The 144179-nt window shown below is 40.7% G+C and overlaps 3 protein-coding genes, 1 long non-coding RNA gene and 1 pseudogene across 10 annotated transcripts in view; 3 read left to right on the top strand and 2 right to left on the bottom strand.

Annotated features, from left to right (window-relative positions):
• PTPRB (protein tyrosine phosphatase receptor type B) overlaps positions 1-48302 on the top strand; it is a 116127-nt gene extending 67825 nt beyond the window's left edge. Inside the window, exons 13-32 of one of the 3 annotated variants that reach the window (XM_029205019.1) lie at positions 1-82; positions 3461-3724; positions 5546-5809; positions 6561-6842; positions 10454-10732; positions 11272-11421; positions 13647-13890; positions 20063-20169; positions 23052-23151; positions 23991-24074; positions 24175-24192; positions 24315-24396; positions 25953-26043; positions 26786-26862; positions 28761-28895; positions 30203-30325; positions 30512-30675; positions 32211-32346; positions 41175-41295; positions 43214-48302. The exon at positions 1-82 is cut by the window's left edge and continues 188 nt beyond it. In XM_029205019.1, coding sequence (XP_029060852.1) covers positions 1-82; positions 3461-3724; positions 5546-5809; positions 6561-6842; positions 10454-10732; positions 11272-11421; positions 13647-13890; positions 20063-20169; positions 23052-23151; positions 23991-24074; positions 24175-24192; positions 24315-24396; positions 25953-26043; positions 26786-26862; positions 28761-28895; positions 30203-30325; positions 30512-30675; positions 32211-32346; positions 41175-41295; positions 43214-43236 — 2826 coding nt within the window. In that variant the 3' untranslated portion in view covers positions 43237-48302. Of the gene's footprint in view, positions 83-3460; positions 3725-5545; positions 5810-6560; positions 6843-10453; positions 10733-11271; positions 11422-13646; positions 13891-20062; positions 20170-23051; positions 23152-23990; positions 24075-24174; positions 24193-24314; positions 24397-25952; positions 26044-26785; positions 26863-28760; positions 28896-30202; positions 30326-30511; positions 30676-32210; positions 32347-41174; positions 41296-43213 lie in introns of those variants that run through there. The other 2 variants (XM_029205018.1, XR_003791074.1) reach the window with 2 other exon arrangements.
• Positions 48303-65103: 16801 nt separating this feature from the next.
• Positions 65104-131622, bottom strand: KCNMB4 (potassium calcium-activated channel subfamily M regulatory beta subunit 4). The gene is made up of 3 exons (XM_029206614.1): positions 130958-131622; positions 105245-105372; positions 65104-68438 (listed from the first exon to the last, which is right to left on the bottom strand). The coding sequence occupies exons 1-3, from the start codon at positions 131291-131293 to the stop codon at positions 68270-68272; spliced, it is 633 nt and encodes a 210-aa protein (XP_029062447.1). The 5' UTR covers positions 131294-131622; the 3' UTR covers positions 65104-68269.
• LOC114885396 lies at positions 122029-122746 on the top strand (annotated as a pseudogene).
• Positions 130854-134269, top strand: LOC114886089. The gene is made up of 2 exons (XR_003791238.1): positions 130854-131269; positions 132668-134269. It is a non-coding gene; the product is annotated as an uncharacterized LOC114886089 (long non-coding RNA).
• A 9781-nt stretch (positions 134270-144050) lies between these two features.
• CNOT2 (CCR4-NOT transcription complex subunit 2) overlaps positions 144051-144179 on the bottom strand; it is a 111503-nt gene continuing 111374 nt past the window's right edge. For 4 of the 5 annotated variants that reach the window (XM_029204208.1, XM_029204210.1, XM_029204211.1 and 1 more), the window contains one exon: positions 144176-144179. This exon is cut by the window's right edge and continues 1016 nt beyond it. The gene's annotated coding sequence lies outside the window, so the exon portion shown is untranslated. The other variant, XM_029204209.1, reaches the window with a different exon arrangement.

Here is a 144179-nt window from a genome sequence, read left to right as displayed (position 1 = left end):
CCAGGAAAGAAATACAAGATACAGATCCTAACCGTCAGCGGAGGCCTCTTTAGCAAGGAAGCCCAGACCGAAGGCAGGACAGGTAATTCGCACAGCTTGTTGTTTCGTACAACACCTCCCTGTCTGCTATTCCTTAGGAACTGTAGGGCCAAAGGGATGAAGCAACACTGGGAGATGATATATATTTCTTGACACAGCAGGGACATTCACCGTGATTTGCCACTTCCGCCAGTCGGCCTATTCGCACAGCTTTCAGCCCACCACACTCCAATTCAGATTTTGCATCAAAACTGGCTCTATTCATTTCTTATTTTTGCTGTAATAAATTGCCACAAACTTTGCAGCTTCAAACAACACAGATTTATTATCTTATAGTTCTGGAGATCAGAATCTGAAAATAGGTTTTATGGGGCTAAAATCAAGGCGTCAGGTCACAAAAGGACTGTGTTTCTTCTAGAGACCTCGTGGGGAGAAGCCATTCCTCACCCTTTTCAGCTTCTAGAGGCCACTCACATTCCTTCCAGCAGTGGCCTCACTCCAACCGCTGTGTCTGTCACCATATCGCCTTCTCTGCTCTCTTGCCTCCCTCTTCCATCTTTTAAGGACTCTTGTGATCACATTGGTCACCACTCAGACAATCCAGGATAATCTCAAGATCCTGAACTTAACCACATCTGCAAAGTCCCTTTTGTCACATAAGGTAACATATTCACAGGTTCCGGGGATTAGGACATGGGCATCTTTGGGGGCCATTATTCAGACAGCACCACTGGTCTAACTGATTATTTATTTATTAAGCACCCAGGTCTGAAAGGGGTTTGATGTCGATAGGGACATAAAGCTAAGTTAGGCATGCTTCTCGCCCTGGAAGAAGTGACTGACAATTGGGGGAGACAGACACATGGACAAATAATGTCAATACATTGTGATAAGGGTTGTTTGTGAGAGAGGGATGTCCAGCATCAAGGGGAGCATGGAGTCAGGTGGAATTGGGAAGTCTTCTTGAAAGTGACCTTTCAGTACTGTCATGAAGGATGAAGCAATTCTCCACGTGGAGAAAAGCTAGAAGGACACCCAGTGCAGACAGACGACCACGTGCCAAGACAGGGAGGTGTGAGAAGGAGCAGGGAGATTTTGCGGTGGCCGAAGTGTGTGTTACATGGTGGAGACGTGAGGCTGGAAAGGCAGGTTCGGGCCAGATTAGATAGTGCCTGGCGTGCCTTCCTCAGGAATTTATTTTTCATCTTATAAAATAAATAAAAGGAGACAATAAAAGTTTTTCAGCCAGACAGTGAACGTTCTGTAATAAAGATTTGTACTTTAAAAAAGAAAAAGGTAAATCAGATGGCAATGGGGGATAGATTGAATGGAGAAGAGACCAAAGGTGGGGAGACAGGCTCATAAATGAACTTGTTATTGATCACCTACTGTGTGCCAGGCACTGTCCTAAATGCTGGATACACAGAAATGAATAAAACAGCCCTCGTGGTCATGAAGCCTCTATTCTAGTAGGGGAGAAAGGCAATGAAGAAAATAAAGAAGTAAAAAATATAGTACGTTAAATGGTAATAAATACTGAGGAGAAAATTAAAGCAGGAAGTGGGTTAGCAAGTGCTAGACGCTAACAATTTTAGATAGTACAGTCCTGAAAGGTTTTGTTGAGAAGGTGACATTTGAGTAAAAGTCTGAAAGAAGTGAGAAAGAGGACCGTGTAGATATTTGGGGAAGAGCATCCTGAAGCAGAGCAAACAGCAAGGCAAAGAACCTGAGGTGGGAGCTTTGGAGAAGTAGCAATGAGGCCACTATTGGTAGAGCACAGTGAGTGACGGCAAAGTGAGGGGAGGTGGTCAGAGAGGCAACTGGGGTCCTAAGGTGATGGCAGTCATAGCAACGATAAGGGTCCAAAGCAAAACTAATGCAGGGGCCCTGATGAAGAATAGTAGATATAGTCAAGAAATAGTCCTGCATTAGATAAGATGGCACTTGGTGGCTGAGTAGAGTATAAAAGGAGGAACAGAAGAAGATTCTACAGTTTCTACCTGGTAGAAGATGATTCTATTAACTGAGATAAGAGAAGCAGGAGGAGAGAGTGTCAAGGAAAAAGATACAGGGCTCAGCTCTGAACTGAGTTTGTGATGTCTGAATGACTTGCAGAGAGAGGTGATCAATAGGTTATTGATAATAGGGGTCCTGAGCTCAGAAAAGTGAGCTGGAGATAAAGATTTGGACAAAAATTCTAGTTAAATCCATGTTTTAGTGTGTTCAGGATGCTATAACGAGAATACCGTAAACTGGGTGGCTTAAACAACAGACATTACTTCTCACAGCTCTGGAGGCTGGAAGTTGAAGGTCAAGGCTCCAGCAGATTTGGTGTCTGGTGAGGGCCCATTTTCTGCATCACAGCGAGCATCTTCTCACCGTGTCCTCACATGGTGGGAAGGATGAGAGAGCCCTCTGGGGTCTCTTTTATAAGGCACTGATCCCACTCATGAGGTCTCCACCCTCGTGGCCTAATCATCTTCCATTCGCTACCCCCTGAAACCATCATTTAGGCCTTTAGGCTTCAACATGAATTTCCGGGAGGGTCGGGGTGGAGACACAAACATGCAGGCCATAGCGAGCCATAAAGTGAATGAGACTGACTGTTTCGCTAATGTTATAGAATATGAAGGAGACAAAGGGTGAAACCATGGGAAATACCAACTTTTAAGGATCTGGCATAAGGAGAGGGGAAAAGCAAAAGAGCCTGAGAAAGTGTTTGGAGAAGAGAACCCAGGAGAGAGGAGACAGATGTCCTGTTCTATTTCCACGGGCATCTTAAGACTTCCATGGTATCAGGCAGCATCTGTGCCAACAGTTTGGAAGCAGGTCATTTCACCTTGCCAGCAGGTAGCACGGAAGGCCAAAAAGGTTCCAAAATCCTAATGTAAACCTTTTTTAAAAAATGGTTTTGGGTTTTGGCTTTTCCTCTTCCTTCTCTTTCCCATGTCTCTGAATCTAGTTTTCTCTTTCTGCCTGATTTTCCCTTTCTTTCATACCTAGTCTCTCCTTCCCACTGCCCTTCCCTCCAATGGTCATTTCTTAGCTCTCAGAGGGCACTCAGATTGCTGGTCTCTGATCTAGTTCCTAGTACTGGAAAAACATTTAGTCACACAGGTCAGACTAACATTTATTTTACATGCAAAAAAATGTCTTTAAAGATAGTTTTCCATTAGTGGGGGTTTTTTGTTGTTGTTCTCTTGTGGTTTTGCTTTTTAACATTAACAGCTTCAGCCTCGCTAATTCACATTATTCGGATTTCTTTGCTCTGGGGTCTCCATGTAGTCAATATTCTTAAAGGCAGGGATGGTGTGTTTTGAGCTGCTTGATGGAGTGTGGCCATCTAGGCACCAACCCCGGGCTGGGTCAGGGTTGGCTGTACCAAACTCAGTCTCGTTCTCTTTCTCCTCAACCTTTCTAGTCCCAGCAGCTGTCACCAACCTGAGGATCACAGAGAACGCCACCAGACACCTGTCCTTCAGCTGGACCCCCTCAGAGGGGGAGCTCAAATGGTACAACATCTTTCTGTACAACCCAGATCGAACTCTTCAGGAGCGAGCTCAAGTTGGCCCGCAAGTCCAGAGCTTCTCTTTCCAGAACTTGCTACAAGGTCGAATGTACAAAATGGTGATTGTAACTCACAGTGGGGAGCTGTCTAATGAGTCTTCCATATTCGGTAGAACAGGTAAGACCTGAACCCAAGCTGTAATGAATAGCAGGGAAATTGTCACAGTACTCACTGGCTTTTCCTTGATTTGTCCTTAGTTTCCTGTTCTACCCACGGTGTAGCTTTATATGAAATTTGTGACCTTTATATGAAATTTCTGACCCTAAATCAGACCTTTGATTATATATCAGAATAGTTTTTGCACTGGTTTTTGCTTTGTTTCCTACACGTGCTTACCTCATAGAGTTTAGTGAAAAAAATGAGTCTGGCTCCTCTACTTGCCAGCAAACTGCTATGCGAGGGTTATAACCCATCAGGGCTCAATTCAAGCTGTGCCTTTCAGCTTTCTACAGGAAATAGATGGAGTGGAGAGCAGGTCCAAAGAAGGGCAGCTACAAATGGGGCCAACAAGCAAAGACTGCTGTGAATCAGAAACACAGCACTAGATGAAGTGAACACAAGAGTTCCAGGAAAATGAGAGAGAGAAACATCCTGGGTTTTGCAAATAAGAAACTGAATCTACTCTTTCTCCATAATTTGAGTCCATTATCTCATTTTTTTCTATTCAATTTTTATTCTTTTTTAAAATATTTATTTATTTATTTATTTGACTGCGCCGGGTCTTAGTTGCAGCATGTGAACTCTTGAGTTGAAGCATGCATGTGGGATCTAGTCCCCTGAGCAGGGATGGAACCCCGGCCCCCTGCATTGGGAGCACTGAGCCTTAGCCACTGGACCACCAGGGAAGTCCCCAATTTTTATTCTTAATTGACAGTTGTTTTTGAGTGCTCTTGTGTGCCAGGCACTGGGCTCACTGTTGCACTAGGAGAGTAGACAAGACTCACAGGGCCCCTGACCTCACAGGGCTCTACACTAGCAGAGAGGAGGAGGGGACAGGACAGCAGATTTTAAAGGGTGATGATTTTGGAACCCCTTAAATCCTCTGAAGGAAATAAACATTATGTTATGACACAGCGTGACTCGGCAGGACAAGACTTAGAGACCCCTTTAGACAGAGAAGGCTTTTCAGCTGAGACCCGAAGGTGAGATGAGCCATGGGAAGAGCTCATTTTAGTCACTCAGCAGGAGTTCTCAGCTTGTCTTCTGAGGGAATGAAAAAGAGCAGCGGATAAGCCATGAGTGGAATTTCCTAGATGTTACCATCTTCAGGGCCATCTGCCCTAGGCACGTCTTCCCTTATCTGCTCATTATGTTTAAAATTCCTCCAACAAGGGACAACAGTCTTCACTCTCCAAAGAATCATGAAGCTTACATACCCACGGGACAGGTGCCAGCCTGACTAATTTATACTGTGGTAGAAATGACTGTTAACACTTCACTTCCCAAGTGAGGTTCCATCAGTATAGATTGTGGGGGAAGAAAGGGCTGAGAGAGAGAACTGAGAACCTAAGAGAGGATGGAGAGGAAGTAAAGAGGCCCAGAGAGGGATGTTATGGGATGGTGGCCCAAGTGAGATGGGCCAGACTGGAAGGGGCAGGAACATTTTATGAACAACTTTCAGGGCTTTTTATATCCTAAGTTATGAACTATTTGACCAGTCTTAGTCATTTCTGAAGATTTCACTTTATATGTTTATCAGAGGACATGTAACGAGCATACAGAAGTCACCACCTCTTGTGCTTTGTTTTATTTTAATTTGTGCCAGGTCTCTAGACCACATGCCCCTAAACTCAAGTGACCTGAAGTAGAAGCAAGATCTGACTCTACAATAAGCACTACTCACCCGTACACCCAACATAGCTTATGTTTTCACCTGTGGGCCAAAATGCCTTTGTTTCTATCTGTCTTGTTTTTAGTAAAGGTTGTCCTTCTCTTAAGTCCCAGCCTCTGTGAGTAACCTCAAGGGATCCAATCGAAACATGACAGACAGTCTCTGGTTCAGCTGGAGTCCAGCCTCTGGGGACTTCGACTTTTATGAGCTGATTCTCTACAACCCAAATGGCACAAAGAAGGAAAACTGGAAAGACAAGGACCTGACGGAGTGGCGTTTCCATGGCCTCGTTCCCGGAAGGAAATACACGCTGTGTGTGATAACTCATAGTGGAGATCTCAGCAACAAGGTCACGGGGGAGAGCAGAACAGGTAAGAAGCCCAGTTGCCAATGGCCAAGTGTTGGTGGGAAGTAGCTTCCACAGGCATGTTTTAATTACGGCCTTATTAATAAGAAATAAAATCGGTAATGAGGTACCATGTGCTAGCCCCTGAACTTGGGAAGGCTCTGTGATAGAATGGGTAAAGGAGACAGACTTTGGGTGAAAAGATCTAGGTCCTTGGCTCAGCTCTACCACTTACCTGTGTGAAGCTGGGCAAGTCACCGAGCATCTCTAAGCCTCAGCTTTCTTATCTGTAAAATGGGGATAGTCATATACATCATCATTGTGTTACTATGATCAGTGCTTTCTAAATTTTCTTATTTCTTGGGCACACACAGATAACATTGATATCTGTGTGCCACCCTGGGGTCAATGAACAAGGCTCTCTGCAATTGCATGTAACTGTCTGTGGACTCTAGCCTTCACATCCCCAAATCTGATGGAATAAATATCTTCTCATACTTGTAATCCATTCAGGGCACACTCATGCTCCATAGCACCCTGGTAAAAAATCTCTGGTTATAAAAATTAAAGAAAATGTACATAAAACACTTGAGGACAGTGTCTCACACGTAGTGAATACTGTAAATGGAAGCTCTTATTATTATATTATTATGTTATCATATTACCTCTTCCTATGAAGTACGTTAAACGTATGTCCGATGTCGCTCAGCTATCTTATTTATATATGTTATGGCATAGAAGTGATTACATGATTTTTTACTTGCTCATACATACAGCCCCAAGTCCTCCCAGTCTTATGTCATTTGCTGATGTTGCGAACACATCGTTGGCCATCACCTGGAAAGGGCCACCGGACTGGACAGACTATGATGACTTTGAGCTGCAGTGGTTCCCCAGAGATGCCGTCACAGTCTTCAACCCCTACAGCAACAGAAAATCAGAAGGACGCATCGTGTATGGCCTTCGTCCAGGGAGATCTTATCAATTCAGTGTCAAGACTGTCAGTGGTGATTCCTGGAAAACCTACAGCAAACCAATTTTTGGATCTGTGAGGACAAGTATGACATGTCTTGATTCTCAGATGAAGTGGGGAGGAAGTATGTGTTGCAACATCTTATTCCAGTGGGGCTTGGTTTAAATCCACATTTTTACCTGAAATTGGTTAGATTTGAGTTCAGACAGAAGTTCTATATAGATTTGTTCATTTATTCAACTTTAACCACAAGAAATAATCTCTGCCCTCGTGGAGCTTACAGTCGAGTGGGAAGTACTATCATTAACAAGACATTTTGGGTGTGATGAAGGAAGTATTTGGCACTAGAGAAACACAGGGTAAAGGCATCTGACCCAATAAAAGGGAGCTTCCTAGAAGAAGAAACATCCAAATCAAAACCCAAGGAAAGGGCTTCCTTGGTGGCACAGTGGTTGAGAGTCCGCCTGCCGATGCAGGGGAAACGGGTTCGTGCCCCGGTCCGGGAAGATCCCACATGCCGCGGAGTGGCTGGGCCCGTGAGCCATGGCCACTGGGCCTGTGCGTCCGGAGCCTGTGCTCTGCAACGGGAGAGGCCACGACAGTGAGAGGCCCGCGTACTGCAAAAAAAAAAAAAAAACAAGGAAAGAGTAAGACTCACCGGGTGGAGATGAAGAAAGAAGTAAAGAATGTTCCAGGTAGAGAGAATAAAAGATTCCAAAACCAGGCAGGAGGCAGGAATAGAAAGGAGTTTAGTTGGCCAGAGGATAATAGGTAAGGATTAGGAGAATCAGGTCATAAAATGTCTTGTGAGCCACGGTGATGATTTTGAACCTCAGTCCATTGGAGCCACTGAAGGATTTTCAGCCGAGATATAATCAAATTTGCATTTTAGAAAGTCACTATGGGGGTGGAACAGAGAACAGATCGAAAGGGGCAAACTAGAAACAGAGGGACTGGTTAGGACATATTGCTGTAAATTCTAAAGATGAAAATACTTCAACAATAAAGTACATATCAGTTTCTTCCCCAAGGGTTTTTTTTTTTTTTTTTTTTTTTTTTTTTTTTTGCGGTACGCGGGCCTCTCACTGTTGTGGCCTCTCCCGTTGCGGAGCACAGGCTCCGGACGCACAAGCTCAGTGGCCATGGCTCACGGGCCCAGCCGCTCCACGGCATGTGGGACCCCCCCGGGGGCACGAACCCGCATCCCCCACATCGGCAGGTGGACTCTCAACCACTGCGCCACCAGGGGAGCCCACACACAAGGCATTTTGAGATAAATACCACAGACCTCAAAGAAACAGAAGTTTTTGGTATAGGAACCTCAATCCAAATATTTATTTTTCAATAATACCCAGTAAATGTAGTTTCTGAGATCAGATCAAATAGTTATTGGCTATTGATAAAATACGAAGTTGAAAATTAGAAATTTAAGCCAGTAGCTGTTTTGTTAATTCAACAAACATTCATGCTACAAAAATTATAACTCTTTGGATATTGTATCCAAAGAGCAGTTTGGGATCAGATAGGTGTGTGTCAAGAGAAATATGTGAAAAAGAACGAAGAGTTTTAGTTTATAGCCAGATCAAGAGGGGTTTGCAGTGGCATATTGTGGGCTGTGTAATTGAATCACAGGTGTTAGAATCTGAGAGCTCAGTTGAGGTTGGGCTGGTCAGATCGCATCTGGAATATTGTATTCGGTCCTGGATGCTAGAATTTAAGAGAAGCATTTACCAAATGGGGCGTGCCCAAGAGGAAAGCAGCCAGCACCAAGAGGGGCTCGATGCTGAGTTTTACGGGGAATGGCGGAATGAACTTTGAGGGTTGCATTAGTTCAGATTGCGTTTGGCTGTGGGTAACAGAAGACCAGAGGATTAAACAAAACAGAAGTTGAGAATTCTCATGTAAAATCATTCCAGTGCCCCATTTCTCACAAACACACTCCAGCCATGCCGAACAGCTTGCACTGCTCCACCAGCCACCTTCCCACTCCTCCCAGCACCACCCTTGGTGCCCAGGTTCATGGTTTTCTCTGCCTAAAATGCCCCTCTCCCAGTATCTAGGCGAGGTGTCATCTCTGCCAGAAAGGCTTTGCTAACTCCTGCCCACCGCTAACGCCGGAAGCAGAAAGTTGTCTGTCACTTCACACAGCATCCTCTTCCCCATTTCTTCTGGTACATTCTCTTTTCTACCTTGTATTATGACTGGTTTGGACTCATCTCCCTTCCTAGAGGTTACAGCTAATATCTTGTTCACTTCTGTACTGTTCACAGTCTCTAGAAGGGCACATCGTACACAGTAGGTACTTGTTTCTTAGTGAATGGAAATGTAACCTGAGTCTCGGAAAACAGGCAGGATTTAGAGGTGAAAAGGAGGAGAGAGAAGGAACTGAGGGAAGAGATCAAAGCAAATTTCCATATTATACTTTGTGTAAATTATCAGAATTATGGATTAGGCAGGATGTTTTCAAAGAATTTCTCCAAAGCTGAAAAAGGAGGTGTCTTTGGGTCTCAGCTGTGACTTGGTTTGAAGGGAGCTCAAAAGATTAACACGCAATTAATGTTTGAAAAGACACAATTATTGTCTGCCTCAAAGGCCAATTCTTCCTCTATCCTGAAAAATCCTCGGCTTGATTTTTTTTCCCTAAATCATCCTCATCTAACCTGCTGTGACTTAGCTTACATTTATAGACCTTGATATGAAACAGGAATTCGCTCAGGAGCACGCAGATGCCGAGTGTTTGGTGAGGACAGTGACTCCTGTAACAAAGCACGTGTCAGGGGAAGGGGGGTCGTGCTCCAAACCAGAGCAACAGGTGCTGCCGCTGGGAGGGCCAAGTAGGTCTACACATAGTTCCCAGAAGAGCATATATAACGGGGTAACCTACATGGTTTGGTTGTTAACTTGCACGGTCACGTGACTGCTTTTCTTTCAGACTCATGGTTGTGTCACTCACAGGAACAAATAAAATCAGCTGCCATTCAAGTCCCTACTGAGTCAGGCACTCTGTCAGGCAGAAGAAAGTGAACGACCATAAGCACAGGGGGATGGAAGAGTCTGGCATCTGTGGGGAATCACAGCAGTTCAGTCCCTGGGGCATGGCGTGTGAGCAGGGAGGGGCAGGCAAAAAATGGAAGACAGGGACAGAAGCCAGATGCAGAGGGTAAAAACGTCAGCAATGCCATTTCTTTCCTCATTTTAAGAACTAACATTTATTGAGCAGTTAGCGCGCCAGCCACTGTGCTGGGTGGCTGTGCATGTTTCAGCTCATTGAGTCGTTACAGTAACCATAGGAAGTAGGTATTCTTAATTTCCCCACTTTACAGATAGGGCACAGATGTGTTAAATCACTTGCCCACGAGTGAGTCGCTGGCAAACAGAATTTAAATTCAGGCAGATCAAGCTGCACCTCTCGGCTACTCTGTCCCACCTTCTATCTGACTTCTGCCACTTGATTTCAGTGCCCACGCGTTTCCAGTCACAATGGCACCCGGTGATTTTTCTAAAGGGACAGAATTTTAATGTTTAGTGTTTCTCAAAGCGGAGTCTCATAGGCAGAAATCCCCTTGGACATCTATGAAAGACAATTCACACGAAGATTGAGAATTATTTATTTAGGTCTCTGAGCTACTTGGAGCCAAAGGAGCTAAAAGGATGTCTCACAGAGTTGTGAAAAGTGTCTCTTCCTGTCTCCTTTAGAGCCAGACAAGATACAGAATCTGCATTGCCGTCCTCAGAACTCCACGGCCATCGCCTGTTCTTGGATCCCTCCCGATTCTGACTTTGATGGGTACAGCATTGAGTGCCGGAAAATGGACACTCAAGAAGTTGAGTTCTCCAGAAAGTTGGAGAAAGAAAAATCTCTGGTTAACATCATGATGCTAGTGCCCCATAAGAGATACCTGGTGTCCATCAAGGTGCAGTCAGCCGGCATGAGCAGTGAGGTGGTCGAAGACAGCACCATCACCATGATAGACCGTAAGTGTCCCTGGAGGCGCACCCAGGGCGTGTGCCTTGCTCTGTGGTATCCACCACCCCTGTTCACGTGCATACGGCTCACCCACATTAGTGTGTCTTGTTGTCACTTGAAGAGGATCTGAAAGGCTCTGGGAAGTAGAAACATTTCTCTGTGTAACGCATCCTGGCAGCAAACAAGTTAAATGATCTTAAAGAACCTGAATGAGTTAGTATTTAAATACATCTCTTTGCCTGACACAGTTAGAGCCATAATGGAGCTTTTAAGCAGTTTGATGCTACAACTCCAGGAAATCCTGCTGAGGAGCTGCCTCTTTCATTATGTTTAATGTGCTACTGGCAAATCACTTCCTCTGCCTGCTTCCCTTCAGGAGAGGAGGAGGTTTTCTTGATTCCAAGCATTACACACACACACACACACACACACACACACACACACACACAGTCTGATGTAGGTGAGTAGAGATCTTCATTTCACTGATAGTTTATACGTAAAAGCATAGTTGTGACCCTTCTTGGTCCCCTCCCCACTCTTCTTCCAGGCCCTCCTCCTCCACCTCCACATATTCGGGTGAATAAAAAGGATGTGCTAATTAGCAAATCTTCCATCAACTTTACTTTCAACTGCAGCTGGTTCAGCGACACCAATGGAGCTGTGAAATACTTCACAGTGGTGGTGAGAGAGGCTGACGGTAAGTGATCACGAATTAACTCTGCTGTAAGACACAGGATTACTTTCCCAAAAGTCACTGTGGGAGCTCCTTTTGTGACAAGTTTTTAAAAGAAGAAAACTGAATTTTTATGTCATTTCACTTTCTCTCTGCTGGATGCAGGGAGATGTAACAGAAAACTGCTCAAAGGTTCTTTCCGCAATAAAGCCTATTATCTGCTGGGTTTAATTATTAAATGGGTGAGTAACATTAATAGCAACTACATCAGTAATAACAGTAACCATCATTTCTTGAGCCCGTACTATGTGCCAGGCACTGTTGGAAGTGCATGGCATGTACTGACTCATTCAGTCTTCTTTGCTACTTATTCAGTCCCGTTCGGCTCCCTTGTTCTGCCATTAAGCAGCTATATGCTTCATCTGCCTTCCCCCCTTCCTGTCTCAATACCTGCACCAATCATACACTCCCAAACCACCCACCAATTCACAAAAATATTCAAAAGCTTAAAAGAGGGGAAAAAATCATCATGAAGAGCATTCCTCCTTTCTCTACTGAATTTTCAATAATATGTTTCATTATCTAGTCCACTAAATTATTCAGTGTTACCCAATTCTTATGGATCAGGCAAATACTAGGTAATTCTTATAATAACATTCCATACAGCCACCCGGTATGATCTTTAGAGCTTATTACATCAGCATTTATCAAATCATCTACAGGAGTGCTGTATCTGGGGACACACATGTCCATATGTGTATTTGCCACTGAGGTCTTGTGTGTTATTTCTCCAAAACAGATGTCTGTGTCTGGAATGACATTAATATATTCTACATGTCTTATATTTTTCAAAATTGTTTAAGGTGCTGCACTGGAGTTTCTTAAGCATCCCAGACTATTTTGACTATTTTAACCCATTTGTGGGCAGTGGGAGGCTTTAAACCTGCCATGACAAATGTTGGAGCTAAACAGTATTTCGTTCTCACTGTGTATTTTTACATTTTATTTAATTGTACTAGAGCTGGTTATGCATAATTAATTCAATAATTTCAAGGGTCAGTGCTGCATTCCAAGTTTCCTCACACATCCTAATTGGAGATAAATAGGTGAACTGTAGAGAGACTTTAAATTTAAGTAGGCTGCCCTGAAGACAGTGTTTTCCTACCTGAATATAAGGCAGTAGCTGAAAAAAAGTAATACCCCAGAATTCAGCCTCGTGTGTTCCAGCCACGTGGGTTTCAATTATTGATGTCCATGGAGATGGGCTGTGCTCCCCCTGGTGGTCTAAGATAACAAGCCATCTCACATAAGTGTCATTTAGAGCATATATACTCTTCCTAAAGGCAACCTTCCTTTTAATTACTGCCAACAGGATAATATTTCTAAGATCCATTCATTTTTGAGCAAATTTTATTAAACAATAAAAGTTTAATAAATTGAGATTGAGTCCAGGACACAAAGAAGCCCCACAGTACCACTCCTTAAAGTTCACTGTAAATGGTATCCAATCTCTATAATATTTTCCTTCCTAATTATGCTTTCCTCCAGCCAACATCAAAACGAGTTTGCAGTGCCAAAACACACAGCAGGCTGGGTGGACAGGGGAAGAGTTCTGGGAAGTGTTCTGCATGAGGGACCAAATTTAAGCCAGGATTAAGCTGTACTCAAGATAACAGAGCAGGACACAGAGCAATTATCAGACTGGGCACGGCACGGGGAGCGTGCCTATGAGGCGACTGCTCTGGCCTCAGACCTGATTCCTCTTATCTCTTCCCCATTTCCCAGGTCATAGGGATCTCCTTATTCGCTCAGCTACAATGGTTATTGGCAAGGTAGAGACCTTTTTGAGTGGCTTGACTCTCACAGTGGGGAGTGTCCAACTTTCTGGAGTTACGGGACACATTATCATTTGATGCATGAGCCACCCTCTCGTTCACACATATTTTCTTTCCTAGAAAAATGATTGTGTGTGTGTGTGTGTGTGTGTGTCCGTGTGTGTGTCGGTGTAGATGAATATGCATATATAAAATTTTGTATATACACTATTTATTTTTAATTTTTACTTATTTTAGAAAAAGTGAATTAAATTAATTTCATTGGGAGAATTTCATAGCATCCTTTGAGATCACAGATTCTGCACTCCAGGGATGACTACAGATAGTGGGTGAGGAGGTAACCTCAGAAACCTGGTTAGAAATGACTGAAGTCACAAGAAAGTCAGTGCTTCACTGTGGGTTTTCTCCCTCCAGGCAGTGATGAGCTGAAGCCAGAACAGCAGCACCCTCTGCCCTCCTACCTGGAATACAGGCACAATGCCTCCATTCGGGTGTACCAGACTGATTATTTTGCCAGCAAATGTGCGGAAAGTCCTGACAGCAACTCTAAGAGTTTTAACATTAAGCTTGGTGCAGAGATGGAGAGCCTGGGTGGAAAATGTGATCCCAATCAGCAAAAATTTTGTGACGGACCGCTGAAGCCACGCACGGCCTACAGGTTAGATGTATTACCGTCATTTTGCTAGAAGGGACGTGCTCCATCACTGGGCGCTCAGCTCTCTGGGCCTCTGATGCACATGAGCTCCTGTAGATTAATAAACTGCGTTACAAGAGTGCTCTACATTTTACTAGGTAATTTATAAAAGTTGTGTTCCTGCCTGCATTCACAGGTAATGTGTAAAGAAGGCTTTCGCATTGTGCAAAAGCTCCAATTCGTTATGTGAAGAATTGAAGGTTCTTAATAGATTGTCCTTTCTCCTAAAACTTCTCTAGTATGAATCAGACAATTTACTTACTATGTTAACAATTGTGAAAATGTCCAAATAGAAAGATTGAGTTCAGGGAGACTCAAGACATATGAGGTTTTATCTTCCACTTTTAGTGAGGACTGGAATTTACCTTCTAAGGCGTAAAAGACGAAAGTGCTCTTTGGTCCAGATAGAACCCTTGAAGGGAAAGGCCCCTGAATGAGTGTAAGCACCCTCTCCTCCCAGTAAGATGGCAGATGAAAAGGAGCAGCTCTTTGGTTTGGCCCCAGGGAGCACTACTACAGCCAACAGGCCCTTCCATCTGTCGGAATTGTCTGTGCCCTTCATCTACACTATGCTCCCCGAAAGCAGGTATAAGTATACACAGCCCCCCAAACCAGGATCCCCAAGAGATAGAGAACCTAGGCTTCCATCTTGGGTATAAGGCCACAGGCATCCAAGATTAATACTTCTGCAGACGATGTGCCTTCTCTGTTGGGTGTTGGCAGAGCTGATATCCAGCCAGTATGGCAGTCAGTCAGGTTCTCTATGGGCCAGTGTCCATTCTGGTTGGCAGTGTCCAGGTCTTATTAACTCTTGCATATTTTGAGTATCACCCCTGAATTTCAGCAGAAACTTTTCTGCCAGCTCCAAAAGGAGACAGTGACACGGCATCATGTCATTCTTAGCCCCTCCCTTGCATCCACAAAGGCAGGCCAACAGTTTCCCTAAAACAGAGGACTCACTTTGAGCAGGGACTCTGTATAGCTACCTCTGCCCAGGACTCACCACAAAAGTGCTACTGCCACACAGCCAAGGTTGGCACCTCCAAAGTAAACACACACAAACTTATTAGTGATATTTGCTTGAGGAAAAGGCCATAGGAGCCTACCTGAAGGAGATGAGATCTCAGACAGAGCAAAGGAGAAATATAAAAGAGATCAGAACGCCGGGATCCTTTAGTTCCTATTAGAATCAAGAGATGCCTCAGCTCCTTGGTCACTTGGGCTCCAGGAAATTTGAGGAAAAGTCTCCTAAGGGCTATTTTCTCTTTGTGGGTTGGAAAGTTGAGGCTGTTTTTGTTTGTTTTCTGGTTTGCTTTTTGAAAGAGAAGGAGAGAAGATGACTCATTACTATGTTTAAGAAAGAGAACAAGGGGCTTCCCTGGTGGCGCAGTGGTTGAGAGTCCACCTGCCGATGCAGGGGACACGGGTTCGTGCCCCGGTCCGGGAAGATCCCACATGCCGCGGAGCGGCTGGGCCCGTGGGCCATGGCCGCTGAGCCTGCGCGTCCGGAGCCTGTGCTCCGCAATGGGAGAGGCCACAACAGTGAGAGGCCCGCATAATGCAAAAAAAAAAAAAAAAAGAGAACAAGAAGCTAGAGAGAGTTCATGTGTGGACCAGGCCCCCAGTCTCCCAGCACACTCCTTCCTGTTCATAACAGCGGCCAAGGTCCTAGGAAGAGGCCCTGCAATTGGAGTTCCAGCACTGCCACTTTTCAGCTGTGTAACCTTGTAAATGGCCTTTCAGTTCTCTAATTCTCACTTACCTCATCTGCAAAACATCGCAGGACTGTCCTGGGGAGTCATGTAGATGACAGATCAAACCTAGCCATGTCCCTTCTAGATTAAGGTCTTTCAGTGTTTGCCATTCATTTCCAGGAGCAAGTGAAGATTCCAGAGCAGGGCACACAAAGCCCCTGCCTCCTCCCTCCTGCCTGCCCCGCCAGCTTTGTCTCCCACCATTTGCCCCAAGTACACTCTGCCCTTTTGCTTTGCCCTGTTCCTCTGAGTTCCCTTAAATCTGGCTCTCTTAGACCCCTGAGCCTTTGCACATCCTTTTCACTCTATTTGGGATGCCCTCCACTCTCCCGTCTGACTGGTGAATTGCTTCATACACTTTAAAAGCCAGCTCAATCTGCAACTAGCCCGCGCCACCCCTGTTAACCCACAGCTGGGCAGTAGGGCCCTCAGCTACATTTCCACAGCACCCAGTCTCTACACCCCTCTAATCCTCCAGTTAGCAGTGGTTTTTAAGCCCTTTGTTTAATAGCCTACCCTCTTCACTAGGCTTCAAGAGCTCACAGTCCAATAGGGGAGACAGACATGACATCGGTCACAAAACAATATGGCAAGTACTGGGCACAAAAGAGACGCCATTAAGTGTTTATGAACAAACAAGGAAATGAGCCAAGATGCTCTGTGAAGAGTTACACATTCTTATTATAGCTTAATCACCTCCTGCCGTACTAATTTGTTTTCTAGGACACAGCTTTCCTCTATTTCTCCACATTTCGTTCACTCCTGTGAACAGCATGCCACGCAGATAATGCTTGATACGAGCACAGAGAACCGCATGCTGAGTGACCCCCCGTGTGGTAGCTGCTGAACCCAGGCTCTGTGCAGGCAGAATTCTGCCTGTCTCACGACGATAATCACCATGGTGACCCTCAATGCTCTCAGGCATCTTTTTCTTCAGAGAGAATAGGTAGACAGGAAGGAACATGGAAAAAGAAAAATTAGGATTGAAAAGAAATGAGAAATGCTAGGTTTAGCTGATACGCAAGTTTATTATGTCAACGAATGTATAATGTGTTTCCGTTCATTGTTGGGTTCCTACTATCCGGGTATATAATTAGCGTTGTTCCATATGGGAAGAGAATGGGTGGATCATGATGGGTGAGAAGCAGTTTGGTGGTTGGGGAAGTGCTGATCTGTTTTTGTTTCTATTCTAAATAGAATAGCAATGTGACCACAATCAGGTTTCAGCTTCTCTTGACCTCATTTTCCTCAAATGAAGGAAACTGAACCACATGATCTGTAACTTTGTGCTATAGAATTCTGATTCTGGACACATTTAAAGTTGAAAAACTTACTATCAGATATCAGTTCATTAAAATAATCTTATATACATAAACAGAAGACATGTCTGTAAAATATGGGCAGAAATGTTGAAGGACATAAGAGGGGTATAGGTAAATAAATGCTATGAAGTTTCAGAAGGCTTCCTGAAGGAGGTATCATTTTGGCTGGGTGCTGAAAAGTAGGGAAGAATTTGAAACTATGGAGATAGAGGCAAGAGGAGATTCACAGTGCAGAGGCAGAAATACACAGATTGTTTAGAGAAGAGCAAATACTCCCATTTGAAAGTGGGGGTCGTGTAGAGGGGTAGTGGGGAAGACAAAAGCAGGAAGATAGGATGGGACAGGATTCTGAATAGGTGCTAATTGCTGGGCTAGGAAATGTGGTTGTGGTGTCCATTACTGGAAGGGTTTAAGGGCAGAGTTCCTGTGGACCTGCTAGTTTTAAGCCAAGCCTACGGTAAGTCATTATCTCCTTCCAGGGTTCCTAAAGGCCCTTATTCATCTGGATCCATTTTGTACTTTGCGTTTGCACTTATGAATCCCAGAATTCTAGAGCAGGACCTGTCAAGGTTGTTATACCCAATGCTTTTATTTTCACAGTTGAGAAAACTGAGGCATAAAGAACTTTGGGAACCATTCACCTAATCAGTGACAGTGAGAGCTAGACCTCAAACCCTATGCTTCCTAGCCCAGGCCCTTTTTGCCACCCCTCCAACAGAAGTCACTGCTGTTAAACCAAAACTAAGCCAGGAGGAAATAAGAGAAAGAGATTTGGACTACGAGTCAGAAAGTACTGAGTTTGGTTTTCTTTTACCAGCTTTCTCTATGATCTTGAGTGAGAAATGGAATCTCCCCAAGCTTCAGGTTCCAAATCTCTGAAATAATATCATAACCTTCTTATATTGGAGAGGTTGGAGATGGTCAAATAGAATCATATTTATAAAAGTTCTTCACACTTACAAATCACTATACAAATAAAAGAAACTTTTTAACATCTTTGTTGGAGTATAATTGCTTTACGATGGTGTGTTAGATTCTGCTGCATAACGAAGTGAATCAGCTATACATATACATATATCCCCATATCCCCTCCCTCTTGCGTCTCCCTCCCACCCTCCCTATCCCACCCCTCTAGGTGGTCACAAAGCACCAAGCTGATCTCCCTGTGCTATGCGGCTGCTTCCCACTAGCTATCTATTTTACATTTGGTAGTGTATATATGTCCATGCCACTCTCTCACTTCGTCCCAGCTTACTCTTCCCTCTCCCCATGTTCTCAAGTCCATTCTCTATGTCTGCATCTTTATTCCTGTCCTGCCCCTAGGTTCTTCAGAACCTTTTTTTTTTTTTTAGGTTCCGTATATATGTGTTAGCATACAGTATTTCTTTTTCTCTTTCTGACTTACTTCACTTTGTAGGACAGTCTCTAGGTCCATCCACCTCACTACAAATAACTCAATTTCAATTCTTTTTATGGCTGAGTAATATTCCATTGTACATATGTGCCACATCTTCTTTATCCATTCATCTGTTGATGGGCATTTAGGTTGCTTCCACGTCCTGGCCATTGTAAATAGTGCTGCAATGAACGTTGTGGTACATGTCTCTTTTTGACTTATGGTTTTCTCAGGGTATATGCCCAGTAGTGGATTGCTGGGTCGTATGGTAGTTGTATTCTTAGTTTTTTAAGGAACCTTCATACTGTTCTCCATAGTGACTGTATCAATCTACATTCCTACCAACAGTGCAAAAGGGTTCCCTTTTCTCCACACCCTCTCCAGCATTTACTGTTTGTAGGTTTTTTGATGATGGGCATTCAGACTGGTGTGAGGTGATACCTCATTGAAGTTTTGATTTGCATTTCCCTAATGATTAGAGATGTCGAGCATCCTTTCATGTGTTTGTTGGCAATCTGTATATCTTCTCTGGAGAAGTGTCTGTTTAGGTCTTCTGCCATTTTTGGATTGGGTTGTTTGTTTTTCTGATATTGAGCTGCATGAGCTGCTTGTATATTTTGGAGATTAATCCTTTGACAGTTCCTTCGTTTGCAAATATTTTCTCCCATTCTGAGGGTCGTAAAAGAAACTCTTTTCATGGGAGAGACTCCTTTCAATGTCCAAAGGTATAATACATTAGCAACACACACCAACTCCTCCCCTCCCACTTAATGTGTGTTGACTGCTTGTTACCCTTTGGGGACATTGTACAATACCTCCATCAACAGTCTGTTATTCCTGAAGTACAACTTTTGACTTGGAAGGTTTCTTTTAGAGATGGAAATTATAGATGTGATTGATCAGTATCAGCTTGAAGATGATACCTGAACCTGGGCATGAGTGAGAAGGAGAGGGCAAAAGGTCAGAACAATTTGTCCTGGCTGGTACTAATGTCGGTACTACTTCAGCATATTACAGGATGTGCCCAGATACTTTTGGGTTGAGCAAATCTAGATTTTTTTTTTAAGGAAAAAAGAATCGTCCATTACTTTTCCTAAGATTTAAATTAACCCTAGAAAAAGTTTTCCCATATAAACTGATCCTCATACTCTCAGTAAACCTATAGTCTAGGAAACTTCAGGATAGAACAGACTGAAGAGGTCACCCAAGCCAATCTATAACTTAGTGCAGGGCTGCTGTCCTACAGATTCCCTGAGAGCTGGTTCTCCAGTCTCTGCTTACACACCCTCAATGACTGGAAGCTCACTACCTATGCGGCAGCTCATACTCTAGATGTTAGAAAGTGATTTTTTGTTCCCATATCGCCCTATGACTTCAGCCTACTAAGCTTAGTTTTACATTCAAGAATGTAAACCTCGAGGTGATAGGGACTTATTCTTTGCAGTATATCCAGCTCCTGGACAGGTACTGGCACACAGTAGGGGCTCAATAAATATTTGATGAATAAATGAATGAATGCATGAATGCACGAACCCAGGGCTATCTGATTTCATAATTCATACCCTACCCTACATACATATTGACCAGGTGACCACCCTGTTTCTCCTTGACCCTACTGTGGTGAGTCACTAATTTGTACTTAAATAAATTGGTTTTCTTTTCAGAATCAGCATTCGGGCTTTTACCCAGCTATTTGATGAGGACCTGAAGGAATTCACAAAGCCACTCTATTCAGACACATTTTTCTCTTTGCCCATCACCACTGAGTCAGGTAAGGCTAACCTTTCCATCGACTTTACATAGTCTGCCAAACACCATGTCACCTACAAGAGCCTCTAGTGGGGAGATCTGGGGACTTGGCTGATGGTGGTAAGGGGAACATTTATTTTTGCTTGGATTTTAATCTTTATATGATCATGGATTGATGTGGATTAGAGGAATTTCACAACTTCTGTAGCAGAATGGACTGAAAGGGGATTAATCGTGTAAAGAAGTTAGAAAGAAATACCTGATTTTTTTCCTATTAAACATGAATTTTTTAAAAAACCATTCAAATCAAGAGCTTGCACAGGCCAAAACAGAAGTAGGTACAAAAGGCTTTCAAGTCGTTAGTGGGAATGTGTATATGAAATGTATACATAGAAATGCATAGGAAAAAAAGACTAGAAGGAAAAAACACCAAAGTATTAATGATGAATATCTCAGAGTAGTGGGATTACAGGTGACTTTTTTCCTTTTGTTTATTATACGTTGCTTTTACATGATACAAAATGTTAACTTGGCTTTACATAAATTTATGTTAGAGGGAAAGCCTGAGTAATAATAGTAGCTAATTTTACTTTTCATCCTGTGGAGCAGCAGTTTTAAGCATTGTGCTTAGAATATACCTGATCCTCACTACCACCTTTTGAGGTAGATCCTATTATCATCCCCATTTTAAAGGTGAGGATTTGAGATACCAAGAGTTTATGTAACTTGCCCAAGATAGCAGAGCTGCAATTCTGGTACTTTCTGCCTGACCTCTCAACCTCTGCACTGCTCAGATTCAGAATATTTCCAACATGCTGAGAATGGCTTTATTTTTTAGCACATTGTTCTTTGATACCATTATCTGCCCAGCCTTTCCCTGTACCCAGCCTTCCACAATGCTTGGTCTCAGGAAGTTCTTCTTTATAGCTAAAACAGTCTCTCATGCTGTATGACAAAAGATGACTCAGCCTCACAAACACTCCCATCTATTTATGCCAAATATAGGGATAATTTCCCACTTTTCAAACCAAAAAGGGATCAGAACACAGGAGGATTTAGATGTGTTTGCTTATAATTTAATGTTAAGTAAGGGATTTGTAAACACAATTCTTCCCTTTTTAAATTATTGTTATACAACAAAAATTGTATGTAGTCCAATAAAGGAAGATAGTAAACATATATCCAAAAAAGAATATTAACCACAGTAAAAGGAACATGACTGTGTTGATTTGGTAAGTCTTGAAAAGCACATTGAATAAACAAATCCAAGGGCTTAAAATGCAACTTCAGAAATGGACTACTCCACAGACCTAAATGTAAGAGCTAAAATGATCAAACTTTTAAAAGAAAACATAGGAGTAAATCTTTGTGACCTCGACTTAGGAGATGGTTTCTTAGCTATGATACCAAAAGCACAAGCAACAACAACAACAAACTAGGTAAACGGGACTTAATTAAAATTCAAAACTCTTGTGCTTCAAAGGACACCATAAAGAAAGTGAAAAGACAACCCACAGAATGGGAGAAACTATTTGCAAATCATATATCTGATAAAGGTCAAGTATCCAGAACATACAGAACACTTACAACTCAATAATAAAAAGACAAATAACACAATTTAAAAATGGGTAAAGGATGTGAATAGACATTTCGCCAAAGACAATACATAAATGTCCGATAAGCACATGGAAAGATGCTCAACATCATTAGACATTAGGGAAATGCAAATCATAACCACAATAAAATACTACTTCACACCCACTAGAATGGCTATCATCAAAAAGACAATAACAAGTGTTAGTAAGGATATGGAGAAATCTGAACCCTTATACATTGCTTGTAGAATGTATCAACAAAATGATGTAACTTCTTTGGAAAACAGTTTTGCAATTTCTCAAAATATTAAACCTAGAGTTACCCTGTGACCCAGCAATTCCACTCCTAAGTGTATACCCAAGAGAAATTAAAATAAAAACTTGTATATGGAGATTCATAGCAGCTTTATTCATAATAACCAAAAAAATAGAAAGAACCCAAATGTCCATCAATGGCTGAATGGATAAACAAAATGTGATATATCCACACAGTGGAATATTATTCAGCATAAAAAGGAATGAAATACTGATACATGCCACAACATGGATGAACCTTGAAAGCATGCTAAGTGAAAGAAGCCAATCACAAACAAAGCACATACTTATTACTCAATTTATTGTCCAGAATAGGCAAATCTATGAAGACAAAGTAGATTAGTGGTTGCCAGGGTCTAGGGAGAGGGAATGAAGAATGACTGCTAAGGGGCATTGGGGATTCTTTTAGGGGGGTGATGAAAATGTTATAAAATTGAATGTAAAATAATTGAATTGCGCAGTTTAAATTGGTGAATAGTATGGCATGTGAATTATATTTCAATAGACTGTTTTTAAAATGGGCTACCTGTTCATAAACTCCCAGTGCCAGTATCGAACCAGATAATAAAAATGGAATTTCATTAAAATAATTCTGAGCCATTCACTGGCTTTGCCAATGTCCCAGATGCTGTAAAACACGTTTCGTACAAGTGAAATAGCATCTTTACCTTGGTGGCAAACTGCTGGCCTTTATCTCAAGTGTCCCAAAGCTTTACATACAAGCATAGATGAAGTCCCAAATTCCTTTATAAGCGGAACACCATTGACTCCAAAAGTATAAGGACCAACCTGCTGTCACTTGGTAGTAGCCAACGTCTCATCTGTTCAGCTGCGTACCACTTAGCCTTTCGATAGTAAATGCCTTAGTGTGGCCATCGTTTGAATCCTTCCGTAATAACGTTCCTAGGGAGATAGGGTTCCAATAGCTATCTTACTGGTTCTTTAACACTAATTTTCCCACCTGGGTTTGTTGTTGCCCTCTGGATTATTGTAGAGCCTTTGTTTGGAGTTATTGAAGGTGTGAGTGCTGGTCTGTTCTTAATTGGCATGCTGGTAGCTGTTGTTGCCTTATTAATCTGCAGACAGAAAGCCAGGTGAGTACAAAGATCCCTTTGGCAATTGGGTCCACAATTTTAAAGATGCAACTGAAAATGCTCTTTAGCCTGAAAAGTAAGGAGGGAAAAATCATTTAATTTCTCCAGGTTAAATCACCTTTGTTTGTTCAGAAAAACAAGAATCAAACCCTAAAACCATGACTCACTTTTTTCAGCTTCTCTACATAACCACTGCTGAGTCTTGCCCTCACCAAATGACTGAGGGGCCATCTGTAGCCTCATTTGGATGTGAAATAGCTCCTTTGGCACAGGAAAAAAAAATCGTGTGTGTGGTTCAGTTACCTCACGAAGACAGAGATGTCTGCAAATTGTATGCCCGAATACTTTTCTGAAATATGTTGAAAAGTATGGTTGACACATCCATTTTGTGGCTCATATCTGCCATGCTAACTTAAGAAGGGACCAAAAAGAACTAAACAGCATGTGGCCCCAGTGCCATGCCCTCTTCTCTTAGGGAATTTCTTTTCTTTGGCATGTCCTCTCTCTTCCAGTCATGTCTTGCCTCTAAGGTTTACTCTGTGTGTGTGTGTGTTTATAGAAAGCTTTACTGAGAGTGTGGGAAGTGATTATGACCTGTAGCCAAAAACCAGAAGACAAATCTCCAGCTATTGCAGGATGGTTTCCGAGTGGGAAAAATCTATTTCTTCTTTATGTTCTCCCTCACTTTTCCCTCCCGCAAAGGGATGTTGGCTGAGTGTAAAATGTACACGTACTGAAAAATCCATATTTGCACAAACATGCACAGCCTTACCATAAATGGAGAAATCTGTTTAAATTATTTCATAATCAGAATATAAGTCCTCTCCCTTGGGTTTCAGCCATGGTCGAGAAAGGCCCTCTGCCCGCCTGAGTATTCGTCGGGATCGACCACTGTCTGTCCACTTGAACCTGGGCCAAAAAGGGTGAGCACGTTTTCCTTCACTTCATTTATTGAAAGATGAGTTGACTGTATTACATGACATTTGCTAATGAGATCTTTCTCCTTTTGGCTTTTCTTCACAGTAACCGGAAGACTTCTTGGTAAGAGAGAGAACTCATTAGTTACTGTATTATCTGCTTTTGAAATGTAACTGGGGCTGGGTATGGCATTTTCCCTGTTCTTCAGTAATTTTCTTTTCCTTCTATTATATTTTTAACTATAGCCCCATAAAAGTAAACCAGTTTGAAGGACACTTCATGAAGCTGCAGGCCGACTCCAACTACCTTCTATCCAAGGAATACGAGGTACAACTCAGAGGCAGTGATGCTTTAGCACCCCTGGTCCTTAGCAGAATTTCCCTCCAAGCCTTCACTGTGGAATCACAGGCTGATTGGGCTCAGGAGTTAGGTTGGCACTTAAGGCCTCAGCTGAGCATTCTTTTGTGCCTGAATCCATTCCCTGCACAATATACCTCCTAGTCTCAGAGGCCATTTCGACCTCTGGAATAGTACAGCAGACAAAGCGCTACCCAGACCAGATGGTAAGAAAGAATTGACAAACTTCAAATGCAAACCAATGCTGTCAGTTGTTTTTTTTTTTTAACATCTTTATTGGAGTATAATTGCTTTACAATGGTGTGTTAGTTTCTGCTGTATAACAAAGTGAATCAGCTATACGTGTACATATATCCCCATATCCCCTCCCTCTTGTGCCTCCCTTCCACCTTCCCTATCCCACCCGTCTAGGTGGTCACAAAGCACCGAGCTGATCTCCCTGTGCTATGCGGCTGCTTCCCACTAGCTATCTATTTTACATTTGGTAGTGTATATATGTCCATGCCACTCTCCCACTTCGTCCCAGCTTACCTTTCCCCCTCCCCGTGTCCTCACGTCCATTCTCTACGTCTGTGTCTTTATTCCTGTCCTGCCCCTAGGTTCATCAGAACCATTTTTTTTCTTAGATTCCATATATACGTGTTAGCGTAGGTATTTGTTTTTCTCTTTCTGACTTACTTCACTCTGTATGACAGACTCTAGGTCCATCCACCTCACTACAAATAACTCAATTTCATTTCTTTTTATGGCTGAGTAATATTCCATTGTATATATGTGCTACATCTTCTTTATCCATTCATCTGTTGATGGGCATTTAGGTTGCTTTCATGTCCTGGCTATTGTAAATAGTGCTGCAATGAACATTAGGGTGCATGTGTCTTTTTGAATGACGGTCTTCTCTGGGTATATGCCCAGTAGCGGGATTGCTGGGTCATATGGTAGTTCTATTTTTAGTTTTTTAAGGAACCTCCATACTGTTCTCCATAGTGGCTGTATCAATTTACATTCCCACCAACAGTGGAAGAGGGTTCCCTTTCCTCCACACCCTCTCCAGCATTTATCGTTTGTGGATTTTTTGATGCTGGCCATTCTGACCGGTGTGAGGTGATACCTCATTGTGGTTTTGATTTGCATTTCTCTAATGATTAGTGATGCTGAGCAGCTTTCATGCGTTTGTTTTATACAGATTGCTGTCAGTTATTTAAGCTGGCCTTTTGCTTGCCTGGGAGACAATGTGGTTTGGTGAAAAGTGCCCAGGCTTTGGATTCAGTTCCCAGCCTTGCCACCTGTGTGACGTGGGGCGAGTGAATTATCCTGTCTGAGCCTCATCTGTAAGATGGAGATGAGACTGCCTCCTGTGGGGCTCTCGTGGGGATCAGAGCTGACGCACAGAGGTTGGATAGGAGACATTCCACAAATGCGGCTAGTGTAACATATGGTTATAGTATTATGTATCTCAGGGACTGTCTGATTTGCCCTTTTCTATCTCACATTCTTCACCTGCAAACTTATTTTTGACCTAACAGGACCTAAAAGACGTGGGTCGAAACCAATCATGTGACATTGCACTCTTGCCAGAGAATAGAGGGAAAAATCGATACAACAATATATTGCCCTGTAAGTTTTGTGTTGAAATTTGTAATACTGTCTTCCTCTAGCCATTTTTTCTCTTTTCCACGAGTAAAATGGGGCAAAGCAATATGGTATAGCTGGATATGGGAGATCAGAGGCTCTGAAAAGTCTTTAAAAAGAAATGACCTGTATGTTATTGCACTTCCCTCCAGGGAGATAACAACCAGCTGAGATTCTGGCTCTGCGAGGCCTCTTATGCTGTTGACATTTCACCATGTGGTCCTAATGCTTCTCCTTATAGAGGCCTAAGAGCAGTAACAGGGTTAACAATAAGGGCCAAGCTGGGTTTACTTAAAGTCTGTACTTAGCAATTTTATATATTTTTTGTTTGTTTGTTTATTTATATATGTACATATATTTATATGTTATCCTTACCCAATTAGGTGAAGCAATAGAAGGTAGTTTTTCTGGATTGTATTCATTCTAGCAGCGAAAGGGAGCTGGCCACTCCATCGGGCAAATGATATGGTATTACAAAGGAAAGCACAGAGGGGGCTTCAGAGAGCATTTGGCTCGTCTGCTTGTGTGTTTCTGGGTCACCTGTGCAACCAGAGGCAAGTTAGTGATCCTGTCTAAGCCTCATCTGCACAATGGAGATGAGAATACCTCCCCTGTGGGGCTGTCATGGGGGCCAGAGCTAACGCACATCAAATACCAAGCGTTCTGTAAACAGTAGGAGAATCCCCATGACTCGCTGACAAATCTCTGTCAATAAATTTCCTTACAGATGATGCCTCTCGAGTGAAGCTGTCCAATGTGGATGATGACCCGTGCTCTGACTATATTAATGCCAGCTACATCCCTGTAAGTGAACCAACCACGGGGCCATAGTAACTGGGATGAAGCTTTGACGGGTGGCTATGCTGGAGACAACCCTCCTCCAACACGTTCCCACCGTTCTAAGGTCTGGAAACATGTCAGTTTTAGAGAAAAAAAGAAAAACAGATATGTCTGATTGCCGTAAAACACAGGCTGTCCTATTCAATCACTGCTAAGGCCCAGTTTTCAAAATGGCTCTAGTCACATATGATTATAATGAGCCCAGGAGGCATTTTCAAAGGTCATTTTCGCTCTGCAGCCCTTAGTCAAGATTAGAGCTCCCTGAGGAAGCTAGACCTCCTTGGCTAAGGCTGCCTAGCTAGGGAAGCTGATTCAAAGTTATGTGGATTTTTGAAAACCACAGACACAACCCAAAGGTTGTGCCAAACCTTTGGGCTCAGATTCTGGCTAGCATTTCGCCAGCTTCCTACAGCACCTACAGTGGAAAAAGCTTTAAGGTCAGACAGACCCTGTTTGAATCCCATCTCTGCCCCTTGCTGACTCTAGGACCTCGGGCAAGTTATGTCAATTCTTTGGGCCTCCATTTCCTTTTCCAAAAAAAGTGAGGATAATATTTACCTCAAATAATCCTCCATTCACTCCATAAACACTATATAGTAAAGTGGAAGTCAGACTCTGAGCTGTGTACAAGGAGAGGCTCAGATGGAATGCTAACCCTCAGGGAACTCTCAGCAGAGTTGTGGCATCAGGAAATGACAAGGTGGGCGATGCCCTTGACAGGCTAGAATGGTGCTTCTCCGACATTAACATATGTCCACATCACCTGCAGGTCTTGTTAAAATGAAGCTTCTGACGGGACTTCCCTGGTGGTCCAGTGGTTAAGACTCTGTGCTTCCACTGCAGGGGGCACGGGTTTGATCCCTGGTTGGGGAACTAAGATCCCACATGCTACGCGTCTTGGCCAAAAAAAAAAAATTCAGCTTCTGATTCAGCAGGACTGGGGTGGGACCTGGGATTCTGTATTTCTAACAGGCTCCCAGATGATCCCTGTGCCACTGGTCTGAGGACCACTCTCTGAGTAGCGAGAGGCTATAGGTTGCTGCAGGAGCTTCTGGGAGAACATCCTCCAGCAAAAAGATAAAGGAAGGCTCAGCAGAGCAGGCACCATGCTGAGACTTGGAGGATAAATAAGGATTCGCCAGACGAGAGGCAGTGGGTAGAGCGGGGATGGGGGTGGCAGAGGTGACACAGTGTAGAGGCCCTGAGGAGAGGCAAGGAGAGAAAGAGCTTCTACTGGGATCTGCAAGTAATTCCATGCTGCTGGAGTGCAGGATGTGTGGGTGAAAATATCCTAGCTCATAGAGTTGTGGTTACAATTAAATAAGATCTGTGAAAATCCTGACCCACAACACGTTATAGGGTGGATGCTCAATAAACAGTGGGTTCTCTTCCCTTAAGTTTCCCTTGCATGGTATCTCTTACCAACAACCCAAAGTCAAGTACCTGAAATGACTAAAACTCTTCTATGTTAAATAGGGAAAGAGCCTGATCAATGTTAGTTCCTCAGACAGTCCATACACACACATACACACATGCACGCGCGCACGTGCGCGCACGCACAGGTATATATATTTACACTCATAATTGAGGGTGAAGTGTTTTCTAAATTATTGCCTGAGTCCTCCACTGCCTTTAAGAATAAACACAACCTAATAAAAAAAGAACTTGGCTCTTAACAATAGGTCAGTGTTCCGGCCTTTGTCCTTCCTGCTTCCAAGCCTTGACACGTGTTAGTATCTTTTTTCTCAAGTCAGGGCCGTGGCAAAGACTTACATCTCACCTAATCTGCAGAGCTAACCCTTTGTTTAGAGTTGTGAAGAGGCCCATTGTTTCTGACTCTCCACATTGTAAATTCATTGCAGGGCAACAACTTCAGGAGAGAATACATCGCTACTCAGGGACCTCTTCCCGGCACCAAGGATGACTTCTGGAAAATGGCGTGGGAACAGAATGTTCACAACATCGTCATGGTGACCCAGTGTGTGGAGAAGGGCCGAGTGAGTAAACGGTCTTCCTGACATACCAACCTCGCTTTCCTCCACCTGGTGTAATTCTACTCCCCATCTCCATCAGAAGTTAAAGACCAGGGCTTCCCTGGTGGCGCAATGGTTGAGAGTCCGCCTGCCGATGCAGGGGACGCGGGTTCGTGTCCCGGTCCGGGAAGATCCCACATGCCACGGAGCGGCTGGGCCCGCGAGCCATGGCCGCTGAGCCTGCGCGTCCGGAGCCTGTGCTCCACAACGGGAGAGGCCGCAACAGTGAGAGGCCCACGTACAGCAAAAAAAAAAAAAAAAAAAAAAAAGAATAAAAAGAAGTTAAAGACCATAAAAGCCAAGTAGGGGTCATGTAAGAACACTGTTAGTGAATTAAAACCACTTGGTTATAAAAGCCTCTGTTGTAAACCCAGGTGATGCCCAATTCTGATTCTGGGTCTGAAGTTTCAGTCAAAGATGTTTGCATTTGACAACTGGGATTATCAGAAGCGCCCATGACACAGAAGGATTACCTGGCCTCTCGTCTGCTCCATTCTCCGCTGTATGGAGAGAAGAGATAAACTGGCCGAGTCACTGGCGCTGTCCCTACTTTCAGGAAAGAAGGGGAAGTGAATTTTAGGCTGTGTCTGCAGAAACAAAGTAAAGTAGTTATCTGGACAAACTAAGCAAACCTCTTGTACTGGCATTTATAATCCTCTACTTTGTATGGTTACTTTGAGGATTAGAAAGAGAGATTACATGAAGTGCCCAGTAACTGTGCTCAATAATTATATGTCCACAGTCTTCTTTCGCCTGTCTCCATCTGTGAATGTGAGCTTGGCTAAATGTTCTGACTTTTCAAAGATCACATGGCACATAGCACTGGATCCAGGTTGGGACAACGATATCAAAATATAAACAGAAAAGGGCCAGGGAGACAATGCCTTCCTCTTCGCAACTGGATCTTTCTTCAGAAAAACAAACAAAACCGCGAAATTGTAAGACATGGCTTATGTGCTAGTGGAATTGAAATGCTGAGGAAATCAATAAAAACTCAACAAAAGCCATAGAACACTGAACCTGAAAGGAAAATGAATCCGAAGGTTTGCAGGGGGCGGTTTGCTCCTTGAACGGTGTCTCTCCTTCACTTGGAGCAGCAGCCCAGCTTCAGCCCTGGCCATGAGCAGGTTAATGCAAAAAAGATGGTCAGACTGCCTCAGCAGCTCACCCTGGATTCCAACTCAGGAAGACATTTCGAGGAGGGAAAGTACAGGTTCATGGAGGAGGCGCGTTTCCGGACTCACTTTTTTTTTCTGCCCGCCTTCCTCTAGGTAAAGTGTGACCATTATTGGCCAGCGGACCAGGATTCCCTCTACTACGGGGACCTCATCCTGCAGATGCTCTCGGAGTCCGTGCTGCCCGAGTGGACCATCCGGGAGTTTCGGATATGCAGCGTATGTTGGTTTGTTTGACTTCGTTTAATAACGCAGCTTGGGCAGATGAAGAACACCCGTCAGTCCTATTTTCTGCTGGTTTCTTCTCCTGTAGTTTCGCTCATAGGAATCCCTGCATGGGCACGGTTGTCAAATTTGAAGGTTTGCCTCGGGCCGTTCCTCTTATTAGCCGCTCTGCTCTTACAGGAGGAACAGCTGGACGCGCACAGACTCATCCGCCACTTTCACTATACGGTGTGGCCAGACCACGGAGTCCCGGAGACCACCCAGTCCCTGATCCAGTTTGTGAGAACGGTCAGGGACTACATCAACAGGACCCCGGGTGCCGGGCCCACCGCGGTGCACTGCAGGTACTCCGCCCCCCGGAGCCAACAAAGTGGCAGCCGGGAGTAGAAATAAGGGTGTAAGCCTGAAGAATCTAGTGGCTGGAGGATTTGTCTACCCAACCAGTCTACAGAGGCCCAGGGGATGTTCTTCCACCCTCTTCCACCCACTCCTCTCCAGCCTTATTCCTTTGCACTGTCTCTCACCCGTCACTCTCCATCTTTCTCTCCCTCTTTTTTCTACTACAGCAAATGCAAAGTTCTTCTGTGACTGCCAGGTCCCCCATAATTAGGCCCCATCTCACCCCCCTATCCAAATGCCCAGAGACTCCCGTCCCACTGTAGCCGGGGAGGAGACAGCTCACACTCATCCTTGCCTGTTACCATTCTTACTCCTGGAATGGCCTTCTCGCTCTCCTCCACCTGTGTAAAACCTAACCAGCCTTCAGGATCCCTGCTCTAGACTTCCTGCCAAGTCAAGTGGTACTTGCCACATGTGGCAACCCAATTTTGCTCTTAAATTTCTGTTCTCTCTTGACTTGTCTTTGCTTCAGTCTGTACGTCCATAAAAATCAAGCTAACAAGCAGTCTGTCACTGTCTTTCTCCCTGGGGAGCCTGGTGTTTAGCTAATTAATGTTTGCAGAAACACTCTGATAGCCCTAACTGAATGGCACTAATAAATAAAGAGCAGGGAACTGCTACAGTAAGAGAAATGTCAAATGTACTCATTTTCTCCAAATCTGCCCAGCACCCTAGGAACCCAGCTTTTATATGTCATTGGAACCCTGATGCTTTTAATAGGAACGTGAGGCTCTCAAGAGCTTCCTGCTTTCTAAAGAATGGCGGGCATTTTCACCCAATACCACTGAAAAACTGTTCTTCTTTATCTTAAAATATGTGCATCAAAAATCCCCAGGTTGTGCCATCACTTTAGGGAGCAATTTGACAATCCCTGGTAAAGCTGAAGGTGTTCATATTGCTATGATCCAGCAGTTCTGCTTCTACATATCAACCCTTGAGAAATCCCCACACACGTGCACAATGATGTTCACTGCAACACAGTTTCTAATAGAGAAAAACTAAAACTGATCTCACTGTCTATCAGTAGGGGATGGATTAATGGTGGTTTATGAACTCTACAAAAGAAATTAGATCTACATTAACAATGTAGACAAATTTCAAAAAAATATTCAATAGAAATGTTGGCAAAAGAATACATAAAACATGTTACCATTTTAGTAAATTTTGAAAACACACTGAAAGAATATATTGTGTGTGGATTTACATGAATATAGGAAGAGTATGAAAGCATGCATGGAAATGATACACAGCAAGTCCTTACCTCTGACAGGGTGGGAAGATGGAGGAAGGAAGGAGGAAAGATGGAAGGCCAGAGCCTTGGGTTATATTTCTTTGAGAGAGCACATTGAGAGAAAAAAGTATTCCTGTAGTCTCCTCTAACTTGGAAGGGAAAGGAAAGATTGTGCTAGAGTCTCTGGATGCAGTCCAGAAAGGCCAGTTTAATTAAAAAGGCTCAGTCTTTCTTTACGCTCTCTTCTAGTGCCGGTGTGGGTAGGACTGGAACCTTTATCGCATTGGACCGAATCCTCCAGCAATTAGATTCCAAAGATTCTGTGGACATTTATGGAGCAGTGCATGACCTAAGACTTCACAGGGTTCACATGGTCCAGACTGAGGTAAGAGTTCGGCTGAAGGACACAGACCAGCCTGTCTGTCTCCCTCCTCTAAAATGTCCAGGGTTTTAATCTGATAAGGGGAAAGAACTATGACTCTTTAGGAGAAGAAAGAGAATTGAATATTGATGTTTTCTGGGACTTTTTATTTTGAAACAAATTTCAGTGACCTTGAGGATGATGTATATTCTTATCTTTACTGAACTGGTTGCCCATCTTCTTTAGGTGGGTAGGAAGAAAAATGGATTTTTTTTTTTAATCAATGCATTAACATGGGGAAAGTTCAGCTAGCTCATCATGAAGGTCATTTTAAGATAGGCTGGTGATTGAGCGCAAGAACTTCAGTTAGTAAAGAGGAAACAGATTCTAATCTCTTCTCTCCTTCAGCCCACCCCAGCTGCAACCCCACACCAAGGAGTGTACATTAATTGTGAAGGATAAATGCTTCCATTTATACAGTCCTTTGACATTTGCAGGGCATTTCTGAACATGTTATCTCATTAAGTTTTCACCAAAAAAAAAAAAACAAAACAGATGAGAGGAGTATTATTTTCCATTTCCAGGCTAGAAAACTGAAGTTGAGAGGCTAAAGGGCTTTGCACAGTTATGAAGTGGCTGAGCTGGGACTTGAACCCTGTTCTAGAGAATCACAAGCCCTAAGCCCCACGTGCCCTGCCCCACAGCCTCAGAGTCAAATCTATGTCCCCAGAGAGACCAAGCCTGTCATTCCTCTGTATCATTGCCTTACCAGGCCCAAGTTCTCTTGCCCTTGTGTTTCCCAAGTAGCTCTGCAAAGTCCTCTATTAAAAAAAAAAATTGCCTATGGTCAAAAAGGTGAAAAGTTCTACATGCTACCATGTCCCCTGTTAGAGTCACAGGATACATGAAAGTTGTGCAGGTGGCCTTGCTCCACAAAACGGAGATGTCCTGCAGCAAAGACTCCCCTCGAGCTTGGTTGAGCCCACTATTGCTGAAACTGCTTTGACCCCCCCAAGATTCCCTTCTTTTTTTAAAAAAATAAATTTATTTATTTATTTATATTTGTTTTTGGCTGCGTTGGGTCTTTGTTGCTGTGCGCAGGCTTTCTCTAGTTTCGGCGAGCGGGGGCTACTCTTCGTTGCGTTGCACGGGCTTCTCATTGCGGTGGCTTCTCTCTTGTTGCAGAGCATGGGCTCTAGGCGCGGGGGCTTCAGTAGTTGCGGCTCTCGGGCTCTAGAACGCAGGCTCAGTAGTTGTGGTGTATGGGCTTAGTTGCTCTGTGGCATGTTGGATCTTCCCGGACCAGGGCTCGAACCCGTGTCCCCTGCATTGGCAGGCAGATTCCCAACCACTGTGCTACCAGGGAAGCCCCTGGATCCCCTTGTTGTATAGCACATATTAATATCCTGCAGATCCTCATATTCTGTTACACATATGAGTCATTGCCTCATACAGGCAGGGCCCACACCCAGGACCCTCTATCCCCAATTCCATAATAAAATTTTAAATATTTTATTATGAAATTTTAAAAAAATACATGAAACTAGGGAAAATAGTATAATGAATGTCAATACCCAAACCCCAGTCTCTACAGTTATTAGTATCCTGTGTTCTTTTTGCATTTATAGCCCACATACACTGTTCCCCCAGCCCATGACCTCACTGAAATATTTTAAAGCAAATCCTACTAATACTGTGTATTTAAAAACATATATATTTAATATAATATATTTTTATATTTTATATATTTATATATTATGCATTATTAATAATATTATATATTTTACTACATATATATTTTTACAGTTATATATATATATTTTTTACAGTTAAGGACTCTTTAAAAATCATGACCACAATACCATTATCACACCTAACAATTTTAATCATAATCCCTTAATATCATATAATATCTAGTCAGTGTTAAAATATCCCTAATTATCTCAAAAATTGCTTCTTACACTTAGTTTGCGTTAGAATCCAAAGTCCATACATTGCGTTTGGTTGAAGTCTCTTTTAAATTTCTTTTCATCTATAACAGTCCTCCCTCTGATTTGTTTTCTGTGCCATTTATTTGTTAAAGAAATCAGTTCATTTTCCATAGATTTTCCCACGTTCTGAATGTGGCTGACTGCTTTCTCATAATGTATTCCATTTTTCATAACGTAAGGTAATGTATTCCTCTATTTCCCACAATTTTTGTCAGTGGGTCATTAGATCTAGAGGCTTCATGAAGTCTGGGTTCCTTTTTACCACCACATGCTTCGTGGGTGGTGCTGAGTACTTCCTGTTGCATCATTTCAGGAGGCACTTCCTGTCTGTGTCTGTGTCTCTTCTCCATGCTGATGAAATGACAATGGTCATCCACCGTAACATTTCCCATCGGCCTTTCACTTAACGGTTTTGGCAGCCGCTGACGACCACTGTCTAGCTCTGTTCTTTAATTAAGGGTTGTAGAATTATATCACACTATATCATCATTGTTTTCCTTCAGCTTTTTCCACAAGACTACGAGTTCCTAGAGGGTAGGAACTTGTTTTCCTTTGCTCCAACCTCAATATTTTTTTAATCTATTAAATGAATGAACAAATATCCTACAATTATGCTGCTAAAAAGTCAGCATCAGTGTTCCATTACTAATTTGTTTTCATTTTCACAAACTCAAACCATACTTAATTTGTAATTTGGAGAAGAGGAGATTATCACATTATAAATAATCGCAAGGGGTCTGTGTGTGGCGGGGGTGGGGTTCAGGCTCCCTGGTTATTGTCAGAGCTTCTTGGGCCATGTATCACTTCTGTACACCTGCTCAGAACTCTGGAGACGCATTTTGGCAAAGAGTAGGCACCCCCTACTGTAAATATCACTGGCTAACTTCCAGGGCAGGGGCAACACGATATGCCAAAGCTTTCCCTCCTCCTTGGACATAACTCCTCTTTCCCCTGTTCTCTTCCCCTTCTCCTCCTAACCTCTGCGGATTCTATGGTTCTTGTTCTTCAGCCTGCCTTTTCAGTGTTCGAGTTCCCGAGGGTCTGTCCTCAAGGCACAGCTCTTCTTTCTCTCCATCTTCATTCTTCGTGATGTCCTCCACTCCCATGGCTTTGGGAACCACGTAGATGCTCACATGTCCCAAATCTCATTCTCCTTCCCCAGCATTCACCTGAGTACCTGCCTCCTGGGCAGTTCCACCAGGAAGCTTTACAGTCATCTCATCTCCAACTCAAAACCCTCATTATCTTTCTTTAAAAACGTAAACAACAGAGACTTCCCTGGCAGTCCAGTGGTTAGGACTCCGTGCTTCCATTGCAGGGGGCCCAGGTTTGATCCCTGGTTGGGGATCTGACTTCTGTTCCCACAGTTCCCATAGTTACATCTGAGCAGTGACTAAGCCCTGTACATTCTACCAAGCATCTTTCTCCTTGTTCTAGTCTCTCGCCCCTGCCTTTGCCCAGCTCTTCACTAACCCCCAGCGGGCCTTCGCAGTAGCCTCCTTGTGGCGCTTCTGCCCTAACAGCTCCATCACCACTGCCACCACCAAAGTGCTCTCTCGCTGTGTCAACTCCCTGAATAAAAATCATGGAAAGCTCTTCATTGCTTTAAAATGAAGCTCAAGCTCTTCGTAGCCTGGTTCCAACTTATTTCCCCAGTTTCGTGTCATAACGCCACCCATCCCCACTGTTTTAGGGTCTGTCAAAATTAAGGAAGGCTTCCCTCTCTGGGCCAGAATCAACAATTCTTTTGATCATGCTGAATAAAGATTGCAATAAGATAGAAATTTTCTCTTTCCTTTTTCTCTATCAAACAAAATCCCAAACAATATCCAGATATTATCTGTCTTGCTTGAAGCCTCTGCTGAAGGTGGGCTCCTTCTACAGTCTTAGATGCTCAGAACCGGCACCGCTCACTTGGTTTTGAGAGTTAGTGCAAAGGGGTGCGATCCACAGCTGAGCCCTTGTGGGTGATGGTTCCAGCAAAGGAAAAAGGACATTCTGACATCCCTGTATTACTTTTCTGGGTCCACAGAGAGAGTCAACTTCAACTTTATTCTACCTTATTTGAGAGACAAAGGGGTGCAGGGCTTCACAAGTTTTGATAAATATATTAAAGAGCAAAGGTTTCTAAACAAGGAGGCATTAGACAGGGAGTTTGTGAGTGTGTCCCTCCTTCTTTTAGCTGCTGAGTGTGTCCCTCCTTCTTTTAGCCTGGCTTGGGGCATGTTTGCAGCCTGACTCTGAGAGAGACACTCAGACGGAGCAATAAATTGTTAAAGAACAATAGGTGATAGTAACTGTCCATCAATCTTATATGCTCCCCACGAGGAGGAAACAGTGGGATGTTATGGGACTCAGTGCTCATTTGGGGGATTGTCCTGGGAGTTTCCCATGACCTATGCACCCTACATTTTAACTACACTAGACTTCTCACAGCTTTCGGAATATATTTGCACTTTCGTGTTATTTACATCATTTGGAATATCCTATTTCTTTGCTCAAATTCTTAACAAATGTCGCCTTTTCTCTCTAGCTCCGTATTTTCCTCCCTCCAAAGTGAACCTGATGGCTTCTTCTCATGTATGAAGCCTTATAAACAGTTCTGTCTTACGTTTATCACTTTATAGTTATTTGTCCACATACCTGCCCCTCTGCTAAACTGTGCATTCAGAGACCATGAAAGGCTATAAGTACAATCCTATAAATATTATCTCATACTACAGCTATTGGTGAAGTTGAATGGAACTAAGGCTTCACCAGCTTGCTGGACATAGGAAAATGATCTTTTTTGACATGAAGTTCATACATTAGACTTTATCTACTTTTCGTTAAGAATAAAGTGGGACAATGAGGTATCACCTCACACCAGTCAGTATGGCCATTATCAAAAAACCTACAAACAATAAATGCCAGAGAGGGTGTGGAGAAAAGGGAACCCTCTTGCACTGTTGGTGGGAATGTAAATTGATACAGCCACTATGGAGAACAGTATGGAGGTTCCTTAAAAAACTAAAAATAGAACTACCATATGACCCAGCAATCCCGCTACTGGGCATATACCCTGAGAAAACCATAATTCAAAAAGAGTCATGTACCACAATGTTCATTGCAGCACTATTTACAGTAGCCAGGACATGGAAGCAACCTAAGCGTCCATCGACAGATGAATGGATAAAGAAGATGTGGCACATATATACAATGGAATATTACTCAGCCATAAAAAGAAATGAAATTGAGTTATTTGTAGTGAGGTGGATGGACCTAGAGTCTGTCATACAGAGTGAAGTAAGTCAGAAAGAGAAAAACAGATACCGTATGCTAACATATATATATGGAATCTAAAAAAAAAATGGTTCTGATGAACCTAGGGGCAGGACAGGAATAAAGACACAGACGTAGAGAATGGACGTGAGGACACGGGGAGGGGGAAAGGTAAGCTGGGACGAAGTGGGAGAGTGGCATGGACATATACACACTACCAAATGTAAAATAGATAGCTAGTGGGAAGCAGCCACGTAGCACAGGGAGATCAGCTCCGTGCTTTGTGACCACCTAGAGGGGTGGGATAGGGAGGGTGGGAGGGAGGCACAAGAGGGAAGGGATATGGGGATATATGTATACATATAGCTGATTCACTTTGTTGTACAGCAGAAACTAACACACCATTGTAAAGCAATTATACTCCAATAAAGATGTTAAAAAAAAAAAAGAGAGAAGCACAACAACAAAAAGATAATAATAATAAAGGAAAGTTTTAATAAAGCACAAGCTAGGGAGAAATTCAGGGTAGATTTTGATTCTAAAGTTTAATGCTTTCTTGCACTCCGATTTGACTGTATATTTTCCAAAAGAAACCATCAATGTATTGCCCTTACCAGTAGGATAGACCCAGTATTTGACTAAAGCACATGAACTACCATTATTACTAGGTCAAGTATTGTAACTGCCTTTAAGATTTAAAGATCCAAGAACAAAGAAGAGAGATGAAATGTGAATAAAGAATAAAGGAATTCACAAGAAAAAAAAGAAAGTGGGAACACATTAACAATCTGAAGGTTTTAGTAGTAATCATTTTCAAAGGGGTATTCTGTAGGGAAAAGAAGAATTTATATTTAAGACAAGGCAAATTAATGAATTTTAACTGGTTTCAAAGCCCAGGGTGGATCATTGTTGAAGAATTTATTAATAAGACGTAGCATAGAGGTACGACAGCTCATTCACAGCCAAACTCTAAGTTCTCAAACTCATTTAATATCCCAGTAGAATTGAAAATATGAATTATGCTTTGGATGGGAGAAAACAGGGAAGGGTCAGTCTATAATTTGGTAGATTGTTTTCAAGATGACAGAAATGATTGCCTATACTAAAAACCATTTTCAGGAGAGTACCCTTCTTGAATTTTCAAGATCAAGGTGTCATAAAACACTCATAACAAGTGAGCTCGGTTTGTGAGCAGAAATGCAGAGTGGTTATTAATATTAACACAGGCCTCACTTGTGATTGATTGATTTCTTTGAAATATCCTAATCTAATGATTATACCAGACCTATATGATGAGGTCCAATGAGTAGATGACCATGCAGCCAGGGGCAATGCCCAGTGCCAACCCATAAAAATAAATACTTGTCCACTTTTAAAGATCATTAATGAGGTAAGATTTTATAGTCTCCCGTTGTGTCTCAAACCTTGATAATACTCCAGAGCTGACCACATGGATCACCTTAAACATAGGGTCTAGTAATGTTTTTCAATATCCATCTAATTGACAGCAATACAAAGTCTAATACAAACCATTAATAGTCAAAAGATGTTAGCTGTAGAAGAGACCTTGCTCTCCTTGTTTTATAGATGGGGAAACTGAGATCCCCATCTAGGCCAGCTGGTGGCAGACTGCGAGCCCAGGGTCTCTCATCTGAGCAGTGCTGTGTCGCTGAGGGAGCCCAAGGCTGAGCACTAAGGTTACACAGACATTCATTCCCTTATTAGACAGCTCGGTTGGTAGTAAGGAAGGGGGCCCAATGCACAAGTTTGGCCGCCTATGGCTGAGCTTCTGTTGTCAGTGGAGGTCTTTGTGGTGTCCTTTTGGTCACCAAAACACTGACTCTTCTATACTTGTTTCTATTTCAAAGTAGTTAGTTTCTAAACCACAGACAAGACGCACGATGCTTCTGCACCCAAGTGGTGACTTAGGTCAGCAACAACCAGACCCATATCACTATGCCCTGGTACATGGGTCATACAGACATTCAGAGGAGACAGAAATTGCTTTTCCAATCTAGGAGAGTCTGATAAGGCTTCAAAGCAACACAAAATTTGTCACTTTCTCACACAAACACATAATTATATTTAGATTCTGCTTACAATACTTGCTTCAAAAATTCAGGATAGACTTGTTTTCATACAGGTCGAAATGAAAGTGTGCTGAATTAGTCCATGACTCTTTTTATGAAAATAACTCTGATATGTGACCAGATTTCATAGCTTAAAATTTGGCTGAAATTTAGTTTTGTCTTGTTCTTTATAACTCATTTTAAACATTACATCTGGTTAACTCTTCGCTCAAATTCTGACCCAAGGAGAGGTGTCGAAGCAGCTTAGAAATTTGAACTAAAAGAATTCTCATCTCTTGAAGCAGAGCCATTATCGGCAGACCATGCATAAAAATATCATTCTATTTGTAAAGAATTTAAGCATTTCCTAAAATAAAGAAAAGCTGCACAAAGGAGAGCACAACCTTCTCCAAAGGGACAGCAAAAAAAAAAAAAAGTAGCTTCCAGATAGCTGACAGGTGGGTCTATCCTCACTGTGTAAGCCTCCGTGGTTTTCTGCAGTCAGCCAACATATTTGAGGTTCTTCCATGAGTCAGACTCAGATGCTGAGAGAACCAAGATGTACACACCTATTGTATACACCTCCTTTTTCTCACCATACTCCCCCTCAAAAGGGAATGAAATAGCACAGTATGCAGTGAAATGATTTTCTCATTCAACAATGCAATGAAATTAGGTTTCATCTAAGAAAACTGGTGTAGTGAAAAAGACATGAAGTTTGGGCTCACACACCCAGGATTAAATCCTAGGGTCCCATTTCTCAGCTATGTGACCTTGAAGAAGTTACTTAACTTCTCTCAGTCTCCACTCATATGGATGATTATATCTACTATATGAGGTTGTCAAAATAATCAAAGGAGATAATTTATGTAAAATGCATTGCACAGTTTTTGGCATTCATTTGTATATTTAATAACTATTTGTGGAGGACCTACTATGGCCAGACATAGTTGTAGGCCCTCACAGAACATTCTCTAAATACGCACGTACAGAAAAAAAGATGAATAAACACCACCTCTCTGCCCATTATCATTATTCTATCCTCTGTGGTAATAGAAAGCAGTCACTCTTCTACATACTAGAGACCATTAGTGAAGGGATGATCAAGAAATTTGCTAACCATATAGAATCCCATTACTGTTGAGGTTTGGTGAGACTCCCTTGTCTTACGTTTTTTTTTTAATTTATTTTATTTTATTTATTTTTGGTTACATTGGGTCTTTATTGCTGCACACGGGCTTTCTCTAGTTGTGGTGAGTGGGGGCTACTCTTCGTTGCAGTGCGTGGGCTTCCCATTGCGGTGGCTTCTCTTGTTGCAGAGCACGGGCTCTAGGCACGCAGGCTCAGTAGTTGTGGCGCATGGGCTTAGTTGCTCCACGGCATGTGGGATTTTCCCGGACCAGGGCTCGAACCCATGTACCCTGCATTGGCAAGCGGATTCTTAACCACTGCGCCACCAGGGAAGCCCCCCCTTGTCTTTCTTATGCTTGAAAATTTGCCTTCCTCTGACATGTCTTCTGCTTTTTCATAGTGTCAGTATGTATACCTACATCAGTGTGTAAGAGATGTTCTCAGAGCAAGGAAGCTACGGAGTGAACAAGAAAACCCCTTGTTTCCAATCTACGAAAATGTGAATCCAGAGTATCACAGAGGTAGGAGCTTACTTCACTAATTTATAAGTTTATTTATCAAAATACAGTGGATCTGGAAACCATTAAAAACCTCAAGCTTTTCCAACGTGCACCGCGCATCTCTTCTTCTACCCAAAGGCTTGAGGGAAATGCCCTCACAAAGTGGCAACAGGGAAGAGAGGCAGAGTGGGGGAGGAGAGCCCCCATAGCGGAGCACAGATTTCACGTGGTATCTCTTCCTAGGTCTGGGGTGCCCTCTACTCAGGACTCGGCTTAACATTTCTAAGGGATAAGGCTCAGTGCTAAGGAGGATGCTTTGAAATAGCAACTGGGAGTTCAAATTGTAAAATCCCTTTGGAGAAGAACTTGGCCACGTGTATCAAGGTCCTTAATATGTTCTTTTCACCCAGTATTTCTACTGCCACCCTAAGTACTGCAAAAGCTTTGTGCATGAAGCTTTTCATAGTTAAAGGTCTGAGTGAAAAAATCTGAACGTTTAACCGTGGAGGGCTAAGTACGCCACAGCGCATCCACTGAGTAGAACGCGATGCGGTCATTAAGAACGACATTTTTAAAGATATTATAACAGTATAGATATTCTCATAAATAAGTTAAGTGAGAAAAGAAGAATGTAAAGCAAACAGAAATAACACATAAGGGGGAAAGAAATATACCACAATACTAAATAACTTTCTCTGAGTAGTAAAATAATATATGATTTCTCTTCCATTTTATGTTTTTTCTAAATTTCCTAGAACAAGCATGTTACATTTTTTAAATGACAAATGCAGTAAAAAATATGTATAAGCTTTGTAAGGCACTGCTTTGATCAGACAATAGTTAATTGACACATGAAGGGTCTGCCTTTTCCTACTCAGGACCATCATTAAGATCTAATTGAGCACATTGGCTAATTGCAAATTTGAAGTTACATTGTATTATTTATTACCAGCTAACAAATTACACCAAAACTTAGCAGCTTACCTCTATGTTTATTATCTCATAGTTTCTGTAGATCAGGAATTTGGGAGGGGCTTAGCTGAGTGGATCTGGCCCGGGGTCTCTCATGAGGTTGCAGTCAAGACATTGGCCAGGGCTACAGTCATCTGAAGGCTTGACTGGGGCTGGAGTGCTCACTTCAAGATGTTCACTCATGTAGCTGTTGTCATAAGTTTCAGTTTCTTGCCACACGGACCAATATCCACCTATAGATTTATTTTTTGTGGGGGGGAGACAAACATTATTTTAGAGCTCTTTTATCACCATTTCTAAATGCTCTTCAGTTTTATTTAGTTCTCTGCACCCTCTATACCCACCCATCTAGCCAGTATGTAAAATAGTTAATAACCTGTAAAGCACCCATACATAAGAGGGCTGCTACTTTAAGGGAGTTCTTTGTAAATCAGATAATCCTTTTGTTTTGTAATTAATTACCCCCTAATTTATCTGTATAGTAAACTGAGGTTTTTGCATGGCAGATTCTTTAAGAAGCTCCAGGATGGAGGGGGCTCTGGAGGATCTTGGAGGTTCCTTTGTATTGTTTTGACTTGTTTAAGAGTCTTTTTTTAGTGTGATCCTGGGTGCTCCTGAAAGAAGCTAACTATGGTATGGTTAGCTTCAGGCATCTGAAAATTAGGATTCAGGAACAGCTCTGGAACTAACTAGCATTCACAAGCCGTGTAACCCTGAGTGGGTTTCTGTGCCTCTCTGGGTCTGTGGGCTCATCTGTAAAACCAGAGGGGATAGACTGGACTCGGTAGTCCTTTCCAGTTCTAGTAATCTATGGTTCTGAATGCGATGGCCTGGCATGGTCTCATCCTACACCATGTTGAGTTTCCGTCGTTTCTGTGAGTCTTTGCCATTTGTCATTTTCATACACAGAAGAAACAACTGTGACACACCCTGCTACAGCCTCTAATTCTGGTGTCCTTCCTTTCAGATGCGGGTTATTCAAGGCATTGAGAATGCACCCGGAGATCTCCTGGATCAAAACTATTCACTGTGTGATTTCTTCTTAAAAACTTGCTTCATGCCCTACAGAGGTGCAAGCTTTTTCTGTTGATACTATGTATAATTTATTAATCTGGAGAATTTTAAAGAATTTATGTAATTTAAAGGTAACAGATATTATTGTACATAGTTGTATTTTGTAGTTTCTTCTGTAAATATGTATTTTTTCATAATGTTTAATATTAAGCTTTATATAATACTATTTTTCCACACTAAAGTGTTCATGGCTTGTTCTACATAAACTAATTCAACCTGTATCACAGGATGACTGGTAAAATGTGTACGCAGGTGCTTGCTGTGGTGGGGCCGTGGTTTTTACCAGTTTTAATCCTTACTGGACAGGATAAAGGGCAGGGCTGGACAGAGCAGGGAGTACAGCGGGCTTGGCTGCACTGCCGTCCCATGAATCTTAGGATCCAAAGATGATCCAAATGCGATTTGGACAAATATAACAATCAAAAGAAAGGACTGGGGAGATGCGATTAAGCAGCACCAAAGGTTAAATCGGTGGTTGTGCCTCAGGTGGTTAGTCTCTCCCCTTTCTCCTGCCTGAGGTTCAAGCCAACGTGGTCAACTCAGGGGCCACGTAACTTGCTGAGCAAGTCCAGGCTGCAGGGCTGAGGGTCCTGAGAGAGAACGACCCAAACAGAAGTGATGAATTCCCCATATGAAGAAGCATGCCATCTGCCCTCCTGACTGGAAACCTAGTCAACATGCAAAGTGCCATCCATAGTGATGGGAAACTGTTTCACTGCATCCACAGTGTGCTGTGCGAACACGCATCCCACACTGGGATGTGTGTGTTGCCCAAGGGACACATGCTCGTCTTTGTCTCATTTCTTGGGGGCTGCATTCCTGGAAGAGTCAAAATTGCACCCGTCATACTTGGTTTTCCCATTAAAAGAATATTGCGGTGGCATATTATACTCCTTATCAAAGGGCCTAACATCAATATCTATAGAAATGTCCTCAAACATCATATATCGTTAATTTAAAAAACATAAAAATTCAGTGTTGCTTAGTAAAAAATTTTCCAAAAGCCTTTTTTAGTAAATCATTGAGGTCAAAATATAGGGTAGACACCTTCAGTTGCATTTAATATAAAAAGCACTACATACTCTACCAAGTTGATCTTCAGTGTGTGTGCCTATTTTGACTATAACAAGTTTCAGTGAGTCAGAAAGTGGGCATTGCCCTCCCCAAGGTCCAGTTCCGAGGGTCTTCCCGGAGAAAATTTGACAGGCATCTGCACGGTTATCCTCATGGCTACCCGAGAGATGAGTCGGGAATGTTTGCCTTTTTCTCACTACAAATTTCTCTGAAATAAACTTAAGAATTAGAAATCAAGGTTGTTGATCTCACAGCTTCATTTGCAGAAACAGTACATTTCTTTTCAAAATGTATATTTTTGCTACATACTATAGAGTCCCATAAGTAATATAATGGGTGTCATTGGCATAGTAATGGAAAATCATTAAATATTCCTAAAAGAGTTATTTATAGTTAAGTAAAGCTCCACCCAAACTGGAAAAATTTCCAGGGCTCTTTGAAGTTTATGGAAACAGGGAAAAACTTTATAAGAATGAATGCGAAGAGGATTCCAAGTTTTCACAGTATCATTGTGCTCAATGCCCGTGTGAAATGACAGTGTTAGTCTCTCTGACCCTGTTTCGGGAAACCAGGTGGCTCTTCTAGAAATGAAAAGGAACAACATATATGTGAGTGTGGCAGCGGTACCACCAGGGAGAAAATAAAGGTTGGAGATTTATGAGATGTGGTGTCTATTAGGAATAACTTTCCCTGTATTAATAAGAAAAAGCAAGAAATTTAGAAAAACAGAATTTTAAGCTAACGTCGCTGGGCACAAAGCACATTCAAACATGGAAAGAAATTCATTTTTGGCTTTTCATTTATTCAGAAAAGTTCTAGTGCCTGCAACTTGCTAGGCACTGTCCTAGAAACTACACATTTCTACTTAATACAGAGAAAGCATCACAGTAATAGTGCTGGGGTTATTGTTACTATTTTCAGTTAAGCCTGAAAGAGGGCCTCAGTGAGGCAGTGAAGTTACCGAGCACCAGGGCAGCGGCAGCCTTCTGCGGACCACACACTGGCAAGAGCTGATGCTGCTTCTCTAGCAAATCGCTGGACCAAAAAGAGAAAGCAATTAATTGAACAAATCAAGAATTCAAACCATAAAAAACCTACACGTCTGTAAAAGTAAATACCCTGGCATATCTGGGGTGGAATCAGAGTCATAAAAATGGACGTGACAAGGGAAAACTGTATGTTCTTTTAGTCTAATGCAGGACATATTTATTCCTACCCTCCACCTGTCTAATTTTAAATCTCCTTAGCAACAAATATTTCACTATCTTCCCTTCCACCACCACCAAAGACTAAATACATAATCTAGTTGATCTATTTATTAAATTTAGGAGGAGGAATAAAAGGTTTCCTTGACATTCGGCTCAATTGGATGTATTTTAATTTAATCCCATCATGTGTTATGTCTTGGTAAACACTCCGTTTCCTGTCGCGGTGGGCATCCTGGCAGTGCACCTGTGCAGTACACTTTAATCATCAAGCCTTCAAAGTGTTATTGAGCTATCAAATCTCAGAAGGGTCCCGTCTTGCATCTTAATAATTATTTATCCAAGTTCTTTATAATTAACTCCTTTAATCTCTACTCATTAAATCAATTTCGTATTATTCTGTTTTCTCTGGATAGCAGCCAGTTTTTCAGCTCTTGAATCAGATTTTTCTAAGGCTCATCTTCCTGTCTGGCTCTGCACATACTTGTCCTAAATAATTCACCAGCCCTTAACACTTCTGAGTCCCTCTTTTTCACTACTCTTCCCCTTCTCCCTTTTGAATGTGTTTGCTTTCCTAGTAGAAGGTGATTTTATTTTCTGTTCATCTTATCTCCTCATACCCTTTGGTATTTCATAGTCTTTTCAGGCTCCACATTATAGAAGGGATGATGATGATTTCACTTTTAAACACTCAAATGGCCACAGCACACAGCATATTGGGGACAGTTTTATTTGGGAGGGTCTTTAATTAATTTTATTACATCTTGGAAGAAAGCCCAACATGACATGTGAAAATAATATGAAACCACTAAGCAGATGTCCAGCAATACAAAATTAGACTTCACATGTTGTACTTCACACTCTGATTCTCTTAGTGTCTCAGGATCTAGGTTCTTGTATTTAAACACTCTCCTTACTTCTTGCAAGAAAGCTATCAGCCGTATATATACTAAATTCTCATTCACTTAGCTTTCTGCGTCTCTAAGGTTGGAATCCTGGAATCATAAGCCTGCCAGATCTGGATGACAGTGAGTGATAGAATCTGAGCCCCAACTCTGGGGTGCTCTAGAGTTTTAGTTCACACATGTGAGCCAGACCAAACCTGCCCTGGTGGGAAAAAGAAATAGGTAATGAACTGCTTGTTTGAGGTAGCAGTTCAAGGACTTTCCAGGTTCCATTCCACTGAAGAAATGAAAGTAATTGATCATCAAGACACAGTGGCAAGCAGGAATGGCTGATCCTCCCCAAAGTGGCTGTGAGCAAGGATTCAATAGTACCTCATTTCTGAAGAGACAGAGTGGAAAAGGCTGTTATCAGCCCAAATGCTGAGTATTTTTAACCTGAGATTTCAAATCATATCAAGTATTCAAAGATTGTTTCACATCAAGGGAAAAAAATCTATAAACCATGACTGCAGAAAATGAGTGAAATGATGTAAAGAAGGAAAAATATTTGAAAAGGGGGCTGTAAGCAGACACCATCAGGAGGAGGAAATGCCATCCCTTCTGTATGTCCAGACTGTTCTTTGGAGATGTCATATGCTTCTATTAGGGCGTATTATCCTTTGGCGGGGGGGGGGGGGTTCAGATGATTTAGCTGATTAAGCAATTGAATTGATTCATTTAGTTTTGTGAATTGACCAGGTGTTTGATGAAACTGAGTTTGGAATTCTGAACACCCTACCTTAGATTCTTGTAGTGGATGATGCCTTTGAAAATGTTTGGCCATTTTAGTTAAAATGCAGGGTAACATTTAATGCAGCCATGATAATAGCAAAAATCTGTTCTGTTCTAAAAATGTTTCTAGCAATGGAAATATTTCTGACTAAAAGAATACTCTTCACTTATAGGGAGGCTCCCTAGGAATAAATGTATGCAACAAAAATGAGGCCTTTTATTTTTTTAAAGGTTGTCTATATAGTTGCATTCATGAAATAAGAAAATTGTTGGTGAATGCTCTTAAAATAAAGGTTTATGTAATGGAAATAAAAAGATCTATTAACAGATTTACCAAAGATTATTTTTATAACCTATATGCCACTGTACATGATCTTATGTAAGATACCAAAATAAGCTGTTGAAAATGGTGAATAATATCAGACAAATGTAACATGTTCCTTCTAGAATATTCACAAGAGAGTTTAGTTATGGCTGCTTTCTGCCTTAAGTAATTGCTTTTAAGAAAAACTATCTTCGTCCTAAGAGCAAGCTTTGTGTTATGTTTGAGATGTTGTGTTTTCATAGCTGAGTGAGCAGGTAAGCATCCCAACAAGAAAGGAGCGTATGCAACTGTGGCTTCAGGAGTATGCCGGAGAGTTGGGTGGTGTTCCCCTGTGAGCTACTGGGAGAGTCTACAGTGGCCTTTGTGAAATCTCCTAATCTCAGCCACACTAACAACCAGGTACACCAATATTCTTACCTGAAGAGTCCTTAATCTCTGGTTTCCCAGGTGGGACCCATCAGGCTTATAAACTCTGCGACGACAAGAACCAAGTCTTTAAAGTCATTTCTACTCTTGCCTTATAGAAATTAGTGCACAGCTCATAGACATTCAACATACACTTCTTTTGAGGGGAAATTGCTCCTGACCCAATACTTTGTTTTTTTTATTTTGTTTTGTTTTAACATCTTTATTGGAGTATAATTGCTTTACAATGGTGTGTTAGTTTCTGCTTTATAACAAAGTGAATCAGCTATACATATACATATATCCCCATATCTCCTCCCTCTTGCGTCTCCCTCCCACCCTCCCTATCCCACCCCTCCAGGTGGTCAAAGCACCGAGCTGATCTCCCTGTGCTATGCGGCTGCTTCCCACTAGCTATCTATTTTACATTTGGTAGTGTATATATGTCCACCTGGCCCAATACTTTGGATGTTAGGTAGTCAGTATCTAATAACGTTATTGTCCATGGAGGCTCTTCTGGCTGTTCCTTGATTTGTGTGAAGCTTAAATAAATAATGTAAATACATCTAGCAACTGAGCTTATTATGTTTTATAATAGAGCACTTTTACGTTTTTGATGTCATGTATTCTTTCTCTGCAAATCTGGTTGTTTAAAATGGCAGTAGATGATTCTATGCTTTTCTTATGGTAGTACCTCCCCACAATATTGTGTCTCTAACCAACTCTATTTGAAGAAAGCACTTCCTTCATCTTTCTATTTAAGTTATGTATTTGCTTAATATATTTTCATATTTGTAACTATGGTCAAAAAAATCTATATAGTGTCTTACACACCTTCTCACTAGTACAGGAATAAAACTGTTTGTTGAAGGAAAGTGTTCTGTCTTCTATTTGCCTGTTTCTCATTTATCAATTTCTATCATCTGTCTGCTCAGGAAAAAGGTCAGAAGTGACTGCTTCTAAAAGAGAAAAATCTTCTGGGACATCATCATGAAGAACATGGTTGTCTTAACCTTTGTTCCTGTGAGTGCTGAGTTGGTTATCTAGGGCGTCACGTACATATAATAGACTCTCTAGTTGACTGTCTCCAACTAAATTCTTGGTTTCAGTTCTTTAGTTCATTAGTAACCAAAATGTCATCTATCACCAACAGTGCTGGTGTATTCTCAGAGGCGCTGCCACACCTGGATCCCCTGAGCCCTTCAGAGGCACTTCACATATAAGCGGGTGGTGTGACATTTAGTTAAGAGCTGCTGTGTCTATTTCCAGAATTATTATTTTGTCTTTTTCATATTTAAGTTGAAAAATTAGTGTCCTTCACAACTCCAGTATTTCATTTTTCTACAACTTACTTACAGAAATCTTTATTTTTTAAAAATGTGCAATAGATTTACATGTAAAACCATTAAATCAAAGCCATCCTTTTTTTTGAAAAACAGTTTCTGGATTCAGATTAAGTTAGCAAAATAATTTGCCCTATGAGGCTTGACCCTTTTTTTTTTCCCAAAGTAGCTGTTTGTTTGATGGAATTTACTCTTAAAGAAAAAGAGAATCTTACGATATGAACTAATCACTTAGTAACTCTGCTGATAACATCCTCCACAATCATAAAATGTTAGAGCTGGAAGGGCCACCTTAGGGATGGACAATAATGGAAACCAAGACCTAAGTTTAAAATGACACAGCAAAACAGGATAGTGCTAGAATTGAAACTTGTTTTCCTATTACTTGTGGGGAAGGACCTGTCTACATGTAAATATAGACAAAGAAGAAAGCTTCTCAGGTCGAGTGGATGCAGCAGCCGTCTCCAACACTGAGACAGAACCTTCAGTGGAACTTGAAACATTGTGTGTGATTATTCCTTTCATTTTTTGCATCTCATATGTCTGGAGACATCCATTTGCTAAACAAGTTTCAGACTGTTAATTTAGAGTCATACTTTAGCAAAAGTCGTCACAATCTTAAAGCTGAAATAGTATAGAACAGAAAAGGAGAAGACATGATTTTTTAAACATAATACTATTATAAAACATTTTTATTAAGGCTAATTAAATCAAAACACCTAAAACCCAGAAAAGGTTCTACCACTAGATTTTGAAAGAATTGGCAAGGCTTTTAATGTTGCCAATAAAAGGAGCATTCATAATAGACGTGTAAAAAATTAACTGGTAAAATTCAAGCTTGAGTAACACAGAAAAACCGTGCAGGGATGGTTCTGTGTAGGCGTTAACATTCACCAAAGGCCATGCTCACTAAAATATCTCCCTAACCCAGTATCTCCCACGGAAAATTGTACTATTATTTTAAAGAATTATTGATCTAAGTAAAGCTTGCCTTTTTTTCTGGGGTTTATTGTAATGATGCAAGAACCTTTGTGTAAAGTGTCTTAATATTAAATTGCTTTTCTCTTTGCTTTTGGAGCTCTTGATCCCAGGAAGAAACTTGGCATCTATTTCAGTCTTTAAGAAAGAACCAGCAATGAAATATGTTTCCTGTCTCTGCTACCCTGCTGCAAGCTGTTGGTGGCTAAGAAGTTTCTGTGTCTTACGGCTTGCAGAGGAGATAAGGTAAAAAACAAGAACAAAAATCAGAACCAAAAAGCTGACAATACAACTATAGAAACAAAGGGCATTAAAAGTGGAAAAGTTCAGAAGTCTGGGAACATTCCTAAATCTAACCTCAATCAGAAAATACCATTTGTGGGCTTCCCTGGTGGCACAGTGTTTGAGAGCCCGCCTGCCGATGCAGGGGACACGGGTTCGTGCCCTGGTCTGGGAAGATCCCATGTGCCACGGAGCGGCTAGGCCCGTGAGCCATGGCCGCTGAGCCTGCGTGACCGGAGCCTGTGCTCCGCAACAGGAGAGGCCACAACAGTGAGAGGCCCGCGTACCGCAAAAAATATAAATAAATAAAAGAAAAGAAAAGAAAATACCATTTGTAAGAGATATAAATTAAATGTTCAAGCCGTATTTCACTCCTAAAGAACTTTCCAGTGAACCCTGACCCAGTCTTCACTCAAGTAGATGTTCCTTCCCGACTCATGACAGATGGCTGGGGAAGGAAACAACTGTCTACGTGCAAAGGATAACACATCAGCAATAAATAAAGGCAAACCAGGACCAAGAGAAATAAAATGAATGATCCGGCTTTGGTGGAAAAATATGAGGAAGAAGGCAAAGAGGGAGTAAAATTAAAGGTGAGAGCTAGAATCTGAAGGCTCTATTGGGAGTCTTAGACCCCTTGCAGTAGCAGAGGATTTTCTCATTTGAGGAAGACACTCCGGACTTCCCAGGTGGCGCAGTGGTTAAGAATCTGCCTGCCAATGCAGGGGACATGGGTTCGATCCCTGGGCTGGGAAGGTCCCACATGCCATGGAGCAACTAAGCTTATGCACCACAACTACTGAGCCTGTGCTCTAGAGCCCACGAGCCACAACTACTGAAGCCGGCGCGCCTAGAGCCCGTGTTCTGCAACAAGAGAAGCCACCGCAATGAGAAGCCTGCGCACCACAAGGAAGAGTAGCCCCAGCTTGTCACAACTAGAGAAAGCCCACACGCAAAAACAAAGACCCAACGCAGCAAAAAATAAGTAAACAAATAAATATTTTTTAAAAAAAGAGGAAGACATTCCAAGTCCTGTTTAAAGTGCTACAGAAGGGGACTGCATGTTTAATCTCTAGAATGGTCACTAATAGTTTGACTCAAGGCTATTATCTTATTGAGTGCCTTCATCTGCCATATACTACTGATTAGTGAATGTTTCTACTTTATAGATAATAAAGTAGAGGCACAGAGAAGACCAGGATATTGCCCAAAATTTAGCAGAAGAATAGGAATAATAGTTAATGCATGTTATGCGCTAACTATAGTATCATCTAATTTAACTCTTCACACAGCCTAGTTCTTAGACTTATATTGGAGACAAGGAAACTGAAGTCTAAAGAGACAAAGTAATTTGCCCAAGGCCATACAATGCCAGAGCTCAGTTTCCAATCTGAATCCTTCTGACTTCAAATGCGGCCTCTTAGCCTCTATGCCAGAGTATCCCAAAGTTTGGTCCCCAAATGGGACCTGGTTAGAAATGCAAATTCTCAGACTGACACCCTCACAATCCTGTTGAATCTGAAACTGTGGGGATGAAGCCCAGGAATGTGTATTTAACAAGCCCCCAATGTGATCAGATGCATGCTTTTCTGCGTGGAGCCTCTCTGCTTTGCAGTTTCTTGTCAGCCAAATCTAATTCTTTGAGAAGAAACTCTGTCGAACCTTGTATGACAAAGAGGAATAGTAGTGTGTAATATTTTTGACCCCTAATGCATAATAAGCACTTAATAAACGTTAGCAACTGTTACTATTATGTTCCAGGTAGCACTCTGTACAGCCTTACCCGTGTTATATCATTTAATTCTTGCAAAACTAAATAAGGCAGGGCCTATAATTATTTCCATTCTACAGATGAAGAAACTGAGGCACAGAGAGAAAGTATCCGGCCCTAGGTCACAGAGCTGGCAAATGTCATAGCCTTACTTTGAACATGGACAGAGTAATTCTGAAGCCTGTGTTCTTAACCACTTCCTCCTATCCCACAGGTTGGAGAAAAGGTTGATTAATCTCCATAGCTTGAATTAAATTCAACTTTGAGCTTTCAGTTCAGCTTTGCAGACTCATTTATGTGCTGCAAATCACTTCCCTCCAGCCTGACCCTGTTCACTTTTGCTAAAAGGTCCATGAATCCATTAGCCTTGATGTTTATGTCCCTCCCAGCATTGTGGACTGAACATGATACCAGAGTCATCTACTCTAAATGTAATCCCATCTGTTCCCTCTGGGGCCCAGAAACATGCTGGTAAACAATTCTCAGGGTGACAGTCAATTCTTAGGGGAAAGGGACAGTGGTTGTCCCGAGCAGAAGTGGCATGTCAACACAAGATGGGAGACATAAAGAAAGGGAAGTCACCACAGAGAGGAATCCCCAAATAAGGTGGAAGAAATGGGCCCTAAAAGGCAGCTTCCAACTCTCAGAGATTCTGACAACTAGAGGCTATGAAGGTCAGGCCCAGATGACTGCTGAACCAGCGGGGAAAGGAGAGGAACAGGGACGGGCCTCAGCAACACTGTTCAGAACAAGCAAGACAAAGAAAGCAAGCATGACTTAGGCTGTGAAGAGTGAGACGGAATGAAGGACAGGGAGGTCAGGACCTCAAAGGTACCACTGCCACTGTGTCCCCCACGCCCTAGCCATGAACAAGGAATTTGGGATAGAACGCTCACTCATCACTTCCACTTGGGTAAAGATAGCACCAATCCACCAGACAGAGGTCCAGCAGGAAACGGATGGCATGCTCAAAAGGGTATGAGCAGAGCTCAGCAAAGGGATGAATGACCAAGAAGTGGGTGGTCTTCCTGGCTCCACTGGGGTTTCCCTGGACCCACCACCTCTGAGCAGCTTCCCAGGGCCTCAGCACTCAAGGCTGTGCACACACTTGACTGGACAGCTTGCCACAGGATTGGGGGTAGAGCAGTATATTTAGGCCCACTTAAAAGCTGTGTGACTTTATTAAGTTTCAAGGACGAGCTGTCTTTTCCATCCACATCTCCAAACAGGAAGTCATCAGCAGTTTCTGTATGTGTTGCTGTTTCTATTAACCTTCTAGATAGCCGGCCCTTCTCTAGATCACCGTCTGCCTGGGTTCACATCTCATCATCTCAGCAAATGCAGAGGTCCTCTGTATGGTCCCTGTGCCTCTGTCTGGCACTCCAGTCCCCCCCACCTCCACACTGCCACCCAAGTGATTGATCTAAAATACAAAACTGACCATGGTTCTCCTGAAATTGACGAGTGGCTCCCAATTATACACAAGATGCAGTCCAGGATCCTTGGTGGCCATAGAAAGCCTTTGATGACTTGGCCTGTGCCTTCCTCCCCAGCTGTAGCTGTAGCCACTCCTCTCCCTGCAATTTATGCTTCACTGTCTCAAACGCTTGTGGTTTATAGGGTATATGCTGCTGTTCTGTACATTTTTGCTTTGGTATATTCCTTTTTCTCCCCCCTAAAATAGTTCTCACCTCTTCTCTGACACCCAGGACCCAGCACAGGGGGCAGGAAGGTCATTAGCCCAGGCTTCACCCTCACAAAGGGTCACAAACATAGCCCTTTGATTTATATACAAATAAAGTTAAATGTAGAGTCACAGAGTTGCAGACGGGAATGAGAAATGAAGACAAGCTTCATATAACTTTCAACTCGGGCTCATTATTAGATCAATTTGCCTATAATGTTTTATAAAGAAATATTTTTAAAGAAATCCTTTCATTATTTTGTGAATTAAGCAATTTTCATAACCCTCTTCAGACTTTTTTTTAGTTTTTTTCCTTTTCTTTTTTTTTTCCTATACCCGGAAGTCTCAAAAATGGCAGTGACCCTCCACTGACCCTTATTTTTTTTATTTGTTTTTTTTTTACAGTAGGTCCTTGTTGGTTATCTGACTGCTCACCAGTTCGCTAACTTGTCTCCCCAAACTCTGCTTCACCCCAGCATTACTTCTGTACCCACAGAGACATTTTTCATTTGTCATGCATAATGCCATATTATGTTGGAATAATTTGTTCTGTGTTCTCTATGAGACTTCATAGTTTCTAGAACAGGTTCTCCAAGGCACCAAGTGAACAAATTTGAGATTGATTCCAGATATTATGATGATACTAATAATAATGGAGTAATTATATAATTGAAATAGACACATTTCAACAAAGTGCTGGGAATCATTCATTTCATTCTCACACACTTAATTAACTCAGTCCTCTCCAAAACCCTGTGAGATGAGAAACTGAACCCTAATAACACAGCCAATAAACAGCAGAATCAGGATTCAAACCCTGGCAATCTGGCTTCAGAGAGGGTGTCAGCCAATCTACCAGCAGTTCTCAAACTTTGGTGTGTATCAGAATTACCTGGAGAACTTATTAATAAAACACAGATTGCTGGGTCCCCTTCACAAAGTTTCTAAATCAGAGCATTTACACTATGCTCTGGTGTTATAAAAAATAATGAAGCAAAACTTTGAAAGCTATTTCATTAAATTCTTTGAGGATGATTTCATGTCATTAAATAGATAATCATATTTCAGAAAATAAATTTGCAGCTTTTTAAAAGGATTCAACTTTAAAGCGGACTTTGTAAAGACTGAGTTTGCATTTGTAATCATTGGTCTTTTCTCTGGAAGAGCACAGAATTTTGAGACCATCTGGGTTCACAGAAGCCTGCTGACAAGCTCTATATTTGCACAATTTTACAATGAGGAAATGGGTTCAGAGAAATCAGTAATCTACTCATAGCTGAGCCAGCAAACAACCCCTCCAGAATGGCTGTCCTGAGAACAGGTTGAGCTCGGGGCACAACATTCCCTGATCAACTATCTAGTCACACCATCACCAGCTCAGCCCACTTCCCCACACACAGTTCTTTCTAACCTTGTTTATTCCTCTGTAAAAGAAAAGCCTTTTGCTGCCTGACAGTGGAGATACTTGCAAATCTGATGGATGGAACTTCTCCTCTTGCAACGGTCTGCTTCTCCCATTACAACCATCCCTTTCCACTCTACCCACCATTTGCAGTAGTTTTTTCAAATAAAGTCTCTCCTTACCTAAACCTGGATTTATTTTGAACTTGATACTAATTTGGGTTTGCCTCAAAATGCATATGATCTCTCACCTGCATGGAATCTTAGATACACACTCATGATATTTTTATCCTCATACGGTAGAAAGAATAATGGACCTGGAAAGATATATGAATATGTTAGGCTACATGGCAAAGGGGAATCAAAGTTGCCGATGGAATGAAGCTGCTACTCAGCTGACTCTGAGATGGAGAGATTATCCTGGATTATTTGGGTGGACCCAGTGTAACTACAAGAGTTCTTATAAATGGAAGTGGGAAGCAGGAGAAAGAGAACCAGAGAGATGATAGCAGTGTGAGAAGAACTCGGCGCAACATTTCTGATTTTGAAGATGGAAGAAAAGGGCCACAAGCCAAGGAATGCGGATGGCCTTCAGAAGCTGGAAAAAGAAAAAACATGGATTCTTTCCTAGAGTTTCCAGAAGGGATGCAGCCCTGCTGACATTTTGATTTTAGCCCAGTGAGACCCATTTCGGAGTCTGACCTCCAGAACTGTAAGATAATAAATTTAGGTTGTTTTAAGCCACTAAATTCATGAAAATTTGTTACAATAGCCATGGGAAACTAATATACCCCATTTTACAGGTAAGAGATCTGAGGTTTAGAGTTTATATAGTTTGTCCAAGGTCATGTAAGCAGTAAGTGATGAAGCCAAAACTGAAGCTGGAGTCTCTATAATACAAAGCCCCTATTTCTCCTACCATGATAAGTGGTAAAACAAGTTCTAATCTCTTCTTCTACATGACGGCTTTTCAAATATTTGTAAGTAGATACCATGTCTTCCTTTAGTCTTCTCTAGGAAAACCCAAAATTTCTTTAACAATCCTCAGATGACAGTTTAAGGTCCCCTAACCATCCCGGAAAATATGGCGGCCAAGCTGAACACGGTACCAGGGAGGCTCCAATATCACCTTTGTGTGTTTCAATTTGTCTTTTGCCAAAATGGAATTTATAACTCATAAAATTTAAACACTACTTTTTGAGTTTAAAAAAAAATGAGGTGGTAGTTTTCTTATATCGACAAATTGGCTGTGAACTTAATGTTCCTACAAAATGAGTCATTCGAATTGGAACATTAATTTATTTGAGCAGCCGGGTCCACATCACTCTGAGAAAAGGGCCATTGCTCTGTCCCTACATAGATCATCCCATAATAGTCCCAACACCTGACTGTAGCTGTAATGGTTCAGGCTTCCTTCTTGCCTTCCCGTGCCAACTCTCAGATTCTGGAGGTAATAATGCCCCTTTGGAAGAGTGTGCATTTGAAAGTCCACCTGGCCACATTTGCCCCACCCAGAGAGATCAGCTGTTGCCTGCAACTGAGATTCAATGGGACCACATGTATTTATTAGAGACGTCTCTCCTATAAGAAAAAGTGGGTGGAACACTGAGCCTTCGGCTTTGAAATAGCCCTCATGGCCAATAAGGACTGCAAATACATCACAACTGGGAAAGCAGAGATAGAGGGACACACTCAGCTCCCACAGTGGTGCTTTGGTGTGGGTGCACAACAGCCAAATGTTAAAATTTCTGAACCAGTTGTTAAACACAGCCAATACTAAAAATTAAATTATATAAACTTGCAACTTCATAAATCATATTAAAAACAAAGGCAATAAATACTCAAAACTCTTCACTTCCTAATTATTTTACCACCTTTTACTATTATCTCTGCTCTTGAGGTTACTTTTGTCTACTAGATCTGTATGGATGAAAAACTATAATGGTGTACCACTGCACAGCTATGCCAAATTCCGAGTTCAGTGGTGTGACACTGATGGCTTTGCAATCAGCCACAGTGGGTGGATTTACACCACAGATATCTGTAACGGCTATGAATGGGGGCATCTCTCTCAGCCATGGCTGAGTGTCAAACATTTACCAGCATGCCACTTGCCATCAGTAAACCTTTCCACACTACATCCCAAACACACAAACATTGCAACCCATTCACCCCGCGAAGGAGGGAAGTCGTCAGCCTCATCATTTCATCCAATAATTATAAAGGGCAAAGTAAGCCTCTCGGTAGGACTTTTTTTCTTTTAAACATTTTTGGGGGGGGGGGCTTGGAAGTTTTATTCACACATTTATATCTCATCTGTTACCTCTTTAAATTTCAGAGTAGATTTGAATTTCATAATAACATAGAGTTGGCATTTAGGGGTATGCTGTCTCAGAAAGGAGAAATATAAGAACTAATGAGGGGCTTCCCTGGTGGCGCAGTGGTTGAGAGTCCACCTGCCGATGCAGGGGACACGGGTTCGTGCCCTGGTCTGGGAGGATCACACATGCCACGAAGCGGCTAGGCCCATGAGCCATGGCCGCTGAGCCTGCACGTCTGGAGCCTGTGCTCCGCAACAGGAGAGGCCACAACAGTGAGAGGCCCATGTACTGCAAAAAAAAAAAAAGAACTAATGAGGATACTGCAGTGCTTTGGTGTCTCTTTGTCTCTGATATATGGGACAGTATGGAAACCTCCCCGGGTATCCTCCTTCCTATATCACCTTTTATGTCCATGGTACTGTAGCTCTTTAATTAAAAATAAGTTCTGAGGTTTCCTCTAGAATTCCAATTTCATTAACTTTGTAACTTAATCAAGATTTCCTTGTTTAGACACAACCTTATCCAAAATGCTTTAGAGAAGTTTTTAGGTTTGTTCATTTATTTGGGGAAAGTGGCAGAAAAGGAAATCTGTTCAAATATCAGGGGTAAAGTATTTTTCACTTTTCATTGTTAAAATCAAATGTCACTGCACGGAGGACCTCCACTCAGGCAGTGCCCCCCAAGAAAAAGTCACCTTGAGGGGGTCTAAGGAGTGCAAATATAAAGAACTGAATTCCTCCCTCAGCTCGCTGGTGGGTCAGAAAGGGAACAGAGTCAAAACACCAGGAGGGAGGGAGGGGGAACAGATGATCCCTGCCAATCAAGAGAAACCAGTGATGACCTATAATCGGAACTCTATAATCAGAGACAATTAACCTGGAGTTTGCAGGCTGCTCGGAGATCCAGGTAAGGAAGGACTGGGGAGTTAGGGGATTGTAATTAGCTAACATTCACCGAACACCTGAACATATTGGGGCAGGAACTCTATTAAGCATGAAGCATTTTGCATATGTTATCTTCCACACAAGATCTCACCAATTACCTTAACTAAATGGCTCAGAAGAGTAAATACGCTGCTTTTTTTTTTTTTTTTTTTTGCGGTACGTGGGTCTCTCACTGTTGTGGCCTCTCCCATTGTGGAGCACAGGCTCCGGACGCGCAGGCTCAGCGGCCATGGCTCACGGGCCCAGCCGCTCCGCGGCAAGTGGGATCTTCCCGGACCGGGGCACGAACCCGTGTCCCCTGCATCGGCAGGTGGACTCTCAACCACTGCGCCACCAGGGAAGCCCTAAATACGCTTCTTGAAATGTCTTTACACACTTCCAAGAAAGAGATTTAGACAATATGGTTAATAATAGTAAATAAGCTTTAAAGAAACCAAATAATGCTTCATGACTCCAATAAAATGAATTTTGTTGGAGATCCCAGAAAAAGCTGTTGAGCAAACAGAGGTGAGTTTATGAAATTTACAGCGGCTACGGAGACCACCTTGACAAAGTCTTGGTAGTCACACAAAAAGAGAAAGTAAAGAAAGAGTATTTGTAGGATTGGGGAATCTGCATTCAAGTGGTTTAAGGTAGTTCTTTTAAGGTGCAGAATTTATTGGGACTGAACCAAATTCATAAGATAATGAATCAATAAGGTGAAGGTCATGAGAAAAATCTTGATTATTGTCCTTAATAAGTAAGCTTTTTTTCCGATTTTGGAGCCAATCCCTGGTATTTTGTAAAAGATTCTTTGAACTTCTCCAAAGGTTTGGCCCTCCAGGGCATTATGGAAACAGGATCCTTAGAAGGAGTTGCCTGTCTCACATAATAACCTGGTAGGGCATTTCTTTCAACCTTCCTGTTATCCCTTTTTATATGGCGTTCCACCTCCTTAAGAAACATTAGAACACTTTAGAGTTTCTTAGTCTTTTGACCATTTTTGTTTGTTTTTTCCTATATAGATCAAGATCCTTTGTTATTTCCAAAACATTCTCCACCTCCCACCATTGCTATTAACTCTCTTTATGTCTACTCAGTTGACAAGTCCTGGTGAGTACAATGAGTTCTGCCTTCTGGGTGACTTTGGCTCCAGTAAAGGATCATTATTTTAGGAGTAAGTTGAGACCTGTTTTGACATATCCAGCCTAATAATTTAATTTAAAAAAAATTTTTTTATTGGGGTATAGTTGTTTTACAATGTTGTTAGTTTCTACTGTACAGGGAAGTGGAGTTCCTTGTGCTATACAGCAGGTTCTTATTAGTTCTCTGTTTCATACATATTAGTGTATATGTGTCAATCCCAATCTCCCAATTCATCCCACCTCCCTTAATGTTTTCATCTTAAGGTATGACCTGTGAACAAACAAGGTTAACTCTGAGTTTTCTAGATGAGTTTCTAATATTTTTGTTCAGGGCATGGACTGTTCTTGGACAGAGGTTAGATAGTCATGAGTTACTCCTTCCGGTAAAAGAAGGAAAGTAGCAGGATTTAAAGTATTACTACCAGGGAAGGAAATGGGTGAGGGAGAAAATAATAGAATTTCACATGAGGTAAGGTTACCTGCTAAGAAATAGAGTGTCTTTTCAGTAGGCAACAAAGACTGTATATTATGAGGGTGCAAGTTTGAAGGAGTTACTAGTTAGCAATAGCCTCCGCTAATTTAGCTTTAGTGACTATTAACCTGCAACCAGGAAGTGGAACTTTTAACATAGGGTCAAGAAAAAAGCCATAGCAAACTTTTCTCTGATAAATAACATGAAGCTGAGTCAAAGCATTGAGGGTTCGTCCAGATTGTTTATGCATGAATCGGGAAAGGCTTAAGATACTTAAGTTGACCCAGAGTAGAAAGATGTTAAAAAGCTCATTTTATTTTATTTTTTAAAATTTATTTTATTGACGTATAGTTGATTTACAATGTTGTGTTAATTTCTGCTGTACAGCAAAGTGATTCAGTTATACATATATATATATTCTTTTTCATATTCTTTTCCATTATGGTTTATCACAGGATATTGAATATAGTCCCCTGTGCTATACAGTGAGACCTTGTTTATCCAATCTATATATAATAGTTTGCATCTGAAAAGCTAATTTTAAATCACAAAATGTCAGCTCATGTTTACATTCCCAAGGAAGGATTTTGATTACTGATAACTTGATTAAATCACCAAGAGACCTAGTGATTTTAGAACAGTTGGAAACTGCCTACAGTAGCTATCAAACCCAGGAAATCCTCTTAATTTACTCTGAATTAAGTCTGAATAACTGGCCTGGAAAATTTTTGAATGGCTTTTAGTCTGTCCAAAGTGATGGATTGACCTCCTTGGGATAAATCTTGTCATAGGTGATACATTTTATTTTGACAAAATTACAACATTCCTTCTAACTTAAAGTCCTTTCTGAGTTAAAACTGTTAAGAAGATTAATGAAATTAATTGAGAGAGCTCAACTCATCTTCAGAATCTAATAAAAGGTCAAGAGGTCATCCATATATTGGGTAAGAACAGAATTGCAAGGAAAGTTAAGGTCTATAAGGTCTTAGTCAGGGTCTTATGAAAAAAAGGCAGGAGGGCACCTCATTAAATAAATCACTGAAGCATAACTGTCAAGGCACACTGCTCAGCCTTCCAGGAAAGGGTGAGCAGGATTAACCATTTCAATCTAAACTAAGGAACTACTAAAGAAAGCATAGCACAGATTTATGAGTCTAGAATATGTAACCCCATGATAAAATAGCATTTGGGTTTAGTATCACAGGGAAGTAAAGAATGGCTATTTTATTTATGATCCTGAGGTCCTAAACAAGTCTATACCCTCACCCACTGAGTTTCAGGTTGGTACTGTATCATGCTGATGGGGTTCAGAACACGCTATCCACCAGAATGGCACCTTGGCATATTAAGTAACTCTGAAGGAGTTTGAGAAAACAGCAGAAGCAAGAAGGTCACTATGACCTCCCCCCTCACTTGCCCTTCTTCCCTAAAAGCAGGAGATAAATTTCCCTTGTAAAAGGTACCCTCCCTGTACCAGGAAGAAGGAAGACATTTGGGGCTGAGAAATCTGAACCAACCAGCCTTGTTAAACTAACCCTTATCTTCCTAGTTATTCTTTACCATTTACTACCCCTAGCCCAAATCCCCTTATCTTGTCAATTCTTCACAAATTTATTGTTTCTTTGTCTAAAAGGTATAAAAGCTTCCTGCTCTGGTCACTTCTTCAGGTCTTCATTCTCCTGTGAAGGCTCCCAGGTACATGTAAAAATCCGATAAAATTTGTATGCATTTCTCCTGTTAATCTGTCTTGTCAGTTTAATGTTTAGACCTAGCCAGGGACCCTAATAGTGTTGAGGAAAACTTTTTTCTCTCCTGCAGTCCATTATCAAAAAAACATTTGCACAACTGTCATTTAATATTTAAAGAAATTTCAACCTGTGAAATTTAAGAGTAAAGGGCTAAGTGGGTACTTGGTTCCCCCCTCTCAGAGCACCTTCATTATTCACTCACTTTATTTTTCCTTTCTTCAGCTTGTTAACTATCACAGTTGCTTTTCCAGTATCTTTTCTGTTTACAACATCTACAGACATCTTTGTTTCCCTCCCTTGAAGCATATAGTAGTTTTATATGTAAGAATACTGGTTTATTCTAAGTCTTAGGTCTCCGGGGCTCTTTGAAAATTTTCCCTGAGGAGGTGTTAAGATCTGGCAATGGGGCTATTTCCAATTTCAGTCTTTGTTTACATGTGAAATCCCCTTTTTCTGGCTTAAGATTATTCACAAAAAGAGAGGAAAGAGCAAGGGTTACATATGCTTCAGTATCTACTCTTGAAAGCTATCTATGCTATTGAAAAGTCTATTCCTGAAGTCTCCAATAGCTTCTTTGGAAGCTTCTTCACATTAATCAAAAAATGCAGACAACTGAACTTTGCTCACTTTTTGTTCTAAGGTGCCTGGCTAATGGACAATTGTGTCTTATCAAAAGTTCCCCACTATCATTCTGCTGAACCCCTGCTTCTTACATTTATTCCACTATAACCCTAGCCCATGCACTTATCTTTCTAAGTGGCAAAATTTCACCAAGAATAATTTAGAATTACAGTTAAGTCTACTTCCTGATTCCTAACTTTCAGAAACGATATGAGAAAATAAACGTTTGTTGTATTAAAGCTGCTTACCTTTTAGAATAATTTGATAACAGCCAAATGATTATTCCACGGTTCACCTGTTTAAAGGCTAGCATATGATATTTAAATACAAAAACATAAGCTTATCTGTTTTATAGCCTTTTCATTTTAAGGCTACAATTGCAATATATATTTGTTTATTCATTAATTTTAATTTTTTCCAGGGTTAATTATGCCCTGGGTACTACGCTAAGTGTCTTACTCTGCCCAGCTTTGGTGAAGAACTTAGAAAGCGGTTTGATGAGGCATTTAGATGCACATGGAAACCACTTAATAAGAGTTAATTGGGGGTTATTACTATCGTGGACATTATGGATAAAAAGATCAATAAGTTTCTTGTTGGAAAGGACATGGAAACAGTATGTACAAAGGACATAATGGATCTGGGGAGAATTTATCCATTTATTTAGCACCTTAATGTGTCAGGCACTATGCCAGTTGTGGGGAAAAAATTCCATCAACATTGTTCTTATGGATCTTATCATCTAATGAGAGAGATAAAAAATAGACAAGTAAACAAGTAAGTATAAGCAGCAGTAGGTACTACAAAGGAAGAAAGAAAGAAGGATGAAGAGGAAGAGGATGACAGGAGAAATCTACTTGTATAGGATTTAGTGAAGGCTTCCAGGAAAAGTTAATATTTAAGCTCAGACCTGATGAATAAGAACCAGATTTACAAATATGGTGAAAGGAGAGGCCCAAGCCATGGGACAGGACCATGGAGAGTACAGTACCTCTGAACTGCACAGCATGTATCAGGAATGTTGAGATATTAGGAAAATGTTGTTATAATGGATTGATATATTTCAGTAATTTTCCAAAAGGACAAATTATCTGAGCCAGGTAAACAGTTCCTTATCCATGTTGTTTGGTAATATTTTGTCCCATTACTTATTGTCATTGCATTGTCTGCCCATCACTACACTTGAGAAAGAGACCTAAAAATGCATCAGACGGGAGTGAAGACACAGACCTGCTAGAGCATGGACTTGGGGATGTAGAGAGGGGAAACGGTGAGCTGTGACGGAGTGGGAGGGTGGCATGGACATGTATACACTACCAAACGTAAAATGGATGGCTGGTGGGAAGTAGCCGCATAGCACAGGGAGATCAGCTAGGTGGTTTGTGACCGCCTGGAGGGGTGGGATAGGGAGGGTGGGAGGGAGGGAGACGCAAGAGGGAAGAGATATGGGAACATATGTATATATATAACTGATTCACTTTGTTGTAGAGCAGAAACTAGCACACCATTGTGAGGCAATTATGCTCCAATAAAGATGTTAAAAAAAAAAAAAAAGAATGCATCCGAGCTATTGCAAATACATTCAGAGCTCAAAACAGGTAAGGGCAGGAGATAATAGATCTGGGAATCACCAGCTGAGATCATCAGATGAGACCATTCAGAAAAAGACAATGTAAATTATATCCCCATCATAACAAAAGTCTAAAATATGTGGCTTTGCATTGTTGCCAGGCAGCAAGGAAACAGATACTGCAAGATGGAAAACTAGAGACCCTTGTTATGCTTTGACTAACCATTAGGTAAAACTGGCACTAGCAACTTGAAAGGCAGACATGTAGCTATGGGGAAAGTAGTTAGAAAAAAGCAGAGCTATGATGTTTTTTATAGTGAGGAACCGTGAAAAATAGTGAAACAAGAAAAACTAGTTACAACTAGGTAACTCAGCTTTGTTACAAGAGCTGGGCCTATACCCTGTAGCCCTACGGCTTCTACACTCCAAACAGCAGATTATTATGCACTTTTTCTCAAAAGTCTCCATTAAGTACTACTGGCTGGACAACGGAAGCCAGTTGAGCAGAAAAGACCAGCTAAAGGACACTGCATTCTTACTTAAACCCACTTTTCTAGAAGGCTTCAAAGTGGCTGCCACTCGATTAAGGGCTGGAGATAAGGGCCAAGCACAGACACAGTAAATAAGATGCTGCTACCTTAAGAACTGCAGATATAATGAGAGTAGCCCTTTGGCTGTGAATACTTTCATCTGAACTAACAAAACTGAAAGCAAAAAGACCAAAAACCATGTTTTGATGAAATTTTATCACCAATGTTGTAAGCACCCCTCAGAGGCCAGATGGACCCCGTTACCCAAAATTTGGTTTGGGTGTTGAGACTAATAACCACACACACATCAAGAGGGTATGAAAAGGTTTATTATTCACATAATGAATGACACTTTCTGGGAGAGTGGGGCAGTTCCCGAGTAGATCCAAAAATGACTTGACTCGCTTGGCTTTTATTATTCTTAGGGTGTGGGGCAGGGAGAGGTTTCCTGCGAGCAGGCCAGGGCTTGTGTGGTTTGAACTTCCCAGCCAGTCCAAAGCAGGGGGTACCCAGGCTCTCTAATCAGCTTGCCCAGATGTGGAACAGAAGGGGAAAGGGAATGGGGAGCAGAAAGGAAAAGTTGTTATCAGTCAAACATCGAAAATGGAGCCAGACTCCGTACAACAGTCAATTAAACAACAATCCTATAAACTATAAAAATCTACATTTGTTCAGTCTCTAAAGAAATCTAGGTCTACAAATCTCCACCAGCAGGCAGGGGCCTGCAAAACCTGTGACGCCTCCCAAAAGTTTCGTACGTGGCTACGTAATCTGAAGAGCAAGAATTTCCTGGAAGTCAATTAGAGGCCACAGGAGGCAGTGGTCAAGGGAGTTCTTCCCAGAGAGCAAAGTCTTACCAAGGACTGTATATCCTGCCAGGGCAAGAGATCTTTGTCATCCCTGCTCAGATGTTCATCATGGCACCGGCCATGGACAGCTGCCCATCATTCCTGTCTTTTACTGTAGTATTCACTCTCTCCTTTTTTTTTTTCCCCCGGAGTTTTAGTAGGACACATGTCCATCTAGCTGGAGATAACATGTTCCAGCAGTCCTTGAAGCCAGGTATAGTTATGTAGTCAGTATTGACGAATGGGCTCTGAGTACAGTGATGGGTGGAGCTTCCTTAAAAGGAAATAGCTAGCTCCCAAACTCCTCTCTTTTCACAGGCTACAAATTGGCTGTGCTTCTTTGAGCCAGCTTTGACTATGGGAAGAATAACACATTTGGTAATGAGAGGACAACAAGGTAGACAGATTCTGGATCCCTTGGTTACCTTTTGAAACAGAGGCTACCCTCCCTGTCCTGGACTTCTCAACTACCTCTGGAATGCTCTATAAGAAAGAAATCAACTCCTATCTTACATGAGTCATCATATTTTGGGGTTTCTGTTCTAGCAGCTTATACCATTTCCTTGCTTATATAAAAAAGAAAATTAAAATATTAAGAAGTTAAACTTCTTTACCATCTATGATCTTAAAAATGCCTTCTTGTTCCTTCAAATTCTATCTTTAATGGTAAGTATAGCAAAGAACCTCAAATTTAACTGGCTACAAGCAAGGAAGACCTTAAAACTATACGTGACCTCAGTCATTCAGCATGCTTCTCCTTCTTTCCAAAAAATCAGCCTACAGAATATAATCAGGTATACTCTTTGAGCCTAAATGGAAGCATTTAGTTAATATAAATGGATGAGTAAAAAACTGGTAAATAAAAACTCATCAATATATATCACCTTCCCTTTTTACCAACACAAATGTTGATGCACTATTTTTATCTACTCCCTGTAATCACTTAATCACAGATTATTGGGTTAAGATAAAAATGGATAAAGTAGACTTTATCTCTCACAATGTGATGCAAAGGTGACTTTCTCTGATTCCCAGTTTCGTGTTACTCTGTGCTTCAGAATGGTTCACTGTGTTGCTAAGACAACAGGGATGCTGCAACAGAAAACTGGGATTGAAGTCAAGGCACTGTAGCTGCCTCAAAGGATGTCATAAATAGTGTGTTCAAGGCCTTTTTCACAGTGAAATCTGTAACACTTGAATTGGAATAAAAATATCACCCAACACCCTAGTCTTCCACAGAAGACAATGGCTCACTCAATTACTTGCATTCTAGAATTAAGAAAACATTGGTATGTGGATTAAAGTCAGGAAATCATCATTCCACTAATACGTATCTTTCTTAGAATGCTGCACAAATAACTGAGGGAAGCTTGCCCTTAAGTTCCAGTTTGCCTTTATTCTAATAGAAGCATGTCTGAAGGATATTAGAAGAAAGCCAAAAAAGAGATTATGTTGTCAGTTTTTCCTTGACCAAAAATGTACATCTCATCGAAACAAAGGTTTGATTCCACATGGTAAATAAATAGGGTAGGTTTGATATTCACTGAGACCTGTGATTGATATTTGCAATCTGAGTTTATGAACAGATGCAAAGAAGTATGGTCTCCTCAGTGAACTTTTGATAAAGGCACAGAGAGCTCATCAGCAGAGTGATGTGAGCTGGCTTGCATCTCCAGATGTGTCCAAGCAAATGAAACAACTGCAGCAATATTTTCGTTTTAATACTGAAAACATCCAAGGAAGGACAAAGAAAATATAATAAAATGTTTAGCTGATTTTGACTATTTTTTTTCTGACCTAAAAGAAAAAAGAAATGAAAATAGCATTTAACTAAGCTGAAAAGTGTCCTTCACATCGTGTACATTCTACTGCACAGAGATAAAATCCATCAAAAATAACCTGAACAGATGAACAAAGAGGCACAGTCCTCTTAGAGCTAGGACAGGCCTTGTTCAGAATCATCTCCCTCTCTTAAGAAATAACCTGGTGAAAAACAAAGGCGAGTGGGGAGAATGTTTTCCCAATCTTTGAGGGTTCCTTGCTGAAGAGTTACAGGAGTGACTGGAGTCTGCGTTAACAGTGCAGTTTTCCTTTTTCAAGCAGGAGTCAAAAGGTACTCTTTAATAGTGGAAACTGGGGATTACATTGTGAGGTCAAGACTTGTGCAGGAATTCCTGTCTCCAAGTAAAAGTTTAATCTAGCAAAATCAAATGAAACCCGTAAGACCCTTTTTTAAAACCCTGGTGTTCTAAGCATAAAAAAGAAAATAGAAAAGAACACAGACAACTCTCTTTTAATATTTTTAAGTAGCATAAATCATAATGGTTTGTATTCTACACTGTACAATTATATACTGTTACTTCCCGAAGAAAATTAACTTCTATTGGATTTTCTGAAACAGATACTCCTTACAGCTTGACCCTTTAGCCATCGCTACAACACATGGAAAACAATCTATGAGGTTCCAAGCCTTCCGGTTGTGCCTGTTTCTGCTATCATTGAGGGGGAGCCTCTCAGAGACCTCTCACAGCCCCTTCCATCTCCTGCGCCAGGAAGCAGGCTCTGCAGGTAGATGTGTGCAGGTGAGTGCAGCTTCTGTGCTTTGCTTCCCATAAGCCGACTCCCCTTTAAGAGAACTTGCGCTTCTTCATGGCTTCTGCCTTGACTGCCAGGCTCTTGGCACAGATGGTCAGGACCACAATGAGAACGCCCACCACAAATGTCACCACGGGCCAGAGGAAGCAATGCAGGAGGACAATCTCATCATGCGTGCGATGCAGGAGCACATCATCTGGTCTGCAAGACAGTGGAGAATAGGAAAGAAAGAGTGGTCAGCTGCCTTGGCATGACATATCACAGCGCGGAGCTCAACTTGCTTTCTGGCCCAAAGGTCATAACCATCATTGAAAGCAAAGACTTCATGCTGACTATAAATACTGTACTTTGTGCTTCAAATCCATTATGAAAAGTTCTGAGGTCTTGAATCAAGTAATCGATGCATATTATTTATAATGTGATTTACATGTAAAATGTCAAAAGTATAGCAATCTCTTACACTATTATTTTCCTCCATTCTAAGTTGCTTAACAGATTCCACTTTCCCACACATCTTTTAATGTCTGCTGAATCAGTCTAAAAATTGCTTTCAGGTTGGCACTGTCAAATAAATCCAAACCCAAATGATGTTTTGTTTTGTTTTTTACCCCTTTCACCCATTCTGCCCACTTCTCTAACTCTCCATTTCCGGCAACCACCAATCCAATCTCTGTATCTATAAGCCCAGTTGTTTGTTGTTGTTTAAATGTATTTATATATTTATATGTGATTCCACGTGTAAGTAAAATCATATGACACATATAAGTGAAATCATATGACATTTGTCTTTCTCTATCTGACTTATTTCACTTAGCATAATACCCTCAAGGTCCATCCATGTTGTCACAAATGGCAAGATTTTGTTCTTTTTTTATGGTTGAATAATATTCCATTATATATATAATATATAATTTATATGTAAAATCACATTTTCTTTAGCCATCCATCCATTGTTGGACATAGGTTGTTGTCATGTCTTGGCTATTGTAAGTAATGCTGCAATAAACATGTGGGTACATATATCTTTTCAAATTAGTGTCTTCATTTTCTTCAGATAAATACCCAGAAGTGAAATTGTTGGATCATATGGTAGTTCTAATTTTAATTTTTTGAGGAAGCTTCATACTCTTTCCATAGTGGCTGCACCAATTTACATTCCCCGCAACAGTGCACAGAGGTTCCCTTTTCTCCACATCTTCACCAACACTATTTTTGTCTTTTTGATAATAGCCATTCTGACAGGTATGAGGTTATATCTCATTGCGGTTTTGATTTGCATTTCCCTGATGATTAGTGATGTTGAGCATTTTTTCATGTACCTGCCAGATGATCTTAATTTACAAAAATAGTCAGTTAAAGTCACTGTTTGAATTTAGACAGAAAGACCTATGGTGTAGTCTTCAGGTCAACTCAGTTTCACCCTGTGAAGGTTTTTAATAATGAACAGACTAGTGAATGGTTGGATTTAATGCATTTTCCCATGCTTCTGGGTAGGGTTAGCCATCATTTTAAACCACTGACCACTTTCTTGATATATTTTGCAAAGTCTTAGCAATATATCTCAATCTTATCAATGTGGGGCTTCTATTTGCAATTCCAACATTGGTCTCATTCATTCACGGGAAGTGAAGATGAGATACATTCCACAAGCCATGATCTGTCACCTTTGGCCACTAGAGAGAGATCCTGGGAATTTAGCTTTCATACAAGAGGTTTACATTTTGCAAGATATTTCCATTTCAGCCACAGGAAAGTCTGTTCCATTATGCTAGAGTAGCAATGCTTCCACCAAAACAATGCGGAATAGTCAGTCCAATTGCCCTCAAGAACATCAGAGGCTTTAGAGTACAAGAGCAGTGCATTTAACAGCGGAGTGTATTCCTGAGGCGCTCTCACTAACCACAGCTCTCATAATTCAAGACCTATTTTCCCAGGAGACTGACAAAGAATGTTGGATATGTCTCTTCTACCTGTAATGCAGCCATCACGTAGCATTAATAAAAACGGTTTTGCAGACTGGCTTTGAAATTACGTAATCCTTGCCCTTTTTTGTGCATAATATCATTTCAAATCCTGCACATAAAGTGAGATTTTTATTGACATTTGATTTCAGTTAAAATTTGAACTAAGTGAATGCAGAGTCACTGTAACAATTAAGCAAAAATCATCCTAGCTTGCAGAAGTTACTCCTTTTTATGAATTCCTATAGCAACACGTCTTCAAAACTTGTGCTACCATTAATTTGTGATATATATTAATGTGCGTATCCTTTGCTTCTGTAAGACCCTTGACTTTGTCATTGCCTGTTTATCCTGCACATAGATGGTGCTAAGTAATGGCTTGCTACTGGCGAAGGGGAAACCATCCCAACTGCAGCCTTCTTAGCCATGCAAAATTTCAACAGACTTCAAGCCTTGAATGTGAAAAAGCAGAGGCCTGGGTCCAAAAATAGTCAGGGCACAATACAGCTCTAGTCATATTTTCCAGTCTTTGAAATCCCACCTGCAGCACTGCCATGGTTCTTTTTCCAGCTAAGAGAGCTCACTGCTGTCAGACCCTCTACCTACATGTGCAAGGGAAGGTGAAAGCTTCTCGGCGTGACTTTCCTCCCTCCCTTCCTTCTTACCTTTATTCCTACCTACCTTCCTTCTTACTTTTCTGTCCCCTCTCCTCCCCTCCCCTTCTTTCTTGGATTGTTCTACTCCTGCAGAATTGATTTGTACAAAGATGAACTAGATTCTTCATCAAAGGGTGAGAGTGTACAATAATGTGAATGTACTTAATACCACAGACTATATACTTATATGCGGTTAAAATGGTTTAAAAAAAGGGGGCGGTTGGCAGAGGGGGACTTGAATTTTTAACACTATTTTAATGAATTTGCATGTGATTTCTATACTAACGTGTTTTACAGCTAATTTTCTAGTAAAATGCTTCAGTGAGCATCTTCTTTTACCTTTCTTCTCCAGTCACTATTGTTGAAGCTGAATCCTTTACCACAATACAGTAGTCCCTCCCCTTATCTGTGGTTTTGCTTTCCGTGGTTTCAGTTACCTCGAGTCAACTGAGGTCTGAAAATATTAAACGGAAAATTCCAGAAGTAAACAATTCATCAGTTTTAAATTGTGTGCCATTTTGAGCATCATGATGGAATCTGTTGTCGTCTGCTCCGTCCTACCCAGGATGTGAATCATCCCTTTGTCCAGCGTATCCTGTCTGTTAGTCACGTAGTAGCTGTCATGGTTATCAGATCCACCGTCATGATATTGCAGTGCTTGTGTTCAAGTCACCCTTATTTTACTTAATATTGACCCCAAAGCACAAGAGTAGTGATCCTGGCAATTCACATATCCTCTTACTGTGCCTAATTTATAAATTAAAGTTTGTCACAGGTATGTATGTATAGGAAAAATCATAGTATATATAGGGTTCGGTACTATTCATGGTTTGAAGCATCCATCCACTGGGGGTCTTGGAACATATCCCCCATCTGCAGAGAAGGGGGCACTACCGTATTGTACAACTGAGCCAGGAAAATAGCCACAGATGAAGGTGGTTGGAACCATTATACATATTTTCTGAAACACAGTTTGAAGAACATTTACTAAAAAAGAATGTCAGTGAAAGGAGGAGAGAAAATAATAACTGGAAAATGGTGGACCCAGATATTTGTTTTATTTAGAAACTGCTTAGCATTCCACACTCAAAAAAGCCCTTGGGGCAAAATTCGATTTTAATGTTTCAAATGACAAAACAACATCATTCACTTGAGTTAGCCATGTTGAATTTGTAATCGCTTCAAAAGCCTTCTTTGAGGTAAAAATATTATATAAAAGTGTACATGGTTTCTTTAAAAATAACTAGTGTCTGTTTCCATTTCATACGGTTCTAAGATGCCCCACAGTCTCCTTCGATGGGAATGAAGGGTACAGAATATGCCACTTTGGCATAAGGATTATTTTGAACTGAAGGCAACTGAGAAGAAGCAGCTTCAAAGAGAGCTCTTCACACTTTCCCTATTTGCCTAAAAGCAGGACATAAATTTGTAAAGATAGTTCTCCTCCTTTCTCTTCCTGGAAGGACAGAAGTTAATCACTGGAGACAACTCTATACCCTAATAGCCCAGAGATGGCACCAGAGGAAAAACAAACTTTATTAACTCAGCACTTACCTTCTTTTTTTAAAAAAAAAGATGGCATAAGCCCAAGTTCTAACCACCTCTTTGAGTTGCTCATCACTGAGTGCTCTCATGTGTATGCACAGTGCACATGTTAATAAACTGCTCTGTTTTTCTCTTGTTAATCAGTCTTTTGTCAATCTAATTTACAGGGCCCAGGGCAATGAACCTAAGAGGGGTAGAAGGAAAAACAGTTTTTCCTCCCCTATAGGAAAAGCTTATTTCTCTGCAGAGTAATGCTTAAGTCCATCATTCAGTCATAGGATTTACTGAGATAATCTCTAAATTGTCCTTGTGATATAATTAAAATCTGGCTCTTTCAAACTGGGACTTTAGTGCCATAATTGAAGGGAACACCCCACCTCCGCCTCAGCTTCCTGCAATTTTACCAGGCGGATTTCACATGGGTTAGCAAAAATTATTTCCAAAGGGGTGTAGACTTAGAATGCAGTTTTCCATAATTCCATAATGGTGGGACTAAAGAGAAACTTTTACAAAAAGAATCACTGTTTTCAGCATTTGGCAAACTAGATAAATGGCCTGATGAGATCTGAATAGTATGTATTAAAATCAGGATGGTGATGAGGATGTAGGCAATAAGCAACAAACAAACAAACAAACAAACAAAAAAGGATGATTACTTTGTATCTGAGGACTTCAAAGAAGTAAGCAAGAGATTTGCTTGGGGTTGTGTAGAAACACTTTTAAGCCCTGAGGAGGGATGCGTACAAATATCATAAAACAAGAGTAAGTGCTGTCTGTGGGTTCCCTTAAAAATACTTTCCTAAGGGTAGGACTTACCCTGAGTTGAGCTTTGAAAGCATATTGTGGACTTCCCTGGTGGCGCAGTGGTTAAGAATCTGCCTGCCAATGCTGGGGACACGGGTTCAAGCCCTGGTCCGGGAAGATCCCACATGCCGCAGAGCAACTAAGCCCATGCACCACAACTACTGAGCCTGCACTCTAGAGCCTGCGAGCCACAACTACTGAGCCCGTGTGCCACAACTACTGAAGCCCACGCACCTAGAGCCCCTGGTCCACAACAAGAGAAGCCACTGCAATGAGAAGCCTGTGCACTGCAATGAAGAGTAGCCCATGCTTGCTGCAACTAGAGAAAACCTGCACACAGCAACGAAGACCCAACGTAGCCAAAAATAAATAAATAAAATAAATAAATTTATTTTAAAAAAAGAAGTATATCGTGATAACAGTAGCCAGCGTTTTTAAGTGCTTACTACCCTCCAGGTACTCTGGTAGGACATTTAATCTCTCTTGATCCTTAAAATAACCCTGTGCTGGAAGAATGTCATTTTATAATCAAAGGAACTGAGGCAAAGAGAGATTAGTTTTCCCAAGATTACACAACTTAAAATAATGATCTGAAACCCTATGAGTATGATTTTTAAACCTGTACTATTTACTCCTCAGCCAGCTTTTCTCAAATTTGAATCACCTCTGCTGTTTGCTGTAATACAACCTCCTGGGTTTCAACCCCTAGTTCACTATATCAGAATTGGAGGTTGTGGTATCCAGAAATCTGCATTTTTGAGAAGCTCTTGGGTGACTCTAAAACATAATAAAGTTTAGTAAGCACTGTGAAAAATTCAAGTAGTTAAAAAAATGTGCACTGCATGAAAGTGCCCTGGGATAAGACAGGAGGGCAGCAGGGGGGCTGGTAATGGGAGCAGGGATAGTGGGTGGAAATACAGACCTCAATGCTAGATTTGCCCGGGGCGGGGGGGGCTTTGTCCTAATTGGTAAAAAGGCACCCCATAGGCTAGCAGCAGACCTAGCTATACCAGACAAGAAGACAAAGATTTGGTGTGTGTCATCCTCAATATAAAAAATAGATTTCCTTTGACTTTGTCTCACCAAAGGAGATTTCTTCTACCTCACAATGCTTGTTCTGATGGCTAACAGGGAGAGGAAATGGCGACCTATTTTTTTAATGGACTGGAAAATTTCTTAAACTCATCTTAACCAGTTCGTGTAAAAATCTGAACTGCATTATAATTTACCAGTATCGCATGATGGTAATTGTACCCATCAAAAGACAAGATGATCTCCTTCAAATATCCTATAGGAAACAGAAATCTTTCTAGATTTATTATCACAGGTACTTCTTATTTGAGCAGAGAAATTTCCTTTTCACGCTAGAAAGTTAAAATTTTGGCCCATCTCTAGCAAGACTATAATGACTTTTTTGTGCCAACCAGACCCCTCATGCTTTGTCTTATTTTCTTCACACATTTCTAATTTATTTCATCTTGCAAAATTCTGTCAATCTTTAGAGCACTCATTAAACACTTTTAGAACAGACATGTGTCAATTATGTACATTTACACATCAGGTATACAATAAACACTGGAAACGTTTTTAATTGTCAAGCTTTACCCATATTTCTATGAGAAAGAATATGCTGTATCATTACCAGAAATTGCACTTATGTGTTTTGATGAAATCTCATTTTAAAGTCTGTAAATGCCTCGTCATTATCACAATCATATAATAATTCTGCAGGCATAATATCAGTCCAATATGCCAGGCCTCTGGTATAGCAGCATAGCCAAATGACATAAAAAAGGTAATGATTTCATCCTCTGAACCTTCTGAATAGGTGCTATCTATTCCTGCTCTAAATCTTGTTTATTATTTGTAACATGACCTACTTTTAAAAAGAATCTGAAATAGATAAAAATAAAAACAGAAAACTTAAGTACAATAAAATCCTTAAACTGACGGTAAAGAATAAGTACAATGTAATTAGGATGGGGATAATATAGAAATCCCAGGCTAAGAAAAGCTCCTACCTTAAGCATAAGTGCAACTTACCTCTGAGCATCCCAGTGCCCAAGGAAAAAAAGAACAGAGATGAGTTACACAGCTGCCATATTAAAAAAAGGAAGCATGCCAATTCACCAGATCGAACTTTTTGCTAGGGCTAAACTCCATAAATTAGGTTGTATGTGTTTTTACATAAAGCAATCTGTGTAACACATTTAAAGGCCCTTAATAGCAGTTTTACAAAGCTGGTTAATGAAACCATGTGAGGGGTTTTCAAATACTGATTCCAAGGTCTCAATTCTACTGAGGTTTTAAATAAGTTTTCAGGCCAGGCTGACGATTACTCACATCTGGGAATACCTGACCTAAACAATGCTTTTTATTTTTTTCCCAGCTTTACTGAGCTACAATTTATATACAACAAATTGCATGCACTTAAAGTATACAATTTGATGAGTCTGACACATGTATACACTTGTGAAACCATCATCATAATGAAGACGGTAAACATGTCCATCACCAGAAAAGTTTCTTTGTACTCCCTTGTAATCCCTCTCTGTCACTCATGCCCGCAACCCTACCAATAATGCTTTTTAAATATCAAATGTATCAGCCCAGTTTTTCACAATAACTGAAGAGCAAATGGTTCAAGACTGAAATCACTAAGGAGCAGTCTCTGTTATTGGTTGAAAGGAGAGTTTTCTGTCAGGTTAGATTCTGACGTGGAAGTGACAAAATGATATCTCACACAGATAATTTTGTCTGCCTGGAGTTGGGCTTCAGAGAGCTCTTGAAAGTTTTCAGCAAGACTCTATGCTACGCACTTTCTAGAAGGAGACTGAATTAAAATGCATCCCATGAAGAAACTGATTTGATCTACTGTCATGGTTTTTAAAAGATTAGCTGATAAAAACATTAAATTTGGTTTTGGCATAATTGAGCTGTCCTTACTGAGAGTAATTAACTAATGTGTTTGTTTAGCTGCTGTTTGAAGCAATCATAAGAACTTGCCAAGAGAGGAGAAAAGAATGTTTACCTTCTTATATGATCACAGGAAGGCACCTAACAGCTAATCTAGTTATCAAGTTATTTCTATAAATTACAGTAGGAACCAGGGACCAGAACACAGAGGCCCTTTGCAGTATTCTTTATGGTGATTTGCTCTATGGTGAGCCCATTTCTGTCCACGTGACTCCAACAATGATATTGTGATAAGGGCTTTTAAAAGCTTGGGAGGTACTCTATCAACATCATGGCTTTGCTCCATAGATGGCACCTGTCTGTGGATGAAAGGCTGATTATAGGTCTATAAATGTTATAAACATCCTTACATTTTCTTAGCTATTTTCTCCAATTAGGTGAACTCAGAGTAGTAATGTTTAATTGTATAAGAGTTGTTCCTCAAGCTTGCCTGTTCTTCATGGAGGAAATTAAATCGAGCCCCAAACTTGCAGTTTCCAGAAAGAGAAATTTGCATTGAGCAAAACCGGCAGGTATGATATTTGGAGCAATAAAGGGTTAAATTAATTATAAATAGGAAAGATTATACTTTAAGTCCACCCTGATGGAAAGTTCTAAGTCTTGGAAGTGTAGGACAGTATTTCAGAACATGAACTTGCGTTAGACGAACCTGGGTTTAAATATGGGCTTTACAACTTGCTAACTACATGATCTAAAGAAAAGTATTTAATCCCTGAGTCCTAATCTTTCATCTGTAAAATGGGGATAATAATACCTACGTTATAGGGTTCTCCTGAGGAGTAAATGAGATAATGCATGCAAGGTGTGTAGGCAGATGGCTGCCTAATAGTGAGTATTCAATATTCCATAAGGAGTGGTAATGTTGATGACTGTCATTACAAATTTGGGGCTCACAACTCAGAAAATGATTTTAAAATGTTGGCAGTAACATATCTCCTATAAATGTCTTCTTCAGTCTAAGACTGCCAGGTTGAAGTCATAGGAAATTCTTTTGATCAAATTAAAGTTCCTTTTGGTATAGATATCCTCATTCCCCTCAGCCTCCTTTGCCCCTTGTAGCCATAACAGTGGCTAACAGTGTAACAGTGTTAAGAAAGAGAATAGGTTTAACAAGCTAACGATTACAGTTGCCCCCGAACAAGTTGGGGGTTAGGGGGACCGGACCGATCTCCACACAGTCAAAAATCTGCATATAACTTTACAGTAAGCCATTCGTATCCCAAGTTCTGCATCCATGGATTCAACCAACCTCAAAACTATGGTACCATAGTATTTAACGAAGAAAAGCCCATGTACAAGTGGACCTGTGCAGTTCAAACATGTGTTGTTTAAGGGTCAACTGTACTTTCAATTCTAACATATGCATCTCGGATAGAGACAAGCAAGGGAAAAAAATCAATAACACTAGTCCCTTGGCTAGGAACACAAATATCCGCTAAATTTATCCCAAGCCATCATTTAACAACATTAAATTACTATAGTGGTTGGGCTTATTTAGCAAACATTTTCCTACTGATTAGGACGGTTGTCTCTACAGATGCAGCCCAGGCAAGCAGCTGTCTCAACCCAGCTCTTCTAAAGCAGAGGCCTGGGAAAACCATGGCAGCTTTGTGCTCCCAGAGTAAAAAACTTCTTTTAAGTTCTTATCCACACTGTGTAGTAATTATTTTCTATACATCTGTCTGCTTCCCCAGCCTGAGTCTAAGAACCCTGAGGTAATGGGCCCATTACGGATAATCCGTGCCTGAGAAAATCACTCCTGAGTTTTCAGGAAAAAAAGAGGGATTATTGCCAAGACATGAAAACCAGGAGTATGCTTATGACTTTTTGTCTTTAAAAAAGGCAAATCAATGAACCAATTTTATCCTAGATTCAGCTTGGCATAATTATAAATCCTGTTTTTGTTCCATTAAAAAAAATGGAAAAAAAATTTAAACTATCTAGATAGTCTCTAAGGCAGACCTAAGACTGCATTAAATTTGCATGAAATCCTTTCCTCTTCCACCCACCTCTGTGAGCTGCTCAGGAAGAGTCACCTGTATCCGTGACTGTGACTGCTGGAGAGCATGACTTTCAGCTCCCTGGCGGCATCAAAGAAGAGGAGGATTTTGTAAAGTGGATGACTGTTTTGACCCAGCAATTCCTCTGAGTTTTTCTTAAGAAAAGCTGTTCTTCGGGGTAATTTGGTTTGTGGGTCTCTGAGTTACCAGGTAAGTTACTTATTTCACATAGGGTTGTAAGTGTTTTCTGGGCAAAATGCTTAAATTTAAGGTTTAAACAGAAATAAACTAGAGAAAAGAAGACATCTACATTCTATTTGAGACAGATTATTCCATAATAGTTCTCACCTTGTGTACCCTACTTAGTTTTTAAAGTGAAAATCTAATACCATTTTAAATCAGTGGGAAAGATGGGTTGTTCAATAAATTGTGCTGGGACAATACTGATCATTTGGGGAAAAAGCATTCGTTCCCCATCTTATTCTTTTCACCAAAGAAAAAAAAGGAAAAAATCCAGATGGATCAGAAACTTAATTGTAAAAAACAAACTGTGAATGTTCTAGAAGAACAACTGAATGTTTAAAAATAACCTTGGGGGTCTTCCCTGGTGGCGCAGTGGTTGAGAGTCCGCCTGCCAATGCAGGCGACATGGGTTCTTGCCCTGGTCTGGGAAGATCCCACGTGCCGCGGCGCGGCTAGGCCCGTGAGCCATGGCCATTGAGCCTGCGCGTCCGGAGCCTGTGCTCCGCAAAGGGAGAGGCCACAACAGTGGGAGGCCCGCGTACCGCAAAAAAAAAAAAACAAAAAACCTTGGAATGAGAAAAACAAAGGTCTTTGTAATGGGGTTTTTTGATATAAGGATGTCCCAAATATTATACTGGACTTACTTATACTAAGAAATTATTCATTGTTTATCAGAAATTAAAGTTTAACTGGGTTTCTTGTATTTTAGTTTGCTAAATTTAGCAACCCTAATTTCTAAGACATGAAATGTAGAAACTATTAAGAAAATATGGATGATCCAATTATAGAAATGTATACATTTTTGTATAGCCAAAAAATCTCCACAAAGACCCATAGGCAAAAATAAAAACAAATAGCTAATATTCATACGAAAAGATACTCACTTCTTTTCTTTAATAAAAGAAGAGCAAGGTAGTGTCAGTAGTCAAGATGGTGGAGTAGGAAGAACCTGAACTCACCTCCTCCCAAAAGAACACCAAAATTACAACTATTTACAGAGCAACAATCTATGAGAACAACTTAAAGACTAGCATAAAAGTTTTTCCATAACTAAAGATATAAAGAAGGAACCATGGGACTTCCCTGGTGGCACAGTGGTTAAGAATTCGCCTGCCAATGCAAGAGACATGGGTTCAATTCCTAGTCCGGGAAGACCCCACATGCCACAGACCAACTAAGCCCACGGGCCACAACTACTGAGCTTGCGCTCTAGAGCCCGCGAGCCACAACTTACTGAGCCCGTGTGCCACAACTGCTGAAGCCCGCATGCCTAGAGCCTGTGCTCCGCAACAAAAGAAGCCACCACAATGAGAAGCCTGCTCACTGCAACGAAGAGTTAGCTCATGCTCGCTGCAACTAGAGAAAGCCCACGCGCAGCAATGAAGACCCAAAGCAGCCAATAAATAAATAAAATTAAAAAGGAAAAAAAGAAGGAACCACAAGATGGGTAGGAGGGATGGAGATGATGTATAGTCAAAATCCTTACCCTCAGGTAGATGACCCACAAACAGGAGGATAATCACAGTTGCAGAGATTCTTCCCAAAGAGTGAGAGGTCTGAGCACCACATTGAGCTCCCCAGCTTGGGGGTCCTGCACTGAGAAGACAAGCCTCCAGAATGTCTGGCATTGAAGACCAGTGGGACTTGAGTACAGGAGAGTTGGTGCAACACAGGAAACATAGACTCTGTGCTTAAAGGGTGCACATGAAATATCATTTGCTCTGAGTGCCAGCAAAGATGCAGTAATTCGAATGCAGCCTGGGAAAACCCATTTGTTGGTCATGGAGAGCCTCCTGGAGAGGAAGGAGGTAACTGGGACTCCCCCTGGGGACACAGACACTGGCAGGAGCCATTTTGGGGGGTTTGTTCTACCATGAGGACATTGGTACTGGCAAGTGCCATTCTGGAGTCCTCTCTCTGGCCTATTAGTGCTAGCGGAGTATGTGCCCACCAGCAGGCCAGCACAAGCCCTGGGTCCTCCTGGGCAGGCTAACAGCCATCTTACAAAGGCAGGGTCTGGCAGCCAATTGTGCTGGGGCTAGGCCCACCTACCAGTACATCCACACTAGTTGGCCTGTCACAACAGAAGGGTGCATGCAGCCCACATAGAGGGCACCCATAGAGTAAATAGCTCCAGTGACAAGAGGGGAGTATGCTATTGGACCTCATAGGACGTCTCTTACATAATACCATTTTCCCAAGATCAGGAAACAACTAACCTTCCTAACACATAGACATAAACACAGAGAATTAGGTAAAATGAGGCAACAGAGGAATATGTTCCAAATGCAGGAACAAGACATAACCTCAGAAAAAAAAAAAAACTTTAAAAAGGGGCAAAAGCAAGCTACCAAATAAAGGGTTAAAGGTAATGATCATGAGATCAATGAACTCAAGAGAAGAATGGATGAACACAGTGAGAATTTTAACAAAGGGTTAGAAAACAAACATAAAGAACCAAACAAAGCTGAAGAATACAATAGCTGAAAGAAAAAATACACTAGAAGGAATCAGCAGTAGATGATGCAGAGGAACAGATCAGTGACCTGGAAGACAGAGTAGTAAAAATCACCCAAGCTGAACAGAAAAAAGAAAAAAGGATTTTTAAAAATGAGGATAGCTTAAGGGACTTCTGAGACAACATCAAGCATACTAACATTTGCATTATAGGGGTCCCAGAAGGAGAAGAGAGAGAGGAAGGGGCAGAGCACTTCTTTGAAGAAATAATAGCTGAAAACGTCCTTAACCTATCAAAGGAAACAGATATCCAAGTCCAGGAAGCACAGAGAGTACTGAACAAGATGAATCCAAAGAAGTCCACACTGAGAGACACTGTAATTAAAATGGCAAAAAGGCAACTCTCCCACACCATATACAAAGATGAACTTAAAATGTGTGAAAGACTTAAATGTAAGACCCGAAACCTTAAAACTCCTAGAAGAAAACATAGGCAGTACGCTCTTTGACATCGACCTTAGCAGTACTTTGTTTGGATATGGCTCCTCAGGCAAGGGAAACGAAAGCAAAACTAAACAAATGGGACTACATCAAACTAAAAAGCTTTTGCACAACAAAACAAAAGACAGCCTACTGAATGGGAGAAGATATTTGTTAATAGTACATCTGACAAGGAATAATATCCAAAATATACAAAGAACTCATATAACTCAACATCAAAAGAACAAACAACCTGATTAAAAAATGGGCAGAGGACCTGAATAGACATTTTTCCAAAGATGACACACAGATGGCCAACAGGCACATGAAAAGATGCTCAGTATCACTAATCATCAGGGAAATGCAAACCAAAACCACAACGAGATACGGCCTGGTAAACCCAAGTAAGTATTTCCCTGAGTTCTGTGAGCCACTCCAGCAAATCAAACCTGAGGAGGGGGTCATGAGAACCTCCCATCTGTAGCCAAGTCAGACAGAAATTGTGGGTAACCTGGGGACCTACTGCTTGTAGTTGGGATCTGAAGTGCGGTGGGAGCAATCTTATGAGACAAAACCCTTAACCTGTGGGCTTGAGCCCTATCTCCAGGTATATAGTGTCAGAATTGAGTTAAATTGTAGGACACCTAGATGGTATCGTGGAGAACTGCTTGGTGTGGGGAAAAACCCACACACATTTGGTTACCAGAAGTGAAGTGTTTTGTTTGAGGAATAAAGGAGACACACAAGAAGGAGACTGAACTGAGATTTTCCATTAAAGCCTCAAACCAAGTACATATCCATGTTTCCAAACTTGGAGAATTGAATTTCTCAATCCATAGAACGTAACAACACAGAACTGAAATCTTTAGAAATTTGTGGCAATTTTAAAGCTTAGAATTGAAGAAAGGCTCATAGACATTCATTGTAAAAGATAATTACACTTAATACTATCTACAAATTACTACCAGTATGTTTCCTATTGCAGCTCTAACAAATTTAACAGCTTAAAACAATGCAAATTTATTCTCTTATTGTTCTGCAGGTTAGAAGTCTGAACTCTGATACACTGTGCTAAAATGAAGGTGTTAACAGGGTTGTTCCTTATTGGAGGCTGTAGGGGAGAATCTGTTTCCTTGCCTTTTCCAGCTTCTAGAGGTTCTCTGCATTCCTTGGTTCCTGGCCCCTTCTATGCATCATTCCAATCTCTTGCTTCCATTGTCACATCTTATGCTTCTCCTCAGATCTACTATCTCCCTCTTTAGACCCATACATTGAGGGCCTGCCCAGATAATCCAGGATAAGCCTTTCATCTCAAGATCCTTAAACACATCTGCAAAGTCCCTTTTGCCATACAAGGTAACATAAGGTAACAAGGTAAGGTACCAAAAATACATGGGGATTAGGATGTGGACATCTTTGGGAGCCATTATTTAGACAACCACACTGCCACGTGCTGCTATCCTATAATCAGTTCATTACTAACGCAAGTTTTCTATCCCTTTCCCCAGTCAGTCATTCAGAATTCAATCATCAACAAAAGCAACTAAAAAAAAAACAAAAAAACCTAGAAAATAAACTCTTTTCTAATGTCCCAACTTGAGTTATAAAAAATACTTACTTTTTCATTCTTTTTTCAACTTTTGCTCTTTTATGGCAAAGGCATTTACATACAAACACACATGCCTGAAGGTAATGTAAAACAGTTCTCTTCCCTTCATCCACACCACCTTCCTACATTGTGCTTTCTCCTAGAGTTCCACCACATCCCCAATACCCACTGCTCCTAACCACATCATTAACAGAACTCCGAAAATTTTAAAACAATCCTCCATTCTAATCCTCCCTAAGGAACTGTCTCCTTCTTTTCTATAAAATTTCTTTTGTCTTCGTAATACATCTTTGTTATTTCCTTTTCAACTTTACTCCTTACCAAATGTGTCCAAAGATTCTTGATTGTTCTCTACTCCATCTTTCACGAAACGATATGGCACTAGTAATTCTCCATATTAATTTTAACCACAAGCTTACACCACATCATAAATTTGACCTTCCTGAACTGTTTTCCCCTTTATCTTTCCTTCAAAAATCTTTTTAAAACTCTGAATTTAAAAACTGAGGTAGAATTTCTACACAGGGAAATTCAGAGGTAGTAAGTGTATAGTTTGATACTGTCATTTTAATACTGTTGATTTCTGATCCTTTTACCTGTAGTTTATAAAAAAAAAAGTTTTATAATTTCTATCCAGCCCCTTCTACTATTCACAAATGCGCATGCTTCCATACCATTATTTCGCTCATATTTAATGATTTAATCTCATATTAAATCAGACCTTAACCAGAAATGTGGACGTTTAAGGGTGGGCCATTATGTTCCCAAAGGAAGTCTCTCAGAGCCCGTCTTCCACCTCAGCAATGCTAACTCCTGGAGAAACAGCCTCAGAAATTAGAAATGTTGGTTTATGATGCTAATGCTCAAAATGCCCTTTGGCTTTTCAGTTCCTTAGAGGAACTAATTCTTAAACATCAAAAGATGCTTGTTGTGATCTAGCATGTCTGAGAATTCAGTGATGCAAACGGAACTTCCTAACAAGCCAGGGGCTGGGAGGGACGGAAAACAACAGTACTGATTAACCAGGACATCCCAATATTCCCCTTGCTGATTAAGATAAGATAATGGGGCCCCTGAGTCACTTTGTGAAGCCAATACCAAAGCAGAAGGAGAAGCTCTCTTTACAGAAAAGGCTGCAAACCCTGAAAAAAAATAATCACTGAGAGAAGTTATTAAGTGCCTTTTTCTCAAAATTTCCACAAACAGGGTAGAGGTTCCCCTTTGAAATTAAATAAGATGGTAGCCACAGGCTTACAGTTGAGCTGGTGTCTTCCAGGTTGTCTAATATCGTGATTCTGAGATCCCATGATTCAAACCTACTCCATTGTTTTAGGTGAAGGAAGACCTGGGATGCACCCAGCATAGTAACTGCACACATAGAAAAGGACTCTTTTGAAAGATCACTTTAATAGCCACATTTTGTATCATTTCCCTAAGCTGAATCATGTTCTCATCCCTCCCTCCAGGCAAAGAGGACATGGAAAAGTAGCAGGAGATATAATCACAGATCACACACTTGCAACGTGGGTGTGAGAAACCGTTTCCAGGGAGAAGATGACAAACATACTGATGCACCCGAAATATGCATATGAGCAGGGATTCCATTGGGCATTTGTAAGGCTGGCAAGAGCTTCAGAATCTGGTTCTCAAGGAAATGAGGCGGGTAAGGAATCCCCCCAAATGTCAATGTATCTTCTTACCATCTGAACAATGCTAGGCATATTGTATACGGTTGGAATGTGGCATTTAAAGGGAGGTGAAGAAACATTTCCCCCATGATTTTTTATATAAAATCAAGATGACAGGAGTTCCTTAACTAGCAAAATTGAAGGAGGGGCAGAACAATGAGGGCTCACCCACCCACCCATGGTTCGAATGCAAATGCCCCCCCACAAAGAACAGTGATCTCAGTGGGTCTGCCCAACTCAACAAAGCCTGGATTTTTCCAGTGGTTCCCACACCTAGAAGAGCATGACACTGTGCTAAGCTCGAAATGAGAGCTCAGTAAATGTCAGTGGAATAAGAAAGGAATGAAAATCCAGCAAACACAGAGTTTCAGTTAAGCAGATCTGGGGGGACAGGGGAGGTGGGAGTGGGGGCAGGATCCTAGACTTCATGGGCGTTCTTTCAAGGGCCACATGTATTTGTTTGGGATCGTAAACACCATAGATGCAGTTGCAGAAACAGTCATGTGTATTTGCTTGTGTTTTCACCGACTGTGCCAACTATTTTCAGATAATTTCCAAGAGAAAGCGATCGTGTTTACTATGCTTTTTGTCACTACAACATTTCTTTTCTTCCCTTCCTGCTTGGTTATTTAAAAATCGATCTCTAGCCTGTCCAACCAACCCATGTGCGTGTAACTACTGCCACTGATGGTTCCTGTTCCTTCGACTCACCTGCCCCAGGCCTGCTTGGGTGTTTTACCTCCCTGAGAAGCCTTCCAACACTGCTGTTCCTACCCATGGCACTGTTTCGGACCTAGCATGCTAGGAAATGCTGCCAGCACCTGGTAAAGCCAATACCAACGCGCCCAAGCAGGTGAGAGACATTCTAGTTTTTCCAGACCTCTGAAAAAGATCCTTAGCTCGTTCCACAACTTAATCTCAGGAAATCACTATTAATGTCTGATTAGGTGAAGTTCAATTCCCTGTGATTAGATCCTCAATGAAGAAAAATCAGCCAGTCGCCACAATTTCTTCTCCTATCTATGCCTCTCCCATCAGCATGGCTCCATTATTTTGGCAGCTCTGAAAAGAGGATCTGAAAATGTATTCTGGGTGGGGAAAAAGTGAATTGCATAGCTTTTTGATTATTATGAAAGCTCGAAGGAAACAGGGCTACTTCTATCATAATTTTGTCATTCTAGACATTTCCCAATTGTTAAAAACCCATCTCATTAAAATGTATTACTCACCAAGCAGTTATTTTTTTAATTAAATAATTAGTAGAGTATACATATTTTGCTGCTGCATGTAGGAAGATAGAAACAGGTTAGCATTTCTATCAAGGTTAGCAATGAACCCTTCAACCTAACCCCTAAATTATACAGTGAAGAGTACATGAATAATAGCTTTACGTTCTGTTTTGTTATAGTCTGTAATGTAGTTATTTCTCTTGGTAAAAGTACACTGAGCGAATATTGAAGTACTTCAGCCCAGTAAAATTAGCTAAATTAATTGTCAAGCTCTTTTCCTAACTGATAAATTGCTTATACATATATGTTTGGAGAAAAAAAGTTTTATAGAGAAATGTGCATAACAATGAAAGTGATGACTTATGGTACAATAATAGAATTTTTTAAACTTGAGTAATTAAAAAGACCCCATCAGTCAATCATAAAGTTTCTCTTGGCTGTGCCAGTAACTTAACTTTACCCTGGTAGCACGTGATATTCAAAATTCAAGAAAATACACATACATAGCCATCAGACTGTTGGACTAAACATGATGAAGAGTTTGAAAATCACTAAAAAAATTTTGGCACAAGTATTCCTAGGGAAATCTGTTTTCCTCTGATGCAAGACTAATATTGATGTCCCAGAGAGGGGCCACTCCTTTAACCAGAGTCCCACAGTGATAAAGGCACAGGGCAAAGCTGCACATGACCCAAGACAGACAGGTACTGTAAGCAGGAAATAAACTCTCACTGTTATGAGCTACTGAGATTTTCAGGTTGTTATCCCAGCACAACGTAGCTGAAGCTGACTGAATCGCACAGATATAGGGTGGGGAAGCCTACAGTTTCACCAAGTGAACAGCCATGATGGTCACAACCAGTCCTCTCTTAATCTAAAGCACAAAAACAGTTTGCAGGTGCACATCTGAATATTTTAAAAGACCTTCTTGGTACTCAGTTCCCTTCCATTCAGCCATTCAACAACACTTGCAGCACCTACAGTGTGGCAGGCACCAGCGCGGTGCTGGTGTGTTGGTTCTCACGAGCCAGCTTGGTAAGCTTGCAGGCAGAACACTGTCTGCTCCTATCTGTATTCCCATCACCCGGCACAATGCCAGGCACTTGCCCCAGGTGCTCTGTAAATGTTTGTTGTTTGTTTACTGTTGAGATACATTTCAAAATGCATTTGTACAAATGAAGAGGCAATACAAGAGAAGTACTTCTGTGTGCCTGGGGAAATAAAAAGGAAATATCTTTTGAGCAAACATGAAAGAAGAAGAGGATTATAGAGTCCAAGTTTCTTGGGAGAAGACATAGCACATACAAATGCACAAGTCCCTTCATCTGTCATTTCAGATTATTTTGCCACCAATGGTACAATTACAGAATGTTACAGCTGCAATCTCATTGATCAGATTTCATAGAGTCCCTGATGTTATCCGATCCCAGTACGGCCTGGAATCCTGGCTGATGTCAGCAGCAGTACAAGCAGAGTGCTTGAGAGCCTGGGCTATGGAGGCAGAATGCACAGGTTTGAATCCTGCTTATGCTACTTGTCAGCTGTGTGATCTGTGCAACTTGTTTAACCTCTCTGTGCTTCATTCCCTTATGTATAAAATGAGAATTATGACAATAATGCCTTGCAGGGATATTGTGCAGATTTAATGAGATTCAATGTATAAAGCACTGTTTCTGGAACAGAGTAAGCATGGTATGAAGGCATTGGCTATTATTGGATAAGGCCAGAGGAAGATTACCAGGGAAATAGTCAAGTCTCTGCCTATGAATCAGTCCTTTCCAGGAGTTTTATCAATAATTTAGATAAGGAGATTAAAGTCATTTTGACTTGCAATTAGGATAACATTTTACAATGGAAAAAATAACAAATATGATGCGTGCCAGAATCAAGATTCAAAGTAATCATGAGAATGGAACAATCAGTAAAAAAGTAACAGTATATATTTATATAGGGATACATTTTAAATTCTTTCATTTAAATCCAGAACATCATTCTCACAGTGAAATGTTAGAAATGGGGAGAGGGGCAGACTTTAAGAGTACCATGTATAGGAACTTCCCTGGTGGTCCAGTGGCTAAGACTCCACGCTCCCAATGCAGGGGGCCCGGGTTCGACCCTCGATCTCAGAACTAGATCCCACATGCATGCTGCAACGAGGAGTTCACATGCCAGAACTAAGAGTCCACGTGCCGCAACTAAGAAGTCCACATGCTGTAACGAATATCCCACGTGCTGCAACTAAGACCTGGTGCAGCCAAAATAAGTAAGTAAATTTAAAAAAAAGAAGAAGAAGAGCATCACAAGCAGTGAGAACAAGTCTATTCCCAACTGCAATGGCAGCAGTGGACTGGAGGACACCTTTGGTTTGAGGGTCAAGGACTTGGGTTCAGATACTTACTCTGCTCCTCCCTGGTCATGTGACCTTAAAGGCTGTTTGTTCTTCTGTAAAATTCAGATAATATGGTTTACCTTCCTATTGAGACCATAGGGCTAACCAAGATGAAGTTTTTCTATTTTTATTGTGGTTATAAAATATATATATATATATATATATATGTACACACATACACACACACACACACACACAATAAAATTTGCCATTTTAAGTATACAATTTAGTGGCGTTAATTAAATTGACAATGTTGTGCAACCAGCACCATTATGTTTCCAAAACTTTTCCATCACTCCAAATGGAAGCTATGTAACCATTAAGCAATGACTCCCCTTTCCCTCTTCCCCCAGTCCCTGATAACCTCTAATCTACCTCCATCTCTATGAATGTGCCTATTCTAGGTATTTCCTCAGATGAATTACTGACAACCAGAAATGTTTGGAAATGGAGTAGGATGGTTCAGGAGAAATGACATCCATTGTCACCAAAGTTGTTAAAGTAGAGGATGGAAGATACTTTCAAAAAACGTGGCAGGAGGGCTTCCCTGGTGGCGCAGTGGTTGAGAGTCCGCCTGCCGATGCAGGGGACACAGGTTCGTGCCCCGGTCTGGGAAGATCCTGCATGCCGCAGAGCGCCTGGGCCTGTGAGCCATGGCCGCTGAGCCTGCGCGTCCGGAGCCTGTGTCCCGCAACGGGAGAGGCCACAACAGTGAGAGGCCCGCGTACCGCAAAAAAAAAAAAAAAAAAAGTGGCAGGGTATTTCCCTGGTGGTGCAGTGGTTAAGAATCCGCCTGCCAATGCAGGGGACACGGGTTCGAGCCCTGCTGGGAAGATCTCACATGCCGCGGAGCAACTAAGCCCGTGCACCACAACTACCGAGGCTGTGCTCTAGAGCCCACAAGCCACAACTACTGAGCCCACGTGCCTAGAGACCGTGCTCCACAACAAGAGAAGCCACCGCAATGAGAAGCCCGCGCACTGCAACGAAGAGTAGCCCCCACTCGCCGCAACTAGAGAAAGCCCACGAGCAGCAACGAAGACCCAACGCAGCCAAAAATAAATAAATAAAATAAATAAATTTATTTAAAAAAAAACAAAACGTGGCAGGGATTCACTTCAGGTTGGAATAAATGACTAGAAGATGTCTCCCAGATTTGATACCCTCTACATGTGTTAGAGGCTAATTCTGGCCCCATTTTATCCAAGATGAAACTGAGGCAAGAGCTCTTCAGTAAGTAGACCAAGGTCATACACCAAGTCAGGAAGAGAGCTATGGATAGAACTCAAGTCTCCTGACGCACAGCCCTGTCCTGCATTCCACCATCTGACAGTGCTGCACTCTGTGACCTACTTGTCCTACAGCTCCTGTAGTTTTCCTCCCAAATACCCTCGCAGCTTTGTTTAATAGCTACATAAACTATCCTAAGTGAAAAGTGATTTAATAACATCAAATTCTTAACTTTACTGCCACAATGATGAAAGCTGTTAGAAGGTGAATTTGCAAGCATAAAAACACTTTGAATAACCATCAGAAAACAGACTCTCAAATTTACATCCTAAGTAATGTACAGCCATTTGGGTGTCAGACTTTGAAAGAACACTGAAGTGAATTCCATACACATTCTATAGCATACTGGAGAGGGCACAGCCATCACTGCTTTTTTTTTTTTTTTTTAAAGTACAGGTTTTGAGACCAACGAGAGCTTTCAATTCTGATGTAATCTCTCTTAATATGGAACCAGACACAAATGTATACAGAAAAGACTCAATTTTGGTAAGATTCCAGATTCACTGTTTTCTTTTTTAAGACTCAAGATATATCACTGGACTTAATGCCTAAAAAGAAAACCAATGTATTCCTTTAAAAATCAACTATAGAACCAGTCTCTTATTTAATGAAAGATTATAAGAAATATTTTTCAGAGTAAACAGAAAACAAAAGTAAAAAGCTCTATTAAAATTAAATTTTTATCAAATAACAAGTCTAGTATTTAGTAATTCATTCAAAGGTCAATAAAATTTCTCTATGGAATTTATTCAAAATATCACTTCCCATATTTATATGCACATTTTCCCCCATTTGTATCCTAAGAGGTCTGCAAGTAAAGATGAGGTTTTTTTCTTTAGTAATTTGTCTTATTAAAAAATAAAAGGAAAGCTTAGGGCTTCCCTGGTGGCGCAGTGGTTGAGAGTCCGCTTGCCGATGCAGGGGACACGGGTTCGTGCCCCGGTCCGGGAAGATCCCACATGCCGCGGAGCGGCTGGGCCCATGAGCCATGACCGCTGAGCCTGCGCGTCCGGAGCCTGTGCTCCGCAACGGGAGAGGCCACATCAGTGAGAGGCCTGCGTACCGCAAAAAAAAAAAAAAAAAAAAAAAAAAAAAGGAAAGCTTAGAAGCCAATGGAACAATTAAATTCAACCTATAAATATATTAAAAGAAATCTGGTTTTAGAGCTTCATAAGTCGAAAACAAATGCAAAGACATAGCCAAAATCAATTACAATTGACCAACCATTTTTCACTGTATTGGTTACAAATGTATTCAGAGACATGTATATAAACATGTAAGTACAATCTCACTTACATGCTTAATCTCACTTCTGTACAATCTCATGTCCATTCCCTCCTTCCCTTCTCCACTAATTCTGCCTTTGCCCAAGCTCTTTTCATCCCTTGTTTAGACTGATGTGATACTTTTCAATTTGTTTAACCTTCCTCCATTTTTGGCTTATATCCAGTCTGTCTTCCATGCAGCCACAAGACTGGTCTCCCTCAAGTACAAATGTGACTTACTACTCCAGTGCACACTCAAAGTCTAAAACCTTAGCATGCCAGAAGAGCACAGTAATTATCTCATTCAACCTCTGCCGGTTCATCTATCACTTTTCCCCTAAATGCACTCTCCAGGAATACGTAGCTCCTTACATTTCTTTCAGTTGCCTATAACATTCCAAATATTAATGCCTTATTTTCCCTGAAATCCCTTTCCCTAGCCTTCATTTATCTGGGAAATTCCTACTCATTTAAAAAAAAGAAAACAAAACAACAACAACAGCTCAAACTTTTCTCTATGAAGGCTTTTCTCTCTCCACTCCTTATCTCCATTCAAGTAGGTCCAGGCACTATACTGTGTGTGTGTGTGTGTGTGTGTGTAATTATGGCACTTACTAAGTTACATTCCAATTGTTTATTTACATGTTGGTCTTTCATAGTAGTCAGTGAGTTCCTTGAAGACAGAAACCAAGTCTTATTATCTTTGATCTTTGATCACTGTTGTTTGGTATAAGACAGGTGATTAATAAATGCTTGTTGAATAAATGAAAGAGTAAATGACTGAAATGGTGGTAATTTTATGGATGAAATCTAGGACACTGAAAAGGATAACACATGATAGAAGACTGATAATCTATTTGTGGTAGGAAGCTTCTGCAGCCCCTAAAACAGTATTGTTTATTTTAAGGAGAGGAGCTAGGTATTCACATAAGTGTATTTTCCAAATAATTGAAGTTTAACCTTTCAAGTTGAATAAAAACTAATACAAATATTAAAATATAATTGGTAACATCTTTCTAAAAATGCATTACACATTTCCTTGCCTTTTAAGGAGAGTATATTGAACCAAATTTAACTTTTTTGATGACTCAGTGTCATCATTATGAAACTCAGTTACTGTTGAGGTAGGAGGACTGTCTGCTCCTCCACTAAATGGCTCCAGACTGTTAACCATTTGGTTCTTTGCTAATCTTCTTTCTCTCTCAACATTAGGATTTGATCTAGTGTCTTAAGCTGTTGTAATTGTACAAGCCTTCAGAATCAGGGAATCACAAAATCGTAAAACTTGAGAACTTAGAGGACTCTTAGAGATCATTTAATCTATCAATCTATCAAATTTTGTAGATATGAAAACTAAGCCCTAAGTAAGTGAGCATTCCTTTTCTGATTGATTGCTTTTAACCTTCTATTTTAATGGCTTTCAAACTGTGTTCTAAAGCTCATTCTACTCAACTTTAGCTGGGGCCATTATGTTCATCTTTCTCTAAAATGCTAAGGGCAAATTTAAGTTGAAAATATATACTATAGGACCCACATACTCTGAAGGAACTTAAAAATTAGGATATAACTGTTCAGTGTCAGAAGTGCAATGTATTTATTTTATTTCACAATAGAATGCATTCTTTTTTGTTATTTTTGTGTGTTCCACTGCTTTACTCATCAATCAAATCTCTATTATTTATTCAGCCTCCAATCAGTGAATAACAGGGCTATTCATTGATTAGTTTTTCTACCCCAGTTGTTAGAAATTTACAGAGCAAGGAAAGAAAAGCACATACACTTACTAAGTACTCATTCTTATGCAGATATGATCCTTTCCAAAACAAAACAAACAAACAAACAAAACCCTTAAGACAGATAACATTATCCTCATTGTATAGATGAGGAAACCAAGAGCAAGAAGTTCCACAATTTCCCCTGGGTCACATAGTTAGTAAGTGGTAGATGTAAACACAGATGCCTACTGCCACACAGTTGCTGCATTAAGGAATTCATAATCTATAAAAGGAGAAAGATACATATTCAACCAACTCTATAACAGTGTGAAAAAAGCAACCCTAGCCCTGTAGGAGCTCAGAAGAGGAAGTGACTGATTATACCTGAAAAGGTGAGAGGTTACACAGTGGCCTTTGAGGCAAATCTTATTAACAGTAAGAAAAATAGGCAGACGCCTGAGTGGAGGAGGTGCTGCTGTCGCCCCCATCCCCGCCTCCAGCCCGGAGCCTGGAGCCCAGAGCCCACCACTCTGCATGGAGCCCACCCGTGTCTCTGGTGCGTGTCCCTGTCCCTCCCTCCTCAGCCACCCGGGACACGGCAGGTTGAGCGAGACACTTTGTTGGCATCAGGCAAGCAGGATCACAACAACTCTTCTTTTCCAGTGAAATAATCCATTCATCAAGGGGAAACTGAATCAGAAAGACATCTTGCCAGCTATGTGGTTTGGAACAGATTAAGGGAGACACGGAAGGGATCTCCATTGACATCAGAAGCTGTGATATCAGGACCTCTTGCTCATCTTCAGCTAAAAGTTCAACCTACAGATGCTTTACAAGTCTTACAATTAAAATTACTCCTAGACAGACCTTCAAGATGACAGAGGAGTAATATGTGGAGATCACCTTCCTCCCCACAAATACATCAGAAATACATCTACATGTGCAACAACTCCTACAGAACACCTACTGAATGCTGGCAGAAGACCTTAGACTTCCCAAAAGGCAAGAAATTCCTCACGTACCTGGCCGTGTGGCTGACAGGGTCTTGCTGCTCTGGCCTGATGTCAGGCATGAGTCTCCGAGGTGGGAGAGCCGAGTTCAGGACACTGGTCCACCAGAGACCTCCCGGCCCCACGTAATATCAATCAGTAAGAGCTCTCCCAGAGATCTCCATCTCAACGCTAAGACCCAGATCCACTCAACGACCAGCAAGCACCAGTGCTGGACACCCTGTGCTAAAAAACTAGCAAGACAGAAACACAACCCCGCCCATTAGCAGAGAGGCTGCCAAAAATCATAAGTTCACAGACACCCCAAAACACACCACCGGACATGGTCCTGCCCAACAGAAAGACAAGAGCCAGCCTCATCCACCAGAACACAGGCACCAGTCCCCTCCACCAGGAAGCCTACACAACCCACTGAACCAATCGTACCCACTGAGGGCAGACACCAAAGACAACGGGAACTACGAACATGCAGCCTGAGAAAAGGAGACCCCAAACACAGTAAGTTAAGCAAAATGAAAAGACAGAAAAATACATAGCAGGTGAAGGAGCAAGGTAAAAACTCACCAGGCCAAACAAATGAAGAGGAAATAGGCAGTCTACCTGAAAAAGAATTCAGAGTAATGACAGTAAAGATGATCCAAAATCTTGGAAATAGAATGGAGAAAATACAAGAAATGTTTAACAAGGACCTAGAAGAACTAAAGAGCAAACATACAATGATGAACAACACAACAGGTGAAATTAAAAATTCTCTAGAAGGAATCAATAGCAGAATAATTGAGGCAGAAGAACAGATAAGTGACCTGGAAGATAAAATAGTGGAAATAACTACTGCAGAGCAGAATAAAGAAAAAAGAATGAAAGGAATTGAGTACAGTCTCAGAGACCTCTGGGACAACATTAAATGCACAAACATTCGAATTATAGGGGTCCCAGAAGAAGAAGAGAAAAAGAAAGGGACAGAGAAAATATCTGAAGAGATTATAGTGGAAAACTTCCCTAACATGGGAAAGTCCAGGAAGCACAGACAGTCCCATACAGGATAAATCCAAGGAGAAACGCGTCAAGACACATATTACTCAAAATATCAAAAATTAAATACAAAGAAAAAATATTGAAAGCAGCAAGGGAAAAGCAACAAATAACATACAACATAATCCCCATAAGGTTAACAGCTGATCTTTCAGCAGAAACTCTGCAAGCCAGAAGGGAGTGGCAGGACATATTTAAAGTGATGAAAGGGAAAAACCTACAACCAAGATTACTCTACCCAGCAAGGATCTCATTCAGATCTGACGGAGAAATTAAAACCTTTACAGACAAGCAAAAGCTAAGAGAATTCAGCACAAACAAACCAGCTTTACAACAAATGCTAAAGGAACTTCTCTAGGCAGGAAACACAAGAGAAGGGAAAGACCTACAATAACAAACCCAAAACAATTAAGAAAATGGGAATAGGAACATACAACTCGATAATTACCTTAAATGTAAGTGGATTAAATGCTCCAACCAAAAGACATAGACTGGCTGAATGGACACAAAAACAAGACCCATATATATGCTGTCTACAAGAGACCCACTTCAGACCCAGGGACACATACAGACTGAAAGTGAGGGGATGGAAAAGATATTCCATGCAAATGGAAATCAAAAGAAAGCTGGAGTAGCAATTCTCATATCAGATAAAATAGACTTTAAAATAAAGACTATTACAAGAAACAAAGGAGGACACTACATAATGATCAAGGGATCAATCCAAGAACAAGATATAACAATTGTAAATACTTATGCACCCAACATACGAGCACCTCAATACATAAGGCAAGTGCTAACAGCCATAAAAGGGGAAATCGACAGTAACACAATCATAGTAGGGGACTTTAACACCCCACTTTTATCAATGGATAGATCAACCAAAATGAAAGTAAATAAGGAAACACAAGCTTTAAATGACACATTAAACAAGATGGATTTAATTGATATTTATAGGACATTCCATACAAAAACAACAGAATACACTTTCTTCTCAAGTGCTCATGAAACATTCTCCAGGATAGATCATAACTTGGGTCACAAATCAAGCCTTGGTAAATTTAAGAAAATTGAAATCATATCAAGTATCTTTTCCGACCACAACGCTATGAGACTAGATATCAATTACAGGAAAAAAACTGTAAAAAATACAAATACATGTAGGCTAAACAATATGCTACTAAATAACCAAGAGGTCAGTGAAGAAATCAAAGAGGAAATCAAAAAATACCTGGAAACAAATGAAAACGCGATGACCCAAAACCTATGGGATGCAGCAAAAGCAGCTCTAAGAGGGAAGTTTATAGCAATACAATCCTACCTCAAGAAACAAGAAACATCTCAAATAAACAACCTAACCTTACACCTAAAGCAATTAGAGAAAGAAGAACAAAAAAACCTCAAAGTTAGCAGAAGGAAAGAAATCATAAAGATCAGAAATAAATGAAAAAGAAATGAAGGAAATGACAGCAAACATCAATGAAACTAAAAGCTGGTTCTTTGAGAAGTTAAACAAAATTGATAAACCATTAGCCAGACTCATCAAGAAAAAAAGGGAGAAGACTCAAATCAATAGAATTAGAAATGAAAAAGGAGAAGTAACAACTGACACAGCAGAAATACAAAGGGTCATGAGCAATTACTACCAGCAACTATATGCCAATAAAATGGACAACCTGGAAGAAATGGACAAATTCTTAGAAATGCACAACCTTCCGAGACTGAACCAGGAAGAAATAGAAAATATAAACAGACCAATCACAAGCACTGAAATTGAAACCATGATTAAAAATCTTCCAAAAAACAAAAGCCCAGGACCAGAGGGCTTCACAGGAGAATTCTATCAAACATTTAGAGAGAAACTAACACCTACCCTTCTCAAACTCTTCCAAAATATAGCAGAGGGAGGAACACTCCCAGACTCATTCTATGAGGCCACCATCACCCTGATACCAAAACCAGACAAAGATGTCACAAAGAAAGAAAGCTATAGGCCAATATCACTGATGAATATAGATGCAAAAATCCTAAACAAAATACTAGCAAACAGAATCCAACAGCACATTAAAAGGATCATACACCATGATCAAGTGGGGTTTATCCCAGGAATGCAAGGAGTTTTCAATATATGCAAATCAATCAATGTGAAACACCACATTAACAAATTGAAGGATAAAAACCATATGATCATCTCAATAGATGCAGAAAAAGCTTTTGACAAAATTCAACACCGATTTATGATAAAAACTCTCCAGAAAGCAGGCATAGAGGGAACTTACCTCAACATAATAAAGGCCATATATGACAAACCCACAGCCAACATCGTTCTCAATGGTGAAAAACTGAAACCATTTCCACTAAGATCAGGAACAAGACAAAGTTGTCCACATTCACCCCTATTATTCAACATAGTTTTGGAAGTTTTAGCCACAGCAATCAGAGAAGAAAAAGAAATAAAAGGAATACAAATTGGAAAAGAAGAAGTAAAACTGTCACTGTTTGCAGATGACATGATACTATACATAGAGAATCCTAAAGATGCTACCAGAAAACTACTAGAGCTAATCAATGAATTTGGTAAAGTAGCAGGTACAAAATTAATGCACAGAAATCGTGCATATACACTAATGATGAAAAATCTGAAAGAGAAATTAAGGAAACACTCCCATTTACCACTGAAACAAAAAGAATAAAATACCTAGGAATAAACCTAAGGAGACAAAAGACCTGCATGCAGAAAACTATAAGACACTGATGAAAGAAATTAAAGATGATATAAACAGATGGAGAGATATACCATGTTCTTCGAATGGAATAATAAACATTGTGAAAATGACTCTACTACTCAAAGCAATCTACAGATTCAGGGCAATCCCTATCAAACTACCAATGGCATTTTTCACAGAACTAGAACAAAAAAGTTCACAATTTGTATGGAAACACAAAAGACCCCGAATAGCCAAAGCAATCTTGAGAAAGAAAAACGGAGCTGGAGGAATCAGGGTCCCTGACTTCAGATTATACTACAAAGCTACAGGAATCCAGACAGTATGGTACTGGCAGAAAAACAGAAATACAGATTAATGGAACAGGATAGAAAGCCCAGAGATAAATCCATGCACATATGGTCGCCCTATCTTTGATAAAGGAGGCAAGAATATACAATGGAGAAAAGACAGCCTCTTCAATAAGTGGTGCTGGGAAAACGGGACAGCTAGGTGGAAAAGAATGAAATTAGAACACTCCCTAACACCATACACAAAAATAAACTCAAAATGGATTAAAGTCCTAAATGTAAGGCCAGACACTATAACACTCTTAGAGGAAAACATAGGCAGAACACTCTATGACATAAATCACAGCAAGATCCTTTTTGGCCCGTCTCCTAGAGAAATGGAAATAAAAATAAACAAATGGGACCCAATGAAACTTAAAAGCTTTTGCACAGCAAAGGAAAACATAAGGTGAAAAGACAACCCTCAGAATGGGAGGAAATATTTGCAAATGAAGCAACTGACAAAGGATTAATCTCCAAAATATACAAGCCGCTCAAGCAGCTCAATATCAAGAAAACAAACAACCCAATCCAAAAATGGGTAGAACACCTAAATAGACATTTCTCCAAAGAAGATATATAGATCGCCAACAAACACATGAAAGGATGCTCAGCATCACTAATCTTTAGAGAACTGCAAATCAAAACTACAATGAGGTATCACCTCACACCGGTCAGAATGGCCATCATCAAAAAATCTACAAACAGGGCTTCCCTGGTGGCGCAGTGGTTGAGAGTCCGCCTGCCGATGCAGGGGACACGGGTTCGTGCCCCAGTCCGGGAAGATCCCACATGCCGCAGAGCGGCTGGGCCCGTGACCCATGGCTGCTAAGCCTGCGCGTCCAGAGCCTGTGCTCCGCAACGGGAGAGGCCACAACAGTGAGAGGCCTGCGTACCGCCAAAAAATAAAAAAATAAAAATCTACAAACAATAAATGCTGTAGAGGGTGTGGAGAAAAGGGAACCCTCCTACACTGTTGGTGGGAATGTAAATTGATACAGCCACTATGGAGAACAGTATGGAGGTTGCTTAAAAATCTAAAAACAGAACTACCATATGACCCATCAATCCCACTACTGAGCATATACCCTAAGAAAACCATAATTCTAAAAGAGTCATGTACCACAATGTTCATTGCAGCACTATTTACAATAGCCAGGACATGGAAGCAACCTAAGTGTCCATTGACAGATGAATGGATAAAGAAGGTGTGGCACATATATACAATGGAATATTACTCGGCCATAAAAAGAAACGAAACTGAGTTATTTGTAGTGAGGTGGATGGACCTAGAGTCTGTCATACAGAGTGAAGTAAGTCAGAAAGAGAAAAACAAATACCGTATGCTAACACATATATATGGAATTAAGGAAAAAGAAGAAAATATGGTTTGATGAACCTAGGGGTAGGACAGAAATAACGATGCAGACGTACAGAATGGACTTGAGGACGGGGGAGGGGGAAGGGTAAGCTGGGACGAAGTGAGAGAGTGGCATAGACATATATATACTACCAAATGTAAAATAGATAGCTAGTGGGAAGCAGCTGCATAGCACAGGGAGATCAGATTGGTGCTTTGTGACCACCTAGAGGGGTGGGATAGGGAGGGTGCGAGGGAGATGCAAGACGGAGGGGTCGGGATATATGTATATGCATAGCTGATTCACTTTGTTATACAGCAGAAACTAACACAACAATGTACAGCAATTATACTCCAATAAAGATGTTTAAAAAAAAGAGTAATAAAAATAATAGCAAAAACTTTTATAGGAATTAGTACAGGTAGGCACATGTCATCTCATTGATAACTTCACAATAACCTTATTATTTCTCCCTCTACAAAGGGAATGGAGGCACAGGTAGGTCAGAGTAACACACCCAAGGAATGAGTAACCATTTTCCAGGGACACGCCCTCTTCAAGGGGAAGCTGGTGAAGGCAAAGATGAGGGAGGAGAATTGTATGGACAGACTGAGACTACAGAGACACTTTCTAGCAATGGAATGGGGCTTTCAAAACAAACTTGGTAAGGGGGCATCACACAGGTTTTGCTGAGAAAGGATAAGCCAAGAAAAGGCTAAGAAGAGAAAAGAATGGTATAGGGAGGGTAAGTGTGACCTTACCTAAAGTGTGACCTTAGCAAAAAGTGTAAAATAAAAATCTACACATTGTATGGAGATTGTGAGCCTCGAGGTTGAAGGAGACGAGCCCAAAGGGTGTAGAGGAAGATCATGAACGGAGGCAGCCCGGGACAGCTTCCACTGAGCCCTGGGCGTGACGTCACGCCAGCAGCACCTCCTTGGTGCTCCTTGGTGCAGAAGGAGGGAGCGACTGCATGGGGACTGTCCTGCCATGGCAGGCATGGCTGCTGGTGGCTGCTCTGGCCACCGCAGATTCTATTCCTGAGTATACCTCACCTAAATAAGGCTTCAACAATGGAAAGCTAAGACTTCAATCATCTTTGTCTTAGATTTTTAAAATAACACCCTTTTCTTGAAAATGGAAACTTCTTGGTACCTCTTCTCCCTAATTTCCCGAATTTGAGTGAAATCTAAAGGTTACTTTAAATATAAGGTTCATCTGATCAAGAGCATCTGGGAGTCTCTACAGTAAGTCTATTTTTATTTCATATTTAGCAGTAGTAAAAAGTGTACTAAGAGTAGATGGCACCAAGGAGCTGCCATTTTTCACACCTACAACCAGCATTCTTGTTTCCTCTTGCAAATGTCACAGTAAAAGAGCCAAAACTCCAAAGTTCTGTTTTCCCAAAGTCACTTAAAAATTATGTCTTGAGTGCTTCTGAGTTGTGACAGACCACCCCCACTTCTATCTACACCCCAACAGTCTGAAAATGGGACTGCCAGATGATGGATAAGGAATGGGTATCCGTTCTGAACGAGGAATGGGGGACTTAAATGTACTGCTACTAAAGTTAATACAATTGATACATCATGCAGGGTGAGCTCTTTTCAGAGAGTTCTCACTATTCCAGGGAATGGTCCTGCTTGGTTGGGCTCTGAAGGTAGTCAGAGTTCACGCCCTAACAGGAGGCCAAATGGGGTTGCCAGCCTTTAGAAAACTCGGTGCCTGAGTGGGGAGTGAGGGGAAGTTAAGAAATGACCAGCAGCTGGGCAGGGCAGGACAGCCCATGGGAGGGGGCACCTGTCTGCTTCCACCTGCAAGCTAAGGTCATGGATGCTCGGAAACCAGCTTCTGGTCCAGCGCTTGGAAGCTTAAAGGCTCACCTGGTTCAGACAGTGGTGGGTTCAGTATCAAACTGTCTTGACTGCTGGTGCCTATTTCCTGTTGCTGTGCTCCCACCTCACAGAAAAACATATCCCCACTTGACCTTTTCATTTCATCTTATCTTGTTTTCTTCAGGGCGTGTTCCCTTTTTGCCTTATTTACTATCTGTGGTCAATGTTTCCTTCTTCCTCAGCAGCTTTAGTCCATACCTGTCTCATTTCTCTGTATCCATTCCTGTTTCCCTCTCAGTTACTCATCTCCTCCCCCAAATTCTTTTTCCAGTCATGGCAAACTTCTAGAAAAAGGAGTCTGCACTTCGTAAATCCTTCACAGTCTCACCTCAGGCTAATACAAAATGATTTCAAACCCTGTGCTTTAAGACAGTACCTAAACCGTGTTCACAAAGATCACTCACACGCTCCTAATTGCTACAGCTGATGACTTCCCAGTAGTCTGTCTTGATTACCCCTTTCCCCTTAAAACACTCCCCCTTCCAAGTCTTTTCACTTTCCTCTCCACATCTGGCCACTCTTTCTCCATCTCTTCCCCTCATACCGTCAACACGGAGGATCCCACGATTCTGTCAGCATTTCTCTCCTCACTCCAGTATGCATTCTTTCTCCTTGCTTCAGCTACAGCTTGTGTGCCAGTGATTCCCAGACTTGTATAACACTGACCCTGACCTCTTGCTTCTGAACTAAAGGAGGTACTTCTACCTCTTTCTTTTGGATATCTTACGAGACCCCCAAATTCAACAGTCAGAGCTAGGCTCTCCTCACACTCAGTCAAACGTGGTACCTCCCTTTTCCTCATCACGTGGTCATCAAGTTCTGGTGATTGTAATTCCAAATGTCTTTCTGATGTACCCCTCCGTGAGCTACTTCCATTACCTCTACTCTCGCCTAGGCCCTCAAACTGCTTTAACGGGACAAGAAGATGGTTAATAGAAGGAGCTTTGGGAATCAGACTAGCTGGATTCTGGGTTTTTTTCACTTAAAGACTTCAGATGGAGTCTTTAAGACTCAGTTTTCTCACTTGTCAAGTGGGGCCAGAATTTAGAACTATTATAAGAAATTTGGTGATCTAACCAAAATGTTATTCACAATGGTTGGCCCATGGTAGCCACTCAAAAATGTTATGTTTTGCACTCAGTACTCTCCTCATTTCCTCCCATCTCTGAGCTGGAGCTCCTGCCTTTAGCCCATCTCTCCTCTCCAGTACACATTCAACTCTCACACCAATTACTTTCTAAATCAGAGATCTATTCATGTCAGTCTTTCGTTCAAAAAAAAAAAAAAAAAAACTTTTCACAAGTTTTCATTGCCCATATGACAAAGACCATCTCCTTAGTTTGGCATTTTTGACCCTTTAGAAATCTAACCCCAAGCTACCTTTCCAGCTTACAGATTCACCACTCCTTATTATATAACCTATTACCTAATGTACCTTACATTGTCAAGCTTTGTTTCTTTATCGCAGCCACCCCATCTTCAAGGTCTTCCTCCCTTTCATTTCTAGCTGATGAAGTCATACTTATATTTGCATAAGCATCTGTTTCCCCCAATAAAGTCTAATTCCTTGGAAGCAAAGAACCTGCCTTATTATTCTGACACATTGCATTCATTGATACATTCATTCACCAAACATTTTTAAACTGAGAACCAGGCACTGTGTGAAGTGCTAGGGATCCAAAGCCAAAGAAGATATAGTCCACACCATTAACCAGTAGACAGTCTGGTTGGGAAGATGGGCATACAAACAATTCCAGTAGAGGGTGACAGGTGAGAGGATAGAGCAGTGGCTCTCGATCCTGGTCGTATATTAGAATCCCTGGAATCAATTTTTTAATCAATTTAAAGGAATGCTAATGCCTAGGTTCAACCACCCAAAATTCTAATTTAATTGGTCTGTGATGCGTTTTTTTAAAAGCTCTTCTGGTATAGTTACGATAGTGAGGGTTGCAAACCTCTGAGAAAGAGCTCTATACACAACATGGGAAATACACCTTATAGCTGGCACTTTTGGTTGTTCCACAAATTCTGCCCCCTTCTGTACAACCTTCCTCCACATGATTTAGGAGACACTGCCTTATCCCCATCTCAGAGGTAGATTCTAATTGCTCTTTCTTGTGATTGGTTTAGGTGTAGGCAAGGACACCTGAGGGGAGGCTGGCTGTGGGAAGTTGGGAAAAGGTTTCCTAATCTGAAGAAAAATATACCAGGAGAGATAGGTTTCTTTCTGCCTTTGGACACTGCCGTGCCTGGCTGTGACATCTGGAACCACAGCAACCACACTGTATCCATGAGGGGAGCCACCGGGAGGTAAAACTGAGATCTAGAAAGCAGCGGCATTCTTGATGACGCCGTCAAGTCATTGTATCAAACTACCCTACTATTGGTCCACCTGTGCATTTTTGGATGTGTGAAATAATAAATTTCCTAACTGTTTATGCTATTTTGAGTCAGTTTTCTGTTGACCTGAAGCAGATGGTATCCTAACTGATATACAAATAAACCAAACTTGAAGATCAAGGAAAGCAGTCCAGAGAAGGTGATAATCAGAGGGGAGTCTTCAGCAAGGCAGTCAAGAAGCAGGAGAAACAAATAAATAGGCATGGATATAAAAGCATAAGATATTCATAGAACTTCCTATAGTTCAGAATGGCTACTGCAAATAATACGAGTATGGAGATGAAGCTGGAGAGGAGGGAGTCTGGGGCAAGAACTTGAGGAGGCCTGTATGCTGTGAACTAGATTAAATATGGCCACAAAACCGTTGCCACTTCTTCTATCAAGAAGCAGAGTCTGGGCTTCCCTGGTGGCACAGTGGTTGAGAGTCCGCCTGCCAATGCAGGGGACACGGGTTCGTGCCCCGGTCCGGGAAGATCCCACGTGCCGCGGAGCGGCTGGGCCCGTGAGCCACGGCCGCTGAGCCTGCGAGTCCGGAGCCTGTGCTCCGCAACGGGAGAGGCCGCAGCAGTGAGAGGCCCGCGTACCGCAAAGTCTATTTCAATACCCCATGAATCTGGCTGGCTTCATGACTTGCTTCGACCAATAGAACATGTCAAAAGGGATGTGACGTGAGTTCCAGAGCCAAGGCCTGGCTCTCTTTAAACGCTGTCCTGAGGCTGCCATATTGGAAGGAAGGCAATCTAGCCTGCTGGCAGATGAGAGGCCAGGTGGAGAACAGAGATGCCTCAGCTGAGCCAGCACCAAGTGCTGGGCATGTGCGGGAGGGTCCATGCCCTCGTGGACCACGCAGCTAGTCCAGCCATCATGTGAAGAACCAGCAGATGAACTTCCCAGCCAACCCACAGGATCTAAGAAATAACAAATCACCGTCGCAGTAGGCCACTAGATTTGGGGTGGCTTGTTACACAACAACAGATACATACATAGGCCATGCCAAGATGTTTGGACTTTACTCTGAAAACTATGAGGAGTAACCTGATCAGACTCATGTTTTAGAAAGATCGCCTTGGTAGCAACGTGGAGAATGTCTTGGAGGGGGGTGCAGGGCAGAGGTAGAAGGACTGGTTAGAAGACTATTGTGTTAATAGGGCTGAGAAATAATATGAATCTGAACTAAAACAGTGGCAGAGGGAAGGCAGAGAAGAGTTAATATAGGGGTAAAACCAACAGGATGGTGAATACAGGTTATAGAGTGTAAAGGAGAAAATGAGTTAAGAATTACTCAAAGTTTCTGGACTCTGCAAACGAGGGGACGATAGTGCCATTCACTAAGAGAGGGAACTATGGGAGGAAGAGAAAGTCTGACCTACCTTTGGAACTCCCAAGTGGAGATGTACAGCAAGGAGTTGAGAATACTCAATACACAATAAATGTTTGATGAGCAAATTACTATGGTTAATCTGGTTGGGAACTGAAGAATTCATTGCTATATGGCATAACTTGAGTTCTCTCCAAGACAAGTAAAGTTATAATGGTGTGAACTCATTTTATGGGTACTTGGTCAGAACAGAAAGGAAAAAGAAAGATAAGATTTGAGGTAGCCCAAAATGCTGATAAATCTGCACATTGTTCAGTTTGTGTGCATTAATCTATAATTCTCAGGGAACATTCCTAGTATACAATGTTCTTACCTAAAGGCACTTTTCTTAGTGTACGCAGAGGGAAAACTCTATGATACAGGTTCTCTCTTTTTTTTGGCTGGCAGATTCTTTACATGCCACCCAACCTGTAGAATAAGAAAGGGCTTCCCTAGCTACATGCTAGAAAGAGTTGAGACTATCTCCACGTTGTATATTTTGCCAAATGAGCCCACTCTATGATTTACTAATATAATAAACTACAGAGGCTACAAACAACTTTAATATGCACATGTAAATATTGGCTTACCTTTGAAATTGATTAAAATAGCAAGTAAATGGCTGGGAACCAATCTCATCTTTCCAGTACTGTTGCCAATTCATGACACTTTCCAAGTTCTTCTGATTTTCTCTCTTACAGGGAGGGATATAGGAGCACTAACAAAACAGAACACAGAAAGTAAACCTATTATTCTATAGAATATTGAAATATAGTCCTTTTTAATAGACAGATGGCATTATGCTGATGGTAAATCTAATTCTGACCTACTTAATTGTTAATTTAACCAAATTGAAATTCCGAAACTATATTTCAAGTTTTGAATTTGGCGCAATTACAGAAAGTATTCCGATAACAAAAGTACAGCCAAAAATAACTTTCAGTCATTACAGTATAAAGATACTTTATAAACAATTAGTTACAATTTATTAGTGAATTTAAAGCATAATATACTCTGTCTTTGAGGGCCTGCCAATCAACAAAGGGAGGTAACACAAAACTTAATTTTTATCCCCAATCTCTAATAGACCTTGATATTTTCTTCTTCCACTTTTAACTAACAAATCAAGCACATAGCTCTCCACAGATACTACTCTCAACTGCTGAAACTCCAGTTTTCTTTTTTTACATTTTCTTGGACAACAAAATCAACAGAAAATTTCCTCTCAAGTATAGGATCAATGCATTTTGCTAACTGATGCCCTTTTTCTAGCCATGCCTCTGACAAAGTAGTTCTCTCGGAAGGGACTTTATCACTCTAAGCAATATAGACTCAGCAGAATTAGAAAACTGCTCTTAACCTTAGGTGTTAAAATTAACCCTTAGCATTCTAATCCATTTTCTCCATTTCAGTCTTTCATCATGAGGATGATCAAGATGAAGATGATGTCAGTTTACAGTTGTTGAGTGTTTACTACGCAAGACACTGTAATAAGTGCTTAAGAGGCCTGACTTCCTGTACTTCCTACAACAATCCTCTACTGATGCCCAACCTACAGATGAGGAAACTGAGATTTCTGTCAGCTCTACAGCTAGAACTAGAGTCTGGTGATTCATCACATTTTACTCTCAGATGTTTTTACAAAGGTGTTCATTATTAAGAAGCAGGAAAAAATCCATTAGCTCTAGAGTATAATTTGAGTTGCATTATTTTAGAGCATATAATTTGTCAATGCCTTATCACTATTTTCTAGTAAAATACAAACTTTTTAGTACGATGTATAAAGCTCTCCATGAGGTCCCTGCCCTGCCCTCGTCCTCACTTGAGCCTGGGATGCAGACGTACAGAAGCACTTGCTCCCAAGTCTGCCACATGGAATCACACAGTATCATACTTGTCTGTTTTATGTCAGCCTCTCCAATTGGTTGGCAAGTTGGGACAAGGGCTATTTTTTCCTCTTCTGTCTTTAAACTTAGGACTATACCTGATTACAGTGAAGTTTCAAAAATGTTGGTAAAATTAATTAATAATAACACACTTAGGGGTTTCCCTGGTGGCCAGTGGTTGAGAGTCCGCCTGCCGATGCAACGGACACATGTTCGTGCCCCGGTCGGGGAAGATTCCACATGCCACAGAGAAGCTAGGCCCGTGAGCCATGGCCTCTGAGCCTGCACGTCCAGGGCCTGTGCTCCGCAACGGTAGAGTCCACAACAGTGAGAGGCCCGCATACCGCAAAAAATAAAAATAATAACACACTTAGATACATCTTATTCAAGACGGTGAAACTATTTTCACAGTGGTTAAACATTTTAAAAATATATATGAACATTTTAAATTTTAGTAAATTTGTTTATTTTTGTTATATGTAACGAATTCACAACATGTTATGCAAATATCGTCTCAATGCTTGAATCACTGCACATTTATCTTCTGCATATATAGTTTCACTTCTACTAATAACAACAGTATAAAGCTAAAAAGTTCTGTGAAATTATGAATTCTGAGTTCTTCAAAGCAATAGTTAGGCTTAGAAGCAATGGAGACCATTAGATAGGGCTCCAGTCCTATTATTTGTTACATGTTTAGACTTGAGTAAATCACTTTCTTTTTCTGGATTTCATTTTTTCTAATCTGTTAAATCTCCAAAATAATTTCGATCTCTACATCTCTATGATTCTCTTCTTGGAGATACAAGCAAGAAAGGACCCAGAAGAAGGCAGGACTACAAACACCGTTGCAGCGTTTTTCCCGAAAGAGATCCTGCCCACTGGAGAGATGGCTGGGAAGCTTGATGAAGCCACCATTCCAGCCAGCAAGAAGGACAAGTGTAGCAGGTCTTTACTTGGGGACCTGTATTTTGCATTAGGAAAATGTTCAAAAGGGGCCTCTGATTTTCCTATTGTTTATTTCCTATAATGTGCTGGACATTTCCTTTCCTTCTGTTAAAAATTCTTTTTCTATATCATGGTCAACTAGTTTGTAAAGTGAGAGTAGGCACCAAATGACTGTGCTCTTTGTAGAAAGGAGAAATTTCTAGATTTGGAGGCAGAAGCCGTGAGGTATGAAACCCAAAAAATTCATCAGAGCTCTTTTTGCAATGGGCATACTCAACACAAGAGGTATACTAGACATTTTAGGGAATAACAACGAATAACCAAATGTAATTAAAGCAGATTTTACAATTTTGCAAGTTAACTCAGCCTGAATTCTTTACTATTCAGTTTTGGTGGGGGTGGAAGGAAGAAATGGATTTAAAAGAAACGTCTCTACTGAATGACACTCTATGATCTGACCAGGAGAATCACACCTACATGTTTCTGAAAAAGTCAAACAAAAACTTTCACTGAGTGTGTAAAGTTTTGTATTAGTGATTTGTATGTTGTGATTTTATGTGGGATAAAAGAAATGTTTCCTGCCTTTAGGAAACTTTGAGATGGTATGGATGGATTTTTGGAAGCAAAGTACTCTTTCACGTTGGGGAAAATAACCTGTGATCAAAATTCAAGTATTTTTTCCATGGACTGCATTCTTTCCAAAGAGTATCATAGACTAAATGAGCTTACAATACTCCAGCAACTTCTAAAGCTCACATCGTTTTGAAAGGAAACTTGTAAAAGGCTAAACTTTAGGCTCTTAAAAATCATTACTGTTTATTTTGTTACACCATGATTGTCCGTTTAGTCGGTCTTTAAAACTTCTGTGAAGCCTAACTCAGATTCTCCCTAGATTCCTTCTCAATTTTACTTAGTGGATCAGTGTAGATTGTTAGAATTTTAAAATAAGCTATAAATGAAAATTCAAAGCAGTGTTCTAGAAAAAAGAATTCGAAAATCAGTCACAGAAACCTTCCTTTCTAGGTTGTTCAAGTCTGATGGTTTTCCATGCACCAAAATGCTCCTTCATGAATCTCCCTCCTTTGGGGGAGGGGCACAAATAACAATGTATGTCATATCATCACTGTCATCATGTGGTTAATATTTATTCACTATATGTCAAGCATCTCATTAATCCAAATCTCATTTAATTCAAATGAGCAGATATTATAATCACCCCCTTTTTACAGATGAGCAAACTGAGGGACAGAAGGGTTTAAGAAACTTTCCTTAGGTTACAATGGCAAATGGAATAGCTGGGATTCCAACTGCAGCAGATTCTTAACCACTGCACCACACTACCTCCCTTGAGGGCGTCCCAGTTTTCTCTCTTTGGAGCCCCCTGGTTTGGAGGTAAGGGAGGTGTCCCGACTTCTGCACCCTTCTCTTGGAGAAATAGTACAACGTTTCTTTGGGAATGGAATTGGTGTAGTTTTCCTGAGGACTGGTGGGCTGAGGCCTTCTGTTGCAGCCCTTTGTTTTTCCGATATACTCCCAGAGAAATGCATTAAGTCCTTGCTTGTTCCCTTCTGTCTCAGTTTGGCTTCAGGGCTGGTTTTTGGTGCCACGGATGTAATTTCACTTAGGTGAATTTATAGACACAATGTGTTTGGTCATGGAGGATAATGGGCATTCCTTTGGAGAAACTTTATGAAAAAGTTCTGACCTTTCTTTTTTTTTCATTTGCAAAGGCAGCATTTCCCAACTTCTAATATCATCATTGCCCAAATAACCTTCACTAGAGGCTGTGTCATTTGCGGCCTAAACTTGCATGAAATCCCTTTCTTTAAAAAGTCAGGAGAAAAAGAAGCATGTGAAAAAATATATTTGTTTAGTGCCTACCTTTTAGAAAGAATATTTGACTTTTGCATTCATGAAGGAAGTTGAGGGGATCCAGTGGGCTATTCTGAGTATATTAACATAAAGACTTCCAGTGAGTTTATTAAGGGAAAACCTATCATCACTTGATGTGGAATATTTGATTGCGTATGTATTATCACTTATTTTCCATTATCTCATTTTAGGGTTTATCAAGATTTGTAACAGTATTCTTTTTCAGCCTACCACAATGAATTTACATTTTAATAGAACACTTCTTGAGTGGGTTCTTTGTGATGTGTCTTGAGGATTTCATTTCAATCATGTGGGCAGAGTAGGCAAAATTCACTTTCTTCCTTTACTGAGTCATTTAAAAAAAACCATTGCACAAGACACGTGGTCTATTTAAACACTGGGGGCCGGATTCTATGATAGGCATTACCTAAGAAAGAGAACTGAAGAAACTTTTTGATTCCAGTTTCTTTCTTGACTTGACTTGGTTAGGGAGAGTAGTATTGGAAGATATAATACTGGAATGGGTTTAGTGGATTCGATACTTTCCAAAGTAAATTACTGGTTAGAAAATGAATTCTTAAAACATTATCTACTGGAACACAGGTTTGATTACATTTTATACTATAATCCTCCATTTTCTGAAATCCTGTAAGACATCTCTGTGTCAGCTATGATTTATAATATTAATGACATTTCTGACAATATACACATACAATCAGAAAAGCACTAAAAAAAGAAAAAAGGGGAGTTCCCTGGTGGTCTAGTGGTTAGGATTTGGCACTTTCACTGCCGGGGCCCAGGTTTAATCCCTGGTTGGGGAACTAAGATCCTGCAAGCCGCAAGGCCAAAAAGAAAGAAAAAGAAAAAAAAGAAAAGCACTGTGGAATAAAAAGTATAACTGAATCATTTATAAACCACACACTATTTCACATGCCTCATGACTTCATTAATTGTGTGCAAACATGCACACACACACACACACACACACACACACACACACACATTCCTTATGAATGTAGGTTAATTGAACAAACATGAAATTATATGTCGGCTAAAAAATTCTAGGGCAGGTGGTTCCAGAATGTACACCCATATCTGAAAGCTAAATGGAAATACTCTTATGGAAGAATTTGAAGGTCAAATACATGGCTTAGAAAATGTGAAAAGTAAGGTTAACTAAGAATAGTTAGGGGCTTCCCTGGTGGCGCAGTGGTTGAGAGTCCGCCTGCCGATTCAGGGGACACGGGTTCGTGCCCCGGTCCGGGAAGATCCCACATGCCGCGGAGTGGCTGGGCCCGTGAGCCGTGGCCGCTGGGCCTGCGTGTCCAGAGCCTGTGCTCCGCAACGGGAGAAGCCACAGCAGTGAGAGGCCCACGTACAGCAAAAAAAAAAAAAGAATAGTTAGGAGATGCTAAATTAATAACTAAGGAGATGCTAAATTAGCTCTTCAGAGAGAGCAGGCTGGGCAGGTACAGAGAGGTGCCCAGCCTAAAACAGTGTTCATCAAAGTATGGTCCACAGACCACTGACTGTGTCAAAAAGACCCACCCTCCTGAGACTGATTCAGTAGGACTAGGAACCTGCATTTATTTATTTATTTTATTTTTGGCTGTGTGTTGGCTCTCCGTTGCTGTGCGCGGGCTTTCTCTAGTTGCGGCGAGCAGGGGCTACTCTTCGTTGCGGTTCGCGGGCTCCTCATTTCGGTGTCTTCTCTTGTTGCGGAGCACGGGCTCTAGGCACACAGGCTCAGTAGTTGTGGCTCGTGGGCTCTAGAGCGCAGGCTCAGTAGTTGTGGCTCACGGGCTTAGCTGCTCCGTGGCATGTGGGATCTTCCCGGAGCAGGGCTCAAACCCATGTCCCCTGCATTGGCAGGTGAATTCTTAACCACTGTGCCACCAGGGAAGCCCCAATAAAGCATTCTCGATTGCTGAGTACAGGATACAAAGATTAGATGTTACTCCCGACCCCTCTTCTTCCTCCCCTCCCAGGAGCATGTAGTGCAGTAATAGTAGCACATGCACAAAGTGCTTTGTGATTGCAAAAGAGGAAGCGAACATTTTGGCTTCAGGAGGGTAGGGGTGGAATAAGAGAAGGCTTCACAAAAGAGGTGACATGATTGTGTCTTTACGGCTGAACAGGAGTTTGCTTCTCAGAGAATGGGTTGGGAAGGTGACAGTCCAAGAAGAAGAAATGGAATGTGATGGATGTTCCAGAAAGACTGAATCATCTAATGTGCCTGAAGGAGAGGAGCATGGGAGATGGCATTGGAAAATGCCCAAATTATCTGAACTACTACTCATGAAGAATTGTTCCTCTGTCCTTGCATGCCCCTGTGAAAAGCTGCTCAATACCTCCAGCAGAGTATTCCCACCCACCCCCAACGCTCCTTTAGTTAGAATGTATTACTATGTGTTGGTATTACATCTGCACTTTTGTAGTGTAACATTATTCATTTAACTTCTGGATTCAAGTAGACTGCTAAAGTTGGTGATATTATTAAAACTGAGAAAAGTTTGGAACAACATTTCACTTTCAAGAGAAAATAGTTCATTCAGCTCTAGAGTTGGAAAATAAAAATACGGTGTCTTTGCCAAAAATAGAGGTCGAATCTAAATAGAAGTCAGACCAAAACTAGAAGTTTTAATCTGGAAGAAGCTCAATAGTTATTAAGCATGGCAGTACCTGTAAAAATTTGTTCAGTGGCTTATGATGATAATTTAAAATCCTTGAGGAGATGGCCAATCCTCTTACAACCACACAGAACACAGAAATGAAACAAAACATCTTAAATGCTCATGCATGCCTTCAGATAGGCTCATAATGTGTATATATGTGTGTGTATATATATATATTTTTTTTTTAATGAAATTTACAACATTATTTCTGCATGAATGAAACCAACAAGCCCTGTCCATAAGTCCCTAGAACCAGGATTGATAGATGGGGGTGATGAAAAATTGATGCTTCCTATTTGTGGCAGAATGTATTTTCCAAAGATGGCTGCACCAACATCCATCCTATTTTACATGCTCTTACAATGTGACATTGACACTCCTCTATTCAGAGGTGTGGGTTTCCCTTCCCTAGAACATGGATGAGACTGTGATTACAGAGTATGTGATGCTATGTGACTTTTAAGGCTGAATCAGAAAAGAGGACATAGCTTCTGCTTGAATCTCTCTCTTGGGAATGTGTGCCCTTGGAATTCTGACACTATGCTGTAAGGAAGCCCAAAGTAGCCCGTGCAGAGAGATCACATGGAAAGGCCTGTGTGGAGAGGAACCAAGGCCCCCCAGTCAACAGCCAACATCAACTCTCTGATATGAGAGTAAATGAGCCTTCAGATGATTCTAGCCTCCAGCCTCTGAGTAGTCTACAACGACCTCAGACACCATAGGGCAGAGATAAACTGTCCCCATTGTGCCCTGTCTGTATTTATGACCCACAGAATTTGTGAGCATAATAAAAATGATTTCATCCATCAATGATAACTTTCGACAGTGACTAAGAGATCATAGGACCCCTAGGACTAAAAATGTGGAAAACCTTTAAGGTTCAACTTGATCTACATACCAGAAAAAACCTGAGGTTTGATGAAGTGGAGTCCAATGACACGATGTAAGACAGGACTCCTTACCCAGTCCCCAGACCTAAAGCTCCTTGAATGAAGGCAAGGCTGCTTATTCTTGAAAAAGACCTGTGGCAGCACCTCAAGTAATGCCTACTAAAAATCTTCTCCTACCCTTTCCCAGGAGCACATGCAAACATTTACAAGAGTAGCTGTGCAGTGGGGAAAGGGCAGCCATTTACAGTATTATTGGACACTGGCTCTGTGCTAATCCTAGTCCCTGGGGACACTAAGTATGACTGTGGTCAGAATGTGAGCTCCTGGGGTCAGGGGGAAACGGAGTTTTGACCTGAGCTGACGTCACAATGGGTCCAGTGGGGCTTCCCTGGTGTCGCAGTGGTTAAGAATCCGCCTGCCAATGCAGGGGACACGGATTCAAGCCCTGGTCCAGGAAGATCTCACATGCCGTGGAGTAACTAAGCCCGTGAGCCACAACTACTGAGCCTGTGCTCCAGAGCCACGAGCCACAACTACTGAGCCTGTGTGCCACAACTACTGAAGCCCACGCCTCTAGAGCCCGTGCTCTGCAACAAGAGAAGCCACTGCAGTGAGAAGCCTGCCCACCGCAATGAAGAGTAGCCCCTGCTCGCCGCAACTAGTGAAAGCCCACACGCAGCAATAAAGTCCCAACGCAGCCAAAAATAAATAAATAAAATAAATAAATTTTTTTTAAAAAAAGGGTCCAGTGAGTCCATGAACTCTCCTGTGGTTGATATTCTAAATCTACAGATGCAATATACGTGCTTGGTCTGGTCGTACACTGGTTGTAATTTCTACCCTGACTTCCTTTACCCATGGAGATAGGCTATTATGGTGGATGACTGAAACTACCTCCTTCCTCCCCAAATAATAAACCACTACCGCATCCCTAGGGAAGTCACAGAGATTACAAGAGTGGGGATTCCTACCACATTAATGTTTAACTTGCCTATTTGGCTCTTGAAGAAGACATACAAGTCTTGGAGAATGACTGTATTGTTAAATGAATCGGCGGTAACTACTTCAGTTGCTGTTTCAGATACAGTCTCTTTATTGGAGCGATTAAACTTACCTCCAGAGCCTATTCTATGGTGACTGATCTGACAAATGCTATCTTCTCCATCCTTGACAGAGAGCACCAGAGAGAGTTTGCTTTTATCTGGCAGAGACGGTGTAGACTACTGTCTTACCCAGGTCTGCCTCAACTCTCTCTGGACGTCATGCTCTAGTGTGCAGGGACCTTGACCCGTCGCCCTCCCACAGAACATCATACTGTCTACATTGAGGAGATCATGCTGATCAGAAATCAGGGAGTACAAACTGCCCTAGATTCCTTGGTAAAGTACAGGTGTGCCAGAGGGTGGGAAATGCAGCGGCCTGTTATTTCAGTGCTGCTTCTGGGGGTCTCGTGGCACAGGGAATTTCTGGATATCCCCTTCAAAGTGAAAGACAGATCGCTGTACCTTTCATTCCTTAAAACTAAAAAAGAGGCACAATGCTTGATGGATCCTTTATACTTTGGAGGAAACATTTCCCCACATTTGGGATTGCTCCTCTGACCCCTTACTGAGTAACCCATTTACCTGCCAGCTTTCAGTGGCAGGCAGAGCAGGAGAACCCGCTCCAGGCACTCCAGGCTACAGAAAGCTCTCTTGATTGACTTCTGTGGCCCAGGGCCTCCAATGGTATCCAAGGTGTCTGTGCCAGATTGGAGGGATAGATGGAGCCTGTAGAGAGTTCTGATAGCATAAATCAAACTCATGCTTTCTTTGACAAATCACTATCCTCCTTTTGAGAAACCCTTGGTTTGTTACCAAATGCCTGAACATGCAACACCCAGTCACCATGTTATCCATTGTATACTGGGCTATTTGACCCACTGAGACATATAGGTGGGGTTTTCAGGGCTAAAGCAGGTCCTGCAGGCAAATAAGATTCACAAGAAAATGGCTCGCATTCCCAACGCACCTTCTCTTTTGTACTGCGGCTTTCCCCAACTTGTCCTAATGTGCAGTTGTTAATGTGGGCTTGTTTTTCTCATACCAAGACATACATACCTCCAGGAGTACTCTGCAGTGTGCTAGGGAGTACCTGAAGCCTATGACCAGTTTTGATGGACGAAAAAATTTGAGCTCAGTTTGAGCATAACTTTGAGCAGAACTCCTGATTGTTTATTTCTCTTGAAAGGCATGATGTTGGAGGTATAGACCTACACTGATTTATGGGCACTAGGTAACAAATAATAAATTGCACTTCAAGTAAACAGATTAGAGTATGTTAAAGCCTCAGAAACAGAACTCTGAACATACATAAGATCCAAAAGGTATACTTCCCATGCACCCTTTCTCAGGAAGCTACTTGAGGATGCACTCCACCAAAGCAAAGGTATAAAGAAGAAGGCATGGGGTCAAGGAAACAGAGTACCTAACAGAGGAGAGACAGAGCAGGCCTAAGGTGCAACCAGTTCGGTTTGCGGCAGTAGGCTAAAGGAGTTCAGAAAAGTTATGCCAGGTAAGTTTTTTTAAAAGAGAAAAAAGTAGAATGAAACAGTTACGTATAATGAATAAGTATATGAAAAACAGTGTGCAAAGGAGTTTTACAATTCTGTGGGAGAATTTTGTTAAAGTAAGAGAAAGGTATACAAGGAAGTAAGAAAATATTATAAGGGGATGATTATCAGCTCAAAGAACATAAAAAGTTGCAATAAAAACGAACAATACGGGCTTCCATGGTGGCACAGTGGTTGAGAGTCTGCCTGCCGATGCAGGGGACACGGGTTCATGCCAGTCCAGGAAGATCCCACATGCCGCGGAGCGGCTGGGCCCATGAGCCATGGCCGCTGAGCCTGCACGTCCGGAGCCTGTGCTCCGCAACGGGAGAGGCCACAACAGTGAGAGGCCCGCGTACCGCAAAAAAACAAACAAAAAAACCCACGAACAATACATAGTAAAAATAAGTTAAGCACTCAATGCTAATTTAGCCAAAAATTATGATATTTAAAGGATGAAGGGGGGGAAAATGAGATGGAATGGGATGGTGTAAGAAAGCTAAATCCTCAGATTCAATCATAGGCAGGCAATTGTGTCTAAAATATATATATCAAACTGACACAGCAGTGTAACGCAACTATACTCCAATAAAAACAAACAAAAATCAAAAAAATAAAATATATACATCACAGAGCTTACTGTTTAGAAACATGGAGGTAAATACGAGGAAAAACAGAAAACAAAAATAGTTAAATACAGTTGTTTCTGGATGCCAAAAGGGATTGGGACAGAGGAGTCCCAATAGTAGTTCTATTGAGAACTTTCTCCATTTCCTCTATGGTAATTCGTCTATTTTTTTTTTTTTTAATCACTATTAGATTGTTTAGTTTGGAAGTTTGTATTATCCTAGAGAATTACCATATCATCCTATGGTTTCAAATTTACTGGCATTGTATTTGATCAAAGTATTCACTTGAAATTATTTTAACTTTTCCTATATTTACAGTTATTCCCTCATTTTTGTTTCTAATTTTGTGTTTTTGGAGAGCATTTCTTTGGTAACTAAACTTGCTGAGTATTCATATCTGAACTTATCTTTCTGAAAAAATATTCTGCATTCCCTGAACATGCTCAATAAATCTCCAATGGGAATTTACTTTTAAAATTTTTTGCCGTGCTGCTTGGCTTGTGGGATCTCAATCTCAGCTCCCTGACCAGGGATTGAACCGGGGCCATGGCAGCGAAAGACCAGAATCCTAACCACTAGGCCACCAGGGAACTCCCTCCAATGGAAATTTTGAAGCTCTGCAAAATTTTAATGCCATAAATTTGTGTTGTTAATTTTCCACTTAGCGGCTCTGCAAAATCAAATAAGTATCTGTTGAAAAACACTAAAGGGCAAGGTGCTTGACAGCAACCAGGAGAAAACAGACATTCAGTACTTCACATGGGCATGGGAGAAAGAAAGCTCAATGGATGGAGGAGGTGGATGTCACCTCGGAACTAAGCAGTAAGTGCATGCACATGCTCACACACACACACACACACACACACACACACCCCCAGTACTGTGTAAAGACCTCCCACAACTACACAGAAAGTAAGCTCCAACCCAGCAGGGATTTCTTTTACCACTGCCTCCCCAGAACCTAGAATAGTGTGCCTGCCACGTGCAGGTCCTCCATAAACATCTGTTGAATTAATGATTCTACAGATATTTTAAAATAATGCAACCGGTAGAAGATTTGTACAAGTAGATATTTTCCTACCAGCTATGAAGATTAAGGAATGGAGAGTTGGAAATATTGAGATACCAGAAACTAAGCTGTTGTCTCGATATTACAAAGTTTGTGACAAATTCCCTAAACTCTTTCCTCGCCCGTGAAATTTTCCCTACTTGATGTCTCAGTAATTATTTAAAAATGCAAATGCCAAGGTTTATTTATTCCACAAGTATTAATCAATTATACCTTCTTGGATCATATTTATCCATATATTATCTATAACCTGTATTATCAATAATCCTCAGTCTGTGAAGAAACTGAGGATCAAGAGGTTGAGTGATTGGGGGCTTACCTGGTGGCACAGTGGTTGGGAATCTGCCTGCCAATGCAGGGGACACGGGTTCGAGCCCTGGTCCAGGAAGATCCCACATGCCGCAGAGCAACTAAGCCCGTGAGCCACAACTACTGAGCCCACGTGCCACAACTACTGAAGCCCGTGAGCCTAGAGCCCGTGCTCCACAACAAGAGGAGCCACCGCGATGAGAAGCCCACGCACCACAACGAAGAGCAGCCCCTGCTCGGCGCAACTAGAGAAAGCCCGCTTGCAGCAACGAAGACCCAACGCAGCCAAAAATAAAATAAATAAATTTTTTAAAAAAAGAAAAAGAAAATTGAGGGATTGTTTAAGAAAAAAGGTTGAGTGACTGGCCCAGAGGTGCACACCTAGATTCAGGTGTAGGTACCTCGATTTCAACACTGCAGCCTTTCCCACTCTACCAGGCAGCTTCTAAAGGTCTGCTATGTGTGCACCTCTGCCATGAACACAATTAGTGAAACCTAAGGTGGTGCCTGGAACACGAACCGTAGAAGAGGCTTTCCATTCCTTCAGTACTGTGGCAACGTAAACTGGTATGGGTGAGGCAGGTATACAGGCACAACACACTGTGGTTTTCTCAAGTCGGTACCTTCGTCTCCAACACACTGATCCTCTCAGCTGTATTCTCTAGTCGTGCCCTGTGTGCTCCACAGAGCATTTATTTTAAAGTAACATTTCTGGGATTTCTCTCATTACAGAAATAATGTTTTACCAGCTATCTGGGCATCCCTTAGCTCCAGTCAAATTGACACAGAAAATTAACCATCACACCTAGTCTTATACAGAAGAGATGATCATTTATTGCTAAGACAGCTTCACATAATGAGTTTTGAATTATTGCTCTACCATGGTGCAAATATTCTCCCAAATTTGTCATTTTTCTTTCAATTTTAATGTTTTTTAAAAAATATAAGTTTTTCTTACTATGTCATTAAATAAATGAGTGTATTCTTTTATGATTTTTGCTCTTGTTAGCCTTAGAAAGGCTTTGCCCACTGCCCAAATTATGTAAATATTCATCTATATTTTTAGTACTTTCATAGTTTATTTTTGTACATTCAAAATGTGTTCCATCAAAATTATAATTTTATTTTAACTAAAAATTTTCTAAATAATTTTTGAGTATTTTGCAAATAAATTTTATTTGGAAAATTAATATTTTAAAGTACATATTTTTCCAAATAGTAGGGAAGTTTTAACCTCTTTACAAGTTATTTGAAATGCCAAATTTGCAAAGTAAATCTCCCATCAACATTATTTTTTGGTAAGAGCTTTACTGAAATATAACTGACATGCCATTCAATTCACCCCTTTAAAGTGTATAATTCAATGTTTTTAAGTGGATTCACAGAGGTGTACCACTGCCACAATCAATTTTAGAATGTTTTTATCACCCCAAGAACACACCATATATGTACCCTTTAGCTATCATTCCCAATCATCCTATAGATTTCCCTACTCTAGACATTTCATGTAAATGGAATTGTATAATATGTGATCTTCTGTGGCTGACTTCTCACACTTGGCACGTTTTCAATCATGTTGTAGCATGTATCAACACTTCATTCCTTCTTATAGCCAAATAAAATTCCTTGCATGGATATAGCACATTTTGTTTGTCCATTTGTCAGTTGATGAACGTTTGATTTATTTCCACATTTTGGCTGTTATAAATAATGCTACTACAAATAGTCATGTACAAGTTTTTGTGTGGACATGTGTTTTCATTTCTTTTGGGTATATACCTAGGAATGGAGTTGCTGGGTCATATGTAATTCTGTTTAACTTTTTGAGGAACAGTCAACTGTTTTCCAAAGCAGCTGCAAATCTTTTACATTCTTACCAACAATGTATGAGGATTCTAATTTCTCCACACCCTCACCAAAACTTGTTATTGTCTTTTATTTTTTAATAGTCTTCTAGTGGGTTGAAAGTGGTATCTTATTGTGTTTTGTTTTTTTTTTTGCGGTATGCGGGCCTCTCACTGCTGTGGCCTCTCCCGTTGCGGAGCACAGGCTCCGGCAGCATGTGGAATCTTCCCGGACCGGGGCACGAACCCGTGTCCCCTGAATCGGCAGGCAGACTCTCAACCACTGCGCCACCAGGGAAGCCCTCTTATTGTGGTTTTGATTTGCATTTCCCTAATGACTAATGATGTTGAACATATTTTCATGTGCTTGTTGGCCATTTGTATACCTTCTTTGGAAAAATATCTGTTCCCAACTTTTGCCTATTTATAAATTGGGTTATTTGTCTTTTTGTTATTATTGTTATTGAGTTGTAAAGGTTCTTTATATATCCTGGATATTCAACCCTTACCAGATGTGCAAATATTTCCTCTCATTCTGTGTTTGTCTTTTCACTTTCTTGATGGTATTCTTCAAAGCACAAACATTTTAAAATTTTGATTATGTCCAATTACCTATTTTTCCTTTGATTGCTTATGCTTTTTGTGTCATGTTAAGAAACTGTGCCTAATTCAAAGGCATAAAGATGTACACCTATGCTCTCTTCTAAGAGCTTTATAGTTTTAGCTCTTATATTTAGGTCTCTCATCAATTTGAATTAATTTTTGTATATGGTGTGAAGTAGAAGTCCAACTTCACTCCTTTGCATGTGTATTAACAGTTGTTCCAGCACCACTGGTTAAAAAGACTTTTTTTTCTGTTGAATGCTCTTGACACCCTTGTCAAAATCAATTACTTATAAATGTATACATTTATTTCTGGACTCTCAACTCTATTCCATAGATTTGGAATCTATTCCTTATGCCAGTACCACACAGTCCTGATTACTATAGCTTTCTAGTAAGTTTTAAAATTGGAAAGTGTGAGTCTTCCAATTTTGTTCTACTTTTTCAAGATTGTTTTGGTTATCCTGGGTCCCTTGTACTTTCATCTGAATTTCAGGATTAGTTGGTCAACTTCTGACAAAGAAAATCCAGCTGAGTTTTTTATAGGAATTATAATGAATCTATAGATCAATTTGGGGAGTGTTGCCATCATATTACAATATTCAGTCTTCCAATCTATGAACAAAGGTTATCTTTTATTAGTTTTTCTTTAATTTCTTTCAATAGTGTTTTGTAGTAAGGGTACAAGTCTTACATTCTTTTGTTAAATTTGTCAAATGTATTCCTAAGTATATGATTATTTTGATGCTACTGTAAACAGAATTGTGTTCTTAATTTTACTTTTGGATTGTTCATTGCTAGTGTACAAAAATATAATTGATTTTTGTATATTGACTTTGTATCCTGCAATCTTGCTGAATTTACTAGGTCCAATAGCTTTTTTTTTTTTTTTAGGGGATTCTCCAGGAGTTTCTATATACAAGATCATGTGATTTGTGAATAGAGATACTTTTATTTCTTCCTTTCCAATCTGGCTGTCTTTTGTTTCTTTTTCTTGCCTAATTGTCCTGACTAAAACCTATACTACAATATTGAACGTGAGTGGCAGGAGTGGACATCCTTGTCTTGTTCCTGATCTTAGGGGAAAACTTTCAGTCTCTCATCATTAAGTATGATATTGGTTGTGGGTTTTTCATAGTTTCCCTTTATCAGGTTGACAAAGTTCCCTTCTATCCCTAGTTTGTTGATTTTTTAAGTCAAGGAAGGATTTTGTCAAACATTTTTCCTGCATATACATGCATGTGATTTTTGTCATTTATTCTATTAATATGTTGTATTACATTGATTTTATTATGTTTAACCAACCTTGCATTCCTAAAATAAATCCCACTTGACCATGGTGCAAAATCATAAACCCTTCTGCCAAAAAAACAAGAAGAGGTAATACATCCCAGCTCATTCTGTTATTATGATACCAAAAGCAGACAAAATATCACAAGAAAACTACACAACAATATACCTTATGAATATAGATGCAAAAATCTTCAACAAAATGCTGTTAAACTAAATCTTGGAACATATAAAAAGGATTATATACCATGACCAAGCTGGAGGAATTGGGATTCCTTTTGGGAGGAATGGAAATATTCTGGAATTAGTCATGATGGTTGCACAACTCTGTGAATATACCAAAAACCTGTACACGTTAAAAGGGCAAATATTACAATATTTGAAATATATATATATTTTAAAGGAAGCTGCCTGACTTTTATTTTTCTCTTTCACTCTTCTCACTGCCTAAAAGGCAGACGTGATGAAGTTAGGAAAACCATGTTAAGGGACGGTTAGAGCAACAAGACAGTAAGAAACTGGGTGTTTGAATGACCTTCCAGATCAGAACGGCACAGCCCCACAGACTGCTTACAAGCTCATACATTTACAAAAGAAAAAAACCTAGTAGTTCCTTTGTTTAGGTTACTGTTATGAGGTTCCTATTAAAGTAGCCCACACTTTGCTGTACAGCAGAAACTAACACAACATTGTAAATCAACTATACTCCAATAAAAATTAATTAAAAAAAATAGCAGACTGCCATCAGCCCGCGCCAGCCAGCTCCGTTATGGTGACTCGCAGCCCCAGCGTTGTGATTAGTGATGATGCACCAGGTTATGACCTAGATTTATGTTGTAGACCTAATCATTATGCTGAGGATTTGGAAAAGGTGTTTATTCCTCATGGACTAATTATGGACAGGACTGAACGGCTGGCTCAAGATGTGATGAAGGAGATGGAAGGCTATCACATCGTGGCCCTCTGTGTGCTCAAGGGGGGGCTATAAATTCTTTGCTGATCTGCTGGATTACATCAAAGCACTGAAACAGAAATAGTGATAGATCTATACCTATGACTGTAGATTTTATCTTTATGTAGATAAAGATTTATGTAGATAAAATTTATGTAGATAAAATGTAGATTTTATCTTTATGTCACCTGTCAACAGGTGACATAAAAGTAATTGGTGGAGATGATCTCTCAACCTTAACTGGAAAGAATGTCTTGATTGTTGAAGATACAATTGACACTAAACAATGCAAACCTTGCTTTCCTTGGTCAAGCAGCATAATCCAAAGATGGTCAAGGTTGCAAGCTTGCTGGTGAAAAGGATCCCTCGAAGTGTTGGATATAGACCAGACTTTGTTAGACTTGAAATTCCAGACAAGTTTGTTGTAGGATATGCCCTTGACTATAATGAATACTTCAGGGATTTGAATCATGTTTGTGTCATTAGCAAAACTGGAAAAGCAAAATACAAAGCTGAAGATGAGAGTTCAAGTTGAGTTTGGAAACATCTGGAATCCCATTGAATTCACCAGGAAAATTATCAAATGTTCTAGTTCTGTGGCCAGTTGCTTAGTAGAGCTTATTGAATGTATCTTCTAAGAATTTTATCTGTTTTGTACTTTAGAAAAGTCAGTTGCTTCATTCCCAAACTCTTTATTTGCACTATGAACCTACAGACTATCAGTTCCCTTTGGGTGGATTGTTTGACTTGTGAATGAAAAATCTCTTAAACCACACCACTATTGAATGAAAATATTGAAATTGTATCTGTAAGAAACATTTAAAGAGAAGAATAGTTTTTGTTTTTTGTGGGTTTTTTTGCGGTACGCGGGCCTCTCACCGCTGCGGCCTCTCCCGTTGCGGAGCACAGGCTCTGGACGCGCAGGCTCAGCGGCCATGGCCCACGGGCCCAGCCGCTCCGCGGCACGTGGGATCCTCCCGGACCGAGGCACGAACCCACGTCCCCTGCATCGGCAGGCGGCCTCTCAACCACTGCGCCACCAGGGAAGCCCCATGTATCACATTTTATTTCTTTTTTACATAGAGCTAATTGCTCAAGCACCATTTATTCATAAGGTCACTCTTTCTCTAATGAATTTCCCACATCTTCTATGTCTCTCAGTAAAATTTAATCATTTCTAGCTTAATTTCACTGAGGATATAATCTTTATTATTTCACTGCTATGAAATTTGTGAAGGCTTTCTTTATGGCCCAGAATGTGATCAGTTTGGGGAAATGTTATGCGGGCACTTGAAACGATGTGCACTCTGCTGCTACTGGATATACTATTATATATATGTCAGTTGGGTCAGTTGTTAAACATGTTATTCAAATCTGCTGGATGTGTATTGATATTGCTTTTGTCTGATTGTTTATCAGTTACAAACAGAGGTGTGTTAAAAATCTCTCATCGTGATAGACTTGTATATTTCTCCCTTGAGATATTTCTACATATTTCTGCTTTAATTTTTTTGTTTTTATGTATTTCAAGGTTATATTTTTAGGTACTCCCCAATATACAATTGTTATATTTTGTTGAATTAACTTTTATAATTATGAAATGTCCCTTTTTATCTCTAGTAACATTTTTTTGCTTCAAAGTCTACTATATTTCATATAATACAAGTACTCCAACTTTTCTTTCTTCATTTTTTTGGGGGGTTGATGTTTGTATGTTTTCCAGTCTATGATCTCTACCTTTTAATTGTAAGAGTTAGTCCATTTATATTTAATATAATTATAAATTTGGGTTTAAATCTACTATCTTTTTTTTTTTTAATTTATTCTACCTGTCTACATTCTTTTTACTTTCTTTCACTGCACTTTTTTAAAATGGCTTGCTTTATATTATTTCATTTTCCCCACTTATTAGCTTGGTAGTTATATACTTTTTTTACTGTATAAATTCTTGAATTCAACACAGAACCACTAAATCAGAAATTAGGGTGAAATTTCTGATTCAATGCGTCTAGGATGGGACTTGAGAATGTGCATTTCTAACAAGTTCACAGATGATGCTGATGCTTCTCATCCACTGCTCACACTTTGAGAACCATTGGTTTGGAGGAAGAAATTGACTAGATATAAGGAGATTAGTAAAGAGATACTGTAATAATCAAAGCAAATGATAATATCTTTGACCAGGATAGTGGCAGTGAAAATTGATAATGTATTAATACCAGAGAATAATGATACTATTGATAGAAACAAAAGATTCCAGAACAGAAGCTGGTGTTAGAGAGATAAAGATGATTTTCTTTTGCCATTTTTCTCCTTGTAACAGAGGAAACAGAGGTAATTATAATCAGAATAGATCTTACTCTCACTAAGCAGTATTACTGTCTGGTTTTCCATTCTTAAGAACTATCTTAAAATAAAGTTGTGTCGATAAAGACAATTGTATAAATATATTTATTACACAGGAAAAACTGGATTAAACTCCTAGGATTTAGAATGTAATTTTCTAGGATTTAATTTCTGCTAATGAGATACAACATCAATATATGCTGCTGCAATATTGTTAGATTACAACTAGTAAATTGGACATTGGATAAGGTTTCAAAGTCCATTTGGTCTACTGCATCAGTTAGATGAATGGCACAGAAGAATTTAGATGAATGGATATTTCTTCACATGTGCTTCAGTATACAGAGAACTTCTAGTGACCCAATCTGCTGGACTCTGCTACTCAACCAAGCAAATACATTTAACAAGTTTGTTTGATTAGTTTATTTACAAAAATGATGATAAATTTAAATAATTTAATAAGCACATAGTTCCCTCCACCTTTTCTTTTGGCCATGCCACATGGCTTGTGGGATCTTAGTTCCCTGACCAGGGACTGAACCTGTGCCTCCTGCAGTGGAAGCACCGAGTCCTAACCACTGGACCACCAGGGAATTCCAGTTTTCAATTTTATAAGTGTTTATTTTAAAAGAAAAGAGGGTATTACTAAAACTCAAAAGTACAAATTTTTACGCATTGATTTATGTGACCTAGAGAATACTAAAGGCACAGCATGAGGAACAGTAATAAACATATGTAATAGTAAAAACCATTCTGTTCAGTATTTTACTGCGAATATTTATGATAATTGTAATATAAATGCACTGTTTATCTAGGAACTCAATATGAAATTCTGCTAAAGACGGGGAAAAAAATTTTAAACCCAAGGTAAATAAAACTTGACATCTTCATTCATAAATGAGTAGCAAAAACATTTTAGATAAACAAAATTGACAACTTGTAAAAATCTTTATAATTCTGAGGCAAGTTTGTGAAAAAATATATGCATTTTTCCTCCAAACTTTAACTGAAATATATTGTAACATCACAAATCTCTCTTATAAAAGTAAAAAGTTTCTGATTAGAGTTTGAGATACATAATTTTGGGAGTTCTTACAAATAATTGGGAACTTCATAAAAGCATCCACAAATGGATGTCAGGGAAGGATTTTATGATAAGTAATCTCAGACAGGAAAATCCTAGCAGCCTACAGATTAGATTGTTTCTAAAGAGCCATAATATAAGTGGATATTATCTGACCAAGTTTTCAAATATCTTATCATATTAGTCACCTACTCAAAAGCCTTCCTTGACTTCTGTATTAGTTTCCTATTGCTGTTATAGCATAAATTTAGTGGCTCAAAACAACACAAATGTACTATCTTACAATTCTGAAGGTCAGAATTCCAAAATGGGTCTCGCTGAACTAATATCAAGACACCAGCTGGGCTATATTCCTTTCTGAAGGCTCTAAGAAAGAATCCATTTTCTTGCCTTTTCCCACTCCCTTGGAAAAGGGGACTGCCTGCATTCTTTGGCTTGTGTCCTCCTTCTGTATTCAAAGCTGGCAACAGTCAGTTGAGCCTTCTTCAAATTGCATCCCTCTGACCTCCTCCTCCACATTTAAGGACCCTTGTGATTATACTTGGCCCACCAGGATATCTCCCTATCTTAAGGTCAGCTGATTAGCAAGCTTCACTCATCTGCAAACTTAATTCCCCTCTGCTGTGTAACATAAGATATTCACAGGTTCTGGGGGTTAGGGTGTGGACATCCTTGGTAGGGGGCATTACTCTTCCTACCATGGCTTCCCAATGTCCACCAAACCCATCCTATCTGTCAAGGACTTTTGCATTACTGGTCCCAATTTACTCTCCTGTCTTACCCCCAGGGCTCTGATCTTTGTGCCCTGGGTTCCAGCCTGATCTCTATTCTAGTCCTAGAACCTGGAAACACACACACACACACACAGCACAAAGTGGCACTTAATAAATATTTGTTAAATGAATGAACTCATCTTTGTATGTCTTCCTGTTTTTTGCCCAGTTCTCTGATCATAATAGATGCTGAAGAAGTATTTGTGGAATTAAATTTTATGTACATCCCCAGTATTACTTCATATCATCACCAGAGGAAAAACAACCACAGTAAGCCACTTTTTCATGGGGAAATAAAGACTATAGACAAGCTGTCACAATTCAGATGAGCCTTTTATTACTTAGTTTTGATGTGATGGACCTCCCTAGAGCACAAAGTATTGCACGTTTAATTCAAGGATGGAGTTCATAAATTAACCCCAGCAGACCACACCATCTACACAGGAAGTGTGTGTGTGCTGGGGGGAGAGGCACTCTAGTATGGATGTGTAGGATACCAAGAAGGTAACTAAGCCACAATTCCCTGTAGTTCATTACATCCAATTTCAGGGTATATACTTAAAGCCTGAAGCCTCTTCTAGTTCTTGCCTAAGTTTTTATTCTCTTGAATGCGTTTCTCTTACTTTTACAGTAGTACTGGTTTCTTAGAAATAGACGTTTGTCCTCTCTTTCTAGGTTTTTCATATCAGAGAAAGAAAAAAACTCAAAAATAAAACATATTGCCTCTAATCACCTGCTCTCTCTTGTTCCATATACAAGAGGCTGGTTTTAAAAATTCATCTTTTCTTTGCAATCCAATGTAACCAACGAGGCAAAAGCAAATGTTTGGAACTGCACAAGCTCATTTCATTTACATTAAACCAATTTTAAATGTTTGGAACTGCGTAAGTTCGTTTCATTTACATTAAACTAATTTTAAATGATTCTCTTCTTTTCCTTCAGAATTTGAGTCCCCCCTTTCAAACCAACTCCCTATATTCAGTAGCATCAGTAACATCTTTTAACCCAAACACACAAATATTAATCACAATGAACCCTTTCAGTTCTTATTTTACTTTTCTTGCACAACAGATGAGGACATTTTCTAAGCCAGTGTTTATTTTTACTCTGTCTACAGACTAGAATTACTTGTAGAACTTTTTAAAAAACATCATGCCCAGGACCCACCCAAGACCAAGTCTGAATCTGTGAAGGCTGGACCCAGGCATCAGAATTTCTTTTTATCTTTTTTTTTTGTTTTTTTGGCGGTGCCACGCAACTTGCGGAATCTTAGTTCCCTGACCAGGGATTGAACCAGGCCCTCGGCAGTGAAAGCATGGAGTCCTAACCACTGGATTGCCAGGGAACTCCCCAGAATTTATTTATTTAATTTTGCGGTACGCGGGCCTCTCACTGTTGTGGCCTCTCCCGTTGCGGAGCACAGGCTCCGGACGCGCAGGCTCAGCGGCCATGGCTCACAGGCCTAGCCGCTCTGCAGCATGTGGGATCTTCCCGGACCGGGGCACGAACCCATGTCCCCTGCATTGGCAGGCGGACTCTCAACCACTGCGCCACCAGGGATGCCCCCCCCCACCCCAGAATGTCTTTTTAAAGTTCCCCCAGTGATTCTAATGTATGGCCATGGATGAGAACCAAACCTCTTAACACACACACCTGCTAGTCACAAAGAGATAAGGCAGTGATGGGAACAGTAGTCAGAGGAAGCTGACCCCAAATTTAGATTTTGCTACGGTCAATTCAAAGAGCAGATCCTTGCCCTGTGGATAATTAGGACTTGACTGGATAATTAGGATAACTGACTTGAGTACTATATTACATGGCTGAATACAGTGATTGCTTCAGAAACAAGGATATGACTCAAAACAGAAGTTGAATAGGACTTAAAGATATTTTAAAGAAATTATTAGTCAAAGGTCAAATTTATTCACACTGTCTTCTTTAGTAGTCTATGGCTTAAGATGTTAGATATGTGCAATATTCTTTCCCCTTCCCTGCTTTTTACTGTACCTAATGCAGCGAACTCAAGGGAGGGGAGAAAGTCCTTGTTCTCTTTTTCTAAAAAGAGATTTCCCAAATGGCTTCTTGTGGTAGTGGGCCATGAAGAAGAGAAAGTTGAAGGTGATTAGGATCCATGACACTGTAGGGAATCTAGACATTCTACAAAGAGAATGGGTGGGGCACCCAGGCCTTCAATAAAAAGGTAAGGTCTGGGTAGATGCAACAGCAACGGGCTGTGGGTATTGCCTAATTGCAAAGGCACTGTGGAAACATTCTGCTTACATACTGGACTCTGGCACAATATTTTGGTTGAGCTGAATTTTTCCATCACTAATTGCTTACGAGAATTTCCAAATTGAGCACTTCATTGCTCAAAAGTCAAAAAGTGACTGCAAAAGAACATACTTATGCTCTATAAATGGTACGATGCAATCATAATTTGGATAAAGAGATATATACTGCTTTGGCCGAGGAAACCTTGACTAAATTGAATGTTGTTCATCATTTTCTGTAACATTAACATATCTTTCTGCAGTTCTGTCATTTCTTGTATACTTTACTTTATAAAATCTTATTTTGTTCAGATACTTCTTCAAAACGATTGTTGCCAGGATCCAAACTGGCACTGGGAGAAAACTGATTATTTGCAACAAAAAGAGAGAAATATCAAATCCTAGGATTACATATAAAGCATTACCACTCCTTCCAAGTGATTTAAAAATCTATGTCCTAAATCCCAATTTATTTTTTTTGTCAGATCCTTCAAAATTACCTGGAAATTGTGAAACAGCCTTTATGTAGTAAATTCTACCTTCTCAATGTCTTGATTAGATATTAGCCACTGACTGAAAAACGTGTATGTAATTTATTAGTGCCTGAACCACAATCTTAAACTAATTAGCAATGTTTCACCAATTATAACAACACCTTTTAAATGATGAACTACCATATAATTTCTAAATCACTATTTCTTTTTGACACCTTTCTTTTATATTAATGATTTAATCCTGAAAAAAGTGATGTTTCTAAAACCCTGCAATTTGTTTTGAAATTCCTGAGCGTTGAGCAGATTAATTTACAACATTTGTCTTTGAAACATTATTGCTTCTTCAAGACTTTGAACATTATACTCTATCTAAATTCTGTACTTCTATATTTACTGCTTATATATTATCTTCATTTTTAAGGTCCTCTTCCTTTGTCAGCAAGAGCATCTTTTTTAAGAGAAGTCATATATTTTTCTTTAAAGGAATTCCCTTTTTAAAATTTCCCCAATTCAAGATTTTACTATTTAGGAGACAAGAACAAGAGGTTTACTGTAGAGAAATGATAAGCTTATTTTAAATACTTGTAAACTATTGAGATAGAATTCTTTTTTTGGATTGATATAATTATATCCTGTCACACTTAAAGTTGTTCCTGTGTACACAAGACTCATTCCCTTATGGACAGCTTTCTTGCTTGATCTTCAAGCACTGCTCTCACAAAGAGGGAAAATGCCAGTAACTTTAAAGAAGATACACATCTTTACTTTGATAGTTAAGCAACAAGAAGAGCAAAAAAGGCCAAGAGAAGAAAGAAAAAACGAAAGAAAAGCCTTCTTGTAAAATCAGGTGCACTACAAAGCTCAATTAGTTCACAGACTGAGGACACTGCTTTTTATAAGTTTTTTTCTCCACTGGGAACAGTTTTCTGAGCGTCCCTCTCTCTGCTCTCCATCCCTCGAGTCTTAACCAGGTTTTTTCGTTTTTGCTTGTGAGAACTAAAAAAGTTGCAAAGGAAGGAATATTCGGTACATTTCACGGACGGTTTTCTATTTTCAGAAAGTTTTACCGTTTCCCAGGTGGCTCCCAATTGTTTCTAGACACACAGAGCCTAGGAGTCACTAGGCTGCCTCTAGACCCTTCTGACAATCTATTTCATGAAAACTAGGAGTCCGCCGTACCCGCCCAAAATGGATCTACGCAGAATTTCGCGTTTGATTCCACGTCGTTTGTCGACCCACGAAAGTTCATCTTCGGACCACAAGTTAAAAACGTCTGTCAAGAGTTAAAAGGCAAGGAAACCTCAAACACCTTTCAAGGGGCTAAAAGACTCCCTGCACCTCCCAAGACGAGTTCTGGACGCGGCCAGTGGAGCTCGGACCTTGACCATGCGCCGGAGTAGGTGTATCCCCGCTACGCACTGGCTTTAACCGGAGGAAAAGTTAACTTTCGGCTCCTTGCATTTCTCCAAAGTCAACCCTCTAGGGCCCTAACCTAAGCTGGGCCAAGGCCTCAAAATCTGGGACCAGGCAAGACAGGTGTGTAAAGAAAGCCTCCGGGCACCACGCACGGGTCGCCGTGCACAAACCCGCCTGAAGAACCGGGGGGCCCGGGGCTCCCCGATTTATTTACTCCTGGTTTGAGTATAGCCTGCAAAGCCTCGTCGCCTCCTGGTAACGCGAGCATACTCCGAGCCACCCCGCGAAGGGTCTAACACTGATGCTCCCCCCAAACCTCAAGGTCTCCGCAGGAGCGAGGCATCCCTCATGGGGCGTCCTTACCTTGGGGTTGGTCAGGAGCTGGTGCTCGTCGCTGTGCAGTAGCGCCCTGGAGTTGGACTCGGAGTTGTTCACGTAGACCTGGACGCAGGGGTACTGCGAGGTGCCCCTGCAATCGGCGCCACAGGTGAAGGTGCACTCGAACACCTCGCCGATCTGCTGCACCGACAGCACCGTGCAGTTGGCCGCCGTGGCTTGCAGATCCTGCAGCGCGGGACTGAGCCAGCAGAAACCGAAGATAAAGAGCGACACGACGCCGGAGATGATGAGAAACAAGCCGAGCCGGATGCTCTTGTCCTCGGCTTCCGTGTACTCGTAAGCCACCCGGAGCTTCGCCATCGCCCCCCACTCCCGGCGGCAGGCACGCTCCCCCCGCCCCCTCCCGCCCCCGGCGCAGAGCCCGACTGCCTCGGGCGGGAGGAGCCGCCGCCGCGCGACAGCAGGGGAGTGGGCGGCCAGGGGGAGCGCGCGAGAACAAAGGGGCTGAGGCCGGCGACGCCCCCGGCGGCGGCAGCGCCCCCCCAACCTCCCCGCCCAGCCGCCGCCCGTGCCCCGGAGGCTCGCGGCGCTGCCGCGGTTTCAGAGCCTCCTGCACCCTCGGGCGCTCGGAGCGCTCGGGCGGCTCCTGCCTCCAGCGCCCCCTGCCAGCCTCCGCCCCCGCGCTTTCCCCGCCTCCCCCACCCCGCCTCCTCTCGCCCAGTGTCTCCCAGTCTCCATCGCCCGCCTGCCGCTGCTCCACGGACTCGCCGGGCAGCTGCCCCGAGGGCAGGAGCCGCAGGGCTGAGGCGAGCCCGGGGGCTCCCCCGCGAGGGAGGCAGCTCCGCCCGGCCCCACCCGCCGCCGACTTGAGTCCTCCCGCCCCGCCCCGGGGCGTTTCCCGTGGGCGAGGGGCGGGCGAGCCCCGGGGTTAGCGGCGGCTGGCGCTCGGGATTCTCGTTAAATCCCTTTGGAGGGACATCCGAGATAAAAGCTTAGGGTCAATATAATTTAACCGGAGTGAAAGTTTAAAACAAAAAACAAACGAGGGAGAGGGTGTAGCGCAAGTGAAGCGGCGGGAATTTTGAACTCCAAACGGGGATTGGTCAGCCAGCGGGGAGAGTGAGCTAGCGGCCAGGCGGCGGGCGCTCCCGGGGAAACGGGCCGCCGGGACCAGCAAGACTCGGTTGGAAACCCCCGGGCGAGCGGCGTGCGCTGGGGGGCGCCCCCGGGGAAACCCTGGCGCCAGTTCCCACGCTTGGGGCGGGAGCGTACGCGGCGGGGCGGGAGGCGTGACCCGCTACCGCCCCCTCCCCGCCAGCGAGCGCTGTAACGGTCGGGCCTCAGGATCCCGGCGCTGCCCACTGCCCCGGCGCAGCCGGCGCTCCCCCGGCCCCAGCCCGGCCCGGAGGGCAGCAGGAGAGGAGTCAAACAGGCTGAGTCAGACGGAGTTTGCAGTGGAGGCAACGCACGTGGGGGCAGGAACCTGTGACGGGTAAGACCCGGGAAAGTCGCTTCCTGGGTCCTGGGTGGACCTCGCGGCAACTTAGCTCTCCGGCTGCCGGGTCGACCCCAACTCAATTTGCCCTACGGCTGGGGCTGACTGAGTAGGGACCCGAGGAAACAGGTGCAGAGGCTTGCAGCCCTGGAAGGAGACACCACTTTCCCCATCAGGACCGTCCCCTCGCTCCCGGCCTCCCTAGAACAGGATCTTCTCTGTTCTGTCTCCCTCCTTAGGAGTCTTGCCACCCTTGGCCCATCCCGGAATTTGTAGATGAGCTTTCCAGGAGCGCTGTGCAAGGCGATAGCGGCGTTCAGACTCACTTTGGGACAGGTACCGTTCCTAGAGTTGCGTCCTGCTCTCTTAATTCTTCCCTCCACACCCACCTCCCCACCTCGCCCGCGCATACCTTCAGCCTCTATACTTTTCGTGACCTTTAAAAAAAAAGTTAAGATGATCTTTCTCCAAACCACACTTCTATCAAAATATCAAACTTGGAGAACTATTTCGACCTACATTTTGAAGAGTCAGAATGTTCACTTTGCAAAATATATAAAGATATATTTTTCTTGACTTGCAAGTCCCAAATGAATATACTCTTAATTAAATTCAGTTATGTTCCTGATGAATATGGAAACACCAAGTCATGGAATTCTTGACTTCTCTTTCTTGGATTTCAAATGTTACTTTACTGGTGTAGTACTTTTCAGCTGAAGTCCCGATCTGCTACTTTGAAGTACTCCTTGATGTGGCAGGTAACAGTATTTCCAAGCAAGGGGTAAAGCAAGTTTAATTACAGGAAGACCCTAAGTGTTTTTCTGAATAAATTAAGAAGGTGCAGGGTTTGGAGAAGACAACTTTGTACTTTAATACCTTTCAAGTTTTGAGAGACTAGATTTCTTTCCTCCTTTACCTAGGAATTAAATTATTTTCTTCCCTTTCTGTTGGCATAAAGACAGTTGTTAGTGGTTACACACACTACCTGAAAGGAAAAGTGAGTTAATAGTTGAAGCAGCTTAACCTAAGATCACAGATTTTCAGCGTGAATCTTTTTCCTACGGCAGGTTATAATTATCTTCCTTTTCAAGAAGGCTAAAGCCAATCTAACATCTGAGGCAGTGGTGAGCAAATAAGATCTCATAGCTCTGATATGCTGAGCAACTTGACCTTGAGGCAGAATTAATTCCTATAGCGTTCATAAAACACAGGAATGGGGTGTCTAAAAATAATTTAATGAATATGATTCATTTTTCTATGATTCCAGAGCTCAAAGAGTTCTGTGAATGAACCCTTTGCCTCAAAACTGAAGCAAGATGGTCTTCCAAGTAAATCTAGAGAACAAACATCAGAAAATTCTGTCTTAACTTAAATTCTTAAAGGCTTTTAAATCCATTTTTTCAAGTTCTGCATTTAGTCACTGTCCTTCTTTATAATTATTCTAAAAGTATTTGAAGAAACTGTTGCCATCTAGCCTTCTGTTCTTTAAACATTTACTTTTCTCCTCTTATTTCCTATTTTTAAATTAGCTTGCTTCTCTTCTGAACTTTTCATTATTTCATGTGTTCCTTATTGAAAGTCAAACATGTCAAAAGACTTTCCAAATTTCTGTTTTATCCTTAATGGAACACTGGGTTTGTTATCAGTTTCATTTATTTGAGGTGGGGCTGCCTTTTCACATTTCCAAGGAAGGTTGGGTATGTCAGCTCCTCAGTTTCTGAAAACAGTTCACCATTGACTCTCTTAAGTTAGAATAGTAGTAAGACCCCCTGGGACGTCAGAGATGCTAAGCTCTGAGGTCACTGAGCATCTTGTTTCCCGTGGAGGGCAGAGGCACAGGAAAAAAAGAAAAAGAAAAGCGAGTCCTTTCTTTGCATAGTTGTCCACCAGTTAAAATTAAGATTAAAACTGCAATACTCAGAACCAGACTGACTTATTTGATGTACTTCATTGTCTGCAACAATGTTTTCAGGAGAATCATGGCGAAGCCTTGATGTAGTTCTTTTTAAAAGAAAAATAAAATCTATCTAAACAAGGACATTAAAACCATTGTTATTTATAGTTTTTTCTTATGATCAGTATTCTTCAAGAAGTTCTGTGATGTTAAAGTTGCAATATAAAATTTCATATGTCTATATACCTTTATTGAAAGATTCTGAAAAGAATGATCATAAGTAGGGCTTTGGTATCCTAGGAATAGAAGGGAATTTGGAATATGTTGGGAAAATGTTTATACATGGTTTTAAAAATTGGTACATTGTGAAGTTTTTCAATAACAAAACTGCTACTGTACACTTGGATAGCTAAAATATATAGGGGAGAAAAATAATACTGTATCATCACCTTTTCTCATTAAAATTCACATGCTGGATAGGTTTTAGACATTTGCAACTAGAATAACTAGGTAAGAATAAATATGAATGAAAGCATGAGTGATCCAACAACAAAAAATATATAGAAAAAATGTATCCTTTCCATTTATCTTATATAACTTTAGATTTTGTTATTGTCACAGAACATTAAGTTTCCTTTTCATTTGGTCTTAACTTAAAAAATGCTTACAGTTGTACTAGATCGTTTCCAGCTTGCTGATATTAACTTTCTTGCCATGCTTCATTGTGAATGTTAAATATTTGTTATTAGCATTAGAATTTTACATTTGAAATAAATTTCCTATGTGGCCACTATCTTTTCTAATTACATTTATTTTTTCCTATCCGTAAACTTTACCTATTATATTGAGCATATAATTATTGAGGACACTACTTCCTATTTCTAAATATTTATAATCATATTACAGCAGGAAGGGATCTTAAATATTACCTAGCAACATATTAAGCAGGAGAGCTTCCAAAGACTTTGCATTTTGTTTGAAATAGTAAAGAATGATTATTAAAAAATATTTTTTCAAAGTTCAAATTTGTTTACATACAGCCTTTATCTTTGCAATTGAGAAAGAAAAGCAAAAAGCACAGATAATCACTTCATATTAGTAAATTCATAATACTGTACTGGAAGTGCTGGCTGGATTTCCTAAATTCTTGCCACCTGTCTATCATGTTAATGGAAGTGAACTTCTATGGGAGGTATATGTACACATATGTAGTAAAAGGGAAATCAGCTTTGAAATTGGAAAGCAAGAAGCTAAGAAATTCTGGTCTCAACATTGAGTAAATAGTTTATAACTGATGTTCTTAGATTGTTTCCTCCTCCCCATACAAAAGGTTTTGGACTAGAAGATAGTTTTAACATTTCATGATTTTTATTCCAAGTTGATTTTGTTCTTCCCATGTTCTTCAAAAACTTGGGTATTACTCTCTAACAGCACCTAGTTCTGTTAAAGAGTCTTTTAATAATTCCCAAATATGGAGAGCACCTCCTAGTACAGTGACTAAAAGGGAGAGTGTTTGTCTTTGGAGAAATGGACCGACGCCTACTGAACACCTACTATAAGCAAATGCTCTAATTTAATCTTACCGTGAGATGAAGAGGAACAAGATTAAGTAACTTTCTGAGGCTGCGCATATATTGACTATGGCAGATTACAAGACCCATTCTTTTTCTACTGTACTATGCCATCTCTAAGGAATTTCTGTATTTAATAAAAAAGAAATGTAGGTAATACAAGCAGATTTAAAATGTGCTTATATACTTATATTCAAGTATGGTTAGGCTTGATCAACATCCATATTGTGAAACCTGACTATGAAGGGGGGGCAGTGGGTAGAGAATCAAGGAGCTGATGATTTAATCTGATCCTCCTGTTTAATTTTACTCTGAAACACTTGTGTTGAAAATAGCTCTTTTTTAGATGCATAGCAAATATAAGTAGTACTGTTTTATGCAGGAGAGGGAGATTAAGTGTAGTATTTAGGTTTCAGAGAGACTTGTTAGAAATTCAAGCTATTCAAAGTATAAGTAAACACAGGGAACAACTACATGTTAACACAAGTCATTAAATAGTTCTAGGGTAGAAGAAAAGCCTACCCTCTTAATGCACGGAATCACCTAATACTTTTAATAACAGTTTCCTTGCTTTTGCTTGGACACTTCCAGTGATGAAAAATTCATTAACTCCTGGGACTTCCCTGGTGGTGCAGTGGTTAAGAATCCGCCTGCCAATGCAGGGGACACAGCTTCGATCCCTGGTCTGGGAAGATCCCACATGCCGTGGAGCAAGCAAGCCTGTGCGCCACAACTGCTGAGCCTGTGCTCGAGAGCCCACGAGCCACAGCTACTGAGCCCTCATGCCACAACTACTGAAGCCCACGCACCTAGAGCCCGTGCTCCGCAACAAAAGAAGCCATTGCAAGGAGAAGCCCGCGCACTGCAAGGAAGAGTAGCCCCTGCTCTCCACAACTAGAGAAAGCCCACGCACAGCAATGAAGACCCAATGCAGCCAAAAATAAATTTATTTAAAAAAAGAAAGAAAAATTCATTAACTCCTAATGCTACTCATCTATTTTTGGACCTTTTAAAAATGTATGATGGGGCTTCCCTGGTGGTGCAGTGGTTGAGAGTCCGCCTGCCGATGCAGGGGACACGGGTTCGTGCCCCGGTCCGGGAAGATCCCACATGCTGTGGAGCGGCTGGGCCCGTGAGCCATGGCCACTGAGCCTGTGCGTCCGGAGCCTGTGCTCCGCAACGGGAGAGGCCACAGCAGTGAGAGGCCCGCGTACCACAAAAAAAAAAAAAAAAAGTATGATGTACAATTTACTTTCTTGTAAATTGAAATCTGCCTTGCCATAACATCCATGTAAATATCCTTATTCTGCCTCTGGTGTTACACAGGTTAAAGATAGTCTGCCTTACAAATGATAATCTGCCTTACAAACTTCAGATGTGGGAAGATAACTGTCATGTCCTTAGGCCCTTTCTTCTTATGCTTATCTTAAATTTCTTCAGTATTCCCTTTTGATATGGTTTAGAAAACTACGGTCATATCCTTACCCCAAAATGCTAAGAAAAATAGATAATTTGAAGTTGGAAACATTCTCTAAAACTAGTCTGCACCTTTCTTTTCCATGTTATCTTGTCTACAAACACTTCTAGGATGGTGGATTTTGTTGTTCACTAATTAACATTACCATTGCAAAATGATTTGGGCTCATATTTATTAGACAGAATTGGGATTCCAAAAAGTGATGTGCAAGTCAACTAATTTAATATTCAAATATTAAATCATTTAGAATAAGCTTAAAAAATAATTTTTAAAAACAGGTATAATTTTCACTCAATAAAGGGACATAACTTGTTTTATATTTCAAAAATATTAACCATTTGAAGATAATAAATTACTTAAAACATTGAAAATAAAAAATCAAACATGTCTGACTCCTAAGAGGAGAAATATTTAACAGCTCAAATTTTCTCTAAAGACAGACTATTTTTCATGCAACTGTTACATATGGTAATTAAAACTACATCTTAAAATAAATGTTCAGTATGTAACAGATTTAAAGGTAGCTTCAAAGCATTCTGGCTGCCCCAAATCTTTATTTTTATAAAAGGATGAAACTATTTATGTCATTCCTGCATGTATTTTTTTCCTCATTGAGCTGTATATTTTTGAATAATCATCAATTTCAAAGTTTTTTCATTAAAAATGAGTATCCATTGAGCTGGTCCTAGAAATAATCAAGTTCACCCAGCCACTTGTTGGCATCATAACACTCTTGAAATTTGACGCATTTCTTCCAAAATGTTTAAAGAACTCTCATGTGTTATTCCTAAAATTATCTTCAGTATATACTAGAGAATAGATTAGTTTGGAAGAAAAACATCACTTGTTAAAAGTTTTAAAAATTAAATTATGTGGTCAAAAAGTTACTTATAGGCTAAATACAAATGCATGTTAGCAGGACATTATGTTTCAGGATATGCTTATGAAAATTAATGAGACTAGCTCTGATTCATAGTGAAAATTTGTTTGTTTTCCTCAGCTAGTATCCTCAATTGTTGCTTAAAGGAACTACCACTTGGGGCATAGGGCGTTTTATTTCACCTTCTCTAACAAAAATGTTGAAATACATTTGTGGTGTGGTAGAAGCCTATCAGGCCTTGGAAATGAAAACTTAGTTTTGCTATAGAGAAGGTAAGTAGGTTATTAGCTGAAGTATTTTGGCAAGTGTCAAGTGGTGGTCATAAGCTATTAGACTATGCAATAATTTGGGTTTTCAACAGAGATAGGAAATTATGACAATGAAGACTATCATCATTGTGAATTTTCAAGAAGTCATTCATTTAGGGACTTCCCTGGTGGCACAGTGGTTAAGAATCCGCCTGCCAATGCAGGGGACATGGGTTCAAGCCCTGGTCCAGGAAGATCCCACATGCCTAGGAGCAACTAAGCCCCTGCGCCACAACTACTGAGTCTGTGCTCTAGAGCCCGCGAGCCACAACTACTGAAGTCCGTGAGCCTAGAGCCTGTGCTCCGCAACGAGAAGCAGCCGCAATGAGAAGCCCGCGCACCGCAATGAAGAGTAGCACCCACTCGACACAACTAGAGAAAGCCCGCGCGTAGCAACGAAGACCCAATGCAGCCAAAAATAAAATTTTTTTTAAAAAAGTCATTTAAATGACCGAGGGAAAACTGTGGCAGACAACTGAAAGTATTTAGCTTTTTAAACTGAATATTGAATTCTTATGATAAACATATCATTAAAATTTTGTCAGGTCGTAGTATTTATACAACAGGATGACTGGACTTAAAAAAAGTTTCAGTTGATGGACCCAAGAGTTGATAATGCACAAGCTGCCCTTAGCAGTTCTTATGCATACAAATTGAAGTGGAAATCTAGCAAAAATATCCCTAGGAAATAGCTAAGATTTGAGAGGGAAAAAAAAAAAAGCATCTTTGTTGTGTTATACTTGGAAATGGATTTAGCTCTCCTCATATTCTGCTCTAATAAATGCTACTGTAATAATGTAGTTTCTGCACTAGAACACTGGTTGATACAGTAAAGTATCAAGTAAAAATGCCCCCGATAAGGCTTCCCTGGTGGCGCAGTGGTTGAGAGCCTGCCTGCCGATGCAGGGGACACGGGTTCGTGCCCTGGTCCGGGAAGATCCCACATGCCGCGGAGCAGCTGGGCCCGTGAGCCATGGCCGCTGAGCCTGCGCGTCCGGAGCCTGTGCTTCGCAACGGGAGAGGCCACAACAGTGAGAGGCCCGAGGACCGCAAAAAAAATAAAAAATAAAAATACCCCCGATACACAGGAATGCATTGTCCCAAGATCAACTTCGTTGGGTTTCACCAGAATTTTATCTTATTCTAGTTAATACTTACACAGTAGGCAAAGTATAGTTTAAGTGTAATTTTGGTAGTTCACTAACTTCAGAAATGACTTGTGATACTTAACTAAATTTTGTATTCTTGGCCTCTCCCTAGACATTCAAAATCAGAGTATGTAAACATGAGGTCTAAAATATGTATTTTAATGTTTTGCAGTTGATTCTTATGCATTGTTTGAGAATTACCTAACTAGAGGATAACTTTGACTCTGGTGAGCTCCTGCAGTGGTTTAAATCCAAACTGAGCTTTTTATAATCAAATTTAATGATCAGCTTTATGAATAAGAGGATTATTGCTTAATCTAATTTTTGTGATCACTACTGTGGCAAAAAACAGGAGATTGCACACTAATGCAATGTATAATTTCAGGCTGAAATTCACCTCAAAATTTAATAACTCTCTTCACTCCTTTGAATGTAGAACTACATACATAAATAAATCTGGTGAATATACACATACATATACTTTACTATTTGTTGTGCTTTAATGTTTCATGTTCCTATTCCAAAATTTAAAAAAAAAAGTTGAGGGAAGTTGTCTTAACTCTTTTTTGATTAAATTCCTTTCCAAAGATATTGCAGTAATTTAAAGTAAACCTTACCTATGACTCAGAGAAGAGCACATTTTAGACTAGGTAGTGTTTTAAGTATATCATTTTTAGCCCTGATGACGACACCTTCTTCAATTTCAGGTGAAGAAGGGTATCAACATCTTAAAAGAGCTGAAGTTATCAAATCCAACGTTATTCTCAGTCCTCTGAACAGCAAGTGATAGTCATTTAGTTTCTGCTTGAACGTTTTTTGTTGATGGAATCCTCACTTCATGAAGCATTTAATACCGTGGGATAGCATCTTAAAATAGAAAACCAAAATGTCTCAACTTCCACCTTCTGGTTTGAAACTTGCCCTCTTCTTCATCTAAGACCTTCTTATATTTGAAGACAGCTGTTATGTCTCTCCTTAGTTGTCCACTGTCTCTTCTTCAAAGGCGACATCTCATCAACTCAATTCTTCCGATGCATGACATCTTTGAAATTGCTATGCATTTTGTAGTTGGTGATTTCTCATACTTCAATTGAACTTTTTTTCCTTATATACAAAATAATGGTGTACCTTAAAACTGTTGGCAAATAGATTTGCTGAAATACAGTAATCCCACTTAAACATTTTTTCAATCAATGACAGGAACTCTTGAGGTCACCCAGTTCAACTCCTTACCTTATACACAGAACACTGTCCAGCCCCTCTCCTCGGTTATGTTGGATGAGGTTGAATTTAATGCCTTACAAACCAACTCATTTCAAAATCTCAATTACCTCAGTTACATTTTAATATTGTGCTGAAATCTTTCTTACGGGTCATAGTTCTGCCCTTCAGTTACACAAATGAAATGTGTCTTTCACTGACAGCTCTTGAGTTTGATACTTGAAGACAGATCCTGTTTCCAAAGTTCATTCTCTAATGCTAAACATTCCTTCTTCCTGTTTTTTTTTTTTTTAATGATATTTTGGGTATACTCAAAAACCTACCTCATGATGCTATGCTGAAGACAGATGTATTAATGCATGTAAAACACTTAGTATGTTGCTTGGTAGCTAGAAGGCATGCCACATTCTCTTCTGCCTTCCCCAGTCATGGCAGCTCTTAAAACACAGCAGACTTCCTACCTTGTTCTGAGCACTACTTTTGTTAATGTAGTTTGAAGATTACTTCAGTATTTTTGGCAATAAAATCACAATTTACACTGATTTACATATGAACCACTCTTAAGCCATGGTATATTCCACCATCCTTTTAGAAACCAAAGTGTAAAACTAAGTAATTATCCTGGTGCAATATGTCCTATTTGATGTAACTTTAAAAAAAAAAATTACTGGGTTAGATTTAGATTCCAATTTCGACTTTTAATGTGTTTATTTGCTTCATCTCCTAGATCTGTCATTTATTCATAGTATGATATAGGTAGTGTGGCAATATCTATTTTTTTGCCAGTTTTTTGCCACTACCTATATACCTATATCATATATAGTATGATATAATTCATCGGTAACACTAGCAGCAAGGAGAAAACCTTGTGACATGCCATTAGGATCTAGGTTTTAAAGACAATTATGTCTGGCTTATCTTATTTTTCCAGAGACTTGTTTTAACAGAACCAGTTACTAAGTATTCCTATATCTTCTTTGTTAACTACACAAACCATGGTTAAGACAGAACGTTAAAGACAGACATTCCCTTTCTTTACACACATGCACATTTAGGTTTTCAGCAACTTTTTTGCAACTTTGATGCTATTAACCAAATTTAAGTTAAAATAAGTGCAGCCATGCTCAGATGCCAAAGAATGGAAGATCTATGGTTTTGGAATGAAGGAGGATTCAGAGGAAGGATCAGTTAGAAAGGGTAGAGTGGGAAAAATTTGAAAGTTTTGAGAATTGAAAATACTTAAAAAAGATTCTCTTGAAAATGGAACTACAGCAAAAAAGTTATTTCAAAGCCAACTGCTTTAATCTGTACATTTTATTTTCAAATTAAAATTATCAATTTATACCATTCAATCAACATGTATTTATCAAGCACCTACTGTGTCCCCAGTTCAGTGGCAAAAAGGAAAAGACCAGTTAAATGGTTTATATACTGTAAGAATTTAAATAAATTTTCAGTTCTTAATTAGAATTTGTTGTATCTAAGGAAAACTATCTGTGCAATGAAAAATCCCTGTAGATGGAGTTTGTTATAGTATCACCACAAGAAGCATAAAATATATTTGAAACTAAACAGCTGAAAGACCTTTCCTTTGCAACTAAATAGCTCTTGTTTCCAGAAAGCCAATTATAGTATAATCACAAAAATTATTTAACATAATGTACATGACACTAGTTATATAGGGAAAAATTAAGATAATTAAATCTAAGAAAGAAAATTTGAAATATTAGTTTATGTCAACTTCTGTACATGTACAATATGACCACAAGTTATAAAACCAAGGAATATAACAGTGTATTATATTAAAGTGTTTACTATCATATTTTAAAGATTTCAAATCGAATTTTAATACTTGGATTTGGAGTCAAGAACATGGTAATTTCTGACAATTTTATTAACAAGTTATAAAAAGTTGCTTTACATGTAAGAGTTTTCTCATTTTGATGATTCAGGGTAAATAGAATTCAGAAAACTGGAAAAGTGTGCACTTAAAACTTTGCATATGGCAGTTAAAGCAAACAGCTAGAGGCCAGACAACAAACCACTTGAGCTGTTTTGTTTTTGAGTCATTCACACAGTACCTACCAGTCATGATGGTGGTGACACTTTATACTGTTATGTTTATACTCATAAGAATAAAGATCCCCTTCCATTTTCTTTTTTCCTTCCAGCTGTTTCTTATGATTATGTAGGAAAAGTTACATTTTACAAAGTAAATTACTATGAAAAAATGTAACCTCTTTTTAAGAAATCGATTTCTGGATTTAACAGATGTCAAATTACATATGTGTTCTGTGAAGTTTTTTTGCACAAAAGTTAAACTAGAATACATAAGTTCCATTTTCCTACAGAAGAGATGCTTTGTTTAAATCTAAAGATTAAAAAATCCTGATATTTTTATGTCAGTTTCTCATATCTCAAAATATATAGAAAAAGGTAAATCTTAAGTCATTTTATATTCCTGATATGCAAATACAGCAAGGTCATAAATGTTTCATTTTCAAACATGATTTGGTACATGTCAACAAACTTCCACTCTTCATAGAAAAATACGTTAAAAAGGAAAATTTAAAGAAATCAACATTTTTTTTAACTTCTATCTCTAGTTCTGCTTTTATAGCTTCAGTCTTCAAACATTTTTAAATATAGTATCTGTAGATGGAAAAGAATCCATCAACTTGCATGTGAAATAACCAGGCAATCAAATTGAAGGGGAAGTCTACCCCACTCCTCCTCTTTGGCTTAGCTTAATTTGCACATTACTTCTTTAAGATATATCTCAAAGGTCTAACAAGAAATATCTTATACACGTCTCACAAAAGCAGAGTATTTTGATTGGGTCTCAGGAGTGTTCAGGAAGTTTTATTTCTAATGCTGCCATTATTCATTTAAAAAACAGTTTTCTCTGTTCTGAACTTGGTTAATACTAAGAATGTCTACATTTTTAACCTACAAGTGAAACGGTATATGGTTCCATTAAATAAGCTGTCAAAAGCTGGAAAAAAAAGACTACGTTTTAAATTGTTTAGTCACACCGTTCAGTTGTAAAACTTTAGGTTGTTTTTCCTGTTTTTCCTGTTGAAGAAATAATTTCACAATTTCAAATCAAAGTCAACACTGCAGTGAGGAGAGCTTTTCTACTTTATTACAAAGAGAAGAAGCCTTTATGTGGTCAGAAAATACAAGATTGATCTTTTTTTCTCTTCCTATGAAACGCTGCTGTTCAAACAGCCAGAGTGAATTGTCTCAGTT

This window comes from Monodon monoceros, unplaced genomic scaffold, assembly GCF_005190385.1.
Source record: "Monodon monoceros isolate NGI ecotype Baffin Bay Population unplaced genomic scaffold, NGI_Narwhal_1 Super_Scaffold_6, whole genome shotgun sequence".
NCBI classification, from domain to species: domain Eukaryota; kingdom Metazoa; phylum Chordata; class Mammalia; order Artiodactyla; family Monodontidae; genus Monodon; species Monodon monoceros.
The sequence above is the reverse complement of the archived record's forward strand: the minus strand, read 5'-3'. Positions and strand labels throughout refer to the sequence as shown.

Coding starts and splice junctions, on each gene's coding strand:
- KCNMB4 (XM_029206614.1), bottom strand. CDS start 131,293: ATGGCGAAGCTCCGGGTGGCTTACGAGTACACGGAAGCCGAGGACAAG. Junction 105,373..130,957: donor AGCTCCTGACCAACCCCAAG/GTAAGGACGCCC, acceptor CTGTTTTGTTAG/TGCTCCTATATCCCTCCCTG. Junction 68,439..105,244: donor TATTTTAATCAATTTCAAAG/GTAAGCCAATAT, acceptor ACTGTCTTGCAG/ACCAGATGATGTGCTCCTGC.